The sequence below is a fragment of the Lepidochelys kempii genome, chromosome 25 (assembly GCF_965140285.1).
Source record: "Lepidochelys kempii isolate rLepKem1 chromosome 25, rLepKem1.hap1, whole genome shotgun sequence".
NCBI classification, from domain to species: Eukaryota; Metazoa; Chordata; order Testudines; family Cheloniidae; genus Lepidochelys; species Lepidochelys kempii.
In genome coordinates this window covers 17,542,539-17,677,311 of record NC_136404.1, presented here as the reverse complement: position 1 = coordinate 17,677,311, position 134,773 = coordinate 17,542,539, and the positions used below count along the sequence as shown (strand labels likewise).

The 134,773-nt window shown below is 51.1% G+C and overlaps 6 protein-coding genes across 15 annotated transcripts; 2 read left to right on the top strand and 4 right to left on the bottom strand.

Annotated features, from left to right (window-relative positions):
- Positions 1–1,270: 1,270 nt before the first annotated feature.
- On the top strand, positions 1,271–29,416 carry UPF1 (UPF1 RNA helicase and ATPase). Of its 2 annotated transcripts, none has more exons than XM_073323805.2 (24): positions 1,271–1,768; positions 9,277–9,419; positions 10,426–10,515; positions 11,496–11,663; positions 12,593–12,773; positions 13,702–13,863; positions 14,677–14,761; positions 14,958–15,056; positions 15,569–15,686; positions 16,795–16,954; positions 17,090–17,208; positions 17,564–17,728; positions 18,209–18,323; positions 18,451–18,594; positions 19,103–19,316; positions 19,535–19,652; positions 21,368–21,524; positions 22,240–22,382; positions 23,725–23,899; positions 24,936–25,017; positions 25,396–25,557; positions 25,984–26,201; positions 26,738–26,860; positions 26,987–29,416. In XM_073323805.2, the coding sequence occupies exons 1-23, from the start codon at positions 1,550–1,552 to the stop codon at positions 26,855–26,857; spliced, it is 3,357 nt and encodes a 1,118-aa protein (XP_073179906.1). In that variant the 5' UTR covers positions 1,271–1,549; the 3' UTR covers positions 26,858–26,860; positions 26,987–29,416. The 2 variants fall into 2 exon arrangements, with proteins under 2 accessions (XP_073179906.1, XP_073179907.1); XM_073323806.2 differs by having other exon boundaries at positions 1,272–1,768; positions 15,578–15,686.
- An 84-nt stretch (positions 29,417–29,500) lies between these two features.
- Positions 29,501–38,957, bottom strand: GDF1 (growth differentiation factor 1). Its single transcript, XM_073323820.2, has 2 exons — positions 36,674–38,957; positions 29,501–34,645 (listed from the first exon to the last, which is right to left on the bottom strand). Exons 1-2 carry the CDS (start codon positions 37,155–37,157, stop codon positions 33,810–33,812), a joined length of 1,320 nt encoding a protein of 439 aa, XP_073179921.1. The 5' UTR covers positions 37,158–38,957; the 3' UTR covers positions 29,501–33,809.
- A 102-nt stretch (positions 38,958–39,059) lies between these two features.
- CERS1 (ceramide synthase 1) lies at positions 39,060–55,135 on the bottom strand. Of its 3 annotated transcripts, none has more exons than XM_073323816.1 (7): positions 54,854–55,135; positions 44,864–45,023; positions 44,197–44,377; positions 43,636–43,797; positions 42,657–42,804; positions 41,469–41,614; positions 39,060–40,465 (listed from the first exon to the last, which is right to left on the bottom strand). In XM_073323816.1, exons 1-7 carry the CDS (start codon positions 55,073–55,075, stop codon positions 40,423–40,425), a joined length of 1,062 nt encoding a protein of 353 aa, XP_073179917.1. In that variant the 5' UTR covers positions 55,076–55,135; the 3' UTR covers positions 39,060–40,422. The 3 variants fall into 3 exon arrangements, with proteins under 3 accessions (XP_073179917.1, XP_073179918.1, XP_073179920.1); XM_073323817.2 differs by lacking the exon at positions 54,854–55,135 and adding an exon at positions 54,284–54,828; XM_073323819.2 differs by lacking the exon at positions 54,854–55,135 and adding an exon at positions 53,085–54,214.
- Positions 55,136–59,757: 4,622 nt separating this feature from the next.
- On the bottom strand, positions 59,758–73,270 carry COPE (coat protein complex I subunit epsilon). Of its 3 annotated transcripts, XM_073323810.1 has the most exons (10): positions 72,728–73,270; positions 72,221–72,283; positions 70,878–70,978; positions 70,012–70,164; positions 68,929–68,982; positions 68,198–68,279; positions 62,165–62,320; positions 61,312–61,380; positions 60,681–60,755; positions 59,758–60,115 (listed from the first exon to the last, which is right to left on the bottom strand). In XM_073323810.1, exons 1-10 carry the CDS (start codon positions 73,055–73,057, stop codon positions 60,068–60,070), a joined length of 1,131 nt encoding a protein of 376 aa, XP_073179911.1. In that variant the 5' UTR covers positions 73,058–73,270; the 3' UTR covers positions 59,758–60,067. The 3 variants fall into 3 exon arrangements, with proteins under 3 accessions (XP_073179911.1, XP_073179913.1, XP_073179912.1); XM_073323812.1 differs by lacking the exon at positions 61,312–61,380; XM_073323811.1 differs by lacking the exon at positions 59,758–60,115 and having other exon boundaries at positions 60,680–60,755; positions 61,250–61,380.
- DDX49 (DEAD-box helicase 49) lies at positions 73,087–94,438 on the top strand. Of its 3 annotated transcripts, none has more exons than XM_073323808.2 (14): positions 73,087–73,274; positions 74,491–74,614; positions 76,320–76,405; positions 78,195–78,316; positions 79,202–79,389; positions 80,062–80,202; positions 80,901–80,976; positions 81,331–81,407; positions 81,947–82,044; positions 82,530–82,604; positions 83,208–83,266; positions 83,730–83,801; positions 84,499–84,671; positions 93,509–94,438. In XM_073323808.2, exons 1-14 carry the CDS (start codon positions 73,160–73,162, stop codon positions 93,618–93,620), a joined length of 1,518 nt encoding a protein of 505 aa, XP_073179909.1. In that variant the 5' UTR covers positions 73,087–73,159; the 3' UTR covers positions 93,621–94,438. The 3 variants fall into 3 exon arrangements, with proteins under 3 accessions (XP_073179909.1, XP_073179908.1, XP_073179910.1); XM_073323807.2 differs by having other exon boundaries at positions 83,208–83,296; positions 93,509–94,434; XM_073323809.2 differs by lacking the exon at positions 93,509–94,438 and having other exon boundaries at positions 83,208–83,296; positions 84,499–85,975.
- On the bottom strand, positions 92,545–131,312 carry HOMER3 (homer scaffold protein 3). Of its 3 annotated transcripts, none has more exons than XM_073323813.2 (10): positions 130,012–131,308; positions 117,624–117,740; positions 115,659–115,815; positions 114,899–115,030; positions 113,740–113,847; positions 108,818–108,939; positions 106,704–106,860; positions 103,407–103,517; positions 101,537–101,617; positions 92,545–99,299 (listed from the first exon to the last, which is right to left on the bottom strand). In XM_073323813.2, exons 2-10 carry the CDS (start codon positions 117,635–117,637, stop codon positions 99,111–99,113), a joined length of 1,071 nt encoding a protein of 356 aa, XP_073179914.1. In that variant the 5' UTR covers positions 117,638–117,740; positions 130,012–131,308; the 3' UTR covers positions 92,545–99,110. The 3 variants fall into 3 exon arrangements, with proteins under 3 accessions (XP_073179914.1, XP_073179916.1, XP_073179915.1); XM_073323814.2 differs by lacking the exon at positions 92,545–99,299 and adding an exon at positions 100,375–100,815 and having other exon boundaries at positions 130,012–131,312; XM_073323815.2 differs by lacking the exon at positions 117,624–117,740 and having other exon boundaries at positions 130,012–131,307.
- Between the last annotated feature and the right edge of the window lie 3,461 nt (positions 131,313–134,773).

Sequence of the window (134,773 nt, the reverse complement as noted above, 5' to 3'; positions counted from 1 at the left end):
GTCCTGCTTCCCACACTCTTGTTTAACGACTACGTCACACACCCTCTGATCTGGGAATGGAACCCAAGAGTCCTGACTCCAAGTACCCTGCTTTAACCACATCACCAATTGCAGAGGTGGCTTTTTAGATGTAAACAAGCGTCCCTAAGGATTGGATTGAGACCCACCAAACTCACTTCAAACGGGGGCAACTAAGCAGCTGATGTGACATGCAATCATTCTGGGCTGGGGTTGGATTCAAACTGGTGACAGGAAGGTGAAAAACCCCCTGAATGAACCAAAGGCAGCAGAGACTTCTGCTGTCATTCTGCTCTAATAACAAAGAGCTTCCCCTCATCTCAACCTCCTGGGGGAAGGGGACAGCTTCCTCACTGACAGTGTGTGTGTGTGTGTTGGGGTGGGGGGCAGCCTGAGACCTCCACCAACCCAGAGGGGGCAATTAGAGACTACCCCCTCCCCACCAAGGGGGGCAATTAGAGATCATCACCACTGGAGCAGAGAGAGACCTCCCACCTCCCCCCATGTGGGGCAGCTAGAGACCTCCCCCACCACTACCAATGGGGGCAGTGAGAGACCCTCCTCCTCCTCCCCTACTCATGGGGGGCAGTGAGAGACACCCCCCTCCTCCCCCACCACTACCCATGGGAGGCAGTGAGAGACCCCCCCTCCCCTACTCATGGGGGGGCGTGAGAGACCCCTCCTCCCCCACCACTACCCATGGGGGGCAGTGAGAGACCCCCTCCTCCTCCCTTACTCTTGGGGGGGAGTGAGAGACCCCCTCCTCCCCCACCACTACCCATGGGGGGCAGTGAGAGACCCCCTCCTCCTCCCCTACTCATGGGGGGGCGTGAGAGACCCCCTCCTTCCCCACCACTACCTATGGGGGGCAGTGAGAGAACCCCTCCTCCTCCCCTACTCTTGGGGGGAATGAGAGACCCCCCCCTCCCCTACTCATGGGGGGGCGTGAGAGACCCCCTCCTTCCCCACCACTACCTATGGGGGGCAGTGAGAGAACCCCTCCTCCTCCCCTACTCTTGGGGGGGAATGAGAGACTCCCCCTCCCCTACTCATGGGGGGCAGTGAGAGACCCCCCCTCCCCTACTCATGGGGGGCAGAGACTCCCTCCTCCCGCACCATGACCAGGGGGGAGGGGGCAGCGAAAGGTTCCACCCCCCCACGGGAGAGGCGTGGCCTAAGGTTTCGGCCTCGCTCGGGCCCCACCCCCGGGTGTGCGTGCGTGCGTGCGTCACGGCTCCACGCGTACGGGGCGCGCCGCGTCGTCGTCCCCGTGCGTTCCGCGTCACCCTGGCCTGGCGCGCGGCTGTGGCGGCCGGCCTGTTCCGCTCCCAGCGCCTCGGGATCGGTCCCGCTGCGGCCCGCACCCGTTGATTCGGCTGCGTCCGGCCGCCCGGCCCAGGGGACGGTTGCTTCGTTGGCGTCCGGCCTGGTGCGCGCGGCGGATCCAGGGCCTCGCGTAGCGCGCTGCGCCGGGCTCCGTGAGGCGAGGCCCCGCCGGCCTGAGGGGGGAGCCCCGCTCCTCGCCGCCGCCATGAGCGTGGAGGCGTACGGCCCCAGCTCGCAGACTCTCACCTTCCTGGACACCGAGGAGGCCGAGCTGCTCGGCGCCGACACCCAGGGCTCCGAGTTCGAGTTCACCGACTTCACCCTCCCCAGCCAGACCCAGACCCCGCCCGGGCCCGCACACGGGGGCCCGGGGCAGGGCCCGCCGGGCCCGGGGCAGGGGCCGCCCGGACAGATCGAGGCACAGGTGCGTCCGCGCTGTGGGTGGCCTGGGCGGCGGCGGCGGCTTCCTTCCGCCGTGGGGGGCCCGGGGAGCGTGGGGCTGAGCGATGGGCCCGCCCCTGTCGCGGGGCCCCCGCCCAGCTCCCCCGAGCTTCGGCCTGGCCCTGGGCTGGGGGTTCCCCCGTGGGCGGCCGCGGCAGCGCGCCCCGGAAAGGAGCCCCGCTTCCCGGCCCGGTGCGGGCCAGGCCGCTCCTCTGCAGCTGGGCCTGAAAGCCCTGTCCGCCCTTAGCCCGGCCAGGGCTCCCGCCGGCCCAGGCCGGGGCACCGCGCCCGCGGGCTGCGAAGATTTGCGGGCCAGGGCGGCACTGGGGCCGGTGCCCTTTTCCCCTCTGAACACACATGGCGGGCACGGGGGAAACCCTGCGAAAGTGTCCCATTTCGCGGTTGCATCATGAAGAATTTGTGACTTCCTGCGGTAGCGAAGTGTCTCTGTGGGGAGCAGCTGGCTGAACCCTATCTAGCTTTTGCTGCTCGTGGAAAACCAGGAAAAAGTCCGGTGGCATGTCCCCTTCCCTCGCTGAGATTTATTTTGAGGAAACAAATTCTGGAAAACATTTCATGTTTCTAAACTATTCCTCCTCTCTCCCCCCCCCCCCATTATCCATCTTTTCCCATGGCATTGTTGCTAAGCTGGTTTATTGTGGGTTTGCATGTGTGTATGTGCCTGTCAACACAACCTGGGATTGAAGTTTAGAGACTTTTAAAATGTAATGGGCAAAATAGAAAATGTTTTTAGGGAAATGTGATGGCAACGAATATACCACTATGCATTAACCTTGTGTAGTGTCTTTATTGATATTGAAAAAGACGGGAAACCAGGATTTTCTTGGAATAGTGAGGGAAAGAAAAGAGGAAGTTAGTGGGATTAGGCAGTTTCCACGGTATGCATCCGATGAAGTGAGCTGTAGCTCATGAAAGCTCATGCTCAGATAAATTGGTTAGTCTCTAAGGTGCCACAAGTTCTCCTTTTCTTTTTGCGAATACAGACTAACAGGCTGTTACTCTGAAACCAGTGGGATACATGTACACAATAAGAAAATGAGGACTTGTGCACCTTAGAGACTAACCAATTTATTTGAGCATAAGCTTTCGTGAGCTACAGCTCACTTCATTGGATGCATAAAGTTTGAAATACTATAATTGAGGGTAACATAAATTTAGGTTTTATGACTCTGTATGTGGGAAAAAAATTACATTGCTGTTTTTAAAAAAACCTGAAGCTTCAAAATTGCTGTAATACTTAAAAAGATCACAGAATATGCAAATTAGTCAACTGCATGGACAAACTTCATAGACAAGCAAATACTGATATAATCCCAATACCAACAATGAGCTGTTTGTAAACATGTAAAAATGTACAGATTAAAATGCAAATTAAAAGGTGAATTGAAGTGCTATTAAAATAAGTTTAAGATCCCAATTCAAGAATACTATGCGGACTTTCATTTCTCCCTTTACTTATGAAGACTTATATTCAGAGTTCTGTTCTCTCCTACAGTTGTCAGCTGCCTAAGGCAGAATTGGGGATACAACTCCCTGAGCTGTTTTAGGTGTTCTTGATGTGTTTTACTGTAAGAGAAACCCAGATTCCTAAACTCAAGTCATGGCAGTTAAAAGGATTCTCAGTTCATCTTTATTGGTCTCTTTACTCTGTTATCAGATCTTAGCAAAAACCCAAATTAGATATATATATTGAGACAGAGGATTTTTTTATAGAAGATTAATAAATAAAAGAGGTGGAAAGAGTAACAAAATTGCATTTTTTCATGCTTCACTTGGTTACCATCTTATCCACATGCTGTTTGTATATAACCTTCTAGTTAGATTACCTATACAGTAATCTTCTACATGTATAGAAATAATCACACATCCTACAAAAGAGAACCATACTAATATCATATGTTGTCCTCCCAAAAGTTTTTAAGGTCTTTTGTAAGATTCTAAATAAATTATACTTCGTAGTTCTATCACATCTGCTTAATATTCCCTTCAGATTTTTCTGGTTAGAAGTCTTACAGGTGCTAAAATTCCCTGACTGAGGATTAATACCAAATACAGTTTCCTTTAAATATGTGGTTAGAAAGGAAAACAAATGCAGAAGTTAAAACCTATGTGCAGTATGTTTAGGTACTAACAGATAAAATCTGTAGCCATCCTGTGGAAAAAGTTGTTTTTATATCTCTTTAACAAGCTGCTGAAACAATGTCTTTAAGACACTTTTACAAACTGTCATATTTTTCTTGATACTCATTTTGCCTCCAAATACTTGTTTCACAGCTTGATTCTTTTTTAGATGTTGTACAGGCAATGTTCCTTTTGAACCACAACATAGCAAGAACTATAGCAAAACTAAGGAGATCTAATTGCGTTATGTAGCTGTCCAGTCCTGTACATTTTAGCAGACTCAACTTGAGGTCATATAGATTGGGGTCTTTCCCAAAGGCTTCTGGGAAATATTTTCCTGCCTTAAGTAGATACATAAATTTGTAATCTGCCTGTGCAGGAGAAGTAACTAAAAATATAACTTATAGGGCCTGAAAGTTGATCACTTTTAAGTATTTTTTCACTTCATTAAATCCAGTTTAATCTTATTTTTAAATATGAGCACATTGTTTACTTGCTATGGAGTAATGTTCAAATGTCTCCCTAACTCCTAGGTGTTAGGAGGGGAGAGAGTTAAATATGTTTCCTTCACCCACTCTTCTAACAAAGTATGGGCAATTGATTCTTCTCTCCATCATGACTTTCTTCCTCTAATGTATGGTAAACCATGAATTTGAGCATTTGTTGAAGTCGGGTGGTGTCCCACCACTGACAAAAGGTATAAGGGGGTCAGCAGTGCAAAAGTAATGGCCATACTATTTTTTCTTGCCAAAAGTCAGCTGCTTCAACCAGCCACCTGTAGCTCATACATAATTGGCCTTTTTAGATGCACTATGATGTTTCTGATTTTTTCACTACAGCTTCTATTTGCTGTCTTACCCCGTTGTCTCTTACAGCTTGTTTGTTTTCCATTTCCCCACTCTTCACAGTATTCTCTAAACTAGCATTTTAATTTGTAATGTTGGCATAAGTAAGTTAATACTTACAAGTTTTTGAAGGTTAGTGTAGACAAGTCACACTCTCTCTCTCTCATGTGCTAAACTGATTGAGTGACTACATCAGGAAAGGAAGGATAGTCCAGTGGTTAGGGCTCTAGCCTAAGACATGGAAGATTTGGATTCAATTCTGTGCTTTACCAGACTTCCTTTGTCACCTGGGGAAAATCAGTTAGCCTCTCTGGCAGTTCCCAATCTGTAAAATGGGGATAATAGTTCTGCCTCACCTCAGAGGGGTGTTTCTAGGATAAACATTAAAGATTGACGTCTTCGGGTACTATAGTAATGGGGGCCATGTAAGCACTTACAGTAGAAAAGTAGTGTGCCTTGTCTACGCTAATTTTTAAAATACGTAAGCATGTTAACATCAAACCTTATAATATGCTAGGTAGACAAAGCCCAAGTGCCCTAAGATTTGTACATCTTACTGAGAAACCATGGTTTGATTGCTACCATTGTCTGTTTTGTGATTCTCATTTTCTGTATCGTGTTAAACTTAGATTGTGAGCTGTTTGGGGTTCTCTGTTTTGGTAAGGTACCTAGCACATTTCTGGGTGCTTAAAAAATAAATACTCATGATGGGACAGTACGCTGTCCTGTCCTGGGGACAACAACCGTGCTGTGCTGGAATGGGTCTTCCACCCAGTACATAGCCCTGTAGCCTGAAATGAAGCCTGTTTATGTGAATGCTGGAAGAGTTCCATATACTTGTTTAAGTCATTAATGTTTATCCCACTGTAGCTTTAAGCTTGGTACCTATCTTATAAGTGGAAGGGCAATAAGTGGATACATTTCGACCTATGTCTAGATCAGGGGATTGCCAGACACTGGTGTTTTTTTGTTGTTTTCTTTCAGAAATTTAGAATGGCACTTCCATGATATTTTGTTACCACTGACTTGGGAAGTAGTCATATATTCAGGAGAAGTCTCTATTCAAAGAATCTTTCAGCTACTTTACCTAAACAGGATAATGCGCTGTGTAATTTTCTCCTGAGTCTGATAGTGTTGCTGATTAGTTTTGCAAGGGAAGAGAACAAAAATGCTGAAGGACAGACCAACTCTTTTGTGGTGTCAGTATTTTTGTCTAAGCTCCCATCTTTCAAAATGTTTATTACTAGGGTGCTAAATTCATTTTTTAAGATGAACACAAGACTTCTTTAATAAGCAGTTTGTGCCAGATCCTTAACAATATGTATATAGGCTAAAATTACAAGAAGGTTTTGAAACAGTAGTTGAATCACTTCCTTATTACTTGCCTGCCAAGCCCTGAATCTAGGCTACTGATTGTACCTAGCAACAGGTGACATCACGCAGCTCCGTATGATATCTTGGGTGTAGCTGACATGGTCAGTTGTTGCAGGAGTACGGCACAACTCTGCTCTTAGCTGTTGAAATACTTTTAATTTCAGTGCCCTTTAAAATGAAAACCTGTACAGTTCCACAGAAGCTAATTATCCACTTTGACATCTAAATTTATATAAGCAGCCAAACAGTCTGATTACAGACAAGGCAATTGACAAGTTTAATGTATAATTGCTTTTTGAATTTAGGCCATTTACATTCATAGTGCACCAGTATGTGCTCATATTTGTACTGTAAGAAATTCAAATTATTTGAAGATCTGAATACGCTTTTGTCATGTTTCATGGCCCATTAATGATATTTTACGGTTACAAAATTGCTCTATATATTTAAGGAAGTTACCGGTTATCATCTTTTCTATGTCTTCCAGGGGACTGTTGTGCAGTCATTTAGCTGATGAAGTTTGAATTTGTCTGTCTTTGGAGTCAATCCGACATGCTGTTGTTCAGTATTGCAATCCCTGTGGCCACTGGAATTCTTCTTTCCTCTGTGAACCTTGATTCCTCATATAGCAGCACTCTTTAAGCCCCTGGGCTGACTACAGATCTTTTAAATACAAGCAATACTTTGAGGAGGTAGTTACACTAAAGAGCCATACTTTTAGGTTGGATGGAAGGTGCTTGGTCCTGTGCCTTGTACCACAACCTGATATATTTTTAGCTTGCAAGTGTTAGTCCATTCTAATTTGTATTTTGTAAATTAGAATTTACTTGATTTTGAGATTAACTCTGGAATTGGGTGTTAATTAACTATGGGGTACTTGGATATCTAGATGAGAGGCATGCAATGAAGCAGATTTATTTTGTTCTAATTTTATGTAGCTTTTGCAATACTTCTAGAAAAAAATAAGGCTGCTTCACTGAGATATGTAGTGTTCAGACAGCACTTTATCTCTTAATATGAAGTCTAGAAAGAATGTGCCTCCATCACTCCTTGGTCTTGGTTTTGCTCAGACTGCAGAGAGGTTTATTCAGAAAATCCTTGAGTTTATTAATGGGGACAACAAAAGTCTGAAGAAACTTAGAAATGAGGTCAGAAGCCAGCATTTTTTGGATTTCATTTTTTTAAGGTTTACCATCTTGTCATGAGGATAGAGGTAACGAGTTTCTCTGTGGAAATGCATATTTCATTGCCTAAGAGAACTAAAGAAATAATTTGAAGGTGAAAGTAGATATCAAGAATAGACTTTGCGTTAAATGTCTGACATGGTAAACACATTAAAATATTAAATTAATATCCAAATTGTGGGCCTCACACTGACCAAATCTTAAGCATTAAACTTCCCTTTACTATGACATTCAGAGGCAAATACTTGGCATGCATTTGCCTGATCCAGTCTAATTAACCTAATCCCCATAGAAGAATTTAATTATATCATATGTCCCTTGAGAGTGTCTTTCTTCTGTGGAGTAACTTTAGTCAATAGCACTGTTCCAAAATGTTATGTTGATTAAGCCTATGCTAATCAATATGCTCAGATTGTGGTGTTTGTTTTCCCAGACTTCATACCTGAAGGTGGATTTGGGATTAAGCAATATTCCTCTGTGTTATTCCTTGCTTGCCTGTGGCATGATCTTTCTTACAAGATGATAGGTCAGATACGTGGGTGGGGTGGACAAAACTTTTTGGGACATACATCCTGGCTTTGTTTCTTTTTCTTTTGTTTTTCAATATATTAGCTGAGCCAATTTGCATGAGTGTGTGACAAGCTAATTATTTATCTGCTTTCTAAATGTTATAATTGACACTGAAATTAAACTAGAGCACCTATAACTAACTCTGTGTGGCAATGGCTGCTTTAATCTGATACACTGAGTCAGATTCTTTTCTTGATGACCTTCATTACTAGTAACAGAAGCACCCAATCCTGAAGCACCACAGAGATGCTGGGAGAAGTGGTAATTCAGCTACTGCATTCTAAATATCCCTGAAAGTATTTTATTGCATACGTTTTCTTTGTGCTTATCTCCAGTGTTTGAGGAGCTAATGTGACATAAGCAAAAAGGGACAAAATATATTTGTAGCATGCATAAGATTGAGATTTGGAGCATTAACTTTGCTCATACACATCCTGAGTCAGTGATGCAGAACTGCATGGTAGTGGTGAATAGTGCTCCATTAGTGAAGGTGTAGAGCAGTCACTCTTGTTGTACAGGCTTTGTTGTTCTGGATCTTTGAAATCATGTTTCTCTGAAACTTTGTAGACAGGCTGTCTGTTCAGACTGAGTCTTGCATAGTTTGTCTTGGATTTTTTTGTAGTGATAAAAAGGCATTATTTGGGTTTTGAATTGGAAGAATCATGAAATAGCTAAAACAAGCTTGAAAAAGTCTTATCATATATAGCAATTTTCTTACCAGTTCTAATATGCACAGTATTTTGTGATGCAGTATGTTATATAGCTAATATTACTGCATTTGTGCATTAGGTACTTTTTGTTAAAGAGCATCAGACACACTCAAGGAGAGCATTGAATGATGATCTGCTTAGAAACAATTTTTGCTTAAATCTGTTTTCTGTACTTCTCATTTTTTAACTAGACTTACAAAAACAGGTTATTTTTGTTTGAGTTCATTTACTCATTGATGTCCTCATGTAATGGAATCAATAATTTTGATGTGCCAGACAAAAGATTCTGGCCTTGTGGGCCAGTAACAACAGAAATAGATATTGGGGGGAGGGAGCATAATTTGTTGTTTGATTAAATTCTGACTATGGGCAGAACAGCAGCCCATCTATATTCTTAAACTTTCCATATTTATTTTATTGGATTGTTCTAGCATCTCTCATATAGACTCATATCAGTCAATATTTGTTTTGTTACCACTGTATACTTCAGTATTATCCTTTCTTACAACTACTTTTCTCTCGAAATTAGACCCTTTCAAAAACTTGTTACATTATCATAAGCACTTGTGAAGTAGATTAGTGCCCCAACCCCAGTCTTTCTGGCATGGGGTATAATTTATAATTGGGGCATTGACTATATAACTTGCTATCAAATTTCTTTTTTAGGTTAATGGTCCTGATGGGATCCTCCAGAATGGTGCAGTGGATGATAATGTAGCTAAAACCAGCCAACTGCTTGCAGAATTAAACTTTGAAGAAGATGAAGAAGATACCTATTACACCAAGGATCTTCCTGTGCACGCTTGCAGGTAGTCTGAGATCTGCATGAACTTCAGAGGGAGCCTCAATTAGGCTTAAGTAATCACATTGAAAATTGTATACATCTTAATGACGTTGCATACCCAATAAATATCAAAAGGACACTGGAATTGGTGTAAATATGTAAGATGTAAATATATCCTGTTTCACTGTAGCCAAACTTAAAAATTAATAAGTTTGAGAGCCATTTTGTACACCTTTTAGTGAAGCAGTTCCTTCTTACCCAACATAAATAACCTTCTTTCTGCCTTTAAATGAAGCAGCAGTCCAGTGGTTAAACACAGGAATGGAAATAGGATTTTAGCTTTAATCCTAACTCTGCTGTTGATTTGTAACTTTTGGGAAACTAACAGATTGAGTCAGTTGCTTATCTGTAAAGTGGGGATATTTACCCAGCTTTCAGGGGTGTTGAAGACCAATTTAATGGTTGTAAAATGTTCTGAAGGCCTTGGATGGGAGGTACTCTACAGAAGTGACCAACTGAAGTCTTGAGTCCTGTGTAGTAAATACACAAATGCTCAATTAGCATACAAGCAACAGGTACATAGCTTAACAGTACTAGTCCACTGCAGTTTCTGCATATTGTAACACAGTATCATAGCAAGGAATAGTGCTCTCTGGCAAGGCACTATATACATAATACGTGAGGCAAAGAACGCTTTCATATAAATTCAGCTGCTAAAATATTTATCTCAATTAAAACTGGGAGATGTTTAATCTCAAAATGAGAGTTTAGTTAGTGAAACTTGGATGGAAGTGTCTGAGGCTGACTTGGTGGTTTAAAGTCTGAATTGCAGAGCATTACAAAGATTCTGTCAAAATGAAAATTAAGAGTTTGGAATAATAGTTTAACCCATCTCACACAATTTCCCTAGTGCCGCCTAGTTGCCAGTTTCAGCTTACGTCTATAGTTCAGTGAATGGTCTGTGCGTTTTTAATTGTACATTCCCATAAATAGTTACCTGATTATTTTTACTTTTCCCTCTTTGATTTTAGTTACTGTGGTATCCATGACCCAGCTTGTGTGGTTTATTGCAATACCAGCAAGAAGTGGTTCTGTAATGGGCGTGGAAATACATCTGGCAGGTAAATGACTAAATGATGGAAGTGGCAATAATAAATTCTGTTTGTAGAGAAAAACAAATTAAGTTTCTGATGCAGCCTACTTCATTTTCTCATGTGATTGTTGACTCCAAAAGAATGTTGGCTTTTAAACATCCACTTGAGCTTTTAACATGCACAATTAACCTTTTTTAAAAGAAATTTACTCTGTGGATCTGCATGTGAACTTTTAGCTTCCTTCCCCACCCAATCTTCCCATTATCACCAGCACATACCAAGGAAATTATCACCTCCTCAGTCAGTGACTTAGGAGAGTTGTCTGAGTGAAGCTAGCCATAGTTTCTATGGCCATTTGTCTACTGCATGAACTTTGTTTCCTCTCCCCTGCTGATGCTCAGCAGCATCCATAATTGCTGCTCTTGCCCTGCAGTTGATCTGTAATGAAGCCCCTGATTTAACTACTAATTTTTTTAAAAAAATGTGTGTTTTCCCTGGGAGCCAAGTCATTCCTTCCCATCTGTCCAAGGGCTTGTCTACGCTTACAGCTCTGCAGTGGAGTAGCTGCAGCACTTAGGAAACACCCTGCCTATACCGGGAGAAGTTCTCCTTTCAGTGTAGGTACTCCACCTCCCTGAGAGGCTGTAGCTATGTCAATGGGAGAAGCTTGCCTGTCGACATAGCACTGTTTTCACCGGGGGTTAGGTCAGTATAATTATGTCACTCAGGCATGTGGATTTTCTACATCCCTCAGCAACATAGTTATACTGACATGAATTCCTAGTGTAGACCAAACCCTGGAACAGCACCTTCTCATCAGCTGAGTGAAGTGCTGGTGGTTAACTACTTCTGTTGGCAAAAATAGCAAGTATTTGTAACAGACATTCTTTGTGTTTAGTGCCAACTGATCTGTTCTGTTGTTTTAAATTAGGATTAAAACTGAGTCTAGTGGCCAGAATTGTTTTCTGCATTAACTGCATACGAACTTGTGTGTGTTCTGGTTTCAGCCACATTGTAAATCATCTCGTGAGAGCAAAGTGTAAAGAGGTGACTCTTCACAAAGATGGCCCTTTGGGAGAGACTGTCTTAGAGTGTTATAATTGTGGATGTCGTAATGTGTTCCTCCTTGGCTTCATTCCGGCTAAGGCTGACTCAGTAGTCGTATTACTATGCAGGTGAGAGAATCTCTTTTTTGGGGGAGTTCAAATAAAGGCTAAAACAGAGTAGAATTTGATGGGATAGCCACATGTATTTCTAAAGGGCAATACTTCCTGTTTTCACGTAATACCAAAAATATTTCTTGCATTCTGAGCTGTCATCGGGCAGTTTGTGGGTGAGTGCTTAGGCTTCATGTATTAAATAACATTTTCCAAGGCATATTGGAATAAATACGTTTTCTTTTATTCTGGGAAATCATCCTAGTTTTATGAAGGGAGTCTCAGGCGGTGAGTCTTTCCTTTCATTAAACACATTAAACTTTTGAATAATTTTATGTCCGATATACCAAAGTAACACTTCTATTTGGAAGCTGGCACATTAACCTCTAACTAGAGTGGTGTACTGTGGTTCAGACTGACAAGACTTCTCTCAGCCCATAAGATTACAGCTGTTTAAGAGCAGAGTAATCCTATATTAAATTGAAAATGGTCCTATAACAGAACATAGTCATGAAATAATTGTCTCTACTATATCTGATGAATGCTATAGCTTGTCATTTATCTGGCAGTAGAAGATCCATTTCTATGGTAAGCTTCTATTCTCTTATTTAATTATGTAATGGCATATTAGAAATAGTCCTCTGTTTCCGTTCTGTATGCCACCCTAATGAACAGTAACTGAATCAGAGGCACACTCTTAGGAACTTGCTACCTTAGATGCTAGGATTGTCAAAGTGATGCAGTATCATTCATGAATATTTTGAGAGCGCTCATCTCCATGATATCATAGTGGCAAGTGCAGCATCTAATCATTGTGGCCTCTTGGCCCAGTTTAATTTTTGAAAATATTGAAAGATTTGACTTCAAAAGCATAACTTCACATGGGTAAACTTGTTTTAACACTTGTCTAATTTAATAAATTCATTATCAATATCTTGATTGTGCAGGCAACCGTGTGCCAGTCAGAGCAGTTTAAAGGATATTAATTGGGACAGCTCACAGTGGCAACCTCTTATCCAAGACCGCTGTTTCCTTTCCTGGCTGGTAAAGATTCCTTCTGAACAGGAGCAGTTGAGAGCACGTCAGATTACAGCTCAACAAATTAACAAACTGGAAGAACTCTGGAAGGTATGTGCCACTCTAAATTAGGAATGTGTAGCCAAATATTAAACATTCTGTGTATTTAACCATGATGGAAGAGACCTCCTTATTAACCATTTGTATTATGCCATAGGTTTACAGAGCATTTTACATTCATGCAGACATGTTCCCCACACCGACTTTACCATCCAAAGTCTTGACAAACTGGACATAGGATAGCAGTTCATGAGAGTGAGGGTTTGGGAGATTACTAATCGGATGGAAGAAAGGATTGTTTGGTTAATAGTGGATAATGCTTTGGGTTCTGAATTTTTGTTAGCAGTCTGCATTTTTGAGTAGATCACAAAATTCCAACACACTCGATCATTTAACATTGAAAGGACACTGCCAGTTTAAACTGTATTTGTAAAACCAAATTTCCTTACCTGTATTAACATATTAGATTAAAGTTCAGTTCTACTCTAAGCAATGATTATATACAAATATCTGAGTAAGGAGATGCCAGTCTGCTCTTGGTATTCAGTCTTATCTAACTTCAGTGACAAACTTTTACTTCTAATAGCAGTTCAGAGACAACCCAGCTAAGGGAGAGCAATTTTAATGAGTTTGCACAGTTTTAATTGAGGTCAGAATTTTGCCTTAGGTCATTTATTATTGATAGTGGTGTCTGTCCCAGAGAACACAACTTAACTTTCATGTCCAAGTCCGAGCTTGTGGGGATAACAGTTTAAAAAACAAACAAAAAAACCAAAGCTGGTAAATAAGAAACCCAGTGATGCTGTGTTTAGTCACTTTTTAGAGGACTGAATTTTTAGTCTGAAACAGTTTTTAAAATCTACTTTACTATCCCTGTACTGTTCACTACTCTTATCTCAGCTTTGACAACGAAAGTCTGGTCAACTTGACGTTGTGGATCTCATGCCTTAGAACTTAATGTACCGTTTCTCAATTCTAGGAAAATCCATCTGCAACCCTTGAAGACTTGGAAAAACCTGGTGTTGATGAAGAACCGCAGCATGTCTTACTTAGATATGAGGATGCTTATCAGTACCAAAATATTTTTGGACCTCTAGTCAAGCTTGAAGCAGATTATGACAAGAAACTCAAGGAGTCCCAGGTAGTGTGATTGAAACATTGAAAGATGCTTATTATTTAGTTATACTTAAGCAGTTCAAATTGATAATATGAAACACCTGGCTCCTAACAATAGAAAAGAGAAGATTTAAGTGAAATAAACGTAAGGCTCTTTACTACAGTAGCAACTGTCACCATTATCATTACTTGTACCATAGGAGGTAGATGGAAAATGATCACACAGAATTTAAAGAGCTTGGAGGCGGGGGTGGGGTGTATGACAGAAAGCAACAGTGGTGCTACTGGGTTTTGAAACATGTCTGAATCCTTAGTCTCTCCTTCCTTCTTTGAGAGGGAATCTCCTTCTTAGTCTTTAGAGAATGTGATTCTGTGGAGGACATCCCAACTTTGAGAGAACTATTACCAGTTTCATTGGCATTCTGTTGGGTCATCTCCTCCATGGAACCACACTTGCCTATCTGCCAGTTTTGGATTTCTCAGATGGGCTCCAAGCGGAACTTAGGGTGTCGTATGGGGGCACATAAACACCTGGCATATGTGATTAGCGCACACGCTTATGTACAGTGCCTGAAATTCAACATCTTTGGGGCCAAAAGCAGCATTCTTGAAGAAACAGTAAAGAAATTGGAGATGATGGCTCAGTACCTCAATGGTGCCAGTTGCTGGTAAGTAATTCAGTTTTGTAGAAATACAGTTGTTATGCAAATGGTATAAACTCTCTAAGTGTTTGTAAATATTTGGCTGTTCTGAGCATTACAGAAAAGGAGGATAGTCAGGAAACATCTCTGGTACAATTCTTTTAGAAAGTAAAAGATGCCTTTTCTTTACAACTTAGACCCAAGATAACATCACGGTGAGATGGGACCTGGGCTTGAACAAGAAGAGAATTGCTTACTTCACTTTGCCAAAGACTGACTCGGGTAATGATGTCTAAGTTATATCTTCTTAGATTGTTTTGAGCTAGGTGTGTTGTAACCAGTAAGTAACATAAAAATTGCATACAGTCTGATGGTCTGTCTTGGGGTATAGAACAGTTTTGTTACTTTTGTTTTTGTTGGAGGGTTGATTTACCAGTACAGACTTCAAAAATAACTGCTTGAATGTTCTTCTGTTTAGATATGCGTCTTATGCAGGGAGACGAAATCTGCCTGAGATATAAAGGAGACCTGGCCCCTTTGTGGAAAGGAATTGGTCATGTTATTAAAGTTCCTGATAGTATCCTTTACTTTTTTTTCCAGAGATGCAGATCATTTCACTGACACAGCTGCACTGTGACTTGAGTAGTTCATCAGTTTGATCTCAGTGATACAATAATGGGATTGAGGCAGTTCTTCAGAGGAAAATGGAGGTTTCTGTTGCTTCCAGCCCAAATTAATTCTTTCACTCATGCACATAAAGTACTTGTTACCTTGGGCAGGTCGCTTAGTTTCTGTGTGCCTCAATTCCACATCTGTACAATGGGGTAATAGCACAGCCCTACCTCACAGGAGGGTTGTGAGGATAAATACATTAAACTGTGAAGTGCTTAGACACTACAATAATGGGAGTCCACAGAAGTACCTGAGATGATCTGCCCACAGGAGACAGGAAAAGAGGAAGAAAGGAAATTAACTGCTTTAATCACTGTCCAGCTGATGCCCACGGATCTGCTTATATTTCTACTTTCCAGTATTTTTAAAGTGGAAAAATAAATTCCAAATTTATAAGATAAATTACTACTTAACAAGGCTCTTCAGATTATGGTGATGAGATAGCTATTGAGCTGAGGAGCAGTGTTGGAGCACCTGTGGAGGTTACTCATAACTTCCAAGTGGATTTTGTGTGGAAGTCCACTTCATTTGACAGGTATGTAAACTTACTGGCATTCAGAAAACATTTTAGAGTCCAGCAGGTGTTTGACAGAATCAAAACACTTTTTCCCAGAGTTCAATTTGAATTTTTACTGGGGAGGAAGTACTTCTGTATCTGTTCCATGAAGTTCACTTCCAGAAAGAAAATGAGGTGCACATACCAAAACTGGGAGCATATAGGTCCTTTGCTTCAGAGAGAGCTATTTTCTTTCTGAGTATTCTGTTTAGAACTTGATCTGATCTCAAAAGCATCATTGAACTCCTCATTTGTGTACCTCATTCTGAATGCACATTGATTTGTATCATGAATATTATTAACATAAAAGAAAGGGGAGACAAACCTTTTCTCAAATTTCATCTTTTCTGGTTATTCTCTAGAGCTTCAGTCCATTTTGGATATGTCTTCACTGCAAGTGAAGGTGTGCTTGTAGCATGAATAGGCATACCCATGCTAGCTTTAATCTAGCTAGCACTGGTAAAATAGTGAAGATGTGGCGTCACCGGCTTTAGAGCAGGCTAGCAACCTAAGTAGGTACTTTGGGTTTCTTTTGGCTAGCCTGTTTGTTCTAAAAACACCGTCACTTTGCAATGAAATCACGTAACAGTTCAGTCGCATATAAGTATCCAGCTTTGTCTCTAAAACCTTAACGGCTGAAAACGGCAATGAAATCTGAACTGCAATCTTTTAGTAATCATTGGGACAGTAAAGTCTTCAGACTTTTATTTACAGAGTTCTGTGAGCCATGTGTGGCTGCTCCGAAAGAAAGCTTTAACACAACTCTTCCTCAAACCCTGGGGGGCGTCTGGAAAGTAATCTTAACTATCTGTAGTGGTGTTTGCCTTCCTTGGAGTTTTTCCTTCTTTGGAAACACACAATGGTTCACTTGCATAAGAACATAGGGAGCTCAGTGTTTGCTAGCAGAATGACAGAAGGCTAACTCTGTTTGCCAGGCTGAAAGTGTTTTGTCTCCTCCCCAACCTGCTTATTAAGCTAATGGGTTTTTGAGTTTTTTGTGTCTTGTACCTAATTAACCTCCACGTTACAGAAGTTTGAGGATAAATACATTTAGTTCATGTTTTGTGATCTGTGTTTTCACTTGCAGAATGCAGAGTGCTTTAAAAACATTTGCTGTGGATGAAACTTCAGTTTCTGGCTACATCTACCACAAACTGTTAGGTCATGAGGTAGAAGATGTGATTATTAAATGCCAGCTGCCAAAGCGTTTTACAGCACAAGGACTTCCTGACCTCAACCATTCTCAGGTAATCCTATCTTTTCTCTTGTCAGCCATAATTTCATAAAGGATTTACATACAAGGATTATAAACTTGAGTGAAAAAACTATGCTTACCTACTTTAAGTACAAATGATATGCTAAAATAGCAAAACTTTTTTCAGGTTTATGCTGTAAAGACTGTCTTGCAGCGTCCTCTGAGCCTTATCCAAGGTCCCCCTGGTACAGGAAAAACTGTGACATCAGCCACTATTGTCTACCATTTAGCTAGGCAGGGCAATGGGTAAGAAATTTTAACTGATAACTGAATATTTTATATATGTTGAAGCTGTGTGATACTTTAAGCACTTTCTCTGTATTGATAAATAGAAATTATATTCTACAGCTATTAAAGTATATACTTAAAATACAATGCTGTCTTGCTACAGTTGGAACATTTCTTCCAGAAGTGTGCCACTCCTGGAAAGACTTTCAAAATGCTGAATTTGAAAAACATATGTGAATAACTTATCTTTAGGATATATTCAGATTTTGGATGATTCTGATCTTGTCTTGATTAGCTTTTTTCCCTCTAGGAAAGTTTTATAATTCCTCATCACTTGTGCTGACATTTTTTTTTCTTTTGTTTAATTTTTAAGGCCTGTGTTAGTTTGTGCCCCAAGTAACATAGCTGTGGATCAGCTCACTGAGAAGATCCATCAGACAGGACTAAAAGTTGTTCGTCTATGTGCTAAAAGCCGCGAGGCAATTGATTCTCCTGTATCTTTCCTGGCATTGCACAACCAGATCAGAAACATGGATAGGTAAGAAGTTGTCCAAGAAAAATGGCTTGGGTGCTTGGTGTTGCAGTAGGTTATCTACATGAGAATGGCAAAATGCATTCGATCTAATGCAGTGATTGGGATAAGCCATGACTTAATAAATAATGTGAATTCAGTTGTCCCTTGTGGACTAGGGTGGGGGAGGGATAGCTCAGTGGTTTGAGCAATTGGCCTGCTAAACCCAGGGTTGTGAGTTCAATCCTTGAGGGGACCATTTAGGGATCTGGGGCAAATATTGGGGATTGGTCCTGCTTTGAGCAGGGGGTTGGACTAAATGACCTCCTGAGGTCCCTTCCAACTCTGATATTCTATGATTCAATGACTGCCACACACAAAAAAAGTCCACTGCACAACTGCCATTCTGCTCAAGGGAGCCCTAGAACCCCAAATATCAGGAGTTGTACACTTGAATTTTAAGAAGAAAACATGATTGTTTTGATTTCAAATTCCTTTGCTGTGTAGTATGCCTGAGCTCCAGAAATTGCAGCAGCTGAAAGATGAAACTGGAGAATTGTCATCTGCTGATGAGAAACGCTATCGTGCACTGAAACGAACAGCAGAGCGTGAATTACTTATGGTACAGACTCCTTTTCTCTGTTCGGATGTGTCATTTTTTTGCAGACTAGTGAAGGTTGGATAAGTAAATGTTAAAAACAGTGCTGAGGGTGCTGGTGCTGAAATACGTGTTTTTGTCTGTTTATCAGAATGCAGATGTTATTTGCTGCACATGCGTGGGAGCAGGTGACCCAAGACTTGCAAAAATGCAGTTTCGTTCCATTTTAATTGATGAAAGCACACAGGCTACTGAACCAGAATGTATGGTGCCAGTTGTTCTGGGAGCCAAACAGGTATGAAGGGTTGCTCTGAAAAATAATGGAACTCATAAGCAGATACAAACAGATAGCTATTCGCTACTTATAATGCACAGAAAATTATTGTTGCCATTTTTCCTGTTCGTGCTCCTGTGGGAGTGAAAACTCCCTACTTTCTGAATAGACAGTTCCCTACTGCAGGTCCAAACAACTTTTGTTTTATGTGACAGCAATAAAATTGTCCTCTTTCCAAAGTGCTATCTTTGTTTCAGTGTGCTTGACATGTTAAGGTCTGACTGGAGACTTCACCTCTGGATGACTCTAAGGGGCTACAAGGTCTGCTATTCGTTACTGGATATAAAGCATATTTGAAACTCATCAGCTTTCTTGCTGATAATTTTAGAGTAATGTGCTATACATTCAGTTTGACTTGAAATCAGTCTGTTGTAGCATTGCATCAGCTAGGACATCTGCGTGAGAGCTTAAGGTGTCTATACTATAGTCAGTGTTGAATGTTTTTTTTTTTCTTTTCTTTTTTTAACAGCTGATCCTTGTAGGTGATCACTGCCAGCTTGGTCCTGTTGTGATGTGTAAAAAAGCTGCAAAGGCAGGCCTGTCTCAGTCCCTTTTTGAGAGGCTTGTGGTGCTGGGTATCCGTCCAATTCGCCTGCAAGTGCAGTATCGTATGCACCCTGCACTTAGTGCTTTTCCATCCAACATCTTTTATGAGGGGTCACTCCAGAATGGTGTTACTGCAGGTAAAATACAATTGGCACAGTCCAAAATTGACTTGCATGCAATCCACCGAGAATCAGAACGAGGGATTCATTAATATAAAATGTCCTAACCACATTTGTTGAAATGGGGGCATTGACTGTGGACTGCAGCTAATTTTAATGGTTGCTCAGTGCATTTAAGGTGTGTGACGCTAAAGGAGCGTTGTGAATGTTCTGGCTTATATTTTTTTCCTCCTCAGCGGACCGTGTGAAAAAGGGATTTGATTTCCAATGGCCCCAGCCAGATAAGCCAATGTTTTTCTATGTGACACAGGGTCAAGAAGAAATTGCCAGTTCAGGCACCTCTTACTTAAACAGGTAAATAAAATTCAATGCTAATGTTATATAAGTGGGGAAAATTTTCAGTAGTGACTAAGTCCCATTGAAAATCAATGAGACTTAAGTGCCTAGGAATTTTTCCTATCTTGCCTTCACATTTAGTGCCTTAATTGATTCTCCTAATATTTGTAGGAAGGATGATGAATGACCTTATGTCTAAGGCACTGGAGAGGGACTCAAGAGACGGGGGTTCAGTTCCTAGCTCGGGTACAGACTGTGACCCATGGGCAAATCACTTAATCTCTGTGCCTCAGTTCCCTACCTGTAAAATGAAAAATTCCCCTATCACAGGGCTCTTTTGTTGTGAAATTCATAATATTTGGGAGGTGCTTGGATATTGTGGTGATGGGGCGGGGGGGCGCAAACAAGTTCTTAGATGTATAAATGAGCCTAGGCATCTAAGTTAGAGTTCTGTCTCATTTAGATGAGAAATTAATTTCTATAACCATAAGTGATATTTGTCCCTTAGGCCAGCACACTGGAATAGTTACACAACATTGTCCTAGTCCAGATATTTGAACTCCAAAGTACTGTTTTAATTCAGTAGAAGAGAAGGATTCGTGGTCCTGCTAACACCAGAGATTGAAATAATTGTGTATCCATTTAAGTTTACTTGTGTGGTGGGTAACGCTGTGGATACATGTTCTCACTTTCAAAAGCAAGCCAACATCAAGCACAGATCTGTGTGGTGTGAATTGATTACTGCAGCAGCAAATTCCAGTCAACTGCTATATGGAAGCATTGGGCTCCAATATACACTAGCTTCTGAAGAAAAAAGGCTTCTGTTGGAGCTGTCTGTCTGATAACATAGGTCAAAGAGTGCAAAGAATAAACACATGTAGTGGAAAAGGATATCTTTAATCTGGCACTTCTCCCCTCGTCTTCCTCCTTCCGCTTCTCCCTCTCCCTCCTGCTCCTTTAAAACCTCTCCCAGGAAGTTTACTTCTATGTTTATGCAGCTATTGGGAGTGCTTGTCACCGCTTCACTCTCATGGTATTAATACGGTTTCTCTCTCAGTGCCTTTCATCACAATATATTATCCATCACTGCTGAAATGCAGCACCGAAGGAAACCAACTTGCACATGAATGATACAACAGCAGGCAGAAAGCGAAGTTTAGTTTAGAACTGTGCAATGTTAAAAAAATGAATAAATAAGTGCCCATGGGATCTTTACTGTCCATACAGCAGACAGGATCTGTTTTTAAGATCTCCTCCAAAATACGTTTGCACAATAAACTGTAAGGTATACAGATTCTCTGCTTTGGAAGGATGAAGACAGACTTCAACTTGTCATTCCAGGGCATCTAGGTATTTAGCTTTGCTGGGTAAGGAATACCATATGTAAGAGGAGGTTCCAGTTTCCATTTTAACCTGTTCCTTTTTCAGGTGCAGATAGCTTTTTTACTAAATTTCCTTTCAGCTAAAACTTTCTTTCCATGTATGGTCTGCAAAGCTTGATTTGAATCAGTCAAACTGGTTGAGTAATGCAAGCATAAGAAAATACTTTCCACTTAAAATAGCCTTCATACAAAAGGCTAATGCAGCATTGAGCCTTGATTTTTTTTTATAGGTCCCGATAACTTGCAAGAAGTATTTAGCAGGTTAAACTTTTATTTATTTATTTAACTTAATTCTGCAATATATCTAGTTTAGTGACTTTAAAAAATAAAACAAAAAACCTCTCTTCCTAGGACGGAAGCTGCTAATGTGGAGAAGATAACTACAAAGTTATTGAAAGCGGGTGCCAAACCTGATCAGATTGGCATTATTACTCCCTATGAGGGCCAGCGCTCTTACCTGGTGCAGTACATGCAGTTCAGCGGTTCCTTGCATACAAAACTCTATCAGGTATGGAGTCTTTGTACGGTTTCACAGTAGACTTTATTTCTGGTCTTCTTTTCACTTTCAAGTTACTTTGAAATTCCAGTTTCAGCTTACTTTAAAAGACCCCAATGACTGTATTATACTGACTATTATACTCTTGGGTCTTCGCTGCAAACAAGACCAAAGTTGTATACTTAATAGAATCCCATTTTTGTAATGCTGAAAACGTTTTGTGAATATATCCTCCACTGAAGGAAGACTTTGATGGAAATAGGCTAGTGGAATATTCCTGGCAGGAGCAAATCTAATTTCTCTGCCAGTTATCCAGATTTTTCCAGTAGGATAGCTTGAGAGCTGCAACACTGATTCGTGCTGTTTAAAATAGCAGTGCTTCAGAATAGTGGGGAGTCCACAGGGCAGTCTGGCAGCAGCGGGGCTAATTTATTTTTCTGGTACAGATGTTAGTATGCCTAGTGAATGATAGCATAGCACTGATCTGTAACAGTTATTTGTTCTAAAACCAAGAATGCTTTTTTCTCCCTCAGTGAAACTGCTTTTATTCATTAACTCATCTGATCATTCCACTAATGTCACAAGAACAACATTGTTCGCAAAATGATGCGGTTGGTTAGAGATGTTGCGCCAAAATGCTTTATAATACTGATCCTTAACACAGTTCTCTTCTCCTTGCACTGGGCTTCGAATGGGACACAGTTTACATGGTGGTTCTCCTTTGCAGGAAGTGGAAATTGCAAGTGTTGATGCTTTCCAAGGTCGAGAGAAGGACTTTATTATCCTTTCTTGTGTAAGAGCCAATGAGCACCAAGGAATTGGATTTTTAAATGATCCCAGACGTCTTAATGTGGCTCTCACCAGAGCAAGGTGCAGTATGATTATAATACTCTGCATAGGTGTAGCAGACTTTTATTACTTACATGAGCTCTTGCCCAACAAAAACTGTGCTGTTTTTGGAAATCTAAGATGAACAGAACGATCTGAGTAAGCTGACAGGAACGTTAAAATGATTCCCGCATCTCTAGAAACACTCATACCAACTGAAATGACATTGGTCATATAGCTTTAACATTCAAGTGACTACAAATTGTCAGAAAATGACAATTTGTGGAGGAGTCTGACCTTGAAACAGGCATGTCCCTTCCTCCTCACATCCGTTTGCTGAGGCAGAAAGGGAGTTCCATGTCATTCATTTTTTCCCCATTTTCCAACAGTCAGCAGAAGCTGGGGTGCCTTGACTGCTCTGCTTCTCTCTCTCAGCAATTGTTTCTCTGGGTTCTTCTCTCCTGTGAATGGGTCTAGAGTTTGCCTCTGCCTCATGGGGGGCACTTGAGGGGTGGGGAAGTGTGAAATTGATGCTTTGTCAGTTTCACTGATGCCCACAGGTTTACTTTAAAAGGGGTTTTTTGGGTGAACTAATCTGGTTGAAGTGCACAGTAGGTTTGTTTGCTAAATTAGTCAATATAGCATACCATTACCAGTATAATGAAATCACTGCAGCAATCTTTCTTAAATGACTGTATGGCATAATAGTCTTTTTGTGATAAATATTGGCCACAGGATCAATGTCTCTTGGCTTTACCTTAATGGATTTTGCAATAGATCAAGGCATCTAATGAAAGGAGCTAGTCTGTGGCTGCATCCACTTCCATTGTCCTCTTCCAAACCATAGCCATTAGAGGCCTTATTTAAGGCTGTAAGTGTTTAATTGCAGGCACAGATGTTCACTAGCACAGCAAAAGCAGCATATTTAAACATTCTGTAGTCCCACATGCTCCTTCTCTTCTTTTTCTCCTTGACAATTCCTGCTATAGGCAGAAGTAATCTGTTTGCCCTGTAGGGCAAACTGTTGGGAGTGGTATGCACGAAACAACCACTAGCAAGATTTTATGACCTCCACTGATTTGGGAAAAGCTGGAAGCAGGGTATAAAACTAACAAAACCTCCTTCTCAGCTGCCACTCAGATGTGTGCCGATGAACCTGAGGCCTTAGTTGAGCTGGGACTATATTCTCTTTGCAGTTCATACGTATAAGGATAGTGGGAGGTACAGCCGTGTAGAGGGAGAATATATCTCGACTTGAGCAACTTTCTACATCTTATTCTGCGTTTTGTCATGTCATGTTAATTTGGTTAATGTAGAATTTCTTAAAAATAAGCTTTACAGTTGACTGCTGACTTATCTGACATGACCATCTGCTATTCCATAGATATGGAGTAATTATTGTTGGAAACCCAAAAGCTCTGTCTAAACAGCCACTTTGGAATCACCTGCTGAACTACTACAAGGAGCAGAAGGTACTGGTAGAGGGACCACTAAACAATCTCCGAGAAAGCCTTATGCAGTTCAGCAAGCCCCGTAAACTTGTCAATACCATCAACCCAGTAAGTTACTACAAATGCACTAGTCTGTCTTTTTAAAAAATGTATATGGGAGAAAGGGAAACATGACTGTAAAATGGTCAGATTTTCCTGTGACCCACTTTATCTCAAGGTTGTGGCTGGAGGGGATTGGTGGGATTTTGGTCCTAGTGAGAAACTGATGGTGGTGGGGCTGACTTTTGTGGGAGATGGTAGTGAATGTCCTGCTCTCCCTTGCCTGCACAGTGCTTTTTCAGGGGCAGCACTACTTCAGGATACTGCAGGGCTCTTTCTATAGCATCTTGAAGCCCCACTTCCTATGGTGTGAAGCTGAGCCCTATGTGAGATGAGGGAAAGGTGAAAGCTGCCCTGGGATCCAGAGGCAGAGCAGTGCGGGGAGGGAGCTTGCTCATTCCCTCACTTGCTCAGTCCTAGCAACTATGTTTTTTCTGTGGGTTTTTTTCTTAGCTGGTGGGATGTCACCAAGCAGGTTGCCTCCTTAGATCTGCTTCCAGGGCCAGCCCAACTGGATGAGAAGCCTTTTTGTAATCTCATCTTTCTTGTGTAGGGTTTTAAATGTAGGCAGTAGTTTTTGAAATTAAGCATTCTGTAAGAATGTCAGATTTCCTAGATGTGACTAAACTTATTAAGCTTAAATGTGATTTTATCCTACTATCTTCAGCTAAATATGGATCAGTGGCAGTAAATACAAATAACTCTTGTCATTGGGTTCTGGTGATACCCTGAGTCCTGAGGACAGAGCAAAGGAGAACTGTGTGATAAGAACTGTAAAATGGTGTCAGTCTCATGAAACTCTAGCCCATTTTAAATTGAAAAACACTTAAAATAATAACTGGAAATAAATGACTGATTTAAATGGCAGATTTGGATGTCTTTCATGCATATATCTAAAGCTGAAATGTATTTGATACTTGGACAGGTAGAACCGAACACAATCCCTACCCTGAAGAACTTTAGAGTAAAGTTGCAATGCTTTTCAGTTTGCAACATTGGTTCTAAATGTAAGGATTTATTGTCTAACTTCATGTAACATTTTTAGGGTGCCCGTTTCATGACTACTGCCATGTATGATGCACGTGAAGCTATTATCCCAGGATCTGTCTATGACCGGAGCAGTCAAGGTAAGGAAGCTGTGGGAGTTGAACTCCTTTATTGACTTTTCCAATTATGTAGTCATCAGGTGGGCTCTTTACTCTTTGATGCTGAACTAGGATTTCTCTTGAAAGCTTCCAAGTAAAGAACGGCTTCTCACCATGTACAAACTAAACTGCTTTGGGCAAAATTTTACAATGAAAACTCTGATTTCTAAATTTAATGGTGGCATGGACCACCGTACAAACGTGGCGTGTCAGAAATCCCAAATTAACCTTTAGTGTAAACTCTTTCGTAACTTGACTTAACTATTTGACTGTTGCTGATCTGTAGGTTGCTCTGTGGAATGCTTTGATAGTACAAAAAATCCAGAGAGACAATAACATTGAGCTGTTACATTTTTCTAGGCCGCCCATCGAACATGTACTTCCAAACACATGATCAGATTGGAATGATTAGTGCTGGACCCAGCCATGTCACTGCTATGAACATTCCTATCCCTTTCAACCTGGTGATGCCACCAATGCCACCACCAGGATATTTTGGGCAGGCTAATGGACCGGCAGCAGGTATGTAATCATTAAATACAGACCAAAAATACCATTTTCGTTACCTTTGACTCTCCCTCCCAGTGACACTATGGAAGCGGCATTTTGAGGTCCAGGTGGAGGGAGTGTTTTACAATGGCTTCTGGTAACACTTCTGGCTAAACTTGCAGCAGTGTTGATGGTTTAGCCTTCCTCAGCTGTAAGAATTGGTGGACATGATATAAAGCTTCCGATTATCTGCCAGGCTCTAAGAAAACTTCCTGTCCATCAGGGTCGAACAGTATACTTTATACTGTCTCTAAACCTTTAGATTCATAGATAGTTGCTACCTGAATAAATGTAATGTGTAGTTTGCTAAGCCACCAGTATACATTTGACTAGAAACAAAGTTAAATCATTACATATATAAAATATCTTCACTCCTTTGGCGGGGGCTAACTTTTTCAGGACGTGGGACACCTAAAGGAAAGACTGGTCGTGGTGGGCGCCAGAAAAATCGTTTTGGGATTCCTGGAACTAGCCAGTCAAACCTTCCAAACAGTCAAGCGAGCCAAGATGTGGTGTCCCAGCCATTCTCCCAGGGTCCACTGACTCAGGGTTATATCTCCATGAGTCAGCCATCACAGATGAGCCAGCCAGGACTCTCCCAGCCAGAATTATCACAGGTAAGAGTGTAATGATCCTATCTGTAAACTCCCTAGGCTACAAAGTGGATTTTTTTGGCCAGGCGTCATGTGTGGAAGAGGGGGTGGGGTGTATCCGGTAGTATCTGAGAGTACATTGCCATTCTCCCACGCATTCACAGTCTGAATATAAGGATATTTCCCCTTGAGGTATATGCATTAAGCTCTGTGTTGCACATGCATTCAGGCACATAAATGTTGCACTTCATTTTTACATGGTAATTTCATTTCACTATAGGCCCTAACCTGAAATCAGACCCATTCCTAAAGAGGAACGTATTTCAGTAACTTAAAACCGTTATTGCAAATACTGGGCATTTCAGTAATACTTGCAACTACACGGGGTAAATCACTGTAGAAATTCATCGGCAAAGGGGTTGATTTAGGGGACAGTCTGAAGGAAAAATTGTTACATGGCAGCCACGACCCCATTTGCTGTTTAATGCAGCATACGCTCTTGAAACCCTAATGCTACAAAAGGTTTGGGCGCCTAACAGAGAAACTCTCTCCTATTTCAGGACAGTTACCTTGGGGATGAGTTTAAATCGCAGATGGATGTGGCGCTGTCGCAGGACTCTACTTACCAGGGTGAACGTGCATATCAACATGGTGGAGTGACAGGACTGTCACAGTATTAGAGTGTAAGGCACTTAGATTCCGTTCTGTGTTTCTTTACTCTCATGACTTAAGTTCCTAAGAGCACCCTCTAGTGCACACGGCCGGGGGAAATGGTTAATGTGAATTCTGTTGTCCTTTCCTTTCTTTAGGTTGAGGAAGAAGAGCTAAGCTTGTGTGGAGCTTAGTTCCATCAGCATTTTATTCTGGGTAATAAAAAAAATAAAATAAAATGGATACCTGTTTTCCACTGCTAAAACTGAAGCACCACTGTGTGAGAGCAACAGGAGAAAGAAAGAAAGAAACCAACCAACGGAGAGGAGAGCGAAAGGAGCGCGCGTGAGAGCCCACTGCTAGCTCACTGAGACAGGGAGACTGACCGGAGAGAGGAGAGAGCACCAAAGGACTGGCTGGCGCCTCACTGGGAAGGCAACTCGCCCTGAAAGAATGAGTGGTCAGCTCAGTCCCTGCTCCCCCAGTCAACGAAGCTTGAGAGAAGGGCCTTAAGCAGGTTTCACTTCATTCCATACTTCTCTTTGCGAGCAGGGCATCACTTTTCAGAGCAGGAGGGGAGAGGAAAACCCTCATCTCAGAGTTGTTCTCATTTGAAAAGGTACTATATTTTAGCAGTAACTGTTGACGTTTTAAAAGCAGAGTATCTAAAGAGGAAAGATCCTGCCGAAAAGTGACAGTAAGCCAAGCAGAAAAACCAGCCAGAACATGGTGACTGTTCAACGCTGAGATGCAGGTTTTGTTGTCCAAAACTGGCTCTGAAATTCTAGTGTCATCATGTCGCCCACATTCTGAACTGGTATTTCGTGACAAGGTGGTTTTAAAGAGATTCTTTCAAAGGAGCACTGAATTTTTAGAAGTGTCTCTGAATTCTTAGTAGTGGACCTGGGAGATCCTTGTTCTGAGAAGCTTACCAAAAAAAAAGTAAAACAAACAAAAACAAAAAAATCTAAATTAGAGCACCAACCTTGAGAACTTTCAGTGTGATTTAAAGTTGCAGCAATCAGCCTCTTCTTCCTACAATGGATAGCAGTTAGGAGTGAAAGGAGCCTGCATGCTCAAGCAGGAGGAGGGTTTCGAAGTGTTTTCTGTATGCTTTAATTGGCTACTGTCTGGACTCTACTCTGTGAAAACAAGCCTTTCTGTAAGATGAACTGTGCGCTTAAAAGGGGATGGGTTCCTGTGCCCTTCGGCCCTGGAGGAAAAGACGCTAGGAGGCCTGCTTTATTCACTCCCACTGATGCTGGGAGGAAGTATTGGAAACTGGGGATTATATTGGTTTTGAAGTAAAGACTCTACAATGATATTGAAGCAGGTTGGAAAAAAATAAATGGAAAAAGCAGGCAGTTGTTGGAAGGTGGCCTCTGATAGATGGGTATAATTAGAGACAATGGATTAGGCTTTTGTGTGGCTTCTTCTTTAGTGATTTAATGCAGATAGCTGAATGATTCAGGTGTTGAAGTTAAAAACAACCCTGGAGACTGCTTTTTGGGTAGTGAACATGGCTGTGGCATCAGTGCTGACTTGAGAAGTAGTTGGAAGTCAAACTGAAAACAGCACATAAAAAAGCCATCCAATTTCTAAGTTGTACCTGTGTCCTAAACAAGTCAAGTGGGAACACTGGGAGCATTTTATTTGTCTAAACCTTTTTAGAAACAGCACAGAGAACTTAAATTCCTACTAACCCATTTTTATCAGATCTCTAAATTAGAATAACCTCTACCTCCTAATTGGCTAAAAATCAGTAGTGTGTGAATTAATTACTAAACTAGATGTTTTTTAAAGTTTACGAATTAAGTTAGCTTTATAATCAAAGGGCTCCAAGTGTTTCTAGTCTTTTTTTGAGGAACTAAAAAAAAAAAACAGAAAACAACCCTCTCAATGAATGTACTTAGAACAAAACCCACCTCTTGTAATTTGGAAACACCCACTTGCATTACTCTGTCCTTTCTGTAGATTAGCAATCTGCTTTCATAACTTGTATTTGCTGTAGCTTTCCATGTCTCCTCCCCCCCGCCCATAGAGTAGTAAACCTACAGGTTTTGTAGGTAATGTACACATGAAATTTAGAACAGATGTTCTAAATTCACTGTGTTTAGTCCTGCAGTGAATTGTTCATAAACTGCAAAAAAAATTAGAAACCTTTCTGAAACAAAACAACCATTCTTGTTTCATAAAAAGCCTCCAGAGTTTAGACTTCTATAATGTGCAAAGAATGGAGACACAGGCCACCTTCCTTCATGTAAGAGGGACTATTTTATTTATTAACATTTTACTTTTTTTTTCCCTTCTGGGTAGGCTGCGTAGTTGCATAGAGATTTGAGATAGGTTTAAGCTGTAACTCCTTGTGCAATGCAATCCATTGAGTGATGTGTAACCCCTTCTCCCCCTTCCCCCAACCCCTTTATTTCACTGGTTGGAATGCTTGCCTCTGCTTTGCGCTGTTTTTTCCTTTGGAGCAGTTACTCTGAGTTTTATAAATCCACAGACGACAGTGCAAGCACTGTTACTCCTTTGATTTTGTCTGTATGTTTTAAACCTGTTTGTCATCAATAAAAAATTAATAAAGAGCTCTTGCATTCAAGCTGGGACCTATATTTCAGGAACCATTTTGGACCTTTTAAAAACAATATTTGTGACTATTTGGCCCAGTGTTTGATGGTATAAACTTCAAGTTTATTACATTTTAACACATACTAGTACAAAAGTGTGGTGTGTTTATAGCATACATGGATAAGCAAATGAACTGTGAAAAGTTGGTTAAAGGTAAGTACCCCACCTGTACCCCCTCCTTTGGGTCTTGTCCAGATGTGCATGCCATAGGAATGTTTAGAAACCCACTGAGGCATTCTGTGCCCATGCATTGATGTTACATAGGTTATATGGCAGTAATCAGTTCCCCTTTTTATGAAAGGCTGTTAGAGGAGCTTGATTTTTTTTAATACTGATGGCTAGAGCTTACTTCTTCCAGGCTGGGAATACTTCCTTGCATAAAACCCATTGGAAGTAACGGCAAGACCCTTTTAAGGCTTTCATCTGACCCCCTTTCAAGTTGCATGTTTAGTGGGCAGCTGTCACTCATCAAAACTCAGATTTGCTCTGATCATGGCTCTGGTGGTAAATCTGAGACAACATAGTGACTGAATAAGTCCTTTTAATAAAAAGTTCAGCTCACACATGCTGACTTAATAGTTTAGATTGATAAACCCAGTCTTGACACCACCAACTGCATTTGGTACAGCAGTCAAGCATTTGAAAGTAGCACTATTTAAGGTACAAATACAGTAAACTTTTTCACACTGCTTTCTGACTGAAGCACAAGCTCAGCTTAGTTTAGCAGGCTGCTGATGTTATGAGCATATTTCATGTTAGTGCACTGGCATCTTCACAGGGGCTGTGATCACTGAAGTAGTTATTTCATGTGTCCACTCTGGTCCACAAAGTATTGCACATGGTTATAGCTGTCTTTCCCTGCTAGCGTGAGAATCCTCTAATTGTTTGGACTGCACGGTGGATAGGACAGAGCCCATTAATCCATCTCTTTGTGCTTTGGTAAATGCAAGTGAAGATTTAGATGGAAAGCAAAAACCTCCCTCACAAGTGTGGCCTAAATGAACTGAGCTTTGAGTTCCTTAATTTGCTGTAGACTAATTTTTCAAAACACTCAGTATAACAAAAGCTAAAATTCCTTTTCTTTCTTAGAAATTCAAGTTTGTTTAATTCCAGGAATTAACTCCACATTAAGAGGTGAGGGTAAGTATTTAAAAAGAAAAACACTAACAGATCAGATTTTTGAGCCTGTCACTGTTACTTTCTAGGTTTTTTTCAGAAGAAATTGACAGATTTCTTAAACTCAAGTTGGCTAGCCACATCTTAAATATTTTATAAATTTGAGTAATTGGTAGTTCTTATAAACCAGTCACTAATCTGACTAGCATCAAACATTTAATAAAGGAATTAGATGCTAGATTTTGATGCAGTTCTTTTTCACTGTACAGAATAATAGGGGGTAAAATGTCTTAGAACACCACAGTAGCCTATGTCTGTGAATCAGTTATCTTCCTAAACTGCGGTGCAGAGGGTACCTGAAAATGTTAGTGCATAATAGTAGGTCACCTGTTTGGAACTGTGGTAGCCTTAAAGTACTCAGCCTTACTTGCTCCTGTTCAACAAAGATTTGGGTATATCCATTAGCACAACACATTCATTGTGTAGGGTAGGGAAAGGACATTGTCTTTGCAAATTAATTAAAATAAGTGGATAAACCTTTTCATTTCCCCATAGGGACAAAGGTCTTTCCTGTTAATACTTAGTGAAACCTTTCTATCAAGACACATTACAAGGTAGATACAAAAAAAACAAGTCTCCACTAGTTTCAATCTGACTGACATTTAAAAAACAGTTCCAAGTCTAATTCAGATTCCTTGCTGCTGCTTATCTTCCCCCAAAAAAACACTGCGATTAAAATAATTGTCCTGTATTTGTCACTGAAAGGCAAAACTTTACTTTGAGCTCCAGTTTGACATCCACACACAGAGGTTGCCACTGTGCACAGATCTAAAGCGTAGGGCCCTGTGACTTGTAAAGTAGCGGTAGCTAGCAACTGCTATGTTCTTTTAGCTACACCAGGAGAGGGGGAGGTTCAGTGCTTGGTGCCTTTGGAAGGTGGGGTGGAGGGTGGGCGGTTCCTGCTATGGTAACTTGTCTAAAATTCAGTCACAGAGGAACACTTCAGTGCAAGGGGGAGATTTCAGAAGTTTTCAGCTGGAAGGGAAGGAAAGTTGCACTGGTAGGGATTACTCAAGTCACATGATGGCTTCAGTTGAGCAGCTGTGGTTGATGACTTTAAAGACTGGAATAAGCTGGCAACTTTGCCCAGGCTTCAAGCATGGCTACTTTAAGACTTCAAACATTCCCAATCTTCTTTTAACATGAATTCCACTTCGAAGAAAACAGGCCATCCCTCAGCCACCTATCCCTTAGCCCTAGCTAATAAACTGATTGATTTACTTTCAGAACAGTGCTGGCTCATGGTAGTGTAAGTGGAGACCTACTAAAACTTCAACTGCCCCAGCTCCTCTGGACTTCAGGCTGAGCATTGCAGCTCTGAAGGATCCCTGTGAAATTCTGTACTAAGAAGTCATCCCTTTTCCTGTTTTTCATCTCCTACCTCTCAGCTGAAGGACAGGCAGCTTCAGCAATTCATTCATAGGGTGTTGGAGAGAGAGAGGTTCCTCACGCAACTGACTTGAATATAGCAAACTTGACCTGCCTTTCACAATGCCATTGCTAGTCCAAGAGGTCTATTGGACATACCACTGATGCCTTAACACGCACAATCTGTTTCAACAGTGCAATAAGTAAAGAACTTAAGTAGCCACAGGTCCTGCTACAAATAGCGTTAAACCCTTATGGAGTCAGCTGGAATCATGCTAAAATGACTCTTAAGCTACTTTCACTGAGCCAAGTCCTCACTGCTCCATGGGTGCCAGGCTAGTGCATTACATAATTGCGCAAGCCACTGCTCTACACCCCCCCCCCCATATTTATTTACTAGGATGTTGTTTAGGTATTGGCTGCTTATCTAGTGCAACATAGCTTAAGATAATTATTAGGAGGCAGGGAATAGTTTTCTGTCCCTATTACTGAGAGAACTCTGACAATCAAGGTGAAAACATTTTTTTAAAAGGAGACCTTGTCTATTCATCTTTCTACTGCTTTCTGCAGCTATCTGCCTGATTCCCAGCTATCGACTAGATTCACGCTCAGTAGGTAACACGTAATACTTTAAAGACAATTCATTGATTCTTTAAATTTGTTTTGAAATAGTTTGGCCACTGGGATTTTTTTTCCTGCAATAAGTCAGCACCCCTCCATCAAGTTGGACACCAAAAATTGATGGCTCCTTAAAAAACAAATTTAGGCCAAATTTTCCAAGCCAGGCTTCTTGCATTATTCAAAAGCCAGAGCCTGACCTCTTAGGCTACGTCTTCACCACAAAAAGGTGTGTTTTACATTGCTAGGATGTTCCAGTGAGAATTCTCTCACTTTGAGAACATGTCACTTCACTTCCCCAGGCCCCACTGTCCTTCTCTGCCCTGGCATCTAATAGCTGGTACTAGTAATGCCCTTTCAAGAGCAATGCGTTAGCAGGCTCCAGGCAGAGGTGATGTTTTAGTTGCAGTGCAGCCCAGTAGAGGAGAAAGGCCTGGTCGTTTCTTCACTCACTGGAAAGAAGGCAGAATTTAGCCAAATTGTCTTCCTGTTCTGGAAAAATAAATCCATGCTAAACTCACGCCAGTTAGCTCAAGAAGCTGAGGCTCCAGCTGAGCTGCTCCTTAGAGCAATGGTGGACGGTGCTGCTGTTCCTACCAGCGTGGGCAAGCTAAGGGTGCGGGGCCTATGGGGCACTGAAGAGCCAGCAGATCTCATTCTTCAATGTCATGGGCACCAGCTCCAGCCATACACCAGTGCCTCCAGGTCAGAACCGAGGAAGGCGGCACAGGGAGAGGAGTGCAGGGACTAACAAGCTGGTGCCACCATCCTCTGCTCAGCACTGGGGCAGCATGAGGAGGGAGGTGGGGAGGCTCAGACTATCACCATTAGATTTCACCAGGTTCCCAGCAAGGCTCCAGGTGGATGAAACCACCAGCAGGTGGGAGTTTGGAAGCCTGATGCCTCCAGCCAATCAGCCTTACATTAGAATCCCAAACTGCATTATCCTCTTGATGCCAGAAGTCAAGAGCTTCCCCTTTGAGGTTGCATTTTGCCACTATGCATCAAAGGGGTAGTTCCGCCATTAACTGCACCAAGGGATGGAAGGGAGGGTCCCTACCCACCCACATGAAGGAGATTTAATACGTTTTGACCTATTACACCAACCAAAAATCCCAGTTACTCCAGCCGTTGACCGTTCTCTGAGACCCATTTGATTTCCTATTCACATCTCGATCAGCAGCTCCATTATCTGCAGCCACACTCATCAACCACCATGTCCTCATAGTGTCTCAGCACCACGTTATCATGGTTGTCATAATACAGGATGGAGATGGGGGACAGCCTCACTGGGACACAGCAGGGCTGGGGGGTTCCTTCTGGGTCAAGGGAGTGCACCATGGTTTGGAGGATGGCGTGGTTGGTGCTGTTGAGTTCTGCCGTCAGCGGGAAGGGGCACTCCCCGAGGCAATAGTTGGCCATGTATCCCTGCGGCGCGATGATCCAGTTCTCCCAGCCCACGTCACTGAAGCTGATGTAGAGCCGCCTTGGCTTGCAGAGGTTGCTTGGAGTGACCGGGGTATAATAGGAGCTTCGCCTCTTCCTGGAGGCCTGGCACTGCTTCTGATTGAGGGACACCACCAACAGCGAGGTGGCAAGGAAGGAGTCGATGCTGGCACAGAGGTTCTGCAGCCTTCGGGGCGGCAAGGCCAAGGCGCTGTCCCCGCTGCCCACCGAGATCTCCAGGATCAAGCCCAGGTTCTTGCTGGGGGTTCTCCAGCCCTTTGCCACTTCGGTCAGGCTGAAGAGGAGGGACTTGTGCAGCTGCGCGAAGGATTGCGCCCCCAGCAGCTTGTGGCTGTACATGTGGGAGGGCATTCCCCGCAGAGACATCTGCAGGGCTTGGTACAGCCGCAGCTCAAAGACCTGCCTGCCGCTGGAAGTGTGATAGGAGTTGTGGCTGAAGTTGATCTCCAGCTGAGCCATTGTCAGTTGCTCCCCCTCCTCCAACACAGAGAAATTAAAGTACAGACGTTTCTCCAGACACAGGAAAGTCTTGGGCTCCCCACTGTGAATGAAGTGGCCTGAGGGAAGGAAAACAGAGGAGGTGGCATTCGTTCTTTGAGCAGGAGGGGCCTCCCCACACACACACTGAGATTCAGAGCAGTAGCAAAGCAGCCAAAAAGGAAGTGGATAAACCTGACCTGACCTGAACTCCTCATTCCCCAGATGAGAAGTGGGCAAACTTCACTTCCCCAATACCTGCCTTGACCATCAACTACACTCCTGGCTCAGCCTGCGCCTGGATGCCGCACGCTGTCCGTGTCCACACTCAGCTCTGCTCTGCGACTCTCCCAGTGCAAAGTCAGGGCTCTCCTGAGGAGCAGAACGAGTCTGACAGATTCACTCCCACCCTCTGATCAGTGCGAGGAAGGAGGATGCGATCCCACTCCATGCTGCGGGTGGGGAGCTGAGGGGCGTGCTTCTCTGCCCCCCAGAGGATACAGGCAACCCAGAGAGTTCGCTCACACACTGGGCCCTGGTTCAGGACATATATTTTAAAGATACAGCTGCCCCCTCAGCCAGTCACTGCTGGGGCGCGAGGCTCCCACTACCCTGGCATCATCTGGAAGCTTCACCACAGCAGAGGTTCCCCATGGCAATAATTATCCACGAGTCCCTGCTGCTGGGTGAAAGCTGCTTGGCTAAGAGAAAGTGGCAGACTGCACAAGAGTAACAAGCCAGAGCCAGCACCAGAGGCAAAGGTCTGCCTAAGCTTTGGGGCTGAGTAGTTTGAATTTGTGGCTGAAGAATAGAACTGGGAGTCAGCACTCGTGGGTTCTCTGCCGCTCGCTGTTTGATCCTAGGAGAGTGACTAGACCAGCTTCCCCATCTGTAAGAGAAGGATAACACCTGCCTCCTTCACAGCACGGAGTGCAGAAGGTCCTGCTCATTTTGGTGCTGCTGTACCAAGAACTGCTAGAACAGGACCGGTCTGCTGGGCCCTTTGGACTCAGACCCTGATTTCACCTGGAAACAACAGATCACTAAAGAAGCGAGTTTAGTGGGGCCTCAGCCTAAGGTCTAGCAAACAACGGGGAAGGGCCCGGAGAGGCCCCGGGCTCAAACAGCAGGAGATGCTGCAAGTCCAGCTAAGGTACAAGGATCAAATGATGGGGTGGGAGCCAGGCCTGCAGCCAGTGCCACAGGCTCAAAGAGAGACCCAGTCAGGCCTTGGTGCTGTGCCAGGCCCCAGCGCGCTGGGCGCTCAATCGTTGCTGCATTCTCTGCCCTAACTGGAAGACAAGAATGCAAACCTGAGTGAAGCCACTGGAGACGCAGCAGCTGCATTAATCGCACCCAGCTAAGGAACCGTAACTCCAGCCCCACTGTCCCCAGTTCCTTTAAAATCTGTGCAGGCCTGATGCTTATGGGAAATAAGGGCCCTTCCGTTTAGGAGTATTACAGAACTGAAGGGTGGGTATCAGACAGGGCCAGGACAGTGCTCCGGGGACGTGCACTACAGGGCACTGAAATCACATCCCCAGCGTCTTCTGTCCTGGTGGTTTCTTTAGATAAGCGCCAGTCATAGAAAAAGTCCCTCCCAGGATGTGAGAGGAAGCGGGCAAGGGTGGAGGTACAACTCAGCCACAGCTCGGGGTGACCAGATGTCCTGATTTTATAGGGACAGTCCCGATATTTGGGGCTTTTTCTTATAGAGGCCTATTACCCCCTACCCCCGTCCCGATTTTTCACACTTGCTATCTGGTCGCCCTAGCACTGTCCTGCAGGATCCCAACGTGTCTCACAAACGTTCCTACTCCTCTCACTCTGGAGAGATTATTTGCCACGTTAGGGCTGGGGAAACTGAGGCACAGAGCAGCGACCTGCCTGAGCTTGCAGAGCGAGTCAGGCGCAGCGCTGATACTCGACCCCAGGAGTCCCAGGGCCCAATCTTTTGCTCCGACCACTGGCCCCCACTGCCTCTCGCCAGCGAACGCCACTCGGCCTGGCGCAAAGGCTCCCCGACGGGGCAAGGCGCCCGCAGCCGGGGGTGAGGAAGAAACCCCAGACGGGCTGGCCCCCAAACCAGCATCCCGGAGGCTCTGTACCTTGGTCAGCGAAGACACGGATGATGTTCCCCGGGACATTAAATTCCTCCACCCTGCAGGCGCGGCCGGGCGCCGTGTCCCCGGGGGAGGGCAGCGCTCGCCGCTGGAAGATCCGCCACAGCACGGCGGGCACCGGGGCCGGGGCCCTGGGGGTCGGCTTGGCGCTCAGGCCCAGGGATTTCAAAAGCGGGAGCTCCAGCCGGCTCCCCAGCGCCGCGCCCAGCAGCGCCCAGAGGAGGCCAGCTGCAAACCGGGCCTTGGCAGGGGCCGGCCCCATGGCTGGGCCGGGCCGAGCCGAGCCGAGCCGGGCAGACAAAGCGCAGTGCCGGAGCCCGGCTCTCCCGAGGGCGTCTGCAGCCACCAGGCAAGAGGGGGGTGTTGATTGCGCGACTGGAGCCTTTGATCTGGCGAGGGCTCGGTTACAGCGAGGCATCCCTGGATTGGGCAGGGGAGTGAGAACAAGCCCCCAGGCCAGGGAGCCCATTAACCCTCTGGAGCCCGAGGGGCGGTGGCTTTGCCTTGCACAGTCTCCGTCTTCTGCTAAACTTGGGGGGGGGGCTGCCTGTCACCACCTGCCCTTGGCTTCACCCCTGCCCGGCTGGGCCATGCACGGGATGTGCTGCCCTTGAGCGGGCAGAACTGACCTAGCCCTGCCCGGGCCACCCCCACACAGTCACCCCCAGGGAAAGCAGCTGAGTGCAGGACAGGGCTGCCCTGGTGCTGGCTCAGCTGCCCCATGGCTGGGGGAGGGCGTGGGGGGGGGGGGGCGATGGAGGGTTTTTGCATCTCCGGCTGCAGCGTGAAGCCACCTCGAGGCCTTATGCTGGCTGTAGCTCACCGAGCATCCCCGGGCCTTTCCAGTGCACCCCACTGAGAAGACAGCAGCCCAGAGCAGGAGAGAGATGGGGGGACCGTGGCCGCTGCATGTGGCAGGCGGACGGAGAGTGGGAGGGGGCTGCATAGGAGCCAGCTGGCCAGGTGCTCACAGGGGCAATGGCCAGACCCTAGCTAGGCCAGAGCTGTGCTCTGGCATCACCACTAAACCAGGGCAGGCGGGTTGCGCTGTCCCACGTAGCCTGCACTGGGGGCTTCCAGACTGGCCTTTCCTGGGCATCAGCACACAAAGCCCCCCACCCCATCTCCTCCCTGCATTGCCCACCATCAAACCCTCCCTGGAGACAGGAATGAGGCCATTCTCCTGCCACACTTGTAAGGCACCCAGCCTGTCTGGGTGTCGGCTTGGTGCCTTGGGGAAGGAGACGGCCATGTGTGAAGTTTCCTCCCTTGAGATCCACAATTCTGCAGTGATCAGGGTCCCACATCCCCATCCCCCACCAATGGCACCTCCTGACTGTCTGTCGCTCCCCCAGCCCTGCCATCCAACCTGATGGGCTGTTAACTTCCACACCAACCTTGTCAACTGGTTCCCTGCAGAGCGAAAGACATACCCGGTATCTACAACAAAGCCTGCTCATCCCGTGCCAGCCCTGCCCTGGCCAGGCCCTGGAGCACCCTGTGACTGGAGCTAATCAGTGGAGTGCGGGAATTAAATTATAAAAGGAAAATAAGCCATCCAGCTGCCATTTCCAGCTACAATGCAGGGAGCAGCCCATCGCTTGCTGCATCCCACCGAGCCCAGGCCTGGCCCCTCAGGAATAGAGCGTTGCAAGCTGGGGGCTGCAGTTCCTGGGCTGAGCTTTGGCCGCATCTGCATCAGTGGGTCTATTGTTTAACCAGACTAAACAGTTAAGCTGGCTGCAGACTCAACGCCCCATCCTGGCCCTGCCCTGCCTGGTCCCGCGATCACCCCTGTGCAAAGTGGGCATGCTGGTGGCAAGGGGACGGTTCTGACCCAGCAGCCACTCTTGCACAGGTGTAACTGCCGATGCACGGTGCAGGGCCAGTGTGGACTGGCCCTTCAATCCCCAAGAGAGTCGGGCCAGTTAACCAGCACACAAGTGGTCCTGCTGCAGCTGGCTCTGTCCTGACTCTTCAACTCATCTGTCCAGAGCAGGACACTGATCCCTAGGAAACCTGCCAGAGAACCCTGCAGCAACGGCCGCACGACGCCCAGGCCTGCCCCAGCATTTGGGTCAGCCACGCGTCAGTATTCAACCCTGCCTCTCCTCGCTGAACCTGCCTGCTCGCACAGCTGCAGCTGCTAACGGGCCCTAGAGCAGCCAGCTGCTTTTAAAGCACAGGCCCTGCTTGAACTACAAGTTACCAAATTTAACACTCCTGCTGGTTAGACACCATCTGCAGTCCCCTGATGTCTCTCCTGATTTACACCACAAGGAATGAGAGCAGGATCAGGCCCTACAGTATTTGTTTCCCCATTGAACCCCATGCAAAACCTAGTCTGAAAGTCAGGGAACAGAAGCACACAGTGGGTGGGATGTTTAATTTCCTGTCCTGTCTAGTTCGGCTGGCTGGGGGGAGACTGGCAGACCCAGCCAGAACTGGGGGATTTCTAACAACCTGGGTCATGTTTTTATGTTACCTCCCAGTCTCAGATGCTTTCCAGGGAGTCTCTTTGTGGCTTATGCAGCATAATATCTGGGGTTTGCATCTAAGCAAGGGACAGGAAAAACAAGCAGCCCCTCACCCCCTGCCAGTTTGGATTAACCCTTGGCAGGCCAGCTGCAATTCCCTTCAGTGTCCTATTGTCCCCCTGGCTTGGAGTTAGGTCCCTCAGAGAGGAGCAGGCAGCGGGCACAGGGCCGACACTGCCGTAGTATTGTGATGGGATGAGTCCAGATCCAGGGGGAGGGATGTGTGCAAAATTCCACAGGGTTTCTTTCCCACTGAGCGGAAACGCACGCAGCGCAGCCCAGCCTGCAGGATGCAAAGCTCAGAACTGGCACGGCCTGGAAAACCGCATCACTCAGGGCTTCAGTGAGTCCTTTGTTTTAGCCAGAGAAGGTTTCTCAGGCCAGAGGATTCATCAAGGCAGGAGACCCTAGAGGGAGCAGCTGTCCCTTATCTCTCTGATCCCAGGCACTGGCCTCCTAAGGGGTTAAAGGAGTAGCGGGCTGGACAGCAGGCCTGTCTGATCAGCCTCAGGAGGCTGCTGCCCGCTGCACCTCCTGGGAGAATCCTCCAGGCTCTGGCACGGGTGGGTTCCAGGCAGGGGCTTGGGTTGCTCTGTGGAGTAACCCCCGGATGCACTTACAGCAGGGCTCAAAGCAGCACAACACGTCTCCCTAACGGTATGTCGCCATTCCCTGTTTGCAAGCTACAAACAGTTGGGACACTGGTGCCGAAGGGGCACAGGCGTTTGCCTCCCTGCTTCGAGCCCCTCACCCGCTCCACAGCCTCAGTCAGTGCTCCAGAGACAAGAGCTGCCTGGGATCCCACAACTTGCCAGGTCTGGGAAAATCACAGAGAGGGAGGATGGCGAAGGGGTGGGGGTGGCACGGGAGATCCCAGGTAACCGAAAGCAAGTTCCATATCTGACCTGGACCTTACTAGGAAAACCACCCCCCATCTCAGCCGACCCGTCCAACAGCCTGCAGGGTGCCCAGTGCAAACTGGCTCCAGAAACCACGTCAGGATCAACTGGAGCCTGGCCAGAGCCGAGCCGAGAGGAGTGGACTGTTTCCGTCAGCTGCCAGCTGCTCCCCAGCTCCAGGCAGAGGTTGAGGGGGGTTGGGGTCTTGCATGCCTTCTCCACAGGGCTCTCTCCTTCACTGGGTTTGTGGAGGGCCCCGGGTCAGTCCCCAGAGGCTGCCCAGTCAACAGCGGTTCCCTTATAACCGTTTGTCCTTTATCAGCCCGTTCTTCAGGTGTTTCCTGCGAAAGAGACCACCGCAGAAAATGACGCCCCCATATTTGGACCAGCCCCTCCTCCTGGCCATCACTTACCCCCTCCCTGGGGTCACCCCGCAGCTCAGACCCACATGTCCCTCCGTTCCACGTAGACCCAGCCTCGATCCTATGTGATGGGAGCACGCCGCAGGTTTGAGCGTGACCCAAGGAATGATTGGGTTTAGCTGATCGCCATATTTGAGGTCGGGAAGGAATTTTCCTCCAGGGCAGATTGGAAGGCCCTGGAGGTTTTTCGCCTTCCTCTGTAGCATGGGGCACGGGTCACTTGCTGGAGGATTCTCTGCTCCTTGAGGTCTTCAAACTACAATTTGAGGACTTCAATAGCACAGAGATAGGTGTGAGGTCTTTTTTAGGAGTGGTGGGTGAAATTCTGTGGCCTGCATTGTGCAGGAGGTCAGACTAGATGATCATAATGGTCCCTTCTGACCTAAATATCTATGAATCTATGAATCTATGAATGAGGTGGGGGGCCAGCACATCAGCCCATCATGTCTGGCATGCCACCTCCTACCAGGCTGGACAAGACCCTCAGCCCATTCCACCAACGCCAGGTGCAAGGGGAACCCCGCTACAATGCAGCGGGGCCAGGCATGAGCGACTGGTGGGAGGGAGGGATGGATAGAGGTGTATGGGAAGGGACAGAGAGATGGCCAGATAGACAGACAGGCAGACAGATGATTCCTTCCTGACCCCACCAGCAACCAGTTTATGGCCTGTAGCCAGGGATCCAGCCCCTGTGCTCTCACCTGGCACAGACTCACCCCCCTGCAGCCCCATCACTGACCCCCAGCACGTGGAGAAGTGTCTTGTCTTACAGGCCCCGTTGTTCCCAGGACTCCGGGACCCGATGGGGGTTTATCCATAGTGAACATTTCCCTCACCCACCCGCAGCATTCCCAGCCTCCTTCGCTGCTGTGTCCCTGCCCCCTCTCCCCACTGGGGGGCGCTGGGCCTGCCCCCTGCTCACCCTTCTTTCCAGGATTTGGGCAGCTGGAGTTCGCCCACTTTCCGGGGCCCTGTGGTTTTCTCGCTCTCCTCCAGGTCGTACTCACGCACGTCGTTCACCTCCTGCATCTGCCCTGTCAGCACCTTGGCCACGAACAGGACGATGTACTGGGGAGGGACAGGAACCAGGCAATGACCCCACTGGCTACGGTCCCTACTCAGCCCTCCCACCCAACACACTCACCCACTAACTGGAGCTAACTTCTGCCCTGGGGGCTGCCCCGCTTGTCCCCGGAGGCTGGTCTGAAAGCAGCGACTCCCTGGGCTAGTGGGCTCCTGGAATGAGCATGCCAGGCTGGGAGCCCGGTGCCTGGAGGGGGGAGCAGAGGGAGTGGGATCCTGGGGGACATAGCGGGAGATTCCAGCAGCAGATGAAGGGAGCCCAGAAAGACACCGCCTCCCACCCCCATGCTGGAGATCCACCGCTGAGACTGGGGCCAGGATCAATGGACACGGCCCCCACACACACCCACATGCACAAGATAATAGGTGTGCGGGGGGGAGGGGGGCACAGCTCCAAACCAATTGAGCTGGGTTGAAGAGTGCTCTGAGTACAAATTACCCATCATGCCCCAGCTGCAGCCCCACCCCCAAATCGATTTGCCCAGCACAAGACTCCAAGATTTGCCCCAGCCCCGTCCCCAGTTCCCCAACGGCTGGGAGGAGCTGTGGGACCCTCGGCCCACAGGGAGGCTGGAGGGAAGCAGGCAGCAGCCATGCAGTAAGGACCGGACGGAGAAGCACAGCCTCCTGCCCAGGCCTTAGTCCTGATTCCCCCCACGCCAGCCCCAGCTCTGCCTTGCTGGCTCTGGGGAAGCCTGGCTGATGGGACCCCTTTGGGAGACAGCAGTCCCTGCCCCGGCTCTCACTCCCCCTTCCCCGCACTGACAGCCTCTCTCTCCCCCGTCCATCTCCAGCTCTTCCCATCAGGGTCCGGAGCCCCAGGAAACGCCCCGCGGCGGCTGTTAGTGCTCATGCTCCCTCCAGGCGGTGGGAATTCCAGCAGGGAGGAGGCTGGGGGGGGAGGGGGTTGCATTACCTTGTGCTTCCATCCCTCCCCTTCCCCCCCAACCACACGTGCCCCCAGGGGCTCCAGCTCGGCCCCCCAGCAGCAGGGGCTGTGTGGGGGCCCTGAGCCGCCCCTACTCACCAGGAACCAATAGACGTTCATGAGGGTGAGGGCGAAGAGCAGGGCGTTGAAGAAGAAGTAGAAGGGGATGTTGGGCACAGACTGCAGGCTGGAGTGGCAGGTGGCGTAGAGGACTTTGAGGGGGAACCAGTAGAGGCGGAACCAGAACCTGCCAGGACAGACACAGAGGGCGGGGGGGTGGGGTTGAGTGGCATTGAGGGGAGCCCCCCAGAGAGGGGCCCAGGGATGAGCATCCCCCCCCACACACACTTCCAGGCAACATGATCTAGCCCCTTGCCCCATATCTGGCTGTCTCCTGGCAGGAGGGCTGGATTTTCACGAAGTCACTGAGGGGCTTTCCACCTGTGGCCGGCAGGCGCGTTTCAGACCCTGAGGGTGGCTGCTAAGTGGGGTGACGCAGTAAAGAGACTGTCCTGGGACAGAGGGGAAGGTCCGCAAGCTGCTGCTACAAGCCCATCAATGGCACGTCTGCCCCTCCACACACCTCGGGTCTATGTCCGGACAGTGTGTCCCTGCCCTCCTGCCCCCCGCATGGCAGTGCCAGGGGACAGAGGGAGAAAAGAGGCAAGTACTGGGATGAAGCACTTGAACCAGCCGCTGGTCCCTGGCTTCCAACCAAGGTTTTCCTGCTGGCTGGCTGTCCCCCTGTCCCTGCCTTGGCCCAAGAGGGGCTGTGATGGGAGCAGGACCCCGTCTCCCTCCCTTCCCCTCCTTGACACTGAGCCACTCTCGCTGCCAGAGCTGGATTGTGAAGGGGCCTGGAGCCAGCTCCTCCTTCCGCCTGCCCTGGTGTGGCCATGTTCTGTGTGTGAGATCACCATCATCTCCACGGCCGCAGGAGGGGCCCCCCAGCCCAGCCAGCTCACAGCATGGCCACGTCCCCCACGCGAACCTAAACACCCGGGCCACTGGGAATGACAAGGTGGCACCAGGGAGGGGCGGGGATGGGGGCTGGAGCGGGGCAGGGGCAGGAGCTCACCAGCTGATGCTGAAGGTGAGGCAGCCGAGGTCGGAGATGACGTCGTTGAGCCGGTGATAGATCCCACCCCGGTGCTTGAAGTAGACGTTGAGCTTGGTGAACTCCAGCTGCACGTCGCTGATGTCGTGCAGGAAGAGCACGAGAATCCCCACGTTGTGGAACCTGCCGGGAGAAGGGACCGAGCGCGCGTTGTGTGTTTGTGAGTCGGGCCGTGCACATCAGGTCAGGGGTCGGCGGTGCGCCTATGCCAGGGCCAGAGTGTATCGGAGCTGCAGGCTCCAGGAAATGCAGACCGACAGTGCTGGATGGCCTGGCACCGGGTGGACCATATTAGAGCTGGGGGGTTGCACTGGGGCCAACTGGAGCACTGCGGGGCAGCTCAGAGCAAGGGACAAGCTCCGAGTCCCTCTCAGGGAGCCCAGAGGCAGGGTGAGCCGTAGCTGGGTGCGGAGTGGCTGTTGCATTGCCCGGTGGCTGCCCAGCGGCTGCCCAGCACAGATGCGAGCGCGCTGTGGGCAGAGGGCAGTGGGATGCGGCCGGACGGGGCCGGGGGGTGCTCACCTGAACGTGTAGGAGAAGACGATGAGCATCAGTGTCACCACGTGGTGGATGAGCATGACTATGGAGTCCCTGCGCCAGGCGTCCATGTACACAGTGGCATAGATGGAGTGTCCGTAGAAGCTGCCCTGCAGCAAGTAGGCGATGCCAATGTCGGTGGGTACATCCATACCCTTCTCCCAACCTAGGAGCAGCACGGAGATCCCTGCGTGAGCCCTGCACGGACACCTGCCCCCACAGCCAGTCCAGCATGCTCAGAGCGCTGGAGCACTGCCCAGGGGAGCAGGGTCCCACGGGCTAGGCCAGTGCACGCTCATGGACAGTTCCTGAGCTCACAAGTCATTGGCATCACAAGGAAAGTGATTTGGGGAGCTTAATCTACGGATTTGCCCTCGACATCGGCTCCTTTGTTTGACCATTGGAGATGCTGATCCGTTAAGAACATAAGAACGGCCAGCCTGGGTCAGACCAAAGGTCCGTCTAGCCCGGTGTCCTGTCTTCCGACAGTGGCCAGGGCCAGGTGCCCCAGAGGGAATGAACAGACCAGAGAATCATCCAGTGACCCATCCCCTGTCGCCCATTCCCAGCTTCTGGCAAAGAGAGGCCAGGGGCACCATCCCTGCCTTCTGGGCATTAGCATCCGAGCTTCTTCTCCGTGGCGCTTATGTACCATAAAAGGCGGAGGGCGGGTCGTGGAAGAAGGGGTACTCAGTGAAGAAGAGCAGGTAGGCGCTGTATGACCAGGACAACGTGTAGAACAGCAGCTTCCAGGCGCTCTCGGGCATCTTGGCAGCGTCTTTTGGCTGCAGGTTACACCACTCCCCGAACGGCTGCCGGGAGAGAGGGGACAAGATGCAGGGCTCAGGGAGGAGGAGAGCAGCACCCCCGGACTGTGCCGCATAGCAAGGATGCAGCTCTGGGAGATTCACTGCAGCTCCCCCCAGTCCTCTGCACACACAGACCTGGCTCCAGAGGTCCCCACACCCAGGGCACAAGGGGGCTACTCAGGTCCAGGGGCTGGGGTGCCATGTTTATAACTCAGCAAAAAGTCCTTGAGGCCAGCTCCTTGGCTCAGCTTCATGCCCCCCAAACACAAGCCACAGGACAGAGCCTGAGATGCCCGGTGTCGCTGAGCTCAGGAGTTTGGGATTCCCCCCGTGCACTGTGGGAACCAGTGACACAGCTCACAGGAGAGGGACACAACCACGGGATGGAGACGGGAGTTTCCGCTTGACTGCCCCAAATACTGTGGTTTCGTTAACTCAGATGCCTAATGAACATGTGGGCGAAAGGACGTCTTTGTGCAATATCCATGCCCCCTGTAGCCTCAGTGACGGTGGGACACTGACAGGACTCTCCACCACACCAGGAAAAACCAGACTTCATGGTCCTGGAACTTCTCTGGCAACAAACAGACGGGAAGAACATTCGTAAAGAATCTTTCCAGCCCCCTGCTCTCCACCAGAAAGGAGTGAAAACAGGGACCAGAACCTGACTTAACCTGCCCAAACTTTTCAGGCTCCTTCCACTGCTCCAGGAGGGTGAGGGAGGGTGGGAAGGGAGCCCCGGCAGGCAGCTAGAGCGGGAGAAAAGAAAGCTCAGGTTTCCATCCGGCTCAGACTTGGCCACAGCAGGAGCTGTGCAGTGGAGAAAGCAAAAGCCAAAGGCACGCAGCCTCCATATGCCCATCAGGGTCACTCCCTGAGGAGCAGGGCTGGCCCCAGTCAGCCTTCTGCAACCAGGGAGGGAATTCAAAATTAATAAATCCAGAGTCCTGTCTGCACTAAGAAACCCAGGGGGTGAGGCTGTAAGGTGACCTGAGTGCCCTGTGAATGGGCTGCCAGCGTGTGCAAAAGAACCTTCACATCTGATAGGGGCTTGGGCCAAACGGAAGATCCTGGAGTCGCAGACACCATCACTCCTGTGAGAAGTGGGAGCAAGGGCGTGTCTGGGGTAGTGCGTGCTGGGGGAGCGGACAGCTAGTAGGCGTCTGGCTCGGTTACTCCCCGACAAATGGATAATGCACCAAGGCCCATGCTGAGCAGAGCGTGCCACGGAGAAACACCGGATGAGCTCCCGAGGGAAATAAAATGCCTGCCAAGTAACCATACCCTTCCCCGGAGCAGCAATTTCCAGAGCTGGTGGCTTGGCTCCTTGGTTATATTAAGACCCCAGCTGTTCAGTGGAGGTGGCTGGCCCAGCCGCTTGCCCCTCTCTGCGCATGACAGGGGAGAGAGATGCATGCAAAAGGCTCCCTTCCAAACGCGGAAGGCTGACGAGTTCACAGCACCAGTTGCTCCCGGGGTGGAAGCACCAGCTTTACAACACCCAAGTCCAGAGAATGGCCTGAAACTGGCAAGATCCCGCAGCTCCCCCCCCCCCGCCCCCAGCCATTCCGTCTGTGCCTCCATCAGCCCCTGCCCACCCCCAGATCCTGCATGCAGGGCAGGGCTGCCCCACTCAAAGCACCACACTGCAGCAGGGGGAGGGGCTGCACTAAGGGAGGGTGAAGAATGCACTGGCAGGGAGTCCCAACCCCTGGAAGCCAGGAATTATTTGTGGCTCCATAAAATGCAATCCAGAAGGGAGCTCAAATAAGCCCCATTTGGAGACAGCTCAGCTCGCGAGCAGGCCCCATGTGCTAATGGAGCAGGGACTGGGCAGAGAACCTGAGAGCCTAGTTCCTTCCTTTGGCTGGCCCACTGATCATCATGGCAGAGGTGCAGGAGACTTGGGCTGCCTCCCTTGGGCTGCCTCCCTTGTCTCTCTTTGCCTCTGTTTCCCCTATTGGTACAACTGGACAGTGGCACTGTCCTACCTCCCAGGGGGGCTGCAGACAAACCCATCAAAGGCTGAGGCGTTCAGACACTATGGAGCCGGGGAAGTAGGCAGAGAGAGAATTGGCTCTGGGATCTCAGAAGGAAGAGGCTGTCGCCACATCAGGGAGGGTACGGTGGAATCGCCACCTACAGCCAAGGAGGAAATCCAACCTCCAGAGCAGGGGCAAGCCCCCTACAGACGCTGTTCCTCTCCCTTCTGTTTCCAGTGAAGACTCCCACGCTTTTTTGCATGGCGAACTCTGACCCTGAACTGAGCACCCCAGACCGAGACCTGCCCATGCTGTCTCTAGACAGAGCCCTCTGTGAAATCGCAGGCAGCAGCTGGCTTTGGGGTGAGATGCGTAGCAGAATGAGGGTGGGACACAGCAGAACACGGAGAGCTGCACAGAGTCCAGACCCTACGCAGAAGGGCTGGAGGAGGCCAGGAGAAGGAGGGGTAAAATTACTGCCTCTGAATAATACACCAGGGGATGCTGGTCGCTGGGGCAGCCCCGGATCTGGCTGCCCACAGCCTAGACGGGCATGCTGAGGCCACCCACCCCGATGTGCATCAGCAGGTCCTGCACGCAGCCAACCAGCCCACGAATGATGAAGCAGGAGTCTGGCTCCCACTGCCACGCCAGGCAGTCACCAATTTCTTCTCTTCATTCTGGGGTGGGGCGCATGCGGGGGTGGGGGGCACCCTCTCTGCCATCAGCCCGCTGCTGTTGCCATAGCAATGACAGAGCGATGCCCGTGTTGCTGAGCAACGGGTGCTGCAGCAGGAACAATGCATTGCGGGCTCTGGCTGAAAGAGCCCCAGGTTCTGGTGAGTGATGTAATGTGGCTGCATTTAAAGGGCCAGTGCTGTAAAGCTGGATGCAAGATTTTGGCTTGGGAACCTCCTCACTGCTCCCCCACATCCCCAAACTGAAAATAGGGGTGGGGCGGGGGGATATAAACGGTCTTCTGCAGCATTCCCCCCAGTGCCGGCTCCAGGAACACATCTTACTCCATACTCCAACCCTGGGAACCAGAAAGTGAAAACAAACAGAAACATGAAATGGATCAAGACTTCACTGAGGCCTCAGAAACTTCCAGGGTGAAAAGGAAATTAAAAATATCCCTCTCTCTCTCGTAATCATCTCCAGTGCTAGAGGGATGGGATTTGACAGGGTCCTTTCAAATCTGCCATGGAAGAAACTTAGAAAGAGGCAGCCCCCGAGTCCCCCCAGCCCTGCGACCAATGTTCAACGATGCGTTATGAATCGAGGCTTGCTAATGAAGGAGAATCATACTACCGAGCCCAGAGACTAGTCAAGTCCCAGCTGTGCTGTGTCTTTCCTGAGCCCAAAGAGGTCTCCAGAGGAATGAAAGGGAGTGCCTGGCACCCAGTGCCCTCAGGTCCTGGGAACTGGCAGCTTTCAATGGATTTTGCTTTCCCCACGGTAGAAGATACCAGAGTAACAGGTTTCCATTGGCGGCCAGGGCTTTGGCTCCCACACACAGCCCTACCACAGCACCCTTATTGCTTACAGGCCTGGGCCTCCCCCATGCCCTGCTGCTGCCCCTTAATCCCAAGCTACAACGCCCCTGCCTGGGCATCCCCCAAGCTCCACTGGTCCCCAGGATACTCTCTTCTAGGATTGTGGGGAACATGCCACAGGACGACGATTGGAATTCTGGGGCACACTGGAGTGGTTTCCTCGCTACGCATCTGGTGCAGGTCTCACAGGGTCAGCGGAAGGAAAATGAAACACGACTGCACCCCCCTTTTACCCAGAGAAATGGGTCCCCAAAACCTGAAGATAATACCCGTTGAACCAGCTGCCCCGCTAAGGCGTTCGCTAAACAATCTAGGGAGGGGTGTGGTCTGAGCACAGGCCTGAGGCCCCCCAACGGTCTCATCCTGCTCTTGACACCAACACTATCTATGGACTTAGGCAAGTCACTGAGCTGCTCTGTGCCTCAGTTTCCCCACTTGGAAAACAGAGATACCATTCACCTGCCTCCTTGGAGTACTGTGAAGGCTTTCGAAAACACAGTGAGAAATATCATGACAGTTCCCACAAATCATTAAAAGCCATTTCCCCTTCGCTCACGCGTCTGCACACAGAAGAGAACAGCTTTTGGAGCGGGCACCCTCGGGAGGCCAGGCACAGCTCCCTCCTGCACCCTGTGGGGGCTGATTAGCCTCCCAAGCAGCACGGCTCAGCTCCTGCCTGAACGCTGACACAGCACGTGAAACCCAGCCCCCGCCCTGGAACCCAAGGAAAATGGCTTCATTCTCTTCCACAAGAAACGGCCCATTGTGGCTTTCTCCTCGTGGCTTCACAGGCCTGCGCATGGCGGCTACGGCACACGAGCGAGAGGGCACCACTGTCCGGGCACAGGAGAGCTGCTCTCTTCACCCCGAGAGGGCCGAGGAGCAGTTCACACTCATGGGCACTGCAGGAAGGAAGCACTCCAGGCTGCTCATGGCTCCCAAGGCAACTACTGCTGGAGGGTTGGCCTGCTGGTTTGCTGTGAGTGGCCTTGCAACCTCAGGAGGAAAGCAGGACTGAGAACTCACTCCCGTGAATGTTTTGGGGCCTGGGGAGAATCTGGCTCTTTGAGGCACAAAGCACTTCACTAGAAAAGCCAGCAGAGCGGGGAGCCTGAAGAAGCGAATGCTGCATCCCAGCCTAGGTGGCCACCATCCATTCACGGCACCAAGGGAGGCTTTCAGGCTCGCAAGCCACATTGTGTAAGTTGCATGGAAGCCTTTTTTCTGTTTGCACCTTTCACTGCAATGCACGTTGTAGCGCTCTGCAAATTTAGAACCACCCGGGGATCAACCAGCCGCATCTGGGCCACGAGGTGGAAGGCGTGTAGCAGCTGCACAGAAATGCCAGACAGCAGTTTCGGAGGAGAATATCTGACAAACTTCACAAGGTGCAATGGGCGAGGCAGGGTCAGGTATTCATGTTGGCCAGGACCCAGGGGTCAATACTTCTAATTCTTGTGGAAAATACCACGGGGCCTTTAAGAGCCCTAAGTGGTTGGAACCTAGGTTTTATATCTCATCTGAGAGACAGCAGCTCCATGCCCCCTGAAAGAGAGCGGGAACAGAAGGAGAGCTTGCGGGTCCACCCTTTCCACGGGTCTATCTAGGATCTGCTCTGGTTTTAGCACCAGAATACGAGAGTCTCTCAATCCCATCTTCAAGCTTTCTCTCCAGACCGGGATTTCTCACGCTCCTTCTCTGGTAATGTGCCCCAAATACTGCCTGCTTTTAGCCTGGGTCAGTTCTCTCACAGGATGTTCCCTGGATTTTAGCTCACAGCAGCTAGTTTTCCACCTTCACCAGTGGGGTTCTTTTTTAATTAAAAAAAAAAAATAATAAAAGGACCACTCGAGGGCTCCTTCTTTCTATTGCACCCTAGTACCAGCCCCCGATGCACGACTGGCCACAAAGCCAACAGTAGCCCTGTTCTGCCCTCCTTTACATCCGTGCACAGCCCCTGGGCCTGCTTGCAAGAGGAGCATCTAGTACAGGCCTGATGGGCTACCAGGCACCGTGTCAAGTGCCCTCATCAAGGCAGGACACCCTTGCCCTATGCTGGGTACAGAGAACCGCATGACGGGCACAGCCCTGGCTTCCCGTTGGGCTATTAAATTAATGTCACTTAGTGCGGCATAGGCTGATGCTTTGCTCAACTCCTCCAGCTCCTACAGGCCTTTGGCAGCAGCTGCTCCCTCAGGAGGGCTTGCTCCCCACCAGGACAGCAGCCTTCCACAGACCAGCTGAGTGAGGGCCACCAAAGAGACTGTATGGGGTGGAGAGAGAGTGGACAGAGAGGAGGCCTAGGCCTGGCCTGGCCTGGTCATCTCACTAGACCTGCTTGTGGTCAGACACATCCAGGAGACACTCAGCAGCCAGGCCCTGCCACTGACACTAACGGAGGATGAAGATTCCTTCCATTTCCTAGAGAAGAAGCAGAAGGCTACAGAAACGCCACACCAGACAAGAAACATTTCCTCTCCCGCTTTCTCATGGGCGCCCCGCAGGTCGAGAAAACTGTCCCCTGGACCCCGCCCGAACTGATCGCTCATAGGAATGTCAGGCTAGAAGGGCTCTCGAGAGGTCCTCTAGTCCAGTCCAACACTGAGGCAGAACTAAGTGTTATCTAGACCATCCCTGACAGGTGTTGTTTAATGATGGAGATTCCACAACCTCCCGAGCTCATTTGTTCCAGTGTTTAACCACCCTGACAGGAAGTGTCTCCTAATGTCCAACCTAAACCTTTCTTGCTGCAATTTAAGGCCATTGCTTCTTGTCCTGTCCTCAGAGGTTATCGAGGACAATTTATCACCCTCCTCTTAACTTTTTACATACTTGCAGACTGTTCTGTCGCCCCTCAACCTTCCCTTCTCCAGACTGAACAAACCCAATTTTTTCAATCTTTCTAGCCCTTTAATCATTTTTGTTGCTCTCTGGACTTTCTCTAATTTGTTCACATTTTTCCTGAAGCTTGGTGTCCGGAACTGGACACAATACTCCCACTGAGGCCTTATCAGTGCTGAGTAGAACAGAAGAATTACTTCTTGTGTCTTGCCTTCAACATTTCTGGTAATACATCTCAGAACGATGTTTGCTTTTTTGCAACAATATTACATTGTTGACTCATATTTAGCTTGTGATCCACTATAACTCCCAGATCCTTTTCGGCAGTACTCCACCTTAGACAGTTATTTCCCAGTTTGTATTTGTGAAACTGATTGTTCCTTCCTAAGTGTAGTACCTTCCATTTGTTCTTATTGAATTTCACTCTATTTCAGCCCATTTCTCCAGTTGTCCAGATCATTTTTAATTCTAATCCAGTCCTTGCAACCCTTCACAGCTTGCTTTCATCCACAAACTTATCAGTGTGCTCTCTGTGCCGTTATCCAAATCATTTATGGACAGAACCAGACCCAGGACAGATCCCTAGGGGACCCCACTTGATATGCCCTTCCAGTTTGACTGTGAGCCATGGATAGCTACTCTCTGAGTACAGTTTTCCAACCAGTTGTGCATGCACCTACAAGAAGTTTGTCTAGGCTATGTTTTCCTAGTTTGCTTATGAGAAGGTCGTGTGAGATGGTATCAAAAGCCGTACTAAAGTTGAGATAGATCACATCTACTGCTTCTTCCCTAGCCCCAGGTTTGACACCCTGTCAAAGAAGGATGTTAGATTGGTTTGACATGTGCTGGTTCCCAGAGCTCAGCTGACTGAGTTCACCTCTTTCCTGGACAGAAACGATCCCACCTTCCTAGTTGGATATTGCAGTTTGGATACCAAGAGGGCAACGGGCAAAATAATTATCTTCATTTCAAGGATCACTTTGGAAAATCCACATGGACAATACAGATACAAATCTGACAATTGCAACAGCTAAAGTCCATGCTAGTCCCCATCCTCCACAGCCCACTCGCTGTCCCTCCCCCTTCCACCCACTTTACCTCTCTTCCAGTCAATCTCTCTGATATATTACGGAGCAAGGGCATGGCCTACAAATAAATGCTATGTTACCAGAGCCCTCTAAAGACATTGGGAACCTAGATTCTGCACTCCTTGCACACTCTAAACGCCCAGTGAAAACAATGGGTGCTCCAGGTGATGCATGTAACAGGAAGAGGTGTGTTTCTTTAAGCAGCTTTTTTCAGAGCTATCTGTCACAGCCAGAGCTAAATGAAGATGCATTTTAAGCCACAATCTTCAAGTCCTCCTGCTAAGAAAGTGACTTCCTCTTTAGGTGCATAGCAGTTACAGGCCAAGTGCCGAGATCTATGACATATAATGATTAATGCTCAGTAAGGCGGCATTCTTGGGACACAAAGAATTAATTGATTTCACAGGGATGAGCCTTTCAGTCTCTGAGAGAACGTTAAAGGATTAATTGCCAGAGACAAACACAACCGGCAAAGAGGAACAACTGCACTTGGGTTCTACACTGGGGAGTGACTGCATGGAAGGAGTTTACTCCCAAAGGCAAGCAGCAGATGGAAGAGTCCTGAGAGTGACGAAGGAGGAGAAAGCCTCAACTCACCTACTGTTGAACGACCCCTCCTCTGAACAGCCTCCAGCTCAGATAGATGCCACAAGATGCAGCCCAACTCTCGTTAAAAATGGCAACGCTCTTCGGGAAGAGCCAGCCCCTCCAATTTCCCCCTTAAATCTCCAGCACGTGAACCACACACAGGCTTTGGATGTTTTTATAAAGCCGTTTCCTCCCCCTCCTGCCCACAGATGGGAAACTGACCCTCCCACGGCTCCGTTTCCCATCTCAGCCTCACATCAAACTCTGTGGCAGTATTTCAAGGCAAAGCAGCACAATCCCGAGGTAGCCACGAGAACTGGCTCTCTGCTCATCCCTTCTCATGCTTCGGTGACAACAAGCGGGACCAAGGGATGGCACCCCATCGTCAGCACGAGCTGCCAATTACCCATGGAGCACCAGCTAAGCAACAATGCACAGCACTCCTACTGCACTTTTCACCCTCAGATCCGGAAGCACTTTACAAAGGGGAGGGGGCACTCAGTTTACAGAGGGGAAACTGAGGCACAATGACAGTTGCTCAGTGACTTGCTCAAGATCACACTGTGTGACCATGTTGGGATTAAACTCCAGGAGTCCTGTCTCCCAGCCAGTCCCCTAGCCACTGTGGTATCCAGAGATAGCCAGGTGCTGCGTGTACCGTTGCCAACCCGCCAGGATTGTCCTGGAGCCCCCAGGAATTAAAGACGAATCTTCCATTAAAGCTTATGTGGTGTGATGAAACCTCCAGGGATACGTCCAACCAAACCTGGCAACCCTAGCTCCGGGCAAACGGGGCAGCAGGGAGAAGAGGGACAAAAAGGCAGCACAAGGCTACTGAAGTCCTACCTCACCCTTATTTTGAGCACTTTGGGCCTTGTGCTAGGTCTTGGCACCAGGGTGAGCTTCACTCTGTGACTCAATACAGAGCAAGCAAGGACACGAGCGAATGGCTCGGTCAGGAAGGCCTCCCTGTGCGATGGCGAGGTGGGGGGACAGGAGCCCAGAGCAGTTACTGGGCTGAGGATGGACCATGGTTATTAATACAGTGCTGCTCCCTGCAGCCTGCCTGACCCCACAGCAAATCGCCTCTGGAGACAGCAAGTTCCCCAGGGGGAGCCAAGCCACGCTGAAGCAGAGCGCGGCGGAGACGTCTCCAGGTAGGACCCCCCCTGACAACGCCCCCCAGCCCCTGGAAACTGTCTCCTCACCATCAGTGCCGGTTTGTGCCTCTGACGGCTCCGGCTTGTCACCTGACCCAGGACGCAGCATCTTCCATCTCTTTTGCCTTGAGAGTCTCAGCAAGGGTGGGGTCAACGCCCCTGGCCCAGCAAAAGCCTCTGACACACACCCGGCAGCCAGGGGCTGTTCGCCTGGGCTAGGGCCCACACCTTGGGGAGACGGGGCAGCTTCCATCTCATGACATTTCTTCAGTGCAATAAGCACAAACAGAGCGACCCTTCTGCACAGGGGGGCGGTCCCCGTCCTCTCCCTTCCTGGGCGGCCACTTGATCACCCAGTTCGAGCCTGACCAGCAGCCCAGCCCTTGAACTAGGTCAGCCCGTATTGCGGCTACTAAGCCTTGGGCCACCGGGGGGGGGGGGGGCATTTAGCAGACAGGTTAGTGACAGGCAGGCCCCGCAGCCCGCCCGGCCCCCACTCCCTCCCTTTGCAAGACGTAAATCTCATTACTTCCCCCGGCGGGGGGGTGAGTAGCAAGATACAACGCGCAGCCCCTCGCCCCCTCCCCGTGCAGCGCAGCCCGCCGGGCGGGGACTGACCCGAAAGAGGCAGCCGGAGGCGGCCCTGCGCAGCCAGGTCCAGCCGATGGCACAGAGCAGGCACAGCAGGGTCTCGCTCCAGGCGAGGGACGCGTTCTCGGCCCAGGTCCGCCGGGAGAGCTCCCAGCCGCAGTCCGTGCAGCTCCGCACCGCCCCCGCCAGGCTCTGGTAGCCGCGCTGCAGCAGCTGCCCGTAGCCGGGCATGGGCTCGGGCCGCGGCATCCCGGCCCCCGGGTCACAGGCGGCGCGATCGCCCCCGGCCCATGGCTCCGGCAGCGGCGAGCCTCCGCGCCGCAGCCCGCTCGGCGGCCAGCTGCTGCCCGCAGCGCGCAGGCTCCGGGCGGCGGCTGAAGATAGGGGGCAGCAGCGCGCGCGGGCCCCGGGGATGCGCCACCCCCAGCCCGCCGCGACCCTGGAGCGCGCCCGGGGAGAGGTGGGGCCGGGAGGGGCGAGGCGAGGGCAGCACAGAGCCCCCCAGCAGCCCGGTTATCGCGAGTTGAGGGGAAATTCCCCAGGCCCTAGGGCCCAAGAGGGAAAAGCATCCCAGAATGGACCTGCTCAGAGAAAACGGGGGGGGGGGGGGTCCCGGGGGCAGCTTTCCTGAACCTTTTGCTCTCAGGCAGGGGGCAAAAATCAGCCCCCTTTTTCAGCTGGGCCACAGCAACCACCAGTCATTTTTGCTGAATTGGTCCAGAGTCTGTAATCTACCCTGTTGCCGAGAAGCCAGCTTTATCCCCGCCAGCAGTGGTTCTCAAGCAGGGGTAGGGCTGTACACAGAGGCCTGCCGGGGGGTGCATCAACTCACCCAGCTCTTTGCCTAGTTTTACAAGGGGCTACAGAGCACTAGCAAAGTCAGCACAGGATGCAGCCCATGAAGGGAGCTGTAGCTCACGAAAGCTCATGCTCAAATAAATGTGAGCGTTTCTAAGGTGCCACAAGTCCTCCTGTTCTTTCTTCAGTACGAACTAAAATTTCATACAGCTGGAAGGAGAAGCAAGCAATTTTTTGGGAACAGTATGCTGTGATATGTGTATTTTTCGGTCTGATTTTGTAAGCAGGTAGTTTTTAAGTGCATAACTTGGGGTATGCAAGAGAGATCAGACTCCTGAAAGAGGTACCGTTGTCTGGAAAGGTTGAGAACCACTGCTCTAGAGTATCCTTCACCCAAATGCTCCCTACTCAGCTAAATATTATTGGGACAGGAGGAGTTCTCCCAGCACTGTGGTTCATCCACCTCCCACAGGAGGCAGGAGGCTACGTCAACAAATTCTTCCATTGACCTAGCACTGTCTCCAGCAAGGCCAGATCATCTTAGCTATGTGGCTCGGGGGTGTGGATTTTTCATAGCGCCAAGGGATGTAGCTGGATTGTCCTATTTTTCAATATAGACCAGCCCATAGTGGTTTCATGTTGACAGATTTCAGTTTTTCCCTTCAGCACATGTTTAGCCCAGATTGCTAACGGAGGAGGAATAACGAGTGACATTTACTTATTGTGCCAGCTTGCACCCAGAGATCTCAGAGCTTGATACACCCTGTTTAAAGAGGGGTCACTTCATCCACCACAGCTGTAGCTACCTCTGGAGTCTAGGGCAGCAGTTTTTGAAAAGAGCCCATCCAAAAGTTATCCACTTTAACTGAAATTACAGGAGAATACTAAAAGGTCAAACAGAATGCAATTACGCTGTCGCTGCATTAACCATGACAATAGCCTGGAGTTACAGCTTCCTTAGCCAGCTGAGACCAGAGGTGATGTCTAGGGGAACAGCAAGAAGCAGAAACAAAGATCAGTATCAGAGTATCAAAATGAGATGATTAATGATAAAGCAGTAGCAAGAGTGGCTCTCTTCCTTGGCACGCTCACAGCATGGGAGTGAAGGCCAGAAATTACCCTTAGCTTTCCATGGACACAGACTACTGAAATGACGATGAGAGCAGAGTCCTTGATAAAATATTAACTATTTAATACTTTGTGAATCAATACACACAACAGGAAGACTTCCCCTGAGCTTTCCTCTATCCACAGAAGATCTCGCTAAGAAGATACTCTGAGCAGAAGGAAGATGCATATTAGCATGAGGTATAACAGCCAAGTAGACAGCTTAGCGCAGAGAAATGAGGTTGGTTTACTCTGCCTTCCACACATCTCCTGGAAAGCTCAAGAAATACAGCACAGCTGAAGTGTCTAGCACAAGGTACAAGTCATAGTGGAGTCCCGAATAGCCAACAATGCCTTTGAAGAACAGCAAACATAACTTCCTCCTGCTTTAAATGTATCTGGCTTCCAAGATGACAAAGCCTTTGCTAAACACACCATTTCAAAGCCATTAAAACAAGTCAGCTTAGCACTCCAGCCAGCTGCCAAGGTAGGAGTTTACATACAAGACTGGAAAGTGACACGAGTCTCTCGTGCATGTTTAAAACTAAAAACCAACATCTGTAGTCATCAAATAACCACTCGAGATAGATGTTTCTGTGCTCCGCTAGGAACAATATGAAGGTAGAACCCTTAACCCCCACTCCCCAATTCTTCACTCGTTTACTTGCTCCCACCCCATAAAACCCCAGATGGCCAGTCAATGGGGCCATCTCCTGACATGAGAGGCTCTCCTCCTCTCCATGAAATGAGTGCTCTGCCTTTGCATCCATGGAAGTTCCGAACTTGGTCCCAAACAGAAGTGGCTCCCAGGCCCTGGGATCCTGGTGGCCAGGCTGCCCTCACACACCTCTCTCAGGTAACAGCCAGCTGTTGAGCAGTCAGATCAGCACCTGCTGCTCCCCATTATCCAACACGACGACAACATTCGAGTGAGAGCACAGAGCACTTTGCTAGACTGCAATCTGTATCTGATTAACAGACGCCGTGTTTGCTGCTGCTCCTCTACACAGCCGCTGTGGATACAGCAGCCATTCCACTGAATATGCACCCACCCTCCTTCAGGGCATTAAGGGCTCAATCCTGCGCCCTTACACACGGCAAACGGCACACAGCTTTACAGTCAGTTTCCACACATGCAGCTGATTTCACAGGTTAAGGCATGTGACAGTACGTCTCAGAGTGAGATCAAACTCTACGATGTACTTCCATTACGGGTTGAGTCAGCACTTCGTTTGCAAATGGCCCCTTCTCAGTCACAGACCAGCTCCCTGAGCCTTGAAGTCAGTTCCGCTGGCTTTATGACAATTGCAAAGCCACAGCTTTGTTAACCAGGCCAGGCAGAAGGCCGGGCTTGTGTTTAAAATAAAACACTGGATGGACAGGAACTCAGTTGAGCCCTAGCTCTGCCTGTGACTCCTGGGACCTTAGGTTAGTCATCATCCCTCTGCCTCAACTTTCCCAGGCCACCTGTAAAATAACAGTTCCTCTGAACGCACAGCAATGCTAGGAGGCTTAATTCTTTTGCGTTTCTAACGTACAAGAACCACCTCAAACAAAAGGCGCTCAAGAAGGGCCTGGTATTATTAAACTTCAGCAACAGGAAGGCAAACGGGGTTTTGTTGTGCCTCATGCATCGAGCCAAACACCAAGTTCCAGTTGCAGGATCCTTACTACTGGGGTTGAAGCAAGAAGCAGAAAGAACCCATGGGACTTTGTACCTGGAAAATTCACCTGTGGAACTGTAAACCTGGGTGGGTTTGATAGGGAAAAAGAGAAGAAATATTGATCAGCATGATGCCATTTGAAGTCACTGCTTTGAAATGGCTCAGATTTTACACTTGTGTCCCTCAGATCAACTACAGAAAATCCAGGGAACTCACCAGTGATAAAACAAATTTATCCTGCTAGCTAGGCCCGACAGACAGCACATTCCCCTAATCTTATACTGACAGTACTGGCTTCCCCTCTGCCACTTGTTTTTTATTGTTCAAATTTTTAAGTCAATTTATCATGGCCCATCAAGTGGGTAACGGCTGCACCGAAAACACAAGCCCCTTTCACATCTGCCGCAGACGGCTCCACAAAGAGAACATTCATTCAAGATTGGACCATGAATAACTGTCCATTGAAAATAGCTGCTTGCTAAACAGGCCCAGGAAAGGGACAATGAGCCCTTTCAGAGCAATCACAACTGAGGTGGGCACAAAGGAGATGCCAGCCAGAAAGGTTTGCAGCATAGTATCGCCTGCACACAGGAAGCAAACAGAAGACTCCAGACATAGTTAAACATTGGAAAAGTCTCAGCTAAGGACCCCATGCTGACCTCTGCCCCTTGCACGTTTGATGCAACAGACCGTTCATTACATCATAATGCAACCTCTGCAGTAATATTACATGCTGCGTAAGTTGCACTCTAGGTTACAGAGATGTACAGTCTTTTGGGGTCACATCATGTTTGCTGTACAGTGTGTCAGGCTGATCAGTTCTTTAGCTTTTAATGAAATATGGGCAAGCGTGCCCTCACATGCACAGAGGATCATACAAGGAGTTTACACATACTGTGATATGGACTTTGTTGCGGTACAACGTAACGTTTCCCCGTCCCTGTGTCATGAGCTCACTACATTTTACTACCTTAAGATCCAGGCTGGCCCCTCTGCAATCAGAGTACTTTGGGTGTGACTACTTTTATTCTGGGGAATCTTCCCTTCCCTCCTACCTGTAGCATCCCCAGACATCCTGGAGGCAGGGAAAGCTGTGTGTCTTATCTCCAAAGGGTCTTTTAGGGAGACGCAGCAGCTGGCAGTGGTGCTGGACTCCATGGGAGAAGCAGATGCTCAGCATCATGCTCTTGGAAAGCCTCATGGGTCAGCCTTGAAAGGTGGTAACTCAGGATCCACCCATGACCCCAAAGTAGCTGTTAAGAGGCTCAGCAATGAAAGGAAGAGGTAATGTTCCCACTTTATCCAGTAGAAATGTTCACCGTATAGATAACTCCAGCATAGAAAGCAGAAGGGCCACACCGATCCACAAAAGGCTTTATTAGAAATGTTTAAGGTACAGTGTTGCGCACACTTGACATGCACTGTATTTTAAACAAGGAGTCTGGAACCTAGTTAAGTCAGGACATAGGTTTCTAGGCTACACGTCTCCATGTGTTACATACACGCTCGGCATCAGCTTGCTGAAAACACAAGACCCTGCCACGCTGAGACGGATGCCAGACCGACTTGTAGAATGAACTCTGTCCACAAGGCCAGAGAGACTTTGCACATCACCCCGTTCCCAAGGTACCATAGCATGGATCCGCAGACTCGTTTTTGCCTCCCTGAGTCCTCATGCACTGGGGGCATACTGCATGACCAGTCGGTCAAAGTCATTCTCCTGTCAAAGAAAGGAAAAATAGAGACTCTTGGTTTTTAATTACTGAAACTTGATTATAACCTTGTTTGCTAGTGGGCTGAAGAAAAGGCTACAGCATCTCAGGAGGGCAGCAGAGAGGCATTCCAAGCTTGCAATACCCTAAACCAGCTGTTCTTGACCTTCTCTGTATGAGATCCTTCCATACCATTAGCCCAGCACAACCCTCTACTTTCTAAACAGGGCACACCTCCCCCATTTAAGCAATATGGGAAGTGAACAGAGGTCACAATCCACTGATTGAGAACCCATAACTCTGAGCTGTTGTTTCAGACATCCAGGCAGGCACTGCTCCTCTGGTTTATACTTGGTTCATGTTTTCAAGGTTGCCTCTACAACCACTAAGGCCAGAAACATAATTTGCATTTTTGAATGAAAGTGTAAAAACGGGCAGATGAACAGGATTCCCTGAAATCTGGTCACAACCCAGCCCAGGGATCATGACCCTGGGCTTGATCCACTAGGCTAATTCCAACAATGGTGTGACCCACGATACAAGTGGATTCTGATTAAGAAATGAACTGGTTACCTTTGCCTGGTACTCCTGTATAAATGGGTGACTTTTATGTGCATCTTTCAGTTGTGACAAGTAGCGATTGGTAACCTGGGTGGAAGAGACACAAATGAGACCCCAACATTGCGATCAGAGGAGGAAAAGCTAAGAGCTTAAACAGGCAATTGAGAGAGCTGATCTTCAGAGTGCTTTACAGGCACTGAGTATCATCCCCTCTTATAGCTGAGGAAGGGTCAGGACTTGGTTTTCAGAAGTTCTGACCACCAACAGCTCCAACTGAAGTCAGTGAGTGCTATGGGGGCACGGGCAGCTTTAAAAATCAGGTCTTAAGTGACGTGCTCACAGTCATACTATGAGCCAGTGGCAAAGCTGGGACTGGAAGCCTGGAATTCCAGGCTCATACTCAGGCTCTCTCAATTCCCAATCCCGAGCTTCCCTATTATATAGGAACGCAAGGGTTTTAGACAATGGTACAATGCTCTGCTCATTAGCCAAGGTGGGTTAAAATATTCTGTTTCCCCAACTTCAGTTAGCACAGGAGCACATAACTCCTTAAAACCCAAGCGAGCCTAGTATCTGCACACCTTTAACAGCAGGAGGACATCCGCCCACTGTATTGTACTCGGACAAGCAGAATTCGCCTCACCTCTGGTGGTTTACCCAGGTGCTGTGACAGGACAACAAAATTGACCAGGGTCTCGGGATGGCTGCTATCCTGAAAGCATAAAGGGCAACCACATCAGATGACCTGTCCTGCCTCCCTATTACTTTAACCAGGTGCAGCCCCCAGCACATTTCTGCAGCTGGAAACCATCTTCTCCTGAAGAACACACAGATCGCTGTACAGGAAGGGGCAAGGCAGGGGAAGAATTAGGTCCTTAGAGGTGACAGGCAATGAATTCCTGAGTGAACACAGCATGGCTAATGAGGTCCTAGGACAAGTAATCAAAGGCCAAGAGCCCAGCTACCCAAGTGCCAGGACAGCTCTGAAACACACATGCTTCTGAGATGCTAAGTGCTTATGAAATGGGATTTACACAAGACCAAGCCAGCGAGACCCCAGCGGCACAGATGGGGGCAGAACATTTTAAAGGTCATGTTTAACAGACTCAACCTACTCAGGGAAGTGGGGTGGTGGGGTGTGTTCCTGAACTGGACGTCAGCTTCCTGAGAACACAGCGGCACAATAATTTGCCTGGTCAATGTGCGAATGGCACTGTAGCTTCCGGCGTTTACGGGGATGTTTCAGAGGACAGGAACAGAATGCCACAGGGTTTAGACAGAAAAAAAGATTTAAAATATGGAATTAAAAATCACTCCCCAAATTCTCACAGGCTGCAGCCAGCCAGCCCTGGGCACAATGACAGAAGATGAGGCTAAGGAGCAGTGAGATACACATGCATGAAGTTTAATGGTCAACAGTCTTGCTACTTTTCTTTTGCCTCTTTCCAGAGTGGCAGATTTGAATCCAAGGTTATATTGCCAGACAGAAAACACACCTTGTCTAGCGCCTCTTGGAGCACACTGTCTGCGTCTTCCCACTTGCCCTGAGCCATGTAGCAGGCTGCCTGTCCATTAAGCAGAAGCAGGGTAGATGAGCATTTGTCTGCCATCTCTTGGAAGATGTAATAGGCATCCTGTAATTTCTCCCCACCCTGTGAAGAAATGGGACAGTTAACCTGTGATTGTGCTGCATTATGCCAAGGAGGCTGCAGTGGGCAAGGGTTTAAACACTGGAAGTGATGAGGCGCCCCATGATTAAATACAAGTCGAGTGAGTCATCATTTCCCTTTGATCAATAGCCTTTGTGCCATGGTCAGAACAGCCAAGAAGGCAAGGAAGCTTGTTCTTCACAAAAGCAGCATTCACACTGCTCGGGTTAGTCTACACACCTCAGCTTGCTCAGAAAGAGTCTGACCCAGTTACCATCTGCCCAGTTTCAACCTGTTCTCAATCATCTTTCAAAGTGTCTGCCCCTGGGCGGCCCAGCTCGTTTTTAAGAGGTTACAGACTGCGGGTGTAGCTACACTACAAGCAGTTCTGCCACCGCGGTGCAGACCCTCACTCCAGAGAGTCTTCCATTGCTGTAGTAAACCCACCCCCTCAGGAGAATTCTTTCTAATTGCATCTACAGTGGAGGCTAGGTCAACACAACGCAGTCGCACAGGTGTGAGATTTCTCACAGCCCTGACTGTTGTAGGTAGGCAGACCTAAATTTTAGGTGTAGAACCCACCTTGGTCTACAGGGCTTGCATGAACTGACAATCCCTGCTTAACAGTTTCCTGCATTCATTGGGTCTCCTCTAAATAGACAGATCTTTAACAAGGCTGTGGAAGAAAGAAGCACAAAGCCATTAAATATTAAGAGCCACTTGGAAGTTTGTGTCTGGTGAGGACAGATTTTAAATTCTTAATTTTAAAAGAACCATGTCAGAAGCTGGTGATAATAAATCAAGTGGGTTACAAAGAGAGATTTAAGACACAGAACTAGGATATTATTAGCTGGATTTTTCAAAAGGGCTCAGGTCTTGAAAAGCCCATTGTTCTCAGAGGGGGATTCTTTGTTGTTCTTAATGGGAAATGAACTCTTGAATATCTGGCCCTAAACTATTACTCTATAAAGTGACTGAGAAAAGGAACACAAGGACAGAGCTCAATACTGAGGTCAATTTTAAAATTATAATTTTAGGTTGTTACAAGCATGCCTCCACCTTTACTGAATTTTAGGAGACTTTAATCCATCCACACACAGGATATTCGGAGAATGACAGCTCACATGTTTTAGCATGCTTAGTTAATTAAATGAAACTTCAATCTAACTAAGGAAATTCCTAGGAAGTCTGCTTTCTGTGAGCAGTGACAGGCCCCCAAAGTGCCCACGGGAATGACACCTCCTTAGCTATAAAACCACATGTATTACCTCCACGTGTTAGTGTCTCTGGAACGAAGCTTTAGAATTTCGGTTTTCCTTTAATAGTCCATATTAGTTTCTTGTATATCATGTTTGAAAGATACAAGAGTCTTTGTCTGCAAACTCTAAGCATACTACAAAGGGAAGGTTGTAAATCTAGGAGCCATTTGAGCAAAGGACAAACTAACAAGAGTGTCGTCTCAAAGATCAGGACACTTCCCTGGTACAAGATGCAAGGCTGCCAGAGACACGATCTTCATGTCTGAGAGAAACAGTTCGTTGTGTAAAAGAATGCAAGGATATTCTTTATGCAAAATATCCCAGAGGAGTAAGAAATGGTTAAGATGAGACATCAGAACTATAATCCAAGTCATTAAAATGGGCCTTTTTACTCTGCTCTTTGCAAACAGAAAAATCTTTAGTTTTAACCCCACACAAAACTCTAGAATTATTCTTGTTGAAACTGATTTTTTCTACAAATGTATGAAAATCTTCAACCTTTTAACTTTAAGGAAAATATGTATACCTGGGAAGTGTTTTATGCTACTTCTTACCTTGTTTCTCCATTTAAAGGTGAAAACATTTGCTTATTCCTTAAAATGCTTAAGAGGATATAGACTTCTTTTGCAATATTCATGTAAAAATATTTTATATCTAAATTCAAACCCTCCATATAACAACTTCCTGGTATCACTGCTATGTGAATAGTGAGATGTGTGGTCAACCTATATGGAATCAAATTACTTTGCTATAACTGGTTACTAATATCTGAACCTGTTTGATTATAAAAATATTTAGACTAATTGATTTCCCAATTAATAATCTGGCATGCTCAAACAACTCCTTACCAAACTAAGGAAGACAAGAACCTCTCCAAGGATTGTTATGAAAAGAATATTATACTTTCTTTGATGACCCTTTTAGTTAAAAGACTAAGAATCATTTACGTTTAAATCAGACTCTACAGAAAACAGGAGAATTTGGATTCATCTGAAACAGAGTTTCAACTCCTCTGAAATCATGATGGAACTAATGGGATCTCTCAGAAAATGAACTGAATAAAAAAAAAAAAGGCAGAACTGTAACTTTAAGGATGTTCTGAGAATTTCCTGCCACACAGACAAATGCACTATAACCATCAAACTGAAGAATTCCAGCTTTGCTATGGATGCTTTAGCAGACTGCATGATACGAGCTGAAGATGCTAGGGCCCTCCCAGAAAGGTGCTGAGCCAATGAAATGGGACAGCAGCAGATACTGAAATCAGGCCAAGCCTGAAAGAGGTGTGACTTCCATCTTTACCAAGAGGATAAATCCCTCTGAACTCAGCCATTTCATCTCAGCTCTACCTGCTTCTCTCATCCAAGCAAACTCACTTTTCCCTTATTAATATGACATTCATGATTATTAATTGTGAGTATTTTGTGCATCTTTAGTCTTGGTGTCCCCTAAGTTAAATGAGATTCTTACCGTGCTTAAGTGAGTGGATGTCACCTCCCTAAACTGGCAGTGAGACAACAATTAAGATCTGGCCTAACATTTCTTGTTTCTCTAGACTATAAACTGCAATTTTGGGCATAAAATTACTTGGCTCCCAACACCCCTTTCTCCCTGCCCACACACATGTACCGAGACTGCTGTGTGATGGGATAATTTTAGAAAGGTTTACCTTCTGACTGCCAGGAGACTAAACAGTTAACTATAGTCCTGGTTACTAAGGCAGACAAAAAACAACAAAAGAAAATGGTGTCTAGGTAGCATACAGAATTTCTCCCCACTGCTAAAGAAAATTAACACATAGCAGAAATATCAAGCAGAATACAAGTCACCCTTCCATCTGGGCACATGGGAGAGCTGCAACTGCAGAGAACAGCAGGCTAGGCAAATGGACTCCCAAGGCCCTGTTAAAGTCAATGGGAGTTTTGCCTGATTAAGGCCAACAAGGTTTTGTCCATTGTTTTCTTTCTGCTGTTTACATCTCTCTCCACAGTCCCTAGATCACACCAGCCTGCTGTGCTCTTGTGTGTTACTGTGCCATTCAAGTGCCAAGTTATGAAACTGAAGCTAGAGAAAATGTTATTTACTTTCCAGAAGCTGATGCTACATTGTCATAAACACCTGGCACTATTACTGTGTCCCACATTTCCGGATTGAGAGGTGACCACCTGGGTCATGGCAATTTAAACCTACCTAAGAGGATCATCACACCTCTGAGGGGGACACTGAGGGAGTGGCTGGATCATGGGATTATTAACAGGACATGGAGCCTTTCACCTCTAATTCAATAGTCTGAATCCAGGCCAAGTCAGCAGTAGCCCATCTGGTTCTATTCTATTTAGGTGCCTACACCAGGCCCCTCACCATTGCACATGATCACCCTCTAGAATAAGGACATCCTCCATCTACTCTCTCAGGACCCCTTCTCTCCTCTCCTCTGGGGGGCTAACCTGAGCAGTTTAATGTTGCCCCCTCCTCCCAATGTAAGTGCCCACAGGTCAGGAGCTGCTTTGAGGGAAAAGCCGGGGAAAGTTTCACAAATGGACTGGAAAGCTGCCAAGTCCATGGCCTGCAGGTGTGAAATGTGGCCTCAGGCAAGCCCCCGAGAAAGCTCCGTCTGAGGGAGATGGCTTTGCCCCAGAGGGAGGCAGTTCCATTGCTCCCAAGAAACTGAGCCATTGAGCTCCTGGAAAGAGGGGTTCAAACCACTGCAGGTTTTGACATTAAGGACAGAGACCTTAGAAGGTAACCCAGGAGCCCCTGGAGAGAGCAGCACACTGCTGGCTGTTAAGAGACCAATATATGCTTGCTCAGTCCAGCTCCTAGTGACCAACAAATCCATGTAATAAAAACTACAGCTGGTGCCTCTGTTGGTAGCCCCAGCAGACAGGCTGGAACTGAACTGCCCTCCTGCCCCCTAAAACTAGGTCTGCTGGTCAGGGTGGAGGTACACTGGCAGCAGGGAAGCTTGCCCTGGAATGGTCCCCATTTATCAGACACCCTGCAACCGCATCTAGAAAGGAGTTGAGCTCCACAGCACTTGCTGTTCTTTTAAAGAACGGCAACACGGACCCATTCCAAAGCAGCCAAGCGATGGCCGAGTAATTAATTTGCAATGCAAACCGTTCCAAGTGCTGTGGGAATGAACGACTAGCAGGGACAGGGCTCTGCTCCACAGAAACCCCAGCGGCTTTCCACAGACTCAGAAGGCATCGAGCTGTTTCTCTGAACGGATGGGAAGGGGGATGAGAGATCAAAAGTGTGAAATGCAGTTACCATAGCACAATGTAAACAAATCTCAATCAGTCCTGAAGGGTGCCTGATAAATATCAGCTGCCACAGATCCCACTGAGCCTGTTTCACTGAAAGTGGGTTTAGCTAGAACAGGGCTTTATTTATAGGATCAGATGGAAGCACAAATACACTCCGCTGTAAAGACAAATTATTAAATTTTCATCTAAGGTCTAACTGGGAGCAGCACTGAAACATCAGACTGCTGCTCCTAGTTAGACCTTAGATGAAAATTTAATAATTTGTCTTTACAGCGGAGTGTATTTGTGCTTCCATCTGATTCCAAGATCAGACTGCTGTTTCCCATTTTACGTTATAATCGTCTGTGAATTATTCAACTACTGAGAAACAGGAGCTCTTCTGTGTCTGAGTTAACGATCAAGTAGTACACATGAAAAACGCTTGCACTCAAAGGAACTAATTAGTCTGGCTATTCCCCATGCACTTGCAGGGAAAGCAAACTCAAATGGTAAAGGAAAGTGAAAGAATTATCAAGTACCTTCTGCCAGCACTATTTCCCCTCTGGAGAGCGAGGCAAAGGGAAAATGATCAGAAATGGGATGGAGTCATGCCAGTCCTGTGCTCTGAGACTCTGGCTCCTAGCTTTTCCAGGCAACTGCTCCAGTTGAAGTATCCAGGATACATCAGCTAGTGCCCACCCCCTCCCACACAGCTGTGGGTCCTCTTGCTATCCCCCAAGCTTCACAGTAGGACAACATTTTGGCACAGCCCAAGAACCATTTAAGCCACTCAAGCACGAACAGCTGGTAGGCAGCACTGATGCACAGAGGCTCATCATGAAGGTCCCAATTCAGCAAGGAACTCCAGCATGTGCCTAACTGAAGGCAACGTCATTGTCTGTGTGCTCAAACAGGGACAACCCAGCATGTGCGTAAATGGGAGTCCAAGGCTGGGATGGGGAATGTAGAGCACCAGTCACTGAAGCCTGAGGACACACACCAGCAGGGAGCCCCTGCGCTAAAAGGGCACTGAACATTCAGGAGCTAATCTTACTGCTGCACTGCTCTAAGTGGGGGGGGGGGGGGAAGACACGCATTCATCTCACCTTTAAACACAACCCGTTCTGTTCCACATCACACCACGCACCCAGGCGTGCTCTAATGAGAACTCCACCTAGCCCTGTTTGTGTCTGACTAGGCAACTTCCTGGAGAAGATCAGGATTCTGTCTACTGCCCAGTCTGACCTTTCCCTTGTAGTAGCTCATAGCATGAATGGATTCATGCAATTATGGCATTTTGGAGAAAATGTGAAGAGCATGAGAGTAAGGCAGCGCCCATGGAGTAGAGAAGGGTCTTGGCCTACAATACTCACTACAGCCAGGTTCACCCAGGCAGTGGCCAGCTGGGTGAGGGTAGCATCCTCATCTTGCTCCTGCATCTTCTTCAGGTCCTTGCTGAGTAAACACAAAGGGGAGCCACACAATGAGAAACTGACATAGTCCAGCTTGCTCTAAGTCCCAAGTGTAAGGCCTGAGGTAGGAGAAAACCCCCCACTGCACAGAGGCCATCCCTTTGCTGCCCTCATAGCTCAGTGAATTGAGCCTGAGGTGCCCTGGGACCCTCTCCTGCCAGTCAGAGGCACACTGCCATTGGGCTCACTGACCTCTGTTGTTTGGCACAAATACCTCCAGGGTATTTTATTTAAGCAGATAAATCATTGCAGCCACAAGGGAAGAAGGTCTGGTGTCCGCAGAAGGCTGTTTTATTTCCCTTTAGGGCAGCAGGCAACCCAAGTCCTGGAGGTTCATTTAACACTCCACGAGGTCACGACTAAATCCTAGAATCCCACTCACAGCTATCCTTTTATTTCCAGGGTCCCAGCATCCTGAGGGAGAAGGGTATGCCACACTGTGTTCACACCAGCCAAGGGGGACTCCTACCAACCCCACCTGTGACCATCAGCCTCAAATGCTGCCTGCAGGATACTGACCAAAAAGCAGAACCAGAGCTGTATAATGCCTTCCCACGGGTCTTTAATAATGCCCATGTGGCACATAAAAGATACACTGGGCCAGATCGAGCCTGGGCTTACACTGGGCTTACCGGGCCAGATCGAGCCTGTCGAGCTTCAGCAGTATCTGTATCATCATCGCCATGCTGCAGGGAACAAGTGCACATCAGGGCTGTACTCTAGGCTTTACTGCGCCCCTTTCACAGCAGGGACTGAAGTGTAGGCACCGCCCACTCCTGGAGAATATAGTTCCCCTATGGGCCAAAGGCCAGCAACACCGCGGAACTGTTACTCCCCTCTTCTTCCACCCAGGGCTTGGAGTGATTGGCTACCCCCAATCTGCTGTCTGTTCCTACACTCAGGTCTTCCCAGGTTCCCTTCTTAACACTGCTTTAAAGCATGGTTGTACCAACTGTCTGTTATAATTTATGGAGTCGGAGTCCAAGATCAAGCCCTTTTATTTAATAAAATATTTAACTGGAAAAATATAAACTCATCGAAATCGAAATCAAACTCCCCTACCTTGTGGTGTCCAGTGTCTCCCCTCCCCCACCCAATAAGGAATATACCATCAGCAGAGGGCCCTGCACTCAGAATTCCCAGCAGCTGCTCATTGCTGTCATGCCTAAATCTCCACTATAAAAACTTCAGCCAAGTTTCATTCAGCTATCGTGGGTCAAGTGCAACTCAAAGCCAGGAAGAGGAAGAGAGGCTTTGCATGGGTATTCAGCATGGATAGTGCCTGCCCTTGAGAAGCACACTGCCCTAGCACACAGACATGTTGCTGGCGAGTAAGAACAGGCATTTCACCACCTTGCTCTCGCTGCAATGGGGAGGCAATAAAGCAGACAGTGTTATTTGGGTACAGACAGGACAGCCGGCTCCAGGACTCTGATTGTTCTAGTGCTGTAGGCATTACAATGCTCTTCTCGCTACCTGAAAACATGCATGAAATGTGGTATCCTGAATTCCCTTAGCCTCAGACTGGGTGAATGTGTGTCTTGTTCTGGGATGGACACCTGATCGCTTGGTATTAACATCCCCAAATCCATCCCTTGCTGGTTTCTATAAAACTTTAAAACAAGTCAGACTTCACCTATTTCTATGGCAACATTTCCTTGGATCACCGAGCACAGCTTTGTTGGGCGACGCTGAGGTGTCTGAGCTACACTTACCATTCCAAGCTTTCTCCTTGGTGCAGCGTGCGCAGGGCCGCATCAGGGTTTGCATCATGGAAATAGATAGATGCAGCCATCAGCAGGAAAGTCGTGTTGGTCACATCAACGCTTTTTGCCATCTTCTTGTCCAAATCAGCAACAATTGCATCCCTGGGAAGAGTGAGCTGGTGAGAGTTTTGGAACGGATCATTCAATTTCTAACCAAGGCAAAGGCTGTCACCCTCCAGTAGGGAAAGTCCATTGAATTTTTAAAATTCAGCCTTTTAAAAATTATTTGAACTAAAAAGCATTGGGGAAAGAGAAATATTTTCATGTCCACACACTCAAAAATAACACAGGGGAGTTTTACTAAGTATGGCCAGAAATTTGGCACGGCAGAAGAGTTTCAGCCCAAAACAGTAATTTTTCAGAAATACATCAAAATGCCTGAAATCAGCCAATGGAGATGGCGACAAATACTGTACGTGCTTCTCACCAAGGCCAGCTAAACTGATCCTACAGACAACGCTGTTTTAAAATCACGAACCCATGAGTGGCCGTTAGACAGACAAACCAGTTAGGCCAACCAGCAGGAATTGCTGACTGAAACCTGCCCTCAACACCGGTCTATCATCTGAAGATTGGAAGTATTTTATTGTGCATTGGTATAGGAAACATGATTACAGATGCTTGGTTTGGGAATGTAAAACGTACAGACCCATTTTTAATAAGCCAGAGGATAACTGGTTAAAAACATTTCAGTCATTTCCATCCCACATGATCAGGGCCATATGCAGCAGTGACCAAGATTATGCTCCCACTACTGAAGCAAATTCTTTGCTGGGCAGTGTTTGTATGTTACAATAATTCAATGTCACACTTACCTCTGAGTGTCGTTTGAAAGATATTCTGCAAACATTCTCACTGCTTGGAGCTCAGGGCAAGCATTGGCTTTGATTTCATCCAGAACAACACCATATTTTCTCTATTGAGGACAGACAGACAAATTTGTGTAATAATTTAAGGGCAGAAGAAAAACAATTCACTATGATATAAGTTACAAAATAGTAATGTACATTAATCTTTGCTGCATTTCCCCACACGCTCAGATGAGACTGACTAGCTGGACAGAATTAACAGAGGAACACTGTCAATGCAAGAGTCACTATTAATGAATCTCCACTGTTTGTGTTACTAACATAACTCCAGATTATTAGACAAAGAACTTTAAAAAGCCACTTTTCACTATTTATGCTGTAATTTATTTGCAATTTACTCAAACTGTGAGTCAGTTTCATATTGTGGTTCACATGAATTGGCAGAAAAATCTTGCATTTGGGTTTGCCAACACTTCAAGGAAAAGCTGCCATTAAGAAAGTTAAGTACTTAAAACACTAATTAAAAAGTTATTAAACTATTTGTAATTAAAACCAAAAGACTGTTACATTACTAAACTCAAACAGTGAAAATTGCAGGCTGAGTGAAGGTGGGTTATCATGGGCTGCATGCAGGAAGAAGTACAAAAGGCATGCGAGAACATGGGAAATAACTGTCTTAAGTCTATAGCTCATCACCAACACCACAAAGAACAACAAAAGTAAATCTTCACACAACAGATGATTATTTAGGACTCCTATAACGCTTCACAGGCTTGTCTAGCCCCAGATATTCTATTTCAAATATGGGGAAATACAGGCCAGAAAGGCCTAACTAGTTCAGTGTTCTCCAACTGTGGGTGGGGACCCCAAAGTGGGTCATGACCCTGTTTTAATGGTGTCACCAGGGCTGGCTTAGACTTGCTGGGGCCCAGGGCCAAAGCCCAAGGGCTTTAGCCCTGGGAGGCAGGACTCAGGTTACAGGCCACCTGCCTGGGGCTGAAGCCCTTGGGCTTTGACCCCCCCCCCCTTCCCAGAGTGGTGGGGCTTGGGCTTTGATCCCCTCACCAGAGGTAGCAAGGCTCTGCCGGGCTCAGGCTTCAGTCCCCTTCCCTCTCCCCAGGAGTCATGTAGTAATTTTTGTTGTCAGAAGGGGGTCACAGTGCAATCAAGTTTGAGAACCCCTGAGCTGGTTCACACTGTGCTCATCACCTTGTTAACCTGGGTGGAGGTGATGGGCCCCAAGGCTGTAGAAGGAATCAGTGTCAGACCCCAAGAGACTGAGGTGCTGGATCTGAACTCAGAGCTCCCTGCTCTCAGACCTGTGCTCCGTGCAGAGCCCGGGACCTCACCTGGGCAATGTAGGCTCGGTATAAGAAGACATCCCGCTCCACCTCCCTTTCTGGACTGGATGGCTAAAGGAACGAGAAGGGGGAGACAGATTCATTAGCCAGCACTATCGGACCCCTGAAACAACAATGCAGCCCTGAGCACGAACTGCAGCCAGGAGGTGAGACCTATGCCTCAGTGGGGGGAGAATGTGTGTGGGGAGGCCCACTGGGGTCTGTCTGCGGGAGGGAGGGGGCGGGGGGGAAGGAGTGGAATTTGTGATGGGCGGGGCTAGAGGGGATGAGATTTGGGGGGAAGCGGGAGCAACCCCCGCTGGGGTGGGCAGGGCTAGAGGGGGTGAGGAGATTGGGGGTCACCCCCCCCCCCCGCTGGGCTCATTGGGTCTGGAGGGGGGGAGATTAGAGGGGTCACCCCCCCGCTGGGGTGGGCGGGGCCAGAGGGGGATCCGGAGATGAGGGGCGGGGCCGTTTTCACAGAGGGGCCCAGGGACCCCCCAGCGCAGCCCCCACCTTGACCCGCTGCGCCTCGTTGATGGCGGCCTGGTAGGCGCCGATGTAGAAACTGTTCTTGACGTCGAAGAGCTCGTCCGCGTCCCCGCCCTGCCCGGCCGCGGCAGGGGCCACCACAGACGCCATTTTCCCCAGACCCAGCCACGTCTCCGGAAGCGGCCCCCGCGCACAGGACGCTGGGACTTGTAGTTTCCGGCGCAGGCTAAGGACGGAACAATAGGGCTGCGAGGGGTGGTGACGTAAAACATCGGTACCGGAAGTTAGTGCGGAGCGGGGCACACTGGGAGTCGTAGTTTTTCCTGTGGGCTGAGAGCTGGAGCCAATGGGCATGAGAGGGGCTGATGACGCGAGTTGTTGGCGCCGGAAGTGTGCGGTGTGGCGAGCGACGGTCGGTGGCGAAGCTCGGTGCGACGCGGTCCCTGTGCCGGCGGCATGTCCGGCTTCCGCGGGCTCGGGCTGGCAGCCTGGCTGGCGGAGCAGGCGCAGCAGCTGGGCATCGGCCGCCCCACCCCGGTGCAGGCCGCCTGCATCCCGCCCATCCTGCAGGGTGAGCGGCGCCGCCCCCCGGTCCGCGCCCCCCAGCGCCCCCCCCAGTCCCCACATCCCCCCCAGTCCCCTCCCCCCACCTGGCCCCCACACCCCCCCAGCCCAGTGCCCCCTCCAGTCCCCTCCCCCCACCTGGCCCCCACATACCCCTAGCCCAGTGCCCCCCCCAGTCCCCTCCCCCCACCTGGCCCCCACATACCCCCAGCCCAGTGCCCCCCCAGCCCAGTGCCCCCCCATCTGGCCCCTACCCCCCCCCGAGCCCAGTGCCCCCACAGTCCCCTCCCCCCACCGGGCCCCCACATACTCCTAGCCCAGTGCCCCCCCCCAGTCCCCTCCCCCCACCTGGCCCCCACATACCCCCAGCCCAGTGCCCCCCCAGCCCAGTGCCCCCCCATCTGGCCCCTACCCCCCCCCGAGCCCAGTGCCCCCACAGTCCCCTCCCCCCACCTGGCCCCCACACCCCCCCCAGCCCAGTGCCCCCACAGTCCCCTCCCCCCACCTGGCCCCCACATACCCCTAGCCCAGTGCCCCCCCCAGTCCCCTCCCCCCACCTGGCCCCCACATACCCCCAGCCCAGTGCCCCCTCCAGTCCCCTCCCCCCACCTGGCCCCCACATACCCCTAGCCCAGTGCCCCCCCCAGTCCCCTCCCCCCACCTGGCCCCCACATACCCCCAGCCCAGTGCCCCCCCAGCCCAGTGCCCCCCCATCTGGCCCCTACCCCCCCCCGAGCCCAGTGCCCCCACAGTCCCCTCCCCCCACCGGGCCCCTACACACACACCCCAGCCCAGTGTCCCCCCCGTTCCCTCCCCCCACCTGGCCCCCACATCCCCCCCAGCCTAGTGCCCCCCCAGTCCCCTCCCCCCACCGGGCCCTTACACACACACCCCAGCCCAGTGCCCCCCTCACTCCCTCCCCCACCTGGCCCCTACATCTTCCCCCCCACCTGGCCCCTACATTCCCCCCCAGCCCAGTGCCCCCCTCAGTCTCCTCCCCCCACCGGGGCTCCTTCATCCCCTGCCCCAACAAGGCCTTTGCGTCTTCCCCCCCCCTCCCATCTTATCCCCTGTGTCTTGGGCTGAAAATGTTCCCTGGCCAAGTGGGCGGAAGGGAGGAAGGGCCTTTCCCAGGGCTGCTCCCCGGGGCTGCGTGCATTTGGAGCCAGCTCTCTGCACTCTGGGTACACGCTCACCCGGCCACTCTGGTCTCTTGCATGCAGGTCGCGACTGCATGGGCTGCGCCAAGACGGGCAGCGGTAAGACAGCTGCGTTCGTCCTGCCTGTCCTGCAGAAACTCTCTGAGGATCCCTATGGTATATTCTGCCTGGTGCTGACACCCACACGGTAAGGCTGAATTGTGTTGCTTCATTTCACTGGCTTTCTAACAAATCCCATTATTGCCTGTAAGAGGCTTGGGAAGGTTCTTGCCTTAGTAAGTGTTTGTGCTGCTCCATCATCAGGGAGATAACAGAACCTCACCTGTCACTGATCCAGCACTGCCTAGTAAAGGAGGTGGAGGGCACTTTTGAGTCTGTGGACCTTTTAGGAATAGCTATAGTCCCGTGACTCTCAAACTTTTGTACTGGTGACTCCTTTCACACAGCATGTCTGAGTATGACCTCCACCTTGTACATTAAAAACACTTTTTAAATATTTCACACTATTCTAAATGATGGAGGCAAAGCAGGGTTCGGGGTGGAGAGTGACAGCTTGTGACCCCCTGAGGGGTCCCGCCCCCCAAGTTTGAGAACCCCTGAGCTTATACCGACTCACACTGATGGCCCATGTTGTCCAGTGTCTGGCCCTTTTTCTTTCAGAGGAAGGTGCAAGAAACCCCTCTGTAAGTGGATTGGTATAATTTGCCTCCCATGAAGGGTTTATGCCTAATAGTTAGAGATGGGTCTGAGCCTGAAGCATGGATTTTTATCCCTTCCAAAACTGTTTTGTATTGGCTATAACTCCAGATATTCTTGTTATCCATGTAAACTACTTTTCCTTTGAATCTTAGTAAATTCTTCATCACAATGATCTCCTGTGGCAATGAGTTCCAACTTTGTAATCAGGCATTTGACTGAAAAAGTCATTTCAGTTTTGAATTCACTGACTTTTGCTTTGACTGTTCCATAGCTTCAGAGTTGAGTCCAGGACAAGAGAAGTGCACTTTCCTAAACCATTCTTTGTTTTGTGCACTTTAATCTTGTCCTGTTGTTTGTCTTTCTGTGGTAAACAATCCCAGTCTTTTCATTCTCTAGTCACTGATCTCCTAAAGTGCGAATACAGTCTAACCATGGGATTTTATTACATGTTTTTCTCCCAGCGAAAGGGAGGGATATGTTGGGAAACAACTTTCCTGACTCCTGCTGTCATTTCCTGGCATTCCTGTTCTTTCATATTCCAAACACAGGAGCGTGGCACTGTGCTACCCCAGAGTGCTCTTCATGAGATGGCAAGGCCCTGCCAGCATGATCCCCTAAGTAATCCCTTCTCCTGGGATTCAGAAGTAAACAACCTGCATCCAGAATCGTTAAACAATAGTCCCCTTCTCCTGGGGTCCAGTTTAATTCAGCTTCCCCCAAAAGAGCTCCCTGCAGGAGCAGAGATCTTCTCAGCCCTCCTTGGGGCTAAGGGGATTTCCTGTCAGGTTTCTTCCTCCTTGGCATAGGAGGCCCACAGCCCTCCTCCTTGGGTAGCGCTTCTTAATTCAAGCCAACTGTGGTCTCCAACCAGCTCCCTTCTTCCCAGACCCTTTTTACCTTAGTCCTTTTCTCCCTGGATTGGGAGAGCTTAACAGGTTGCCATGTTCCCTTGCCGGTGTCTCTGGGAGCTCCTCCTTTTAACTGCATTCTGGGAGCCTTTGCCGGCTCCGATGCTCATGAGGAGGCTGGTTATCAGGTAACTGCTCACATGGGGGCTGAGGTGGGCTTGTTTTCATCACAGGAAGGCTGGACTTTGATTCTCTTTCAGGGACCAGCCGTCCATGACAAGGGTAATAAATATAACTCTGATGTTTCCATGTTCTATTTTTTCCCCTTTTTCTTTCCCCCTGCAGAGAGTTGGCCTATCAGATTGCTGAACAATTCCGTGTTCTGGGGAAGCCACTTGGCTTGAAGGACTGCATCATCGTTGGAGGGATGGGTATGTGTGCTGGCTATAAACTGGACTCTGAGAAGACGCGGCACGGTTACGTGTCTGATTCACTTTAAGGGGCTGTGCCGTTTCAGAGCACTGCTGGCTCTGAGATCTGTGCAGTGACTGTGGAGGAAAAGGTGACTTTAGGGAAGCTGCTTGTCCAAACGGTGTACACAGTAAAAACTTATACTCACCTGAAATGCACCAAAATACAGTGTTTCTTTTGTCCATTGACAGATTTCTCCGTATGACATATGGCTGTCCCTTTCCAGCGATCACAAGGGGAGGGCAAAACTAATCAGCTCTACGGTTTTGTTCCTGGTGTACTTTGTCATGGAAGGGACAACCTGAGCAGATATAACCGTTGATGGCCGTGTGATTTGTCGTTCATTAAGAAATAAACAGCAGCCCTCAAGTGGCCCTTAGTAAACTGTCAAGCTAAGCAATGTTTGGGTGCCTGTAGTGAAGCGAAGGCTCACTGGTGCGTCGCCTCCTGCTTGTCGTCTTGGGAATGAACTCTTCAGCCTCGGAGCGCCTCCTGGAGGCCAGTGTCTCGCCTGCCTCAGGCCCCATGTCCCTCCTGGACCCCGTGCCCTTCACCTCAGGGTTCTGCCCCAGCAGTTCCCCACAGTCTCTGGATCTCCCCTCCAAGGGGAACCCCAATCCTCTTTCCGCACCTTGCCTCAGTGGCTACTGCCAGTCATCATCCAGCACCCGCTCACTGGGGCAGACTGCAGTCTGTCATGGCCACTCATCACTGGCAAGGGGGTAGGACCTGCTGCCTCTGCCTAACCCCAGGCTACACCTCTTTAGCCCCAGTACCTGCCTTGGGCCTTTAGCAAGGCTTGCAGCCTGGGGAGTTGCCAGGCTGGAGCTCCCTGCCCCTCTTGCCTTTCCCCAGCCTTGCTCCACTTCAGGTACCCTTTTCTCCCAGGTAGCCAGGTCCTTCTCCCGCCAAAGCTGGAGAGAGAGAGAGAGATTGACCCAGCTGCTCCCTGGGCCCTTATAACAGGGCCAGGTGTGACCTGATGGGGCATGGCCCAGCTGTGGCTGCTTTCCCAATCAGCCTACCCTATTGGCTCCCCAGGGCAGCCCTTTCCCAGGGCTGTTTTAACCCTTTCAGGGAGGGAGCGGGGTGACCGCCCAGCTACAGTGCCCATCTCTGCTTATGAGGGGCCCAGCCTCTCGCTAGGGTTGAGGCAAGCGTTTTAAAGAAAAAGCAGTGTTGTTATCAGTCCTCGTGTATCACCTAGTATCCAGTATCAGGGTTTAAGTGAGAGACTTTCTCCCTCAAATGCAACATTCTTCTGCCGTAGAGTTGTCATCCTCTGCCTAGGATGTGTCGGACCAAAGCTCATGAAATGAGGAGGGTGTCTCCAGTTTCCTTGGGCTGAGATTTTCAAACGCTCCTTTGGGCGGCTTTAAAAATCCCAGCTTCATTTGTTGTTTCATTGCAACATGAAGTAGCTGGAGAGGGCCTGGCTGGAAAGGGCTAAAGTTTAATGATTCTTGGTAAATAAATGATGCTGAAAAGTCCCAAATAGTAGCTGGGTTTTAGAGGAAGCCTATTTGTCGTAGTGGTTCCCTGGGCTTCTTCCTCTATGCAATGCCTGGTTTTAGTGTCCGGCCCTGGGAGATGGGGAGCACCCTACCTTGCCCTTGTGGTTAGTGTGAGTTGAGGGCACTGAACATCTTGTCAAATGAGGCCTGTGAGAGGAGACCTCACCAGCAGGCAGGCTGCTCTCCCCGATCCTGGTCTGTGGTGTATAACTTAGCTCCCTTGGTGTTTTTCCAGACATGGTGGCCCAGGCTCTGGAGCTCTCCCGTAAGCCTCATGTTGTCATTGCCACGCCTGGCAGGCTGGCTGATCACCTCCGCAGTTCCCGCACCTTCAGCCTCAGAAAGATAAAGTTCCTGGTAAGGCAGCTCTTCGGCTCCTTTCCTGCTGTAACCTTCTACCTTGTTAGACATGGGAGTGTCTAAAGGGAGCTGCTGTGTGTGTGGGAAACAAGATGTTGGGCTGGGCCAGGTGCTGTGGATAATTGAGTTTTCCACTGGCTGAACAGTCACAGATCCAACAGCTGGAGCCTGGAAATGCACCAGCTTGTCACAGAAGGGGGCCTGGACTCTGCAGAATGAGTCCGTGGTACTGGTGAGGAGCCCTTCACCATGGTATCTAGGTTCTGAATTACAGATGAGGTCTGCATTAGTGGAAACAGCCTCTCTGTGCCCCAGTCACTCTCCATCTTTCATGCAAAAGCCTCTCTTTTGTCTTGCCTGTAACCCTTCGCTTCAGTCTCCTCGTCGCACACCTCAGACATGAATCCCTTCATATAGCCACTGTCGAACCTTAACACAGCTGGGTTTGGTAACTTTGCCCCTCTGCCGCCCATTGCCTTGTAACTTTAATATGGTGAAGCGTTCTGGGGGCTCAGAAGTGTTGTAGACTATGTACTAGGTAGATTGTGTTAGGCATCATTATTATGTTGCTATGGAACAGTCTCCCTTATCCAGTCTTCTGTCATACCTTGGTTGTGGCTCCATGTGGTGCTAACAGTTAATAGCACATGACTGTGCAAGTGTTGATTTCTATTCCAGCCTGTGAGGCCGGTGAGGATTATCCTCCCTGGGTTACAGGTGGGGAAACTGAGGCCCAGAGACTCGGCCTCAGAAACAGTGTTAGAGCCTGGGTTGGAGTTCCTGGCTGTAGGCCAGGCTGCCTCATCGGGACCATCCCCCTCCTGCGTGGTGCTGCTCCTCTCAGCCTGGCTTGTGTTGCTTGTTTTCGGCCGTGTGCTTAAGGTTTTGGACGAAGCTGACCGGCTGCTGGAACAGGGCTGTACTGACTTCACCAAGGACCTTGAGGTGATTCTGGGGGCTGTTCCAGCGGCCAGGCAGACGCTGCTGTTTAGTGCTACGCTGACAGACACACTGAATGAGCTGAAGAGCCTCGCCATGAACAAACCCTTCTTCTGGGAGTCTCAGGCCGAGTAAGTCTCCTGCTGTTTCATGTGGTGTCGTGTCCGTCCCCTCCGGTGTACAGCAGGGAGGCTGTGAATGTCGGCACGTTGGGCTTCCCCCCCCATGACTGCCATGGCAGTCTTGGGAATGGTCTGTGCTTCTCTCCCCCATTAACCCCTCGGTCCCAGTCACACCCTGTGCTGTTAGGTGGTGGGGATTTGGTACTGGACATGCTGAACCTCGCTTCCTTTGCCCGGCTTCCCCAGTGCTGTGATCTGCTGGGGAAGGTGGCACCAGCAGCTGGGCGACTAAGACAGAATTGAATACGGCTGAAATTGCCACTTCCCCTTTACCTTTTTTGTATTTTGATCCCGCAAACTGTGTCAACCATCAGAGATATTTGATGTCAATGAAACGATTCGGGCTCCCCTGGAGCCCCTGGCGTTGGGAGCTGGGGAGCCGGTTGGACAGGCTGCTCACCTCCCAGGCTCTGTTGTTTTATATTTGTATTTATGTTGTATTTTTAGTCCCACTAGTAAAACACTCGAGGGACTGGCAGCGATCGGGCCTCTTATGAGATTCCTGGGCAGTTGGCCAATGAACCGGCCCCGTCTCCCCATTGTCTCCTTCGCCTCCCCCAAATCTGACCCATCTCAGGGTAATGTCTCTTTGTGGGGACCTTTCCTTCCCCTCCCAAACAGAGTGCGGACCGTGGACGAGCTGGTTCAGCGCTACCTGCTCGTGCCGGAGAGAGTCAAGGACGCCTACCTCGTCCATTTAATACAGACCTTCCAGGATGAGCACGAGGACTGGTCCATCATCATCTTCACCAGCACCTGCAAGTGAGTCCGAAGCCACCTGCTGATTGCTGTGGCCACGGCCATATTAGTGTTTGGGCTTTGGTAGCTCAGACCCCAAACTCCCCACTAACTATAGTAAAGCCAGAAAGGCACGTGGTGCCCTAAGTCCAGGCACTCCAGTAGGATCCGAGTCCTTTCCTGTCTCCTGGGAGGTGTAAGTGCTTCCCAGTGCCGGGAAACATAGCACGCTATGGAAGGGCCAAGTCTGAGTATCTCCACTGACCCACTTAGTCCTTACCGAGCAGTGTGGGGAGGGGCTGTGGTCACAACGGTCTCCAGCTGCATTGGGCACTCCTGGGGCTCTCCAGTTTAGGGTACTGTGGAGGGATGGAGTAGGTGACCTCCTGAGCCATAAGTTTCTGTGATTCTGCGGTCTCCTCACCATTTCCTTCCCTTAAGTGAGTCCAGTTGTAGGGATTTAACCCAAGATGTGACTGTCCCAGAGGAAATGGGAAATCCCACAGTGCTCTGCAGAGAGTCTGGGCTCCCCCTAGTGTTCGGACCAACCTTTAACAACCTGTCCAGTGGCCACATGTGAGTGAGTGTCAAGCGTGGAATGGGCATCCTGTTTGCCAGCATAGCCGAGGCGCTGTATACCTGGATCGTGGGAGGCTCTGTTCTAGGCCATCGACTTCCCCAGGGACTAGATATGTAACCAGGAAACATCTCTTGTTTTTAAGGAACTGCCAGATCTTGAACATGATGCTGAAGAAGTTCAACTTCCCGTCAGTGGCTTTGCATTCCATGATGAAGCAGGTGAGTGACCCAGCAGGGCTGCGCAATGGGGTGCTGGGGCGCACATCTTGGCTGTGCTGTGGAATGAAGACCTCAGGTTTTTACACATTTATCTGGTGAGCGAGGGCATTCAGGAGGTGACGCTTGTACCCTTCGCTAAGGAAGGGGCATTGCTGAGCACAAGCCAGGTGGGTGCTCTGCGGGTTCAGAAACCTCTGCTGAGGTCCCTCACTCCTCGCCTGCCCTCTGCAAGCCTTGTCATGGGCACGCACTTCTTCGCTTGTAGCTGTTTTCCCTGAAGCCAGACATCCGTGCAGGGCATGTGGGCTCTGGGGACTGCAGCGTTCCTAATCCATACTCCTCCTCCCTTTGCAGAAGCAGCGCTTCGCAGCCTTAGCAAAATTCAAGTCCAGCGTCTTTAAGATCCTCATCGCCACAGACGTGGCTGCCAGGTAGGAGAAGGGGAAGCTGCTCTCTGCGGCTACAGAGCTCCAGTGCATTTCCTAAGCCGCAGAACCACCCAAGAGCTGTGGGGTGGGGTTTGCGAGAGGGGAGCTCGTAGGTCCTGTCTGGGTCAGGGCAGGGGTTTGTTCCCTTCAGTCATGGCCCAGGGTTAGGGAACACCCTGGAACTCGCTCATGTACCTGCTGTTGCTGGATTCTCTGTTCATCCCCGGCCTTTTCACGCTGTAACCTCCAAGTTCACGTGCTGATAGAGGTGCCTTGTGGGAGGGGCTGGGCAGGCCGCTGGGCCCTGAGGGGAAGGGCAGGCCTCTGACTGGGCTGCAGAGTGACACACAGGAGCAGGCTGTCGTGGTCTCTGGTTCTGAGGGCTGTGTGAAGGGATGGTTGAGTCCCGGGAATTGGCTCGGGCGGGTCACTGCAGGGCCCGTGAGTGTCAGAGGCTCTCAGGGAAAGCGGAGAAGAGGAGAGCCAGCTGTTGGTGCCCCGCTGCTGCCTCCTCAACCCCCATTTCTTTGCTCGTGCTCCAGGGGCTTAGACATTCCGACAGTCCAAGTTGTCATCAACCACAACACCCCCGGCCTGCCGAAAATCTACATCCACCGGGTGGGCCGGACGGCCCGGGCAGGTGAGCGTGGAAAGCCAGTGAGAGGCACGGGTAAGGGAGGGCCACAGTTCAAAGCAGAGACCTGGTGATGGGATTCTTGCCCGATTCATCCTTTCATCCAGTTTAAGACCAGAAAGGAGGGACCATTAGAGCATCTGGCTGACCTCGTGTATATCGCAGGCCAGGACGTGTCTCCCACTTACCCCGGCTGGCTGTAAGGCGGTTCCAGCTCCGCTGTTGTGCAGCCAGGGTCAGGCTGGACTAGACCATGGATCCAGCGTCCTGCCGTCACCGCTCTCAGCGCTGACTCGTCTTGTCTGGTATCCCACCGCTGACAGCCAGTAACATGCCTCTGAGCAGGTGGAAGACCCCTCTCCATAGTGCACCTGGCCCCGTGCCCAGTGCTAATTCCCAGGGGCGAGTGGGACCTGAGGGCGGGTTAGCTGGGGATCACTGCTCATCAGAGTTCACTTAGTCACCGGTGCCTTCTGGTTCTCATCCCTCAGGCCGGCACGGGCTCGCCATCACACTGGTGACGCAGTACGACATCCACCTGGTGCACGCCATTGAGGAGCAGATCAGTAAGTGGAGCACTTCACCATGGGCATGGGTGCAGCCCCAGCCTTGCCGACACAGAGCGTACGGCCCAGGAGCCTCTTGGTATCAGAAAAACAGCTTCTCTCCCCTGGCTTTGCAGCTGAGGCCCAGCAAATCTGGTAGCTCTGAGTCTCCCCCAGGGCAGGGGCAGCTCCAGTCACCAAACCATCTGGCCTTTGATACTCTAGTAGCATGACTTGTACGTAGCACCTCGCACCCAGCGGGATTGCAGAGGGCTTAGCAGGGGCTGCTTCTCCCCGCCCTGGAGATGGAGGGTAGCAACACTGCGGAGCTCCCCTTCAGGAAGTGGAAAAGACTCCTGCCTGCAGTTGAAGCTGCCATGATTTGGGGAGTCCTGGCAGCCCAGCTCCCAGTAGGGCTGTTGGGTGAAGAGGTTAGGGAGGTCTCTCATTCTGGTTGCCGTGAGAGGGGTGGTCCCATGTGATGGGTCCCATTATCCCCAGTGATGCTGAATGGGCTCCTTAGCAAGGGGAAAGTTCTCCAGAGTGCTCTGAGTCGGTAATGGGGCTGGACCCTGATCTCGTACCAGTCTCTGAGCTGTACGTGTGTCTTGTGTCGCGGTTTAGAAACGAAGCTGCAGGAGTTCTCGGTGGAGGAGCGTGCGGTGCTCGGCATCCTCACCCAGGTGAACGTTGCCAGAAGGGAGTGTGAAATCGTAAGTGACCGCAGTGTGGGGGGCCCTGGCCGGGGAGCCGGCTTCCTGTACAGCTTGGCGTGACCAGGAAACGCTTCCCTCTCTAGGCCATCATGTGCTTTTAGCTCTGGCAGGGTGCGCAGCCTTCGCTTCGATATACAGGTGTGGGGAGGGCTCGGGAGTGTCACGGGGCTCATTCCGCTTTCTAGAGGAGGCCTATGCAGGACATGAGCTTTTGTAATGCAACTGCTGGGGCAGGTACCCAGATCTGCTGTTCCCCACTCTAAGGTGTGCCCACCTGGTGATCATTGACCTGCTCGGCAGTGCACTGGGGGCCTGGGCTTTGGAGCGAGGGTCGGTCAGAACTCTGCTCAAGCCTGCGACCCTCCTCGGAGCCTTGCTGCCAGTTCTAGTGCCCGGCTCCTCATTGCGCTTTTGTCTTTTGCTTTGGCAGAAACTGGAGGCGACTGATTTTGATGAGAAGAAGGAAATAAATAAGCGGAAGCAAATGATCCTGGAAGGAAAGGTGAGTGATGCTCTCCAACCACTGCTGCCAGGGGTACCAGGACAAGCACTGACCTGTCGCGGACCACGAGACACCCATCCCCCCCATCACTGCTGCAGTCTGTCTGCCTCATTCCCCTTGGAGGAGCTTCTTTTTGCCTTGAGAGGAGAATGATGAAGAGCTACTGACAAATGTGTTGTCCCATAGCATCCTTCAGACCTGGTGTCATGCTCCTCTCCAGAGTTAGTTGTGCTTCACAGAGAAGGGTGGGCTTGACAGGACGTTATTTTGCAGCCCCCGTCGGCCCCCAGTGGGGGGATCAGAGGAGCAGAACAGGCAGCTGAGAGAGGAGTGGAGCGTCAGCACCGAGCAGTGCTAGGAAAGCAGAGGAGATCCAAGGCTGGGATCGGAGAACCAAAGTGGGGCACAGAGTGGGGAAGTGACTTGCCCAGATTTGTGCAGCAAGGCAGTGGCAGAGCTGGGAATAGAACCCAGGAGTCCTGATACCTCGCCCCAGATTTGGACCACAGCCCTCTCCTGTAGGGTGGAGAATGGTCGAGCAGGGTGGGGAAGCGGAGCGCAAGGGTGTAGGAATAACCAGAGTGCGTCATCTCTGGAGACGGACAGGCAGCTGGGGAAGGCAAGGGCCCTTCGGGTGGGGGCAGGGCTGACAGAGCCCTGCTGCGTGTTGTCAGTTTCTTGATGTCTGCTCTTGCAGGACCCGGACTTGGAGGCAAAGAGGAAGGCGGAGCTGGCCAAGATCAAGAAGAAGAACAAGCAGTTCCGCGAGAGGGTCCAGCAGACGCTGCAGGAGAAGAAACAGCTTCAGCTGAAGAGGAAGCTGCAGAAGAAGGCACGTCGGCAGCAGAGACGGTCGGCCAAGGAGGAGAAGTGAGAGCCCCAGGCACTTACAGCTTGGGAGTGTGGGAGCTGCTGCCCATGGGACAGGGCTGCCCAAGGTTCTTCCAAGCCCCTAGAGACCATGTGTGGGGGGTTGATGTGGAAGCTTCTGACTTGATGATGGTGTTTGAAGGGAGAGGATCGCTCTGCCGGTGTAACCCCTTCCCTTCTCCCTCCCCTCCAGAGACTCAGCTGCTTTGGCCCATCCTTCTGCCTGACATGGGCTCGTTGGGGCTCAAGGGGTGTCACTTAAGGGCATGTTCCCTCAGCCCCCACACACAAAGGAGGGATCCAAACTTTTATCCCTTGGTGAACTGCTCCTGCTCATGGCAATTCTCAGTTTCTCACGGGCTCCCTCCCTTCCCAGGGCTGGTGCCTGCCACTCCCTCTTGTTTACATTGGCAGCTTCTCCCTGAGTCAGAGTCTAAAAACCCTGGGCCAAGGTCAGCTTGGCCCCTGGTTTCCTGGCTTGGCTGCTGGTGTTCTGAGAGGGTAATAGCTAATAGAGACGGGAGGGGCTCCATCAGGGAAGCTGGTCTGGTGTGCTTTGTAAAAATTCCCTTCCTCCTAATTTGTGTGACCTCTGTTACTGGATCCCTGTTTATCCTGAGGCCCCTCTGAGACTCATTTCAGATCTGTCTCCTGACTTGCAACTCCAGACCGCTCCCCAGCCCCCTCTGCCCCAGTCAGCCACATGAACATCACGGGCCCCTCTTCCCTTCCGAGAATGGAGGTTTCCCTCCCCAGAGCCTGGTTTCAATCCCAGTATCCAACTTGACTAGTTCAGAGGTCTTTGATTCACATCTGAACAGGATTCCCTGGCCATCTCAGGAGCAAACATCCTTCGCTCTAAACAACCCACAGCAGTTTGGATCCTGCTCCCTCTCGCCCTGACACCTGCATTAGACTCCATGGAATGGATGCTGCTGATCCAAAATGTTGCTGGGTTGCACCCTGCCCAGTGAATAAGTGACTCTTGCACCAAGAATGGCCCCGGATGTCCCATCATGAAGACTTGACCAAGTGCACAAGAATCAACAAACTTTAAACTCGAGGGATGGTGCGGTGGGGGCACCATCAGGGAATGTGCTTCCCTCTGGAGCCTCAGAACTAGTCGCAGCTCTATGGTGGGAGGCTTCCAGTTTTGCCTGGCTGGGCTGGAGCTCAGCTCCCGTTGCCTGGGACCATCAGGAGGGAAGTTATTTCCACTTTGGTGATGGGGGATGTTTTCTGTTATTAGCATCTTCCCTGCCCCCAAGAAATATTTATTTGCAATAAATAACTGGGTGTCTGGACTCTCCGGGCTCAGGGGACTGGTGTGTTGTCCAAGGGCTGTTGCTCTTGAGGGACCTCTCGGAATGAGGGGTCGGTTTTACTCTGGCATATCAAGCTGGATCAGGAACTTTGCGGCCAGAGGCAGTGAGGGCAACACCCAGTTTTGTGTCAGGGGCGTGGTCCAAATAGCGAACAGGTTTCTCCTAGCCAGAGTGTCCCCCGGTCCTGGCACCACGTGCCTGCTGTCATGGTGCCAGGGCAGTGGTTCTGGAAACCTCTATCCCATTGGCCGCTCACCCCAGCTGAGCCCTGCTTCAGTCAGATCTCTTTGTCTCGGCAGTGAGCTCAGCCACCTCGGGAGGCTGCCCTGTCCTCTGCCCTGGGAGAGGATCCTAACCCGCTTGCTGCAGAGCTGGGTCCATACACCCATCCTGGCACAGATTTGCCATGCGAATCCCCAGGGCCCTCTGCTTCTGGGTACAAAGGGGCCTCGCATAGCCATTGGTGCAGCTCCACCTGGGGCGATGTGAATGGGCAGCACCCAGAGGAGCTTGGGTGTCTGGCTGGATGACTGGGGCCATGTGGCTAGAGAGGTGTGGGCCAGCCTGGCCATCAGGAGGTGTCTGAATTGTGCAGCCACCCTTGCTTGGCTCCTCTGCGAAGGGAGAGGAACTCGAGGCCCTGCCTTGTAGACAGGGTGACTCGCGGACTCTGGCGGCTATTGGAACCATGCTGATTGCTCTCTGAATACGAAATGCTCCCCCAGCCCCGTGTGTGCTGATTTCCCCAGCAAACCCTCAGCACAAGATTAATGAGGCTCCTCCCTGGGACAGGCAGCTCTGGTGAGGGCTTTGATGCTGCCTTTGTGTCATCTCTCTCTCGGCGGTTCCCCTCCCCTCTCAGACTCCTTGCTCTGCCTTCTGAAGTCTCTTTGCTGAGCACGTCTTTCTTCATCTTCTTCCAGCACCCTGTGACTGCGGGGTTTGATCATGGATTTTTGTCTTGGCGCTTTATTCAGCCTTCTTTTCAATCCCTCCGGCTCCTCTGAGAATCAGGGCATGTGTGGGAAACGAGCCCTCCCAAGCAGTCAGTGTAGAGTCAACTCTCCATGCAGCCTGGCTAGGAATGGCTGGGTAGGAGAGGGGGGAGCTGCATGTCTCGGGGGCTGGGAATGGGGCTTTCTCAACTAGGCCCACAGAAAGCACCTTACCTGGTGACGGTCAGTGGCCTCTGCGAAATGTGCTTACAGTCTCAGTCCGATTCTTCCGTCTCCCCTCCCTCCCTGGCTTGAAAGCTGCTTTCATCAGCCCTCCTCCACCTGTCTCCCAGCAGGGTCTTGCACCCTTCGGGGTCTTGCCCTGGGGCTGTGTCCGGAGCCTGCATTGAACAGCGGCTCGTAGGGTTCTCAGGCCAACAGGCTGCCTCAGTGGGGGTACAAGAGCCTCGTGCAGTGAGATCAGGGCAGGCGTCTTGCTCAAGACTGGAATGGTGTCAGTGTTGGGGAGGGGTGGAGGCACGGCGGGGGCCCTGCTGGCAGCATTCTGCCATGGGGTGGGTAGTGCCTTAGTCACGAGACCCTCCTTCCTCCAGGCACTGAACACGCTGACGGTGCTGTGACTGAGAGCGCCCCGAATCCCCAGCTGGGGGAGTGGCCGCATCACAGATCTGGGCCAGCTTGGGACGACTTTCCAGTGCCCTTCTCGCCCCCCTCACCCCCGTTTCTCTCCCTCTCCGGCTCCAGTCCAGGCTGCCGCGCGTCTCCCACGTGCTTTGCACACTCAATTCTTTTCACTCTCTCAACCCCAGCTCTGCGCCCCCACCTCTTGGAGGGCTTCCCTGGTTTGGTTGCTATGGAGACTGAACCCGGTTCAGCATTTCAAACCTCTGGAGCAGGCAGGCAAAGGGGGGCGTGGCTCGTGCGGAGCAGCGTGCGCTGGGGGTGCTCCCCACAGACACCGGGCGACACGCAGCCTGCCCCGCCTCTGCAGAAACCTCCTGCCTTACCACGGCCACGCTGGGTGTGTCTGGCCTGGTGTCAGTCCCTGGGGCTGGGCGAGCCTGGAGCGGTTCTCTGAGGCCCTTTTCTGGGCATGGAGCAGGCCCTCTTCCCTTCCCCCACCCCCTCTGCTCCTGGCTGCCAACGCTGGTCGGGTGAGGGGTTCGCATGTGGCACTGGGGCCCCCAGTGGGTTAAAATGGAGCCCCCTGGGCCTGGCCATGTCTGCAGGATGGGGAAGAAGGGTGAGGGAGGAAGCAGGGGACAGGGCTTGGTGGCCAGTGGTTGGATCCAGGTGAGCCGGTGGCCCCGGTCCATCCTGAGTGAGCCGCATCCTGCGGGTGTCAGCCAGCGGATTCCAGCCTCTCGCTGCGGGAGCAGCGCCGGGAGGCAGGAGCGCTCTAGTGAAACGCTCGGGGCGAAGCCCTGGACCTGTGTGTTCCTGCCCCAGCTCGTCTTCAGCTCCCAGTTCCCCGTGGGGGCCAGCCGAAGAGCCCCCAGTCCTGTGGGCATGTGTGTGATTCCTGGCTCTGGGCCCTAGGATCCACCCAGCCCGGCTGGCCGGAGGGCAGTAACGCACAGCTTCTGTGTTACCCGCCAGCGCTGTCGGGTTCGGCTTGGGGCAGCCTTGCTCTCTGTCCTGCACCAGGCGGGGTTTTGCCGGCTTTGCGCAGGGCTGGCCCCTGAGCTCCTGCTGCTCCCATGCCCGGTGCTGCAGTCTGGCACCCAGGGCCGGTGCTTTCGCGTGGATCGCCGCTCTGTGTGCTGGCATGTGGCCTGCCCGTTCCCGCAGGGCCAGCTGCAGTGGTGGGGTCAGGTGCTGTTTGCACTGCACAAGCCAAGCTCTGCGAGAGAACCCCTGAGTGTGACTCTTGGCTCCTACTGGGTCCCTTCTCTGGGGAAAATTTGGTGGGTGCAGAACCCCCACCGGCAGCTCTCCGCCCCCAGCTCACCTCACCTCACCTCCGTCTCCTCCCCCGAACGCGCCGCCCCGCTCTGCGTCTCCGCCCCCCCCCCGCCCGCGAATCAGCCATTCGTGCGGGAAGCCGGGCAGGGCTGAGAAGCAGGCGGTGGCTTCACGCTCAGGCCCAGGGAGGTGGAGCTGAGGGGAGCTGGGGCGGGGGAGGGTGGGGCGGCGTGAGGAGGGCCGCCCGCGCCGCAGCAGGTAACCCCGGGGGGGGGAAGGGCAGGGGAACCGCTCCCCACCCCAGCTCCCCTCCGCCTCCCTGGGCCTGAGCGGGAAGCCGCCACCTGCTTCTCAGCCCGCCCCGGCTTCCCGTGCGAACAGCTGATTCGCAGGAAGGTGGGGGGGGGCTGCGCGTTCAGGGGAGGAAGCGGAGCAGAGCTGCCGGTGGGGGCTCTGCACCCACCAAATTTTCCCCGTGGGGGCTCCAGCCCCGGAGCACCCAGGGAGTCGGCGCCTAAGGCGTCACTTTTGATGTGATCAGTGGGGGGGCGGCCGCTCCCCCTGCTCCCCCCCAGCTACGCCCCCCCGCCCCTAGGAGCCAGAGGGACCTGCCGGATGCTTCCTGGGAGTTGCCCCAGGTAGGCACCGCCGGGACTCCCCACCTCGCCCCCCGGCAGGTGCCTCTGGCTCTTAGGGCCCACGAGACCCTCCTGCCCAGTTCTGGGGGCAGTCAGGGGGCAGGGGAGGGGGTTGGATGGGGCAGGAGTCCCCGGGGGGTGGGGGTGGGCCATGAACCCCTCGTGGGGATGGGGAGGGAACTGGTTGTTAAGATTTTGGCAGCTCATCACTGGTTCTATTCCCCGGGCTCGGCCACCGACCTGCTGTGACCCTGTGGGCGAGTCCCTGCCTCTGCCTTCAGCGCAGTGGGGCAAGGCGCACGGGGCACCCGCCGCACGGGGCACCCGCCGCACGGGGCACCACTACGGCACCTGCTCCAACCGCTACATCAAGGGGGTGGGCGGCTGGACGGAGCGAGCTTGGCCATTCACAGCTGGAAGGCGACTGATGGGCAGAGGGACGCGGGCTCCCTGAACTGGAGCAAACCAACCTTCTCTGCGACCGCCTGGATTTTGCTCCAGAGCTCCCCCCCGACCCAGTGCTGATGCATGAAGCCTTTCGCCTCGGCCTGCATACAGCGGAAGGGATGGGGGCGACCTGCCCGCATGGAAGGAATTGAGCCTCGCCTTCGATTTACACACGGTAAGAGGGGAGCAGGGTCCCGACCACCTGCTTCCTTCACAGTCACTCTCCCTCCCAGAGGCAACAGGGACGAGTCCACAGGAGAGGCAGCTGCTAATGCAGCAAGCCCGGGGGAGGATTTAAGCAGGGAAGAATTGCAGCACAAAAGAAAGACCCCCCCCTCCCCCCCCCCCAGGCAAACACACCCACCCTATGACTCCTCTGTAGGCTCTGGTCTGGTGCCTGGGGGGGCTGTTTAATGGACAGGGGTGACAGCGGGGCTGGAGTGGGGGGGATGTGAAGAGGCCGGATGTGTTGGGCACAGTGAAGACCAAGTTGCTGTAAGGGGGCTAGAGCCAGGGCCCAGCCGGCCCGTTCATCCCAGACAGGAGGCCAGAGGGTCGAAGGTGTAGCAGGGAGATTGGAGCAGAGACGCCCCAAGGGGGCATGTGGGGGAGGAACTGCCCTCAGCAGACAGAGCCAAGCCTGCCTGGCAGGGTGCTACAGGGGTCACTGCTGCCGGGGGGGAGCAGAAGCCCATCCAACCCGCAGCAGAGAAGGGAACAGAAAGGAGGCCAGACGAGCCACGCTGAATCTAACTCCAGCGCACATCGCGGGCAGCACTGGACACGGGGGCAACCGTGCTGCTGCCTCAGCCCCATCTGCCCCCCACTGCACCCAGGGCAGCCCCCCTCCGCCCAGCTTCACCTGCCGGGGCCCAGCCAAGGGGCCCTTTGCACCAGGGCTGGCCAGAGCCAGCTGCAGGGCGCGGCCGGAGAACACCAGAGCTGCCACCTAGTGACTGCTGCTGACCAGGCCGCGGTTGTCTCCCTCACGGGACAACCGGTTCTAAAAGGGCTTCTAAATTTAACAACCGGTTCTAGTGAACCGGTGCGAACTGGCTCCAACTCACCACTGAATAGAGCCTACGGGTCCACTCTCAGGCCCATCCTTCCACTTGTGCCCGTGCTCTCTCTTGTCCCAACACCATGGCTGAGGCCGGCTCTTTGAGCAGCCTGTTACCATTGGCAGAGGGAAGGCCTTGGACAAGTGGGCAGCTGATCTCTTCTTGGGTTGAAGGAGCACCTGGATTCTCTGCAGGAGGCTGGCTGCAGGGCTGAGATGAGGCCATTGACCTTCTGTGTCCCATCTGCTGCCGGAAAGGGAGTGGGACTTGGCCAGACGAAGAGCATTTGGCCCTCTCTGGTGGAGGTGACTGTTGCATGCTGCCAGCCCGAACACACTCCTCCGCCGTAACCTCCCCAATCTCTGCAACGGCCCTTTGTGCTGGGCTAACGTCCACCCTTAAACCCCAGTACTGAGGCCTTAGTCTGACGGACCTGCTCCCCACCGTCACCCGCATCCAGCAGCATTAAACAATCCATTTGCAGGCCTGCCACTGCATGAGAACAGAGCAGCAGCCCCTGCCTCCATCCACCCACAGCCTCACACTGAGGCCAAGCCGTTAATATCTGCCAGCAGGGTGGCCCCGGTGTGAGTAATCAGTACTGGAGAGAAGCAGTGTTTCTCCCACCTCCTGCCTTTGTTGCATCTTCTTTGCTAGCTGGGAAGTGAAAGGCAGTTAGCTTGACTGACAGAAGCAGCCCAGTTGTTACTAGGCAGGGCTCGGCCTCTCTCACCTGTACGGCTCCCAGCACTTAGACAGATTATTCCTGCCGTGAGCAGCTGGTGATGTGGCCTGATAGTGCAGCCTTGTTGCTTCCTCTGGAGCACGGAGTCTTGCTGGGACGAGGCGTGCAGGCTCCAGCCCCCGCGAAAGGGATGAGCCTCCCCCAGTGTGCCTCTGCTTTAGCTCCCCGTCTGTCCTGGCAGGTCCTGCAGGGCTCGAGAGCTGCTCTGATGGGCAATGATGGCTAGTGCGAGCCTGGCTGGGCAGCCACCCAGCAGAGGGGGTGTGTCCCCTGGGTGCTGATGGCCTAGCAGAGCTAAAGACGAGGCTGCGGATGGAGGTGGCGGGGATAGAAGCAGGCCATGCCTGTTCTTGATCATAACTTTCCATGGCTGCAAACATTAGTGACGTCCGAGCAGGGTGCAGATGGCGGGGGGAACAGATCCAGCACCAGGCTACTCAGGCCTCTGCAGGAGATCGGCCCGGGGGGAGCAGCGGATCACACCGGTACCCATCAGCTGGGATGCCGCAGTGTTTCCCGGGGGGCTGTGTCCTGCTGCTGTGTGAGCAGCCTGCTGTGCTGTTAACATCAGCTCTCCTGTTCCAGCTGCTGCTGCTCATACTCCCATTGCAAGGGGGGGCTCTTGTGAGACCTGGAGCCTGCTGTTCCCAGTAGGGGGTGCAAGGAGCTGGCCATGGGCAGAGGAGACGAGCAGGGCTTGCGTGACTAATTGTCCCCACAGCTCACGGTCTTGCCATGTCCCGCGAGCAGAAACAGCCGGCGTGTGCCAGAGAAGAACAGGAGTAATAATCACAAATTACTGCGGGAAAGGGGATGGCAAACCTCGCCGGAGGCTCTGCCTTTATTGTGTGTATCTGAACATTTTCCAATATGCACATTTAACTGCCTCCTCTCAGCCCATTGTCCTTCTGGGGAGGGAGGGGGAGGGCGGAGGCTTTAAACTGGGAACTTTCCCCCTAGCTGTGAAGTGTAAACAGACCAGCTCCAAAACTAAAAATAACCCACGTCCTCAGAGGCAGAGCAGCTGATCTCTCCAGCCCTGACGGGGGAGGGGGCTGGGTCACCATCAGTGATGCTGTTTAATTAGTCACCCAGCTGCAGCTCCCTTGGCAGGTTAATCCCAGCTGGGCCCCCTCACCTGATTCCAGGATTCAATCGGAGCATCCCATGGTCACACTAACGCAGGCCCAACATGGAGTTGCTAAAGGATTTGTGCCACAAGGGCCTGTGCAATGGGGTTGCTAGGCTGGGTCATTGCCTGGTCACGGGTGCAGGGCATTGCTGGGAACATAAACCTTTTGTTCCTTCTGGTAAATCACATTCATGGGTGAGGTGTTCTGACACTTGTGCCCAGCCAGAGCCATGTCCCTCGCGGATCACCAAGCATGCCACAGTGCACCTGGGGGACGATTAGCCCCTTTGTACAGCTTGGGAAAGTGAAGCCTAGAGAGGATTAAATGACTTGCCCACGGTTGCAGAATGAGTCAGTGGTGGAGTGGTTAGGAGTCGTGTCCGCTATTCTGAGCTGTGGCCAGCTGCAGTGCCAGACTGAGGTGCCCAGGCTGTGTGTGCACCGTGGGCACGCTGCATTGACATTGCTGTAGGATGTGCTCCAGTGGGGGAATGTCCTTTTGCTGAGGGTTCCTGCTTGCTGTCCCCCAGAGTGACAAACTGGATGTCCCTTGGGCTAGGCCAGGTGTAGATTCTGAGGCCAGAAGGGACCAGTTCAATCACCTAGTCTGACCTCCTGTATCACACAGGCCAGAAGGCTTCTCTGTATTGATCCCTGCACCCAAACAGACGGGCATGAGAGACTCGCACTGTGCATCGCTTCCGGGCAGCGACCAAGACTCCCAACTGCAGCACATCTGACCCAGCAACCTGCTAGTCGTGAGATGCTTGTGCAAGGGGCTGGAGGAGCCTTGGGGGACTGTGGCCTTCCTCTGAACACATCTTAAAACGAGGGTAAGGTCAGACTGAGAGAGAATTCAGAATGTGGGGCATTAGCAAACCACCTGCCAACCGCTTGTCTGGGCGCGTCTGACCTCTTGAAGCGGCTGCTCTCCCCTCCACTGCCCTTTGCGGCTGCACAACCGTGTCTCAGAAAGACGAATCACACAGCGGCTCTTTGTTCCACAAATGTAACCATTTCACTCAGAACTCTTGCAGGCGGGTGAGTTGGGATGGGGGCGGGGAGGGAAGGTCTCCAAACCTAGCACCTCAGAACCTAGTGGGAGATCTGAAAAACAGGCAGCTGCCCAAGACTGGGACTTTGTGGGAGTCTGGTATCCAAACCCCCCACATTCAGTGGGAGCTGCTCAGTGAATTACCTGGGGGAAGCCCAGCCCCGATCTTTAGGTGTGAAGACCCTGAAGATTGTTTTTCCCAGGCTAATCTCACATACAAACAGCCCCCCCACCCCAATCACTGCTCAGGCTGTGCTTTACATGCATTGCCTCCTAAATAATTAAGAAGCCCATTTGCCGGCAGATGCATCAAACGTACTGAGTTATCTGCAGTCAGCAGAACTCCTCCTGCCAGCAGCAAAGCCCCTGTTATTGGGCTGCTTGACAATAATTGCCAGTGGGCGAGAGAAGCAACAATAAAAGCGGCCGTGTTGCAGTTCACCGGCTGCTGTTTGCATAAGGAAGTGATTTTAAAGTGATGGAGACGGAAGTCTGGGGGAACCCCCTCAGGTTTCTCGTGGGTGCTGAAATGGGAGCGCTTCCCGGGCCTGGGAAGTGTGGGTTGGTGTTAGGAGTGGGCTGTCTTAACAGATCCCGGAGTCAGTGCTTCATTTGAGTGGGGTGGAGCCACGCTGTGCTTTGCTGCACCCAGCTGCCATGCGACTGCCTCCTCTGGATTTAGGGCCTTTCTGGAACTAGCTGGTGATAAATGGGGTTTGTTGGTTTGGAAGAGCCGAGGATTGCAAAGGGAGGGGCGCTCTAGAGTCATCCAGCCAGTGCTGGCCCTGCACCGCCTCGGTAAAAGGCTTTTAATGAACAGGGGCGACAGGGCAGAGCAGATTGAAAAGCTGCTCTTCCAGATTACTCTGGCAATTGCAAATAGCACCCGTGGGGAAATGAGAGCGTAACGGAAACTGGCTTGCGCTCTCGCTGGGTCCTGAACAACTGGAGGGCAGAGTGTCCTAGCACAGGCTGGCCAAGGTCGACTGTACAGTGCGCCGCATGCCCCCCCTGCCGCCCCCCAAAACCCTGCTGGCCCCCAGGCAGACAAGGGCAGGAGCACAGGCTGCGGACGTGCCCTAGTGAGGAGGCAGTTGGGCAACTCAGCCAGAGGCGTCCACGGCTAGAGAATTAGATTGAGAGGAAGTAAATCGGCTCATGGGGCGTGTGTGACTGGGCCATGCTCACGCCTGGGGTGATGGTACCACCCTCACAAGTGTCACAGCAAGGGAGAACTGGCACCCTGGGGTTGCTCATTTCTCTGGGGGCAGTGCGGTCCCAGGCCTGCCCCACCTGGATGCTGACAGGTCCGTCCCACAGGGTCTGCGAGGCAGGGGTGTTCCCAGGAGCAGGTGAGGAAGTGGGTCGTGATGTCATGGCCAAAATGTACGCTGGTCGTGTGGGAACCCACCGAGCTCTTTCTAACAGCTGCAGCTCCGGGCTTTCTGCTCCCCACCAGCCCCGAGGGAACACCCCACTCCAACGAGCCCCAGCCCCTTGCCCTGGTCTGGGCCGTGCGGCGGGAGCCCCGGTTGCTCCCGTGCAGCGGTGCTACGTCCTGGATTGGATCGCTGGACGGGGCACGAGCAGCGGAGAGGTCTTGGAAGGCAGGTGGGGCTGGGGCTGTTTCAGCATCACATGCCAGCCCGGGGCCTTGCCCACGGCAGCGTGGTTGCTGCGGCACGCGTGGGGCTGAGCCAGGCTTGGCAGGGACTTGTGCTGGGACCCTGGGTGTAGCCAGCCGCTCTTGGGCAATGCCGCACCAGAAGAGGTGCCTTCGCCAGGCAGTGAGATGCCTCCGACTCTGCTCAGGCCTCCAAACCAGGGCCAGGCACTGCCCATTCAATGAGATCAGATGGAGATGAGCTGGCTAACCCCAGGAGGGGGCACCATGCCCTGCCCCATTGCCCTCTGCCTTGTCAGCCCCGGAGGGGCAGCATTCAATCAAACCATGCATGTTTGCATGTTGGTGGCCTGCCTTTCATGGGATCATCATCTTGCTGCTGGGTCATGACTAGGGGCTGTGCCCCATCAGCTCCTGGCAGTCGAGGAGCGTGGGGTGTGTCCTTACATGGAGCATGCAGGGTTTTCTGTTAACCTGCCTTGTTTAAACTGGAGCCTCGGTGTCTGAGAGCCTCAGGCTCTTGCGGGGGTATGGTAGTACAATGGGGACTCGGCCCCCAGAATAGATTTGGTTGGTTCAGGACTCAGCCTTAACATCGCATGGTTTTAAATCAGCAAGCTAACAAGTTCTAGGGCCCTATTCTCCCGTCCCCTCACAGGCAGACAGGGCAGAGCCTGCCCCTTCCTGCCTTCGGCCAGCTCCTTGGCCATGACTCACCATGCCCAGCTCTTCAGTGTCCTGGCTCCCCGTGACACAGCTGGATGCGGAGGCGTGGTGACTCAGTGCATGGCGCTGCGTCTCTACAGGACAGAAGGAAGGAAAGCAGCAGCAGCTGTGGCCAAGGGAAGCAGGCCGGAGCCAATCAGGTCCTGGCTGGAGTGTGAGCCTGAGACAAATGACTCCTGCGCTGTGCTTGGAGGGGAAAGCTAAGCCAAGTGCAGGCTGGAGCTCAGGGTTTGCCATGCACATGGCTCCTGGCGGTGTGTTTGTAACATCACTGCGTGACTGGAGCCCTTGCCACACTCCCGACTTCAGTCAGTCAATGAGCCAAATTAGCCTCTGCTGGAGGGCTGAGGGCGTTACACCGGGAGCGACTGGGGCTGTGCTTGCGAGATGTAAAGGGTCATTACAAACCCTGGCTAATGACAGTGCTGCTGCCAGCAACAAGTCTGGGCTAGCAAGCGCACAGGTGAGCAAGGCAGGTGGGAACCGGGCAGAGCCGCAGTCTCAGCTGAGTGCCGTGCTGTGGCTTGTGTCAGCTCCATTCCCACTCAGAATCAGTCCTGCTCCACTTGGCACCTCCCCGTCTTTCAGCTTGAGGGAGCTGATTCAGCCTGGGATGTTGCTCAAGCTGGTTCAGCCCGCCCCGATTGCTGGGAAACTCCAATCTCGCCACCGGCTACACAGTAGCGAGAGGCTGGGTGGGGAGACATGGAGGACATAGTGGTGGGAAGTCAGACCTAGTCCCTTTAACATGCCCCTTCTCCTGGTAGTTTGCATGTGGTGTGAGACACAGACAGGACCCGGGGGTGGGTGAGCGGCTGACAACATGAAGGGGAGATGCCTCCTTAACCCAGTGCCGCTAGCGGAACCAGAGTGAATGCACCTTTCCTGCAGCTGATCTCTTATTTTCCAAGGGGGCCACGGTTGCCTCCGGACCCAGAACCCAGCGCTGCATGTACCCCCGGCCATTCTTGTCTCCCCCCACACACACAGTGAACACCCTGCGGGCGGCACACGTTACAGCTAGCTCTAGCCCCCACACAGGCGTGGGAGCAGCTCATGCAAAAAAATTCTCCTGGCTGCGCAGGTTCAGAAATCTGCATTTCCCCACAACTCCTAAGCTTTGAAAGAGAGGGAGGGGGCCAGCCTAACCTAGACACCTACTTCAGGATCTCCCTGGCACCTGCTCCTGCCCTTACGGAAAGCAACAGGCCAAATGCCTGTCTCAGTTACACAGGGGTAAGCAGGGGCTGGGGTTCAAGGGAGCCCTGAGGCAGTTAGGTGCAATGGCAGATCCACTGAAATCAGAGCAATCACTTCCCTTCACATCAGCTTCACACTGAAACCTCTTCTCGTGCTGGGGGCATGAGCGAGAGGCGGCTCAGCCCCACCTGAGTTATGCTTTTCACCCAGGTACACGCAGACAGAGGATCTGACCCTGTGGGCAGAAGGCAGGATTTGGCTGCTGGGGTTGCTGGAGTTTTAGGCAGATTCTGCAGCATCTCTACAAGCCCATGGAAACATTCTCCAGTTATTACGTCTGTCTACACTACACCTATGGCAGCAAGGAGAAAAATAAAAAACAGACCCGGCCCTGGACCCTCTGGGTAACCGGCTACATCTACACACGCTGCTTCCTCATTAGACACAGGCTAAACATGCTACTACGCAACTAGTGGGCTCCACAGGGCCTGGGGGGGGGGTGGAGGGGTGTAACAGACCCTCCTCCTACAGGCCTTGTTGGATTTACATCATTTGGCAACATCCATAAGGACCCACAAATGTCCCGCAGCCCCTACGGAACCCAGGCGCAATGTGCTCCAAACAGCCAGTGTCCTAGCTGCATCCAGCTGTGCAGCTCAAGGTGGAGCATAGCATGGAGGCCTGCACCCTCCAGAGGCCATGTGGCTCGTGTGGCTGCTATATCCCTGGACCACGCTTCCCAAGAGGCAACAAGAGCACCTGGGATTTCCTGCGTTTAACTCAGGTGAGTGACAGCCCTTGGAGCCTGGACAGATGCCCCCCCCAAGCTATCCTGTTTCTCAAACCCTAATCTCCCCAGCACTGCCTGCTTCTCCCATCTTAAAGCAGCTTTGGAAAGTACGAAAACCCACTGCCTTAAAATAAAAAACATCTTGAAATCCTGCAACTTATTCCCCTCTGGAGGGTATGACTGGGCAGCCACAGAGGAATGGGGCCAGGTGAGGAGCTGTTCCTGCCCATGGGGGTCCTGGAAGCCCCTGACAGTGAATAAAAAGTGATCAGAGTCTATTAAAAAGATGGGACATGAGTACGGTTGGGAAGGGGGAGAAGGAGCAGCTACCGCCCATGGTGTGATGGGCCATCGCCTCCTGGGGCCTGGAAGGAGGAGCCAGGCTGTTTGGTTCACAAGAAGCAAGCGGTTCCCTATAAAACTACTGAAAAATGGGCAGGCAGGTGACCCCTGTCTCTAGAATAGGAGTGTTTCCTTCTGTAAAGATGTCGGGGAAATGCGTTAGTGAGTGAGGCTAGGAGAGTAATGTCATTGAGCAGCATGGGGAGACCCTGTCACCTCTGGACCACGCCGCCGGGCAGGATCCAGAGAGGTCTGGACATGACTCATGGACGCTCCTTGGGTGGAAACCCCCCACAGTTCAGCTGCCCACTGGCACCACGTCTGCCCTCAGTGCACAGGAGGCAGCTCTGGCCAGTCTCCACACACAGTTGCAGGGGGCTGTTGGTTTGTGGCTGGACGCCGCCCAGGTCACAATTCCACGGCCCTGCTGCAGTTTGCGACTGGCCCCAGCTGGGCTCTGCCCCTCCCGGAAGGTGGCTCTGTGGCCAGGCTGCTCAGTTGCTTTCCACCAGCTTGGCAAGTCCCTGCCGGAGCTCACTGAGCTCAAATATCTTCACATCCATTAGCTCGCCCACCTTGGTGACTTCGCCCTGCATCTTCTCCCTCTCGGCCAGCTGCTCGGCCAGGGTTTGCTCAGCCACATGCAAACGTCGCTCCAGCTCCGTGTTGCGTCCCTCCAGCTCCTGGCCAGGGATGCAAAGACTCAGTAAATAAAAGGACAATGAAGCAGCTACCCCTCCACCTTAACCTCACCCCCCTCCAGCAACACACACACGGCAGCTACCCCTCCACCTTAACTGCACCCCCCCCAGCCAACACACACACACACACACACACACACACACACACACGGCAGCTACCCCTCCACCTTAACCACACCCCCCCCAGCCAACACACACACGGCAGCTACCCCTCCACCTTAACCGCACCCCCTCCCAGCCAACACACACACGGCAGCTACCCCTCCACCTTAACCGCACCCCCCTCCAGCAACACACACACGGCAGCTACCCCTCCACCTTAACTGCATCCCCCTCCAGCCAACACACACACAGCAGCTACCCCTCCACCTTAACTGCACCCCCCCAGCCAACACACACACAGCAGCTACCCCTCCACCTTAACTGCACCCCTCTCCAGCAACACACACACGGCAGCTACCCCTCCACCTTAACCGCACCCCCCCCAGCCAACACACACACGGCAGCTACCCCTCCACCTTAACCGCACCCCCCCCAGCCAACACACACACGGCAGCTACCCCTCCACCTTAACTGCACCCCCCCCAGCCAACACACACACGGCAGCTACCCCTCCACCTTAACTGCACCCCTCTCCAGCAACACACACACGGCAGCTACCCCTCCACCTTAACCGCACCCCCCCCAGCCAACACACACACGGCAGCTACCCCTCCACCTTAACTGCACCCCCCCCAGCCAACACACACACAGCAGCTACCCCTCCACCTTAACCACACACCCCCCCAGCCAACACACACACGGCAGCTACCCCTCCACCTTAACTGCACCCCCCCCAGCCAACACACACACACAGCAGCTACCCCTGCACCTGAACACCAGTGCGCACACACACCCTGCCTGTTCTTTACACCTGTGCCCTTCCACTGACACACACAGAGAGGTTATCCCCTACGCCAGCACAGATGCCCATGTCCTCACCCCTACTCATCACATACCCATGTGGACAATCCCCTGCCACGGCCCTTCTCACACGTGCACGGAAAACACATTCCTTTATTGATCCCATTGCTGAACTTGCCCCAGCAGCTTTGGCTGGAGTTCACCTCTTGGTACCTGGGCTTGACCCCCCTGGCCTGTGTGGTCTGAGCATCACCCTGCTGCACACTGCACGTGGCAGGAGTCTGGGAGCTCAGGTCTTCCACACGTCAGCCATCTAATTGGACCAGCGTCTGGAGATGCAATGCCAGAGCTGTCCACAGGCCCAGCAGAAACTCTCTTCTCCTGGCCTCTGTCCAGGCTTGGAGCTGCAGGCCTAGGATAAGAGCACGTCGGTCTGTCTCCACACCACACCCAGCACCCGGTCACTGTGCAGGACGATGCTTGAATATATTCTTTGCCTCATAAAACCAGAGTCCTGTGTTGTGAGCAGAGCCTGTATCAGAGTCCCAGGCCCCAGTGGTCCCTGACGGGCAGAAGCAGGCAGCCCTCTCGGAGCCTGGATAGATGGATTGAGAGAGCTGCCATCTGCTTTCTGCCTAGGGGTACAGAGCAGCTTGCATCCCTCTTTGCCTGCCCTCCCCTGTGAACCCGCTGGAGTCAGAGCTCCACCCCCGAGGGGGTCAGCTGGCAAGAGACTCTCCAGCTCCCCTTCCCGCAGGCTAGGAGCATCCTCTGCCCAAAATGGGGCCCAGCCAGTGAGGGCTGCCTGGGGATGGAGGGTTACAAGGCACCGCCCCGCCCCAGCTGCATGTCCAGCAGGACGCATCAGGCTCTGGGGGAAATGTGATACGCAGAGAGGGTTCGTTATCTTCTCAGTTCACGCTGGGTGTGTGCATGTGCTGGGTGTGACTGCCATTCTGTGGGGCGTGGGAGGGAGGGGAGAAGGAAGTACATCCCAATCCTGTTGCCCAGCAGCACCCCAGGAACACACAGGATGGGGTCCCCTTGCTGACCACGGCTGGGGAAATCATTCCCCTGTCAGCAGCTCTGCAGAAAGAGGAAAGGGGGGGCCCAGCCTAGTTCGGCTGGAAGCAGAGTGAGAACCCCAGACCTGCACCCTCTTGGGCACAGGGGAGAGGGGTGTAGCTGGGACGGTGGTGCCGGCCGTCCCCTGGTCTTTAATGGTGCATCACGATGGATCAGTCCAGACAGTGGAGTGCTGTCCCCAGACCTGCCATTCTAGATGGGATCTCCCCGGCCAACCTCCCCTCTGTCACCTGCAGCTTCTGCAGCATTTCCTCGCGCTCCCCCTCCGTCTCCCACTGGCTGCTCTTCTGGCTCTTCAGCTGCTGAATTTCCTGAATCACAGAAAGGAAAATAATCACTGCCTGGGCCAGCCCCGTGCTCCCTGAGCCATCGCTTCTGATGCAGCCTCCGCGGTCATAGGCCATGCCAAGCCAGGAGACCGATGCCACGTTGTGCTAACACCCCACCACAGGGGATACAGGTACGCAGCCCCCTCAACCCTCCCCTGACTATGGCCAAAGCCAGGTTCCCTGGCTCCAGGCCCTCCACCCCCAGCCCCCCTGGCTTAGCCCATGCTGCTTGTCTGACCACCCCCACAGGGCACGTCTACACTGCAGCAAGGGGAACAGAACTGGCCCACTAGAAATCCCAGTGCGGATGGTGCAGCTGGGGCTGGAGCTTGGGCTCTCAAGCCTGGGGCCTGGCTAGGAGCATGAGCTGCCACCCAACCAAGTCCTGTTAGGGTGAGTCTGTCTCCCACGGTTGGAGATGTAGATGCACCCACAGTGTCCTGCTCCAGTGCTCACACCCAGGCCTTGTCTGTGCCGCCCCCTCCTGATCCTGCCTGCCTATTGCCCACCCTTTCCTCTGGTCCCCACTAGCCCGGGAGCCTTAGGTCTTAACAAAACAAAGAGCAGATTAACCCCTCCGCCTGCCCTCTGCTTGCACGCCACCTCCTCCTGCTCCCACTGCATCTTAGACTCCTGGCTCGGCTTGACTCCAGGGGCAAGGCCTCCCCGCGTACCCCTCACACCACGGCCTTTCCCCTTTCTTCTCAGCAGGTGATGGGGGCAGACGGAGCTCTCGCTCCAGACACACACTGAACAATCTGCAGAACAAACTCCCACCCCCACCCCTTGCCAGGAGCATCCCCCAGCGCTCCCACCCACCCGCTTGGCACAGCTAGGGAAGAAGGTGCAAATGAACAAAGCCCAGAGACTCTCTCCACATCTCCCTTCCCCCAGCCCCTGTAATTAAAGCTCTGCTTTCAATCATTAATGTACATGCTGTGAAAGCAAGAAGCAATAACTAGGCCAGAGGTTAAACATAGCTGCTGAGGAGAGGGGCGGGTATGTGGGGCAGGCTCTGCCATCTGCAGCTGAACCAGCTACACCAGAGGCTGTCATGGGAGGGGTGAGGCAGGGGCTGTCTGATGCCCTGGCCTGGGACCAGGAGCCTTCACATGGGGACTCTCAGGCTTCACACCTATTTAGCCTCAATCCTCTTTTGTGAGCAGGCCAGGAGGCCACACGGGGCCCCTCCAGTGCTGACCTGTGACCCTCTTCTCCTTGGGAAACTGTCCTCCCTTACGCAGGGGCTTTTCGCACCACTCTGCACAGAGGAAGCAGAACATGCTTCAGGAAGCATCTTGGGGCCCCAGGGCCCCGACAGACATCTGCTCCCCAGACTAACCAGCGAAGTGTAGCCCCAACAGCTGCTACGTTCGCTGGAGAGAGGTAGAGTGATGGGCACAAAGCCAACAGGGAGTGGGGGAAACGGCAGGGGTTTGCTAAAGGGCAGGAAACCGTCCAACGTTATGGAGGCTGGGGCTGGCCCAGTAAGATCTGGCCCAGTGCCACAGAACAGAGTTCTCACTCACCCATCTGGGGGTCATTACCTGAGCACGAACACAGGACTCCATGCCCTTCTCCCTGGGCCCGGGACAGAACTCGCTCTGAGAGTGGCGGGAGCGGACCAGGGGGGTCCCACAGGCCAGGGAGGAGGGGAGAGATAGAGGGTAGCATTGTGGGGTGTGGCAACGACAGGCCAAGATTCACTCCCTTGGGGCACTGCGGTCATTCAGCCGCTGCTCTGTGCTCTCATCTGCTCCACTGCTGTTACCTCGTCTTTAGCCTTGATCAGCAGCTCCAGCTCCTCCAGCGTCTGGTTCAGCTCCTCCTTGCTACCCTCGCTGGAGGAATCGTGGGCTCTCTGCAGCTCCAGTTCAGCCACCTACACAGATATGCAGGGAGGAGGGAATTGGGTCACGGTGCTGCGTGCCTGCCGCAGCTGGGCGCACAGGCCTGGGGATGCAGCTAAGGGGCTGGGCAGGGGCTTGCGCACTGAGGCAGGTTGAGACAAACCTTCCAGGTGATGAGCAAGGTGATTATTCCTGCCCAGAAGCCCCCGGACCCCAGCAGCCACAAAGAGAGGGAACCTCGTGGCTTCTAACTAGGACATGCCCACCCCACAATTGCAGACTCTGCTCCTTGGAGGATCTGGCACCGCTGTCCTAAAGCCCTCCTGGCCAGACTGGGGGGATATTTAAAGGGGAAGGATCTTTCCCACTGTCCCTCTCCGCTCAGTGTGTAAACATGGGCTGGTAAAGCTGGGAAACTCCACCCCAGCGCCCACCAGGAACAAGGTATCTGAGGCTTCAGTTTTCCATGGGCTGGCCCTTCACTCGCTATCGCTGCTACCAGCCCTTCTCCAGAGCTGGCCCCCACCTCTCTATGGGATTTCGGAGTGCCTGTCACCTTGGTATTTAGCTTCTACAGACCAAAGGCTTCCACGAACCCCCAACACTATAGCCGCGCAGCAGGGAACATGGGGCGGCAGCCATGTCTAGCCGCCCGCACCCCACGCTCCTTGGAGAGCTGCGCTGGGCATGGAAGATTCTCTTGCTGCTCTGTCTGTGCTGGGACGTTAGCAAATGGCACCAGGGACCCAAGGGTCAGGAGCACGTGACAGTCCCTAACCAGGCAAAACTCAGCCATGATCTCCTCCCCTCCTGCCAAGTACATCTCCCTCCAAGGCCCTCCCCCCCAGATACTCATTGCCTCTTCCCCAGAGGTTCCCCTTCCTCACAAGTACCCCTCTCTTCTTCCACCAGAATCTCCCCTCTCCTCTTCCCCCAAGTGTCCCTCTGCTCCCCCTCCAAACTCCAAGTCCAACCAGGTACCGCTCCCCCCCCTTCCCAGACTTTCCCCTCCCCCAGACTCAGAGACACAGGGCCTTTCTGGTGGCCCTTCAGCCCCTGCCTAGTGGCTGGAATCCTCAGTCTCACTTTGCACAGAAGCAAGATCTTGTCCAGTGGCTCCCGCCGGGCTGACCCTGAACAAAGATTCCCTCCCTCCCATCAGTGCAGATCACAAGCTCCAACAAACGTCAGAACCATGCTCTATCTATAGCCCCGTTCCCCCTTCCCCTGCAGGCTCACACTTCCAGCAAAGCTGGGCCAGCTGACATCAGTCGCACGGCCCTGCAATGTGTGCAGAGGGACAGGTTCTGCTCTCAGTCCCGCCTCTGTGGAGCCAGAGGCTCAGCTGCAGTCACTGGAGTTACCACAGATTTACACCAGTCTTAACGAGGGGCAGGGCTTGGCCCAGGCGCTCTCCGCTTCTGAAAAATGCTGCACAGAAGCTTTAATAATTAACCGGCAGAGGATTCGCTTTGAAAAGTTCATCCCAGGACCCGCACCTAGGATGAAAACCCTCGACCTTGTCGGCACTGAGCTCAGCTGGTGTGGTTCCAACAGGGGAGCTCCGGTAGAGGCGTGTGCGGTGGTGGGATACACCAGGCGACATGGGCTAGGCTGGGCCTGCAGCAGGCTTAGCTTGATGCTGGTGATCATAAGCTGCCAGATTCCCAGGATCACTGCTGTCATGATCCTCAGAGCTCTGGGCCCCTGGAGGCCACCCCTGACCCCATGATGGGAGCGCCTTGCAGTGAGTCAGCAGATGCTCTGGTTTATTAATGGGCAACTCTCTGGACACTCTTGACTCTTGATATTTTCCCCAGTTCTTTCAAGTTCCCGTTTATGGGGTCAGCCAGTCTCATTAGACCTACGACCATCCCTTTGGATGGCAGAACACTGAACAATTGGGGGATGGGGGCGGGATCGGCGGCCCTTGGTTCTGAGGCCCTTGGTTAATCCCCACAGCAGCTGTGGCAGGCGACGCAAACTTCCCTCTCCCACCACCCACGTGCGCACACCTCTGCCACGTGTCCCAGCCACGCCTCGCAGGGCGTCCTCTAGGGGCGAGAGGGAAGTTCATTCTTTGTGGCTTATTCAGTCCTTGGTGTTTCTGCTGAGAATTAGCATCAGGCCTTGAGACTCTCTTTGGGATGCTCACTGGATATTGGGCTGGAAACCACCAACGCATCACCTAATGGGACTACTGAACAGCCCTACGTTGCCTGGGAACAACGGCTGCTTCCTTCAGACCTGCATGTAACCCAAACTGGCCCAGAGGCGAAAAGACTCCACAACGCCTTTGCAAGGGCTCTGTAGTCCCTTCCCAACCAAATCCTGCAAAGACTCCCGCAGCTGCCTTCCCAAAACTCCTCTCCCCAGCAAGCCTTGCCGTGGGACTGTCACTCCTCCGCCCTGACGCAGTGTGCCTGCGGGATCTCTCCCCCACTAGTTAGGTCAACAGACCCTATTGTTCCTCCAAAGGCTGGATACAAGGGCCTGTTTGTCGGGATCAACGCCGCTGCTGTTCTGCTCTGAGCTAATTTTAGCAGTGTGAGTGTCTTTCACCCCATCTGTTGCCAGGCCAGACAGCTGCCCAGGTGCATGGCTTAGGGGCAGGAGGTGAATGTGACGGGGAGCACAGCCCTCACTCATCACGGGTGGCAGCTGGGGAACCTCAGGCAACAGGAGTGAGAGAGAAACACTCCCACATGCTCTCCTCCCCACCCCCACCCTGCTGTACCAGCCATCCTGCAGGAAGGGAGGGCAGGGGAGCAGGACCTGCTGTCACTCAGCAGCATTATCTTTGGCTCCTTAATAAATGCTGTCCAGAGGCAACGTGGGGCGGGGGGGCATGTGGGGTCACATGTCCCCTCGGAGTCACTGCTTGGCTTGTACTGAGTATGCTCAGTAACAGCTGTTGAAGCTGCTGTCCTCACTGACCCCCCAGTCTGATGAGAGGTCCCATCCTGCTGGGCTCTTAGGAAGGGGACTGAAGTTTGGGGATCTAACTCTCTGGAGCCCTCACCTATCACCAGCAAACAGGAGGCAGGACAGCAGGCTAAATGGCCCAGTGATCTGATCCATTATAGGAACAGCCGTAACCCGCTGACGCCCAGGTAGAACCCTTCATCTGCAGCCGATCTCCCACTGACACCCAAAGCATGTGGCCCACAAGCAGATTTGAGACCAGGGTGCTGCCTTGCCCCATTCCTTGTGCTCACCCGCAGCTGCAGCGTCTCTGTCTCCTCCTGGTACGCGGCCAGCTGCTTCTTCCACTGCTCCACGCTGGCGTTGGCTTCCTGAAGGGCAGCCACCAGCTTGTTGTTGTTGTCCTGGAGGGTGAAGAATTCAGCTTCCCACTGAACCTCGGGCACCGAGCTGCAGGAGGGGGCAGGGAACCACAAGCTGGGAGTGAGAGGCAGGGAGAGAGGTCTCTCCTCCCCTGGGGGTGTTTCAGCAGAGAGGCCTCCCTTCCCCCATTGGGCAGCTTTCTGAAGAGCCAATGCCCAACACAGACATGCCCTAATCAGAGCCAATCCCGCGGGATGGGACCTCAGGCCACCGTGACCCTGCCCATCCAGGGGCTGCTCTAGCCTAGCCTTGGTGTCCTTCAGAACACCAAGGAGGCCGTCCTGGAAACCATGGCTTCGGCGCTGAGCAATGGTGAGTTCCAACACAAGACAAACACTGCAAGCTCCCGTCAGAAGCGCAGGTCTGCTGGCGACAGGGACATGGCCTCCTCCTGGGCAAACTGCTGCCCTGCCTAACTGTCCTCCCCCTTGACATTCCGCCTGGGACGTGCCATTGAATGTGGCTGGGGAGAAGCCTCCCTCGCCAGCTAGGGCTGGGTTAAACGACCTGTAGATGGAGAGTCTTGTCTTTAATCTCTATGGCAGGGCTTTGACCTACAGGACCCCCAGGTCTTCTCCCTGATCCACGGGTCAGTGGTGACCACATGCTCCCAGAGGGCAGAAGGGATGGGGCTGCTACGGCCGCCCAGGCTGCTTTCAACCTGGTCTCGATCTCACTTCCTGAATCTAGACACTTGTGCCAGGCCGGAGCCTGTGTATGTTTCCTGCCATTGCCATGTTTGGCTTTGGGAATCGGGAGGGGGGCAGGGGATGAGCAACCATCCACATGGCTCCCACCATAGCAGAGGAGCAGCTGACAGGATGCCTCAGCTGTCCGGGAGCAACATGCTTGCATGGCACTGGAGCTGGGGATGTCCCCCTGCCAGATTAGCAGCCACGGCAAGGAGGCTGAGCTGCCAGGAAGGGGCTTTGCAGCCTGGGGCTTGGAACCCACCCAGCTGCTCTGGCTCTGAGTTTGCGTTGCAGTAAAGTGACTAAATGGAACCAAACTAAACCCCAGAGGCTTTTGTGGGGGTCAAATGACACTTAGCTTCAAACACCTCCTAACATGCAAACATTGTCATTCCCCACCCCCACGCCAGGCAGTCCCAGGGCAGAATCCAGCCCAAAGACTTCAAAAGAGAAAGGGACAGGATCTGCCTGGAATCCCCAGGAGAATTACCACCAGCCCAGCCCTGAGCCAGGTAGACAGGTGTGAACACCGGACATCTCAGACCAAGGACCTGGGTAGAGCCCTCCCTTCGTCTCCACTGTGTGTACAAGCTGCTTGGCCAAAATGCTTCAGCCCTGAGCTGCAGCGATCCCCTGGTGGGGGAATGGGGAGGGATGTATGGATGGGGGCTCCGACTGCCAGAAGCTGGGACTGGACGACAGGGGATGGATCACCCGATAATTGCCCTGTTCTGTCCATTCCCTCTGAAGCACCTGGCACCAGCCACTGTCAGAAGACAAAAAGAAAAGGAGGACTTGTGGCACCTTAGAGACTAACAAACCAATGAAGTGAGCTGTAGCTCACAAAAGCTTATGCTCAAATTAATTTGTTAGTCTCTAAGGTGCCACAAGTACTCCTGTTCTTTTTGCGAATACAGACTAACACGGCTGCTACTCTGAAACCTGTCAGAAGACAGGATACTGGGCTAGATGGACCATGGGTCTGTCCCAGCATGGCAGTTCTTATGTCCTCATGTAAGGCAGCAGTGGGTTTTTAGGGGCAGCATGCAGCCAGAAGGAGAACAGAAAAGGGTCCTGCCCTGAGCACTAGGCTTGAGGTGGTGGGGGTCCCGGGGTTGTACCCTGAGTCTGTGGGAGCAACAGTGTTAGCCGGGGACCAGGGAGACAGGAAGAGTTAATTCCTCCCTGGATGGGAAATGCTGGGATCCCCCTTCCCTGCTGGGGACTGGACCTGAGAGTGCCCTGAGCAGCTGGGCTGGGACCTGAAAGCCCCAGCTAGGCCCTTGCCTCACCCTTCGGAGAGCATCTTCTTCAGCCGCTCCTTCTCCGTTGTTATCTCGACGTCGGCGCTCTGGCTCCGGAACAGCTTATCGTCTCCCGGCCCATTGGAGCTGATGACGGTGCTGGGCAGCACCTGCAGGGGGGTTACCATGCGTCAGGCAGATCTCTGGACATGTGGTCACCCAGCGTCTTACATAGGCTGACTCATTAGAAGAGCTCAGGTGTGGGGCCCTGTAGGTCAGTGCTCTGCACTGCTGTGGGGTGACCCCAGGTTCCGTTCAGCTCCTGGGGTGGGGGTGGGGGAATGGAGCATCTCATATCACAAGCAGCAACCCCTGTGGCCTGCCTAGACATGACATCAACAGACGCTGAACGGAGAGATCCCCATCTCAGCTCCAGGAAGGCTGCCAAAGGCTGCCGGGCTTTAGACTGTGGAGGTTAAGGTGTGGGAATCTCCAGAGACGGATGCTGAAGGGGCTGGAATAGGACTGGAGAGGGGTGTGTGCTTCCTTCCCACCTGGTCTCTTTGTTTGATTGACACCAGCACTGATGCCCAAGGCACCAAAGGATGGGCAAAATATTTGGCCAGACAGACACACAAACTAGGTCCAAGGGAGAAATGGATAGATGGATGGAGGGATGGATAGATGGAGGGATGGATAGATAAATGGTTGGAAGGATGGATGGATAGATAGAGGGTGGGAGGGAGGGATAGACAGATGGATGGAGGGATAGAGGGATGGATGGATGGAGGGAGCGATAGACAGATGGAGGGATAGAGGGATGGATAGATGGATGGAGGGGGGGATGGATGAATAGATGGATGGATGACAGAGGCACAAGTTTGTTTTCATATTAATAAGCCCCTCTCCACACTGGTTAGTGGCTCCTGTATTCACTGCCCCAGCCCGCAGTGACGCCTTGTGCCTCTGGCAGGAGTCCTAGCACAAAAATCTCTGAGCTGGTGGACTCAGAGCCCAGCTGCTCCATGATGAGTTCACCAGGCATTCCTCGCTCTTTATGTGCATTTTTTTTAAGGTGGTAAATTCTTTGGCCCCAAACTTGTGGCTTCAGGGGTTCAGGCCCTGCTGCCCCACCCCTCTGCCATCTGCCTTGTTCCCCGGGTGGCTCCAAGACATAGTAACCTATAAACCTGTCAGGGAGATGGAGATTGTGGATCCTGCAGGGGCCCATGGCTAGTGACTGGCCTGCTGGGTAGGACGCCTGAGTTCAGCTGCCCAGACTAGTTTCTGCTCCTTGGGTTAGCGGGTGAGCGGTGAGCTTGGACAAGAAGGGAGCCCCTGACGGCCAGAGATGGAGAAGGCAGGAGCCACTTATACTGTAGTAGTACCCGCCAGGCGTTAGACGCTTTCCGAACGCAAGGGAGATGCAGTCCCTGCCCCAGAGTGCACTCCCTGCTCCATGGCACTGTCGCTCCCTGCTTGCATCAGGACAGAATATCAATGGGATTTATCAAAAGATCCTTCCAGATTGTTATCTGGGGAGAATAGACACCACAGAGCAGGAATGTATATGCAGGCGGCACAAGCAGATTCTATACCCCGCAGCCACCTGAGAGCCCCCAGCTCCTTGCACGTCTGCTGACAGCAGGGAAGAAAGTAGGCACAGAAATTACAAACTGATCTATAAAAAGACAGCTTGAGTGCTAGACATCAAAGCCCACCCAGTCTGGGATTGGCTGAGACTTCTCCTTCCAGTCCTGGGACCAGTGGAGTCCTCCAGGGTTTATGGGTAGCCCACAAACACCCAGACACCTGATCTCAGTGACTTTCCAGGGTAAGGACAACCACCTGACCTAGGAATCTGCTGATGCCTGTAAATGAGCAAGACAGGGCCCTGTGTGTGGAGAGGCCTGAAGAGAAAGGCGCTGACCAAGAAGGGTGACTAGGAATGTCACAATCCCAAAGTGCTTTATAAACACACACCCCTGCCTGCCTGCCCACTTATCTATCACCCCCATTTTACAGATGGGGAAACTGAGGCAGGGGAAGGGGAAGAGTCTGGTTTCCAATAGAGTGAATGGGAGCTGAGGGTGCTCAGCACCTAGGGACATTTTCAAAACTGCCCCCTGCTTTTAGGGGCCTCACACTGTGGGGCGCCCAACTCGAGACACCTTGGGTCTGTGGAAGCAGGACATGATGGACAGGTAAATGGCCCCTAAGAGGAGGGCTGCTGCAAACTGAGATCCACAGCTCTGAAAGTCTGAAGCTTAAGGACACTGGAGCTGAGGGAAACACAGGGAACCAGGGAGGCTGGATCAATCAGTTATTTACGTGTGAAGACCCAAAAACAGCAGGCAGCAAGAGGGCATCTGAGGGTGTTTGTACAGGCTGGCAGCAGCGTGCAGGACAGGGTGTGTGTGTACAGGCCAACGATGGACTGTATGGAAGGGTGTGTATGTGCAGGCCAGTGGAGGGGTGTGCAGGACAGCGTGTGTGTCCTGGCTGGCAGTGGCCAGGGAGCATGTGTCTGTACAGGCAAGCAGCAAGGTGTATGGGATGGTGCATGTGTGTACAGGCACACAGTGAGAAGTATGGAAAGGGTGTGTGTGCAGATGCCTGCAGGTTGGTGGGGCATGGGAGGGGCAATGCAAGTGTGTGCATACAGCCTAGCGATGGGGCGGGTGTGTGTATACAGACAGGCAGTAGGGTTATGGGCTGTGTGTGTAGACGGCTCTCTCCCTAGATCTCTCCTGCCTTACCGGGCTCGCTGTAATGCAGCAGCTGCCCCAGGTGAGGCTACGCCCTGACAAGGGGTGCAAACCCAAAGATTGTGCTGCGAGTGGTCGCCCCGGGGGCGAGCATGTAATGTTGCAGGAGGTGGGATATTAATCCCTCACATGGGAGCTGGAGTATCAGTCGCCTGCCATGGAAATGTACCATTTCCAGAGCAGCATTAGCTCAGCTGACAGGGCATTCTATCTCAGAGACTGCAGCGCCCAGCACGCTCCCAGGCCCAGGCCTGCTGAGTGCCTGCCAGTGCCAGACCGGACAGAGGAGGAGGGCAGCCTGATTCTCCCCTCACTCCCCCCAGCTTTACATTGATCTAGCGTCTCTGAAGTCGATGGGGCAGCCCCCGGTCGAGGCTGGCGTGAGAGGGGAATGAGGCCCCGTGTTGTCTCCAGAGCAGGTTTTACTAAGCACTGGAGGCTGAGTGACATGTAGGGGGCGACGTGCGCCCTGCAGCAAGAGGTGGGGGTTCAAATTCCAAAGAGCCAGCTGCACTCCCCAAAGGAGCAGAGCCGGGGAGAGCCATGTATAGCTCCATGGATGGAAGGGCTGGGTGCCCGGATCTCAGGCGATGAAGCAAAGCACTACGAAGGCAGAGCTGGGAATTAGACATGCAAAGCGTTGCAGAGGAAGGAGCAGCCCACCTTTCTGTGGCTGGGGGGGGGGGGGTGCGGGTGCAGCAGGGGAGATAATTCTCCCCACCTGCCTGCTCCATCCTTCCAGTCCTCCTCCAGCAGCAGTCAATCTCGGATGGTGCAGAGGAAGGTGACCTTGCCCACAATGCACCTGGCCAGTTGACACAACTTCCCCCACCCAGACACTGGTATCATGGCCTTGCGCGTGGTATGAGCACACGGAGGCAGCAGACGAGGCTGTCAGCGAGTTGTGTGCTGTAACAATGGTGGCCCTGACCTGGTGCTCTGCATGAGGCTGGCGGGGAAGGCTGCCCACTGCCTCTGCCTCCTCCCTCCCACGCACAGAAGAGGGGGAGAGATGAGAAGGAAGCATAAAGGGCCGATGCCTCATCGCCTCATCCCACATGCCCCCTGCCCAGTGCCCCCTGCACCCACCCCCCTTCAGAGCAGTAGCCAATGTGGTCAGGTTGCCTTGGTCCTGTTTTAGTGCTGCTGAGTTGAATAGGCAGCAGGGAACGAGAGGAGAGTCGCTGACACCCTCTCCTGAGCTGCAGTTACACTGAGCTGTTCTGAACCAGCAGCTGCTTTAAGCCCTGCGCTGTGAGCCTGCACCGAGGTGCTGGAAGTGTTCTGTCCCCAGTACACACCGGCACATTCTACCTGGTGTGCAGAGCAGAGCCCTCCCCATGACTGACTGATCCCAGACTGGCCCCTGGAGCTCTCACACGATGACCCATCGCTTCGGTGGGCGCTGGCTCTGCTGCCCCCACTCTGCTCTCTATTCCCTTCCCCATTTCCCACCCCTTAGGGAGAGAGAATGGGAGCCTCGTTGGAGAGAGTTCTCCCTTTGCTCCATCATGTATGGCATTTCCAGTCTCTGCAGAGCTTCCTCCTCCTCCTCCTTTTCCTGCAGGCCAAGGTGCTGTTCGCACTGCCTCCTCCTCCTCTGCTGCTGCTCCATCTGTGCTCAGCCCAGAGAACGCAGTGTCCTCATCCCCCAGCTCCCCTCCTGTTGCCAGGAGATCAGGGAAATGCACAGCCACCTCTGGGATGCACCCTCAGGGTGCACAGCTCCTGAAGAGCTGCCGTGGCTAGAAGAGGGGTAGAATGCACCACGGCCCGTCTTCTCTCCTCCGTCCAGCAGGCACTGGAGGCTGGTTTAGGGAGACAGCTCAAGCTTTCAACATGGTGCCAGGGAGACCAGGGAGGCTTTGGTCTCCAGGGGAGAGAAAAGTGGAGGGCTGGCTATCGACTACTCCACTCCATCAGCACTACCTTAATGAAATGCACCCAGGGGAGCCCTGGCACGGGCCATTCTCCGCAGACGCGGGAGTCCTTTTCTAGATGCTTTTGTAGATGTGACAGGGATTGGAACTGTGAAGGCCGGTTGGCTCAGTGCCCGATGCCTCCCATGGGGATTTGCATTCAGGGCCCTTCCTGATGGTGGCTAGCGCTCTGTGGAAAGTGATGGGCTCTGCCCCTGTTGCCAGAGGACAATGGGGTGGTGACCATTTTCCTTAGCAGCCCCACCCCAGCTGCCAAAGTTACCTGGTGAGATGTAATGTTCAGGGCAGGATTGGTCAGCTCCGTTTTATCCTGCGATTTTTCCCTTGCCAAACGGGCTGCTTCTTTCACCTCCTGGAACTTCTCTGCAAACTAGGAGGGGCAGGGGGGAGATGGGGAGAGGGTCACTCTACTGTCTTACAGAAACGTCCGAAAAGCGAGAACTGTCGTTAGGGTTTACTTCCCTCTTCCTGTCGCTATTTCTCCCTCTCTCTGCCTCTTTCCAGGGATCTGGCATGTTTTTTGCTTCCTCCCCAACCTAGCGGTAATGTCCAGAGAACGGCCCCACCCCATCCCAGACCAGGACCCAGAGTCCACACTGGCTTTTCCATTGAGCTCAGTGCCTGCTGGGCTGGGGTGTGTGGAGTTGAGTCCTTGCTGTGAGGGTGCCCATGCCGTACATATGTGTTCAGTAAAGTTGTCAGAAGTGGCTAAGTGCAATCTGTAGACATTTCTGAGTGTGCTTTGATCCTGCCAGCGCCCAGCGGGATGGCCAAGCTCAGGGGTGCTGAAACAATGTGTATAGTGGGGGTGCTGAGAGCCATGGACCCAAACTGTAAACCCTGTATATGATGGGAACCACTTCAAGCCAGGGGATGATGCAGCACCCACCACACCCCTCGTTCCAGCCTCTATGGCCAAGTTGCATGAATACAGACCGGGGCCTGAGAAGGGCTGTACAGGAGTCACTACTATTGTCACTTGAGCTAGACAGATCAAAGCTAGCTCAGGTGTGTCTACACGTGCTGCAGTTGCCCCTCTGACTGCAGTGTAGACAGACCCTTACACACTCAGGTAGGTCCTCAAGGGTACTGAAATCAGTGAAAGTTAGGAGCTTAAATACCTGTGAGGATCTGGGTTCTAGCAGCCTATGTCACTTTTTAAAATGTCACTTCCGGCACATGTGAAAATGTGACTCTGACATTCATTCTGTCTCTCAGAACATTTTAGGGCTTCCCAGTTCCACACCCCACCAGATCAGACTGTACCTGATTCTGTTCCCAGACCCTTCCTCCTCAGAGCATGGACACCTGATCGGATACTTCCTTTGGCATTCCTGGTGGATTAGATTATGTAGCAATTCCCCCCAGCTCCCACCCATTGCTTGGGTGGGTCAGCCTGCCATCAGGCCCTGCAATGTTACCTGGGAGAGGTGCTGCTCCGAGGCAAAGCCCAGCCCGTATACTGTGTTGGCTCGGCTGTCCGCCCATTGTCCAAACTTCTGGGAGGTTTTTGTGAAGGTCATGTTGGGGGTGATGGTGCTGTTGATGATGGCCTGTGGGGGAAAGGAATGGGGACTCTCAGTCAAAGTGGAATTGCTGTACTCTGCAAGATGGACTGTATTCTCCAAAGCTCTACAGCGCGGGATGGCTCTGGGAATTCCCTCACATTTATCATTCACCCATCATGGTGCTATACAGGAGCCTTTTACCTCTAGGACACCAGCCCAAGTCACCAGTGAGCAAAAGTCTTTCCAGTCGGACAGGCCATGTGACATGAATGGGTCCTGTGTCTAGGGCATGCCACAAAACCTGCCCCACAACTGGCATCATCAGAGAGGCCAAAAGGGTCAGAAGGACCAGAGCAGCCCTCAGAGGCCAAGAGGGGTCCCCCCAGCCACAAGGCCAGGCTCACCGGTGGGAGGAAGTGAGTCCCTGTGCTGGGCATGCTCTGTGCATAGGGCTATCAGTCCCAGCGCTGTCTTTCTACCAGCACTAAATTCACCTTGGATATTAACTACATCAGCGTGAAGAAACTGGCTGTAACACTTTCCATGCCCAGTTGTGGAGATGCTGGAGCACTCCATTCTGAGGGCTGCCCAGCATGGTGTCTGAGGGAAGCAGGAAGCACTCAGCGATCACAGCCCGAGAGATGCTTGCTGACAAGCTGCGTGGGGCCCTCACCTTGGTGCCGCCCACGCTGATGATCCGGTACACATTGCGCGTGGCATCGTAGAAGTAAGAGACAGTCAGGGCGTGTTTGCTGGCAGGGATCCAGTTCCGCTTCGTGGCCGGGTCGATCTGAAAAACGTGGGCCCGAGTGCTGAAGATCGGCTGCTCCCTGGAACAGAATGAACAGAACTGTTAAGGCAGCCGGGGGTGCTGAGCGCAGTCTGGGAAGCGAGCCGGCTTCCTGGCATCTGCATCGCACTCTGCAAAGCACACAGCATTTCTGCTAGTTCTCTCCTCTCCAGGGACACGAGGTGCTGAGCACCCCCAGCTCCCGCTGAGCCAGCACCTCTGGGGAGCACACCATGAATGAGCACCCTCCAGCCAAGTGTGGCTCAGCCGAAGGAGAGGCGACTCTTCGCCCCCAGGCTTGGAAAGGCTCTAGCATCCCCCACTCACCCCGGTCACCCTTTATTCCTACGGGCTCCCACTCCAGGCTTCTCCCTCTTTGGGATTCTTTGTACTTCTCCAGAGCAAGAGGGCCTGAGACACAGACATTCCCTGATGCTCTTAGCTGATGCCAGTGAGAAGAAAACTAAAGGCCCTGTAGCCCTTTTTGCCACCTCCTCCACCCCTTCCGTCAGCCATGGCAGCCAGCAGCACGTACACTGCAGAGCCCACCCCAGCTAAGTTTACAAGGGCTCTGCCCTGCCACCCCTGGCCTCTCCCCACTCTCCAGCTAGTCACAAGATCAGATGTCACGTCCGCAATAACACAGGGCAGGCCTCAGCGTCAGTGTGTCACATATGCAGGCATAGGACCCCAGGCTCTCGCATGCTGGAGCCCCTGCAGCGTAATCTGCGGGGGGAGTTACGCTAAGCTGGGGGGGCACATTATTTGGAGCCTGATTTGAATGTAGTACACCTAGCACCATAGCAGCTAGTTCGTGGTGAGTCCCTGCTGCTGCACCAACTCTCCTTCCTGTAGGGTCTGGGACTTGGTGCTCCTGAACAGAGTGTGGGGTGGAGACTGGGTTGGGGATTTGAGCACAGAAAATGTCTCCCCTTCAGCATGTCTCTTCCTCCCAAGGCTTATGCGCGGGACGCACACCCTGCAGCAAAGGTCACATCATGGGATTAAAGGCAGGTCACGTAAGAATGAATGAAAGGAAACACTTTACCACAGCCAGAGCATGGAATCAGCTGCTGCAGAAGGCTGGCGAGCCACAAGCCGGGGCTGGATTTTATGACCAGTAATATACAAGCTAAACCCAGCTCTCAGGCTTCAGGACATGACTTGAGCACAGCAGGAAGGCACTTGTCTCTGTGACACAATAGGCCAGGTGCATTAGGGCTCGAGGTCTTTTTCGGAATTCCTTTAAAACCTCAGGCACTGGCCATTGCAGACAGGAGCTGAGCGGGTGAACTTGAATTCGAGCTGATACATCCTAGACTCCAAGGCATGAAAACAGCTGGTGCGGCCCAGATATGACCCCTGTAACCCAGAAAATTACTTTCCTGCCCCCACTCGAGGCCTCCCTGTTGCAGTGAGCCAACCTACCCTTCCATCCAGAAAGGGCCAAGCCCACTACTGTAGCCAAGGCTTGAGAGGCTGTACGCTGTACTCCCCAGTTGCGGCTCTTTTCTCATTGCCCAACCCTGGACTCAGATCACATGCACAGCTGCACATGATGCTGACCCTGGGATCCCAGCCTGCTCCTTCTAAAGGGAGCTTTGGGATTTCCCTCTGGTCAGTTCGCCCAGCCCGCCCCGGATGTATTTTCCTAATGAGCCTCCAAGTCCCTGGTCTCCTCTTAACACATGCTGCATCTTATACACAGCTCATGTGTGGGGGTGGCGAGCCTAAGTCCTACCTTACCTCTTTGAGGCACAATTTCCAGCGGGTGGGAAACTAACACTCCTATCCATTGATCCCAGACCCCAGGGCAAGGGGCAGACAGAGATAAAGGCAGTTTGTTACCTAGTTGTTGACATTGGTTAGTAACGGCTGGACAGACTATTAGATAGTGAAGTTAGTATGCATCAGTCTTCCAGCAGCTTCCTAGATCTTGGTTTGGTCTCCTCAGTGATTCATTTCCTGGCAATGGAAAAGTCAGCCATTATTTGTCACACACAGCACAGAGCACCCATAGTCGGGCAGCATTTAGGAGGCTCACTTGGTCCCAGTCTCTCCAAGTCTGTAATTTGTAATGATTTCTCATCACCAGACATGCGGTCCGGCTCACAGGGGACGCCACGTAACTCAGAGTAACCACCCCTGTGCCGGAAGCAGGAGCACAGGGGCTGCCCTGGCTTTAGCACTATGCTATTTTTATGTAGTAAAGTGCTCTGGCTCCAGAGACTCTTCCCTGTTTATTGTGGTTTCACATCCTCTAGCAATAAATGCCTGGGACAAACTGGAGTGAAAAGTTTGGATTGGTTCCACAAGTGTGTCCGTAATTTGACCGGCTCTGAAATGGTGTTTGGTCACTTTTAATGGTACTGACTGACACGAGGTACCCTTCCCCTCCTCACACCCTCAGTAAGCAGGGCCAGCTCTAGGTTTTTGCCGCCCCAAACTCCGAGAATGCAACTGCCCAAAGAAACAAAAAAAGGGTGGCCGGAATACCGCCCCTGGAATTGTGCCGCCCGAAGAACGTGCTTGCTTTGCTGGTGCCTAGAGCTGGTCCGGTCAATGAGGCTGCGATCCAAATGGAAACTCTCCCACTGACCTCAGTGGGCTTTAGATCAGGCTCAGATGCACACCAGCTGTCCCTGCACAGTGATCGCCTCCCCAGAGAGAGAACGCTGCAGTAGCTGGGTGGCCGTGAGCTAGAACTGGCTACATTCGCCTCCCCCGCCACCTAGGGTGCAACTGACATCATGGCCCTCTTCAGGGCAGAGCTCAAGTCAGCAGGCCCCAGGGCTGTGAGGAACCTGTGTCATCGCTTTCTGCAGCTTTTCAGATTGGATGGAACATGGGAGATTTCAGAGTAACAGCCGTGTTAGTCTGTATTCGCAAAAAGAACAGGAGGACTTGTGGCACCTTAGAGACTAACCAATTTATTTGAGCATGAGCTTTCGTGAGCTACAGCTCACTTCATCGGATGCATGGGAGATGTTTATTGTTGCTAATTTTTGTCAATTAGAAGCAAGAGCAAACCACCCCAGGTCACCTGCCGGGTTATCGTCTGCAGCACTTGGCACAGACAGCAAAGGAGCCAGCCCGTGAATCACCACCCTGGGGGGACCCCTTTACAGGTCAAAGGGGAGCCCATTTCCCTGGGGTGTTCAGTCCTCGGGCTTGCTACTGAGGCTGCCCCGGGGGGGGGGCGGAGTGGGAGGGGTCAATTACTGCTGGCTTTTAATGACTGAAAACCACCAAAATCTTTGTATTGATTGCTCCAAGATGGGCAAGACTCAAGGGACAGTCAGACTGGCTGCTGATGGTGTAATTGTGAGACAATAACCGCACAGGGCAGCACTACTTTGCCCCCTGCAGATCCCAAGGAAAGGGGAAGAAAACGGCAGGGGAACGCCATGTAAATAACAAAATGGACCAGTTCCAGTCTGCTGGCCATTTCACACCTTTTCTTTGCACAGGTACCCCAGGCAGCCTCCTCACCCAGTACACTGCTCCAGTCCTGATACTCTGCACTGGAATAGGTGCTGCCCGGGTGCCATGCTGTGGAGGGACAGTCTGGAACTTCCTGCTCATGGCTGTTGTCTGAGCTCCACTCATGTGCCAGCTGATGCCCTAAGGTCTTTCCTGAAGGTTGGAGCTACCAGACTTCATACTAACAAGGAAAGTTGTCTGTCCCTCCAGGCGACACAGGTCCAAGCCTCACCGACTCCCCAAACCAGACAGGTACCAATCACCTCCGATGTTCCCCATTTGAACAGGTGACAAATTGGCTGCTCCTGCAGCATAGCAGGGGCTGCACCTCGATGCATATTTACCTGCTGCAAGGGAGGCAATTCCTGCATCAAGGCAGTTTCCGAGGGGCTGAGGAAGCCAAACATACAGAATCCAGGAAGCTGTCTTACCACCCTGCTCCTCTCATTGAAGCTGGGAACACCAGCCTTACACTTGCATGTCCATTTGGGATGTGGCGGTTAAAGCAGTTATGTATGCCAGGGCTCCTCAGTTCTATTCCTGACTGTGTGGCCGTGGGTCCAGTCCCTACCCTTTGTGTGCCTCAGTTTCCCCATCTACAAAATGGAGTTAAAAACACTGTCCTATCTCCTAGGGAGGCTCCAGTCACTCATGCACCTTCAGGCCATCAGCTGGAAAGTGCTAATGAAGGGGAAAGGGTTGCATGCATTGCATGCTGGGATATCAGGGACACCTCACCGTCCTTCTCCCACTAGAAAACAAAACTAACTTGCACACTGCACGACAGTGGTAATATTTGGAATCTTCTCCCTCTCCAGCACTCAAACTTTCCTCCACCCCTGTTAATACGAGCCTGCTTCCTGGAATGGGGGAGCCAGCTTAATGGGCCAGGATGCCGCTTCCTACCCCTAAGTACCCAAGCTATGAATGAGTCATGATGCTTCTCTGGCATATGAACAGTGCTCTGGGAAGCAGCTGCTTGGACTTTGATTTCAAAGCTCACCCAGTTGCCTCCAGCTCTTCTAGTTCTCTATAGTTCATGCTCCCATATAGTGCAGAGCCCCAAGGCTATGGAGAGCTTCATGCTCAGTGTAGGAGAATTACAGAAATGCTTTGAACAGATACTACACTTGGTTATTACGAATCTCTCATCAGCAGCACTTCCTGGGCCGCAGGCCCCTCTCCTGGTGCTGGAGTTGTTGGGGGAGGGGGCCTTCTCTTCACTCCAGCAAATAAGAGGGTACAGAAATTCATTGTGGAGGAGTCCGGCTCGTGGATAAGACCTGCCTCTCGGGTTTTGCTTTTTTGTTTGACAAGATCACAGCAAGAGCTGAGAAACAAAAGCCTTCCCAGGATCTGAGCGACAGAACGAAGCAGGGAGAAACAAATGACAGAAAGAAAGAGAGGAAGGAAACAGGCTCTACTGGAAACTGAAAGGGAGAGAAGATATAGGAACCGAAAACATGCCAATGAGAGACACCAGCTTTGGGGAGGACTTGGTGAAACAGCCAGTGACCGCCCAGGACCTGAGGGCAAACCCTCCACGGGCCACACAACAGTGACTTACATGGTCTCCACCTAACCCTTCCTGTAATTTTTTCTGCAACTAAGTACCACCACACTGCCTGGCACAATTCAGCACAGCTGACAATATCTGCTCAGGAGAAGCCCAGACAGGATTAGCAAAGTGGGGGCTGTGGGTCAGGAATGAGAGGCACTGGCAGGGCTATGCCTGAGAACCCAGAACTGGAATAGCTGTAGGGCGGGGGCTGCAGTTTAGGGCTGTGGGGCATGACTGCCCAGCACCTGTCTGCACTCTGCTTTCCTCTGGCCAATGCCATCGGACTCTCCTTTCCACACGCACCACAAACCATTTTAAAATAGCCTCAAAAGCGCCTTGGATTGGAATTGTCAGGTTGCCTGGTCCCCCACCCCCATATTACCTGGATATACCTGGATGTCACACACATCAGTAAAAAGAAGAGGAGGACTTGTGGCACCTTAGAGACTAACCAATTCATTTGAGCATGAGCTTTCGTGAGCTACAGCTCACTTCATTGGATGCAGACTGTGGAAAGTTTAGAAGATCTTATTATATACACAAAAAGAAAAGGAGTTCTTGTGGCACCTTAGAGACTAACCAATTTATTAGAGCATTATGCTCTAATAAATTGGTTAGTCTCTAAGGTGCCACAAGTCCTCCTTTTCTTTTTGCGAATACAGACGAACACGGCTGCTACTCTGAAACCTGTTATTATATACACAAAGCATGAAACAATACCTCCTCCCACCCCACTCTCCTGCTGGTAATAGCTTATCTAAAGTGACCACTCTCCTTACAATGTGTATGATAATCAAGGTGGGCCATTTCCAACACAAATCCAGGTTTTCTCCCCCCCCACCCCATCAGTAAATGCTAACAGTTCCTTTCAGTGTGTCTGCAGAAAAGGGCATGTGTAAATAAAGTCACAAACATCCCCTCACAGGGCTGACCCCTTGCTGATCATTAAGAAGAGAGAAGCAAAGTGAAAAGACAAAGATCTGGCTCAGACTGAGACACAATCAGTGAGTGCCTGATGATGGCAACTGGAAAGGATCCAGGCCCCTTTGCGCTGGTTTTGGTCCCAGCCTGAGGGGGAAGGGTAGAGCTTACTTATTAAATGTCCCACCATTAGATTAAGATGGCTTGCTGTCTGATGAATGTGTTCTACCATCCTGGCAGCAGGGAATCCAACCAGCCACCCTCCTGGGCAGAACTCGGCAGTTTCAAAGGGAACAAAGAGGTGGTTCAGGGGTCAGCAACCTTTCAGAAGCGGTGTGCCGAGTCTTCATTTATTCACTCTAATTTAAGGTTTTGCGTGCCAGTCATACATTCTAATGTTTTTAGAAGGTCTCTTTCTATAAGTCTATAATATAGAACTAAACTATTGTTGTATGTAAAGTAAATAAGGTTTTTAAAACATTTAAGAAGCTTCATTTAAAATTAGATTAAAATACAGAGCCCCCCAGACCAGTGGCCAGGACCGGGCAGTGTGAGTGCCCCTGAAAATCAACCCGAGTGCTGCCTTCAGCACGCATGCCATAGGTTACCTACCCCTGGTCTAGTTAATCTAGTGATTTCTAGTGTGCCCATCACCATGGAATCAAGGCACATGATACAAGAATTACAGCATCACAGTGCTGTCTTAAGGCTGTGTTGTTTTCGCCTCTTGCAATGAGATCCTATTTGGAGGGAGAGGCCTCCAGGAGGAAAACTCCACTCGCTGAGATTGACTATCAGGTATTTGGAGAAGACTGGCAATTCGGCAAGGAGATATGGACCCATTCACCTGAGTCAGAAGAACATAAGAATGGCCCTACTGGGTCAGACCAAAGGTCCATTTAGCCCAGTGTCCTGTCTTCCGACAGTGGCCAGTGCCAGGTGCCCCAGAGGGAATGAACAGAACAGGTAGTCATCAAGTGATCCATCCCCTGTGGCCCATTCCCAGAGTCAGTCACTGATTTGAACCTCAGCCTGGCTTGGTCGTCCCACCAAAAGGCAGTTTATGTGTAACTGTCTGCTGGCCTCATTTCTAGCTAGGTTCTTATATGCCTGCCATCACCTCAGTGTCCGAGTTCATTTCCTGACAGATTGGGGCCCACATCACAAACGCCAGAGTAGCTAATCATTGGTGTGTCACTTTTGCTGGTGGTCTCAACAGAGGAACTAAGAACTGAATGGGCCCAAGAGACTGAATTCCCTCCAGCCCCTAGAGGTGAGCCCTTCCATGTCAGGACACAGGGTATAGTTAGGGAGGCATGCCCAGATGTCTGCCATCCCAGGGACAAGGAGACAACATAGATTTCTAGGACTCCCAATCCAGCACTTTCACCAGTGCTGCATTTACTGAAGAAGGCAAAACCTGGAGAGGGTTAAAAGCCAATGCCCACCCCTCTATCCTCTAATAGACTGGCATGACTAAGCCATGGGTGAGAGCTGGGTGTCTAGTCCATCCAGGACTACGCACCCCTGTCTCCTTTGGCAGCTTCTCCTACAGGCCCATTCGGAACGGGTATCTTTTTAAATAGCCCTGACCCAGTCCATTCAGAGAATGCAACTGAAACACCCCCACAGGCTGGAGAAGGAGAGAACCCATCTCCAAGTGAGGGCCCCACAAAGAGAGGCTGCAGCTGCTCCTCCTTAGGAGACAGCACTGGAAATTGATAGGATGAACCTGATGAGCAGAGGGATCAAATCAAATCCCAGTCAGACCCCATGTGGTTTAAGCAGTGTATGCATACTCAAATCCCTATCTCCAGGGGCCCCCCATTTCCTTTCCTCCTCCCTCTACCCCGCCCCCTGTGCACACCCACAGAGAACCATCAGACATATGACCCTCCTGAGCCTGCCCCAGGAAAGTCTGCATGAATGTGCCTGTAATACACCCACTGGTACGGATCTATACAAAACACACGCATCACAGATGCAGGCCTGGCAGGCTACAACAAGGCAACATTCATGCTGTAAGCGAGAAGCCTGGCACTGCCAGTGGGGAGCTCAGCTCTTGAGCCCTTTCCTGATTCAGATCCCATCATTCATCTTCCCCGTCCCAAGGGATTGTTTGAGTAAGCATTCACACATACACACACGCCTAGCCCCACTTCCAGCATGCAGCAAGGAACCAAAGGCTATGGATGCCTTTAATCAGAGCAGCTCACAGTGGTCACTCATTAATCCTCTTTATTAGAGCTGCACAGCTGTCTTACAGGTGTGGAAACTGACGAACAGGGACTTGCCCCAGGACATAGGAGTCAGTGGCAGAGCTGGGATTAAAATTTACTCCCCTTCTAAGCACTAACAACATTTGCTAGCCCCTCTTCCCAAGATGATGATGGTGCAAAATCCTACAAAAGAAGTGTTTTCCCATAGTCAGGAATAAACCAGATCAGATAAAGAGGTAGAATTTCAAAAGCCCGTTCAGTAGCATTTATCTCTGGAGCTGAGTTTTTACAGTGCTGGAGCATCTCCAGTGCTTCTCACTGGTCACCCTCTCTCTTCTCTCTTTTTGGACACAATCCCGGCTGCCTAGCAGGGTCCTGAACCCACGGGGAAAGGATGTTTCTTCAGTCACTGCTCGGCTCTCTCAGGAGTGCAATCCACTGCAGTGCAGACAGCAGCTATCTGGGAAATTCCTGCCTGACATTTCCAAGATCTCTCTTCAACTCCTCCCGCAGCTGTGGATTCCTAACTGAGGGCATGTGTTAAAATGCAGCCTCCTGCCAAGGCTCATGGGGTGGGGTGGAGATAGGGAGGCAGGTTCTTATTGGTTGCTTTAGATCCTCTATTGCATCCAACGGGTTTCTTTGGTGGGTGGGAACAAGAGGAGGGTGCAGAGAGCGGTTTCTCCTGTCTACTACAAAGCTGCCTTTGGCTCAAGCTTTCTCCTTGCTATTTCACTCCCTTCCATCTTTCTCCCTGTCCTTTTCAGGGCTGTTGCACACTCCAGAGGAAGTTTTCCCCTTAGAGGTTCCTTCGTTCTTGGCCATCATCAAACCTAGCCCAGCAATCCTGCCAGTCAGCCTGTGGCATGCATGCTTGGTTCATTGAATTGCTTATCATGTCCTGTTCACCCGCCCAGCCCCCTGCACTGAATGAGTGGAGACCAGACATTTGTTTTAATCTTTGCACTGGTGATGGTCCTTAACAAGGCTGCTCCTTCAAGAGAAGCTGATGCTTAGTGTCCCCTGTTATAAGCTCTGAAGTATGTGCCTGGGGAGGGGTGATTCTGCCCCAGATATGATTGTTAGCTATGATTTTTAAGAGGAAGATTTGTTCTGGTAGGTCTCAGAGTGAGATTTCTGCTCGGTGGCACTCCAGTGCCAGGGGCACTGGCTAGCCTGTGGAATTCAGAATCAGTCATTTTACCACTAGGGCAGCAGTTGGAAACTGCTGGTGTGAAATTTCAGTTCCCACTGAAAAGGGAGGTCCCCATATGCACCCAGTAACCGGCCCCCTCATTGGCTAGCAGCAGCAGAGATGTGGGGGATGGGCCAAGGAGAACGAGCTGCCCCTCTTGCTGTGGCATGCCAATAGATGGGATGGTGCATGCGGGAAGCTTGCCCGCACTGCCCAGGTGAGGCCTGTTTGAAGAATCCACGCTGCTGGGCTGTTGAATTACCTGCCAAGGCAGGGTGGCTTCTCCTTTCTGTTAGATGCTGATGGTGTAACATTCAGCCCAGACCTGAGCAGCACATGGGCCTCGAGCCATCCAAAGCACAACACACTTTGCGGCAGGCCCAAAAGGATCAGATCAGCAGAATTATCTGCCCAGATAAACCATACTAGTGCAGCAGTCCCCGGGCCAGGGAAGGACTGTGGGGTTGTGACTCCTGCTGCTGATTTCTAGAGTATGTTCCACCTGGGCTGCTGGGTATTTTCACAGCACAGAGAGTAGGGTCACTGCAAGAAACATGTCTTTGCATCGTGCCCTGCAGGTTGCTAGACCTGGGCTCTGCTGGCTGCCAAAGTGAGCAAGCCCAAAGGCAAAGGCCCCCAGATGAGAAAGTCATGGAGTGATTAAACTCAGGTTCAGAGAGCACCAAAGGTTTCCCAGCTGTTGTGGTAAGGTAAGAGAGAGACGGGGCTCCCAAGTTGGGCCTCAGACCTTTGCAGACATTTGTTTGCGCCAGCCTGCAGAAGATGTCGGTATGTTCTGCACTCACTGGCGCGTCCAGGTGGACATCAGGAGCAGATCTAAGGTGGATGAGACGCAGGGGTTTAGACACCCCGTCTCCTCCCCTTTTGGATGGGCGTCGTCCCTGTTCTATGGGATTCCATTTTAAAGCCATTCCCATTGATTACTCACATTCTCATTTCATATTCTAACCGTCCTTTCCCTCCCACAGCCCTGGCTCTGTTTCCTGGGTGGAGCAACTCCTAGGGGAGCAGAAGAGGCCAGGGAAGAGAAAGCGAGTGTGAAAGGGACCGTCACCTGGCTCCATTCTGGAGTTCAGCCCACTGTCATGCTGAGTCAGCTAAGAGATTGTACTGGATGCAGCAGGGACAGGGCCCTCACCCAGGGCTTAATTTGTCATGAAAGAGGTGTTGGGACTCAAGCAATTTTTTTACATTCATAATGGATACAGCAAGCCCAGAGGTGCCGGGCTATGAACTGCCAGGCCTAGAGACGCTGCGGCTCAGTCCTGGCGAGGCCTGCTGGTGCAAATTAAGCACTGCTCTCCCCTCTGTTAGCTCTCAGAACCAGAGGTCTCAGTGAGGGGAAAGATTCATAGACTCTAAAGTCAGAGGGTACCATCATGATCATCTAGTCTGACCTTCTGCACTTTGCGGGCCACAGACAGCAGGACTGTTCCATAGAGGGCTGGCTCCAGGCACCGGCTTTCCAAGCAGGTGCTTGAGGTGGCATTCAGAATGGGGTGGCAGTCTGGGTCCCGTGGTGGCAATTCGGTGAGAGACCCCGCCGCTCTTCCAGGCGTGGCAGCAATTCGGCAGTAACTCTGGTGCTGTTGCGGAGGTGGCAATTTGGTGGCGACTGCTTGGGGCGGCAAAATTGGTAAAGCCGCCCCTGGTTCCATATGAAGTTTTTTCCTGGGGGAGGAGGGGATTCTGGTGTGTGTCAGACAGACTGAGCCCTGGATCTCAGAACTGCAGTTTGAGGTGAGGCTGGGGGGAGCATGTGGACTGATTCCTCCATTCCTTCTCTCCCTCCTGCAACGTGCCCTTTTCTGTGCCTTGACTTTTCTCCCCAATGTAGTCTGAAACCCTGCTGACTTTATTGTGACATTGCTTGGGGCGGAGTAGGGGAGAGCCTACAGGATCCCCTGCACCTTTCCCCCACTCCATTCCTCCCAAGAGCAACCCATCCTTCTAGACAGGAAGAGCTGGATGTGGCTCCCCTCCAGAGCCCATCAAAGCTACTCCTGGGTTAGCCATGCGGGTGAGTGAAAAGGACAAAGACTGATAACCCAAGGTGCTCCTTCTCCCCAGGGCTCAGGTAGCTGCCTCTAAGGGCCTGACTGCCCTAGCCACTAGATCACATGTCCTTCCTGATCTGAGAATACAATCCAGGAGTCCTGACTTTCAGCCCCTGACTTTAACCGCTAGAGATACTGCCTCTTCCCTTCAGGCTCACAAGCCCTCTTAGCTGCAGTTTCCTTCCGTTCCATACGGCACACCACTGCTTTGTGGGAACACAAGGGTGAGTTGAGTGTCTGGATGGGGTGCAGAGAGGCAGGACTTGCAGCCCCACACCCCTGTGGGTGAATGGAGCGGTGCAGCCTGTCCCTCCCAAGAAGCTCCCACTGTGGAATCACTGCAGGCTGCTTCTCCCTCTGTGGAATTAACCAGGAAAGCTCCGTATGAAGAATGAAAAGTGGCTCCCTACCAGCCTGTTTGTAGATAAAAGTAGCCTGAGGAATCCTGGTTGAATATGCTCCAGTCGGATTAGCCTGGTGAACACAATGCCAAGCATGCAAGTTCAGGCACAGGGGAAGGGGACCAGGGGCACTCAAAGGCCCAGCACATTGTTAAGCATTTCTTCTACCAGAAACCTATCTCCACTGGGGGAGCGTCCTGAGCAGTGATGACCCTCTGTTACTGGGTTCCCAGTGTACTTAGCCACCCCAGAGTGGTAACTGTGCCATCTCCCACTGTTTCTAAGGTCTCTTGGCTCCTCCTTTGCCACACACACACCAAGGGGCTTATATGCACAGCAATCCACCTCCTCCATTGGTATGGGTCCTAAGCGTAGCTAAGTAATTCTTCACGTATTCCAGAAACGAGTCTCATCACAGCAGCTAGTACCAGGCATAGGTGCTGCTGACACGCCATCCCCACACAGCTCAGCTGATACACCTCAGCCCTGACCTGCAGCCCCCCAACTGGACTAGTCCTGGGCTTCCCATATAGTGTTGCTAATGCATCTCCAGTCCCTATCATCTGTGAACACTCATCTGTGCTGTCTTCACTGCACAGCAGGGGTCACACACAGGGAAGCCTGAACAGCTCTGTCAATGTACCTTAGTTCTAACCTGCTCTTTTCCCAGTATTGCTCCTAAACAGCTCTGCCAGCGCTCCTGAAGCTTGACCAGCAGCCAGCGTTAGGCCTTGTCTTAGCCTGTCCTGTGCTAGTTTGAAATGTGGACAAATGCCCAGTATGGGCTCAGCTAGGAGGTAACTGAATTCACTTCCCTTGTGACCCAAGTGACATTTACAACTAGCTATTTAAAGGTAAAAAGGCAATGCTTTAAAACCTACAGTACACCAGGGATATGGTAGAGTTCAGGAATGAATTATCCATGAAAGCTACACCATGGATATTACTGGAACAAGGGTTATAGGGAAACCTGACAAGCGTCAATGGGGGGTAAGGACCGACTCCTTGCTTAAAATATAAATCAACTAAAACCAACTGGTGGAAAATCATTTCAAAGGTAACACTTTCCTAATCTTTTGGGAATCCAGGGGACTAAACCTGCTGCTGGCTATTCAATCTTTCCATGTAATCTATGCACAACACAAAGACCTTTCCGCTCAGAAATTCTCTGTGACTGAAGATGGGGGTTGGGTGGAAATGTCATCTCCACATTAACTATAATGTTGCTGCCTTGACACTATCATTAGAGCGAAATCTAAGAACACTGTCACAGTGACCACAGTCCCAACATTTTGCATGAGAAGTGGCAACCTTCTAACGAAATTGTACAGTCATTGGGTGTAGCCATGACAGTTCCAAGAAGAGGGATTCATCCCATGGTCCTGGAAAATAAGATGCCAGTCCTAACCTATCCACCTGCTACACCCTTCCTGGCAATTCCAAGGCTGGGGGTTTTGGAGTCACAGTATGGATTGCAGAGATGGTACAGGAAAGCAGGGGACAGTTTCTGATCTAAGTTGGCCCAGTGTAAACCCCACTGACTTAAATGGATTTACTCTAGATTCACACAGAGACTCTGAGATCAGAATTCATGTCTGTGTCCCTTCTGCCGCCTGAATCTGTTTCACCCTGTTCAATCTTTTTACCCAGGCTGCCCAAGAGGGAAATCAAAAACTCAGCAAAAGAAACACAAGCCATTAAAATGTTACTTATTTCTCCTCTAATGTCAAACTGAAAGGCTTGGAGAGATTGAGCAGGCAGGGGCTTCCTCCAGCCCCAGCATGCTTCTAAGTGGCCCAGAAGTGTTCGTTACACAAGAAACTTACTCACAGCAGCATGTCAGATCCTTAAAATGACACAGTGCATAAACCAAATACCAGGCTAAACTCCCATTTCCATGCCAATGCCTGGTAGCCACTTAGAGTATATTTCACCCCTGAAAGAATGTAGGGGTTATGACCAGAGATTTTCAGGCAAATCATTTACCCATTTACAAATGTAAGGAGAGTCCATTTTACTGAACACCAAGGTCACAACAGAAAATAAAATTAGAAATCTCTAACTTCTGGGAAGGGCTCCAAAGGCAGGAGGTGCTTTACTTCACCCCAAAGGGTCATTCTGAATTTTACACAAGATATGAATCCCACTGGAGCCTTTCACCCACACCTTGGGTCACAAAGTAAATTACAAATCTCTGCAACTATCTACTTCCTGAACCCCTAAAGGTTAGGGGACTTTTTTATATTTAAACTTGAATTTCTTTACTGCAACTGGAAATCCTGATCCCTTCAACTCTGCTACATCAAAACCACATCAGGTTCTTTCAATTATTAATGCAATAAACAACACGCGAATAATAACCAAACTGCTAATCTCACCCCATCTCCACGTCAGTGTCAGTTTCTTTCTCCTCGTCCCTTCTTTGATTGCCTTAGATTCACTCCACGTTTTTATTTATATTTTCCTTCCTCTTTCTCTCTCTCTTTTTCTCCGGATCCGGATGCTCTTTAAATTTCCTCCGGAATTTCACTCTGAAATCCGCTAGTTTTGTTGTTTGTTCAAAAATGACCTATAATCCCAAAGCATGCGTGGGAGGGGCAAGGGGGGAGAGCTAGGGCAACCTTCCCGGTTGGGGGTTCTCCCCACCAAGAGCTGCAGCCCAGAGGATCCTGGAGAGAACTTTGGAGCACACTTTGCTACAGAAATGTTGCAGTCTCCGGCAGGCAGTTTCCTCCTCGCTCTTGCTCACAGGATCCCTTTTCCCATTCAGTATGGGCAGCAGCCACAAGATTATTTGCTCCTTTTGCAAGCCCTTTGCAACAATGCAGTCTGCTCCCTGTTATTCCAGTGATTGAGATGCCCTGGAAGTTTTTTCCACAGCCCAAAAAGTAAAGCTGCCTCCACAGTTTGTTCCTCTTGGTCGCGATTTCTTTGTTCTCTCTCTCATTTTTTTTTATCAGCTTCCTTCCTCTGCCAACTGCCCCATCTCGGTCACATTTCTCTTTTCTTTCTCCTCACTTTATTTCCAATGGGTTCCATCTGGCTCAGAGGCACCATCTGCTGGGCACAGCTGCACTCTGCATCCACTGCAACACCAAGCTGCTAGATACCACCCCGCGCAAAGATGTCCCAACCCCACTTCCTACCTCCTCCATTCCTGGACTTTCTTATGCTGTCATCTAATATATAAAGGCTCTGGGTCTGTCTAGATTAGGATCAAAGCTGCTTGATCAGCTAGTCCATGTTAAAATGCAATTTACCCTTTCTACACTAACATTTTAAAACAGGGGTTGGCACCATCATGTTGTGCGATGGACACCTGACAAAATTACCAGACGTAGTGACGGACATTGGTGGGGGGTTATGTCATTCAATTTTTTGAAAAATTACCACAGACCTCAAAATTTTTACCATGAACACATTGCTGACCCCTGTTTTAAAACATGTTGGTTAACATTTAAAAAACCAAACCCCACATCTTTTATCTAAATCTAGCCAGAACCTTTCAGAAAGACAGAGCCTGATCCCTCTATTGCCCTGTTCCTTGCGCCTTTATCTATAGCTGTGCAGAGCGAGTGTGAAACACTAACATTTTTGATCTGCTCACATTTTACATCCACTTTGCACAGGTGAAAATAGCTGAACTAGGTTTGAAGCAGTGGAGAATGAGGCCCCTAGAGAAGATGTATGAATAAAGGGAAGGTTGGATGGATAAACACACCAGAATCTAGAGATGGGGACAGACACACAAACAGAAGCACTAGGATCTAGGGATGGAAATAGATTAGACAATATTAAAGAAAATATATCTTCATGCATATAGCTGGTAGCTTAGCAGTTGCAGTATATATACTTATTATGATAATACTCAAGTTCCCAATCAGAACTGGAGCCCCATTGTGCTGGGTGCTGTTCAGACACAATGGGCCAGACCCTTCCCCCACTGACTTCCCCAGCATTACACCAGGGATGAACTTAGCCCTACGTAGTTGGATGACCTGCACCGCGTGCAATCATTTGTGCCAGTGCAGAATGCAAAGTGCTACCAGATCAGAAGAGCAGCATTTTACATTCCCTTTGCTCAGCTGCAAATGATGAGACACAGAGCGGAGCAACACAAGATCAGGCCCTAAATATTTGTCTCCAAGTTACTGATAAAGAACACGTAGCTATGTCGTCACTCCCACTTATGTCAGCAAAACGTGTGTCGCTCAGGGGTCTGAGCATTCCAACCCCTCCCCCACCCCAAGTGGCATCCATTACACCAACGTAAGCGCTAGTGTGCACAGCACTCCACCACCATGGCTCCTGCCGCTCGCGGAGCGGGTTATTTGCTGCCGACGACAGAGCTCTCTCCCGTCCCCATGGAGCGTCTTCACCACCCAGGGTGCGCCGCTGCAATGCTGTACGTGTAGAGACTGGAGGGCACTCATAGGAAGCATTCGGCCTGCAGTACAAACAGGCCCCTGCTGCAAACCGCACCGTCCTTCTGCCATAGGGACCAAAAATAAATAAATAAATCACATCTCGCCTTGAACAGTATCAGCTACATTTGAGGTGGGGGCGGGGGGGGGGAATCAATGGTCTGTTTCAGATACTTTCGCACATTAAATGCTGGCAGCTACATTTGCACCTGGGTCTGAGAGCGTGAGCACATGCACTCACTAGAGCAGGCAACAGTTGTGCAAGTGCTCACGTTCACATTCCTAGCAATGCACTTGGGCCTGCAACAGGACAGTATTCCAGGGCTTCTCCCCATCCCCACGAACACAGCTCTGCCACTGTGCTTCCGTTGATTTATAGCGGTACTAGTCACAGGCCTGCCACAAACAGCACTGCCCCTGTGCCTCAACCCCCACTAGTCTAATGCCAGGCCTCGCCTGAACGGACTGCCAGTGGTGTTCGATTGTGTGGCTACTGGAGGAGTCCAGTCTCATTTTTTGCCTCTGATTTATTAGGTCACCTGCATTAATAAGGAATTTCCCCAAGAGAGTTTGGCATTAATTCCAGCCAGTTCTGCACATTAACTTTTCCATGCCCTAATAACTTCTGGGCACTACAGGCTTGCACTACAAAGTTAAGGTGTGCCCATGTTCAAGGAATTGCAGAGGTAGCATCCATTCTTTTAGCAGTTTTCAGATGGAGCTTATATAAAAATGACAAACATGAGGTTTCCCCTAGCTGACTGTAAGCTCTTTGGGGCACTTGACTTCTTGTTATATTAGTGTAGAGTGCCTAGCATTACAGGGCCTGGTGCCTGACTCAGACCTTTAGATGCTGCAACAGTCCTGCTGCTCCTCCCCATCCTCTGTCTATTGGGGTATCCCCTCCACATGTGTTTCACAGTATACACAGAAGGGAAATAGATCTAAAATCCTCATCCTATGTCAGTAGCGTTAACAGTGCTGGGAACCCCTCATGCCAGTGTTTTAACCATCATGGCAGCTCCGGCTAGACCTTTACTGAGAAAGGTGAGATGATGCAGCAGGGGCAGCCAATGACCCATCTATTCCAGAGGTCCCAGCATTGACACCGGTGGAGCTAAACAAGTGTTAGAAACGATGGGAACATTTTAAAATTTCTCAAGTGGACACTGGGGCATAGTCAGAAAGGCCACGGCAACAGGTGAAAACAGCCTCTGATGCTTCTCTAACTTGAGCTGGCAGACAAACCTGCAGCTCCAGGACTGCCTCCTCTCCCAGGCCCAGAGCCAAGTTCAATGCTAGGACAGAGATGAATTAGGTCCTTACTCCTTCTGCTCCATTTTCTCTGTCCTTCATACGCACAACCTGGCCACCAATGACAAAGGGACTAAAATAAACCACACTGAAGACTCTGCTGAAAGTAGGACACACAATATCTTTCATATTGACCTGCTAACAGTGGGTTATCTATGGCTCTTCTTAGAAGCTAATTATTTTACATGTTAAAATTAGGGTAATTAGATCAGCAGGAATTGCACTAAAATCAGGTGTTAGTAACCTTATGAGGATGTCCTTTAACAGGACAAATGTCCTTTTAATAGGTCCATTTGTCCCTTCTCCCTCTGAGGGAGGACAGTTATTGTCTCCTGCCCTCCAGAAGAGAAAAGAAATGAGATATTGTGATCCCCCCCCATGTCATTAGTTACACAGCTATTGTCAAGTTTGCACCATTAATCTTCCTACAGCTCTTTGAACAGTGGTTCAGAACACAGACTAGAGCACACAACAGATCATTGCCTAAAGAATATTCTTAATGGCAGTATAATCCCTTTCAAATCACATTCACTGGCCAAGATACACACCTTAGAACTAGCTCTTTGCATTTCGTTGATACAACAGGTGATTGCAGTCAGAGAGGCCTTAGCATTATGGTTTCGCAGCAGCTCTTCAGCCTTTTCATTTTCAGCTGTACATTTTTAATGTAAAATCTTCTTCTCCTCACTCTCCAACCCCATTACTTGATCCTGCTAGAAAGGCTGATGGCTATTCCCACCTTTAGCTCTTTCCATGAAAAGTGCAAATGGTTATTAATTAGCATCTGCAAAACTGCCAAATATAGAGATCTGGGAACATGAGCATTGCTGGGTGTTTAGTATGTTTCAACAGCAGGCCACAATTTGTCTGACATTTGCACATAATGGTATACAAGAGGCCCTTGTTGTAAAACAAACGTTTTTAAGGAATAAAAGATGCATTCAAAAGGAGAGATTGGCACTCTATTTTAGTGTAAAAACACTTTAACCAACAGTGTGAAGAAACCATTAAACAACAACTGATTTGGTCTTCTCTCTATTGGTCATTATACTGCGATCATCCTGGTTTCTGAGCATCTTTTTCAATTATCTTTTTAAAGCAAGTGTGGTGGGGTGGCAGGAAAGTGCTCCTGCCCAGGAGAGTCAGGTTCAAAGCAGGCCTGGAAACTTCTGCTTCTAAGGCTACTTGGGAACTGGAGAAAGCAAACTGTACATGTTTGGGAGAGGAGAGAAGGAAGCAGTGGAATCCACTCATTCTCTGCATGCCTCTGGCACTACACATGGAGAGAGGCAGAACAGCTCTTTGTTTGGGGATTTTAATACTGGAGAACCTAGGCTGCTCTCCAAAGAAGGAGATGGAGACTATTTCAGGCGAATATATAGGGTATTCAAAGATATTTAAC

Excerpts from the sequence above, each read along its gene's own strand:
- UPF1 (XM_073323805.2), top strand. The coding sequence starts at position 1,550 with ATGAGCGTGGAGGCGTACGGCCCCAGCTCGCAGACTCTCACCTTCCTG. Across the intron at positions 17,729-18,208 it reads CAGATCAGAAACATGGATAG|TATGCCTGAGCTCCAGAAAT; the intron begins GTAAGAAGTTGT and ends TTTGCTGTGTAG. Across the intron at positions 22,383-23,724 it reads GTGGCTCTCACCAGAGCAAG|ATATGGAGTAATTATTGTTG; the intron begins GTGCAGTATGAT and ends GCTATTCCATAG.
- GDF1 (XM_073323820.2), bottom strand. The coding sequence starts at position 37,157 with ATGGGCTCCCTGGCCTGGGGGCTTGTTCTCACTCCCCTGCCCAATCCA. Across the intron at positions 34,646-36,673 it reads CCGTGTCTTCGCTGACCAAG|GCCACTTCATTCACAGTGGG; the intron begins GTACAGAGCCTC and ends TCCTTCCCTCAG.
- CERS1 (XM_073323816.1), bottom strand. The coding sequence starts at position 55,075 with ATGCCGCGGCCCGAGCCCATGCCCGGCTACGGGCAGCTGCTGCAGCGC. Across the intron at positions 45,024-54,853 it reads CCTCCGGCTGCCTCTTTCGG|CCGTTCGGGGAGTGGTGTAA; the intron begins GTCAGTCCCCGC and ends CTCTCCCGGCAG. Across the intron at positions 44,378-44,863 it reads CCCGCCCTCCGCCTTTTATG|GTTGGGAGAAGGGTATGGAT; the intron begins GTACATAAGCGC and ends TGCTGCTCCTAG.
- COPE (XM_073323810.1), bottom strand. The coding sequence starts at position 73,057 with ATGCCCATTGGCTCCAGCTCTCAGCCCACAGGAAAAACTACGACTCCC. Across the intron at positions 72,284-72,727 it reads ACGAGGCGCAGCGGGTCAAG|CCATCCAGTCCAGAAAGGGA; the intron begins GTGGGGGCTGCG and ends TCGTTCCTTTAG. Across the intron at positions 60,756-61,311 it reads ACCTGGGTAAACCACCAGAG|GTTACCAATCGCTACTTGTC; the intron begins GTGAGGCGAATT and ends TCTTCCACCCAG.
- DDX49 (XM_073323807.2), top strand. The coding sequence starts at position 73,160 with ATGTCCGGCTTCCGCGGGCTCGGGCTGGCAGCCTGGCTGGCGGAGCAG. Across the intron at positions 76,406-78,194 it reads CATCATCGTTGGAGGGATGG|ACATGGTGGCCCAGGCTCTG; the intron begins GTATGTGTGCTG and ends GTGTTTTTCCAG. Across the intron at positions 79,390-80,061 it reads TTCTGGGAGTCTCAGGCCGA|AGTGCGGACCGTGGACGAGC; the intron begins GTAAGTCTCCTG and ends CCTCCCAAACAG.
- HOMER3 (XM_073323813.2), bottom strand. Across the intron at positions 113,848-114,898 it reads CGGAGCAGCACCTCTCCCAG|TTTGCAGAGAAGTTCCAGGA; the intron begins GTAACATTGCAG and ends TGCCCCTCCTAG. Across the intron at positions 101,618-103,406 it reads TGATCAAGGCTAAAGACGAG|GAAATTCAGCAGCTGAAGAG; the intron begins GTAACAGCAGTG and ends TCTGTGATTCAG.